We start from the raw sequence: 144,179 nt of genomic DNA, 5'->3' as shown, positions 1-144,179 counted from the left end.
ACCTTATCTGTGAGTACCTGTGTAGAAGAGACACTGCCACGGTCTTCCTGGGTCCTGACTGCCCAACAGTAAGAATACCTGGTCTTGCTTTGAATTACCTAGCTTCCTCACCATCAGCAACAAATCTGCAGCATTTCAAAAGACAGTGCGGTTCAGGGCAGATTCTGTTAGCATTAACTGAGCTCCCCCACCTGAATTTTGCTGCTCTCCTTACAATCTTGCAGCCACACCTGTCTTATTAAAGGCATTAGGATGGCTTCAGTGTTAACACTTAAAAAGGCATCAAGAAACTTCTTTGAACAAAGCAGCTATCTTTTAACACTACAGAATGGACAATCTTTAGTCATGTCCAGACTTACGTCAAAACACAGAGTAAAATTAACTTTGTGGGTTGACACAACCCATGCTGTGTCCTGGGCTTCCCACTGTTTTTGTTCAGTCAGTGATACCACTGAATATTCAGCTTTCTACTAAAGCAAGTCCGTGATGATTTTCTCATCCTACCCACTGTAAGAAGCTCATAGAGTTCAACAGAATTATCTAAAGTTGGAGGACATATTCCTACAGTTGCTAGATAAAAAAGGTTTATTGCCTGCCTTCATTTCCACCTTGAATTATAGTTACCAATGTCTCACTTTCCTCAGATACCTAAGCTGAGTCACAGTTAGTGAGTTGGTTGGAAATGCCTCACTTGCTCTTGCTTTTTTGCTCCCGACTCTTCTTTATTTCTTGCAAATATATAAAAAGAATTTGCCTGTCTGCATACTTGCTCTCCTACTATTGTGGTGTATTTAAAACTTATGACAAAAATATGACTCAAGTATCTTTCTGACATATGGATGGAGTTCTGGAGGGCGCATAGTTGTGGTAAGAAGGGTTTGTTTTCCTTAGCTGGAAACACATGAGTTATACATTACCATGAGGCATGTCATATTTACAATTGAATTTGCCCTATTAAGACTTTCATACCCTCGGATGCATAGCAGAACTGGGCTGCATCTGCCAATGAAGTTAGGAGACATTAATGAAGCACACAGAACTCTGCTGCTGTCCACAGGAAAGCTGATGGTAAACCAACAGACACAGTCACAAGGTTTTGTTATATAATTTTGGTCTTAACTAAAATAGCCAAAATGCCTGACTGTACTGAGAGAATCTCTGTGAAGGAGCTTCTGTTTACAGTGGAGCTCCCAGTGTAGGAACTACTGACTGTGGCAAGACACCCCTTAAAACCCTTTGGCTTTGGAGCTGAGAAAACACAGTGAAGAGGCCATAGACCCTGTCTGGTGATTAAGAAAGGAATGGGGCAGACTCTAATTTCACTTAGAGAAAGAAAGATAAAGCTTTTCTCCCAAAAACTTCAATCTGCATCTCTTCCAAGCTCCACCCGTTACCCAGTCACACTCCTGTTTGCATTACAGTTGCAGTAGCACAGGAGAACTGGTGCTACGCTGAAGGACAACTCTGCCCTTGCGCTGGTGCAGCCCCTGCAGACACCAGTGGTGAGGAGGGCATGGAGGTGAATTGTGAAGGTTGTTACAGGCAAGACAATATAAAAATAAATAAGCTAAGGGTATCCCTACTTTCTAACAGCTCCCTTCTACCTCAGGCCTGAGGTAATCAGAGACTGGGCAAGGGGCCAGGCAAGACTGAATCTCTGCAGCCGAAGACTGCTGAAGTTGTTGAAAGACAATATAAAGGTGTTTTTGTCTCCGCTATCTCAGACAGCCCCACAACACCATTCAGATTGTAGAAAGAGCCTCAAGAGTGATGGACTTGTCTTATTATTTAAAGGATATATTGGAAGTCACATCATTTGAGGCTCTTACACTCAGCTGGATGCTGTACTAACAGCTTGAGCAAATGCCTCAGTGCGCTGCTAGAGACTTTGGGCATTTATTTACTTTTCATATTAAGACACAGTGAAAACATTCTTCAGAGGCCATACTATAACGTAAATTATTAAGAATTTGTTCTAATACTGACAGCTTAAAAATTGCATGGGTTCAGTCATGGAACTTTAGGGCTGGAAGGCATCCAGCTCCTTCAAACACGGGAGCTGGAATGAACTCAGGTAACGTCAACAGACATAAAATAATTTAGTATACTGAACCAGTTTTTATTTTTTCTTTCCCTTATTTCTTATTCCATTTAAAACTCCTGAAATTATTACTATACTATGTAAAAGAGAAACTATTTAAGAGAGACAATGGATGTGAAAGTGTATAAATCTATTTAAAAATATAATAGTATACTAATAAATTATAAAATTGTCTACACAAATAGAGAAATCACAGTGCTAATGGCAGTTTCCCATACTGACATTATCACTACAAAAAGGCTTAAAGTTGTGGTCCTTGTATTTAGATGAAATAACATTGTATTTAAAGGGGGGGTTCAAGAGAAGAGATGCTTTAATTGAAGCAAAGGATTAAAGTTAAGAAATGGAAAATTCTGATTACCAAAGAAACAGTTTCACTATGAGGAAGAAATAAACATACACAACAACCTTTAGGCTATGGGAAATTCTCCCAAAGAGTATGCTGAAAATTGCATTATTTGAGGCACTTGACATTCATCTGAATTTAATACTTGTAAGTGTACCATGAATAAAACACTTGCACTTGTAGTGGGGGGAATCATATAAATAACTTTTCCACATCTAGTTTCTACTGACAATAGGATCTACAGTGGCATGAAACGAACAGAGCCTAGCCTAAACTTCCCATAAAACAAAAGAAAAGGAGTCACATTATTTTGTATAGATCAGTGTGTGTATATATATATATATGAGTTATCTGACAGCAAGCTGCTTTTTATGACATTTTGCGGTAAGGTACTGATCACTTTAACAGAGGCTGGATAAAGATGACTAGGGATTTATCGCCCTCTTGTGAATAGGAAAAAAGTTGCAATCTTTCAGAAGAACGTGCAGTTGTTGCTGCTACTGAAGAATCCTGTAGTAAAAGCACATCTGTACAATTACTAAATAAATTTGAATTACCAAAGGTAGAACCACTGGTTACTGTAATCATCTATAAGAATTTTATCAGAAAAGGATAAATTGGAAAATTAAAAATAATTCAAATTAAAATCAGACCAAACAAGATTATTTTCCCATTTAAGCAGGAAGACAGCAATCTAACTTCCACAAAATCACGGCCTACAGCACTGATGTCAGATGGCACAGACTAGCTCAAAGGTGTGTGGACCCTCCCTCCCTGTTTGCAGCCCCAAAATCTCCTTCAATTGCAAAGGGAACAGGAGGGTGAACCATCTATTTTTGCCATGCAGGAGAAGAGGTGGCATTTCAGCTGCAATGAATAATCATGGGTCTAAGTCTAACTATGTTTGCAGACCCCAGTGAAGTTCCCAGAGTCAGGACTAGGTGTGTCTTGGTCCAGCACTCCACAGCAGCTCCAGAATTAAACAGGCTAACTCCACACTGGGAAGCCTTCAGACCTCTACTGAGTTATTTTTAAGGATCTTCCTCTTTGTGGCACTTCTTTCTTCCCTGCTGCTCTGCACCCACTCAGGGTATTGCTGCCCCTTTCCTTTTCCCTCTCTCTCTCTACTGTCCCTCTCCTTTCACAAGAGACCACTGAAATCATGGTAAAAGCCATAAAATATTCAGGCAAAGCCACCATCCCTCATTTCAGAAAAATCCGAAGATGAGAGAAAGCAAGGGTCAGCACCAGCTCTTGGACACCAGAGTTTCCATTTCACACCTTGCCCTAAGTCTCTGGCCAGCTACATCATCCCTTCCCTCTGCTTTGCCCTTCATACACCCTTTACTAACATCTCGGGGGCTGGACTAAATGATCTTAAGAGAATCTTTCCAACATAAACAATTCTGTGATTTCTTACTCCCACACGCTTCTTGATGTCCCCTCATAAGATAAAGTGGCCACTATCCACTACTAGCTTCTTCTTAGGCTCAGTCTATCACATAAGTGTAGTCTTCCCCAGGCAGGCACAGGCCCTTCCTGGGTGCATGCACAGCACATCCACTGTGTTAATACAAATTAATTCTGTTCTTCTATCACCACATCTAATAACAAGATGGCTTTCTCCTGTGTCTCTTCAACAAAGAAACTTTACCCAAACTCTCTCCTGAGATTATTATCAAGCTGTAATATCAAGAAGCCAAGTACCATTTGATCATGAATAACAGAGGACTCTCATTATGAGAAGCAAGAATAACACTGTCTTACAGTAATATGAGAGCTTCTGTCTTGGTTATGCTGCCTTCCCTAATTTATAATAAACAAAGCATAAATCCTATCCAAATGAAGGCAGCACCAAGTCCTACTAGCAAAACATAATAACCATTTCCACAAAAAGCTATGTGTTAATACCACTTAGCATAATAAATATTTAAAACAGTACTGCAGTAAAGAATACAAATGCACCTATGTCTTTCCTGTTCTTAATAAACACAGCTTTATAGCTACTATATTTAAATGCAATTAGTTCCATATATTTCCAGCTTAATAAGAAATAATACATATTCATTTCTGCTCATTAACAGTCCGTATATAACTCTTAGCTAATGAACATTCAATTATGTTCCCTGAATACATTGTGGGATAAATTCTCTTTTTGTTGCTCATATCAGTTCACTTCAATTCAGTTGCTTCTAATTAAAATTCTTTTGCCTCATGTAGACAAAACTGGGTTTTTTGGAGTCCCTGGAGACTTCTTTAAGAGTTCTGTTTTATCTTTATGTACAGTCAGCTCCCTAATTAATGCTTTAAATAGGGTAAACTTTACTGAGACTCCTGGGTTCAGTTCAAAGGAAAAAAAAACCAGTTAATTTTATATCTCATTCTCACACAATTCACTGGAGCCTCTCTTTTTCTTGTAAATCTACTTTTTTCTTTTGTTTTCAAGTGAATTCAATAATCAAGGAAGGTGCCAGTTTGAGACCACTGGGAGTTGGAGATCTCCCATCATCAGTCTAGAGCTTTCCTTACCCAAAGAAACAGAAGATAAATTCTTGTCAAGTTGTCCAGTTCTGCAGCCAGCTCAGGTGAGGAACTTTAACAGGAGGATTCTCCAAGGGGACATACCCAGTGGATTCCTTGAGATAATACTACCTTTATTTTCACTCAGCATCAGCAAGACCCAATGCTATTTTTTCCTAATTTGTTAACAAAGCTAGCTCAGCAATCTATCTACCTGCCTAGGACCAAAAATCTAACACAAGTCCTACTTACTCCACTGGTACTAACAACATACAAGCTAAGCATTTATTTAAGTGACTCCCTTTGTGGAGGTCATTATCAGGCATGACATGCCAACTGAAGTGACCAGGTTCTTGCCTCTGACTTTACTTGCCTTCTGTCTGTTAAGCAGTGTCAAGAGAAAGGAATTCAGCAGAAGCAGCTTCAGGAAACTCTTAGCATGAGGTTGTCCTCTCTGGTGCAGCACCCTAGGACATATTCTTGGACTATTTTACCTATACCAATGGGCTGGATTCTCATACTTAACAGACTGGGGACAGCAACTTTCCTCTAATAAAAACAGCTAGAAACAACTCTCAGGTGGAGCAAAGCACTTGGAAACTTACCAGGCAAACACTGTGTGAACCCTATGTGCACCATTACAAGGGATATAACACTAGCACAGAAAGTCTAACACTTAGGGAAGAAGGGAAAGAGGCAGAGAAAGGAATTTCTGTAAGAGGAAACATCTAGGAATACCCAGGAGAAAGCTTAGCTTTAGGGGTGTTTCTGTTCTATTTAACACTAAATGAAAACTCCAAGACACATGTATCTCTGCAGCTGTCTTAGAAGAAAAGAGGAAGTTTGGGTTTGTGTATACACATGTGTGCCTGCTTGGATGGATACATCTATGCTAGTCAGCACATCCTCCAGTCCACAAGTACCTGAGCACTGACCAGTTCAAAACTGCTTTTCTTGTTTGAAGCCACACTAAAACTCTAAATTCTACTGAGGGATGTGCAGAGCTAGATTCCCAGCAGACTGAAATGGATCGATGGAGCCCTAACAAATTACACCATGTGTTATCCAGCTCATTGAACATTCCCATGGATGGCACTTTTTATTCAATGCTAAAAAGATATTAGTTCTAAAGACTGTTAAGTAATGCTTGTTTCAGTTACCATCTATAATCAGATCTCTTTTTTTCCCCAAGGTCTGCCATTTAATTTGTCCTTTATCAGTACAGATCTTGAAACACTACAGGGCAATTTTAATTCCTCTTTCACAGTACGTATTTTGGCTACGATGGCAGCTGATATTGTCTGCACAACAGAGCATGCTTATCCCTGTAGACTTCAAGGAGACAACTATGTCCACGCTGCTTAGCGCTAAGCCTGTATCCCCTCAGAGCCTCACACAATGCCTTTCTGATTCTGAGACACAGCTATGTTAGTGGCTTTTTAGTTCAAAATACCTGTGGCGGCCTACCACAGCACCATTTACATAGCATGATACTAAGGCTGTATGTTGCATAGCCAAGGCACAAAGACTTTGAGGGTATATGGCTTACCAGGATAACACTGGAAGACTGTCCCAGGTGAAGAAAAACAAACTTGATGTGACTTGCATTACACTTCTTGGCTGCACTGGTCCCTGGAGAAAACATGCTGTCAGCTGTGCCCAGATTTCCTCTTGGAAGACATTAGTCGGCATCATTCCAGGAGGGAAGTGGAGACTGAACCAGCATCAGGGCACCATGGCCTGGAAAGAAACAAAGAAATAAGTTAAACTGACAATGGAAACATATTGGAAATCTATTTCTGTTCTCATACCCATTTTGTACCTGTAGTTCACATATAATATCACAGAAGGAAAGAGGAAAATCAGCATGGTACTTCAAATGAAGAAGTTTTGTAGCTAGTCCCTGAGGAAAGGTTGTTTTTCCTACAAGTGGTTAACAGATGCTGCCCTAACTTTTCTGTGCAGCAGTATTACACGTCTGTGGCCACGAGATGGCGGATTTTTGTCAAATGAAATCAGGGAGCAATTCAAACACAAAGCAGGTTTTCAGTTTCTGTATCAAAAAATGACTTTGTGAGCATGTTTTATAAAGGCAAGACAAGCAGCCCTAATAAGAATAATTAAATAGGGAAAGGGCAACTTCTTTTACCTTCTGGTTCAGCTAGGAAGATTTTAAAAGAACAGATTTTAAAAAAATGTTTGCAAGGATTTCATATTCTGCAGTATATAATTTTGTCTACACAACATTTTATAGAATTGATATATACTGGAATTACTTTGAAATTACTATAGCTTTATTAAAATCATTATCATATGTTGGAGTATATTTTTACAATTGTTGGGAAGAGTAAACTATCCTAAAGGCAGCTATGATGGGCAAAGGTCTTAATCCAATTTAAACTGTATATGTAATTAATATTAAAAACTATAAACCTGTGTCTGTTTATATGAGAGAAGAATCCCCATCTTGCACTATGGAAATGTTTACTGGGTTTTCATATATCTCTAATATGATTCACCTGGACCGTGGCAGCTACACCTGCTCCAGAGCCACTATTTTTACAGTCTCTAGGAAGAATCAAGACAATGTAGGGTAAAGCTCTTCAGGGAAAGCATACATCTTTCCAGTGACCTGCAGAACTAAAGCCTTAGCTTCAACCTAGAAAAATAATTTGCAGCAAGCTAATGCTACTGTTCCCTCAATACCTGTCTCTAGCACCATATGCACCTTCTGGTGAAGGAAAGATACTGAGGTGATTCCAGACATGTTTCACAAAAGCTCGGTGGCATTATCTGTTAGTGGACCATTGATCGAGGTTCATTTACAATAGAGTCACAGACTAAAAAGCAATTGTTATTCAAAAGAGATGCTGGCATCAATTTAGACAAAAGAATTACATGTGATCACACCTTCTCATGTGTTCTGAACATTAAAACTATTTTTGCACTGTGTCTGTATCTTGCTGCCTGCAATGTTAAGCCTTTTTGATGGTGCTATGGCTAATCAGCCTTAGAAGACTAAAATATTTATAATCAGTATCATTGTTTTTAACAAAGGTACAAGTCACCAGAAACATTCTCCTACATAATAAAAGCATCATGTCTGTAAAGCCAGATGTTTTAGTATTTCCCAGTTCTAGAGATAAGATCACTATCACCACTTGATAAGGACAAATGCAGTGGTTTTTAGAGCCCTGTATTGTAAATGACAAGTAATTGTTCAGAAATGGGTCTGTTATCATGAATCACAGTGTGAGTCACAGTGTCAGGCTAGCGACAAAAAGGAGAGACTACTTGGATTTACAAATATTATGTGTTAGACACAAATTAATTCTTCCTGCCCACTCAAGTAGCACTGGTCAGTCCTCCTAGGGAGTAGTATATCCGGCTTGGGTACTTCAAGAAAGGTGTGGACTCACTGGAGAAAGGCCAGAGGAAAGCATTAAGAATGCTCAGATATCTGGAAACTACAACCTGGGAGCGAAAACCTGAAAACACTAGATTGTTTAGTGAAGGCTTGAGAGAATCACAGCACTATACAAGCTTGCAAAAAGTAGCTGCAAAGAGGAAAGCCAGCATGGATATAAATTGCAATGAGAAAGACTCTGCTCAGATACAGAAAAAATTGTTTCATGATAGTACCAGAGAAGTGCTGGAATGGGTCAGCTAGAGAAGTCATGGGGTTTTAAGAAGAGCTTGTACAATCATCCGTCAAGAACGACGGAGGTAGAATTGATCTTTCTCCTCTGGAGTTCCCCCCAGCCTTACTTGCTGTGACAACTGTGCTGATCTGGTTTGTACCCAGCTCTCGGGTTTTCCAGAGCACAGTGCTGGTTGCAAGGACTGGCAATCACAGGGCAACCCTGGAAACCAGCCAAGGGAAATCCTACACTCCTCAAGCTTCCATTATACACTGGCTTCAGTTAGCCCAAATATATCATTACGGTTACTCCTTAAGCACCTGCAGTTGCAAAACACAAATAATAATTTGCTCATAATTAAGTTTTATTAATTCCGATGCTATCTCTGTGGAAGCAGTCACGTCAAACTGGGAACTGAACTATGAGACCTTTGTAATTATTTTTGTTACAGCAATACAAACAGTCCAGCAACATACAGACTAATGTTGTGTTAGAGAGTACCAATATTTTTGTGTGAAGGACAGATATGCGAATGGGAAAAGCACCATAACAAAACAGTGTCTGACCCAGTATCGCATATGAGGCCAGGAGCCAGCGCTCTCTGGGCTCACCCCCACCGTTGCAGGGGAGGGCCGTGAGAACCTAAAAGCCTGTTTCCTCAATATGGTCAGGCTGAAACTTCCTTTTGGGTTGAAACCAGAAGCAGCGGCGTCGCGTCCGAAGGCGCTGGCGGACGGCGCGTTTCACAGCACTGCCGGGCCGCGGCTGGCCCTGCCCGGGAGCGCCCCCGGGAACCCCGCGCGGAGGGAAAGGCTGCGGGGGGGTCTCTGGACCTCACCTACGCAAGGCCAGAATGCCCGTATCAGCCTCCTGCAGCGGGGGGAACACATCCTTCTCCTAGGAACGGCTTCAGCCGCAAGCCGTGACCGCGTTTGCCACCCTCCTCCCTCAGATAACAGACCGCGCTGCTCCTGAGCGGCCGGGGCGTGTAATAACCCACGCAGCTGCGATTCCGCCCGGCGCTGGGGTGTTTATAGCAGCCATACGTGGCTACGGGCAGCGCGGAGCTACCGCGGCGGGGGAGGAGAGGGTGGGCAGGGCTCCCGGGGCTGCCTGGCCACCGCGGTGGGCAGGAGCCCCCAGCACCACCCTCGGGCCTCCGCCTGGCAGCTGCCGCCTCAGCCCCGGCGCCTCAGGAGACCCGCGGCGCCGCCGCCAGACCAGGGCAGCCCGGCCCGCCCTCACCTGCCCTGAGGGGGCCCGCCCGAGGCGGGGCTCCCCGCGGTGGGCAGGACCGGCCGAGGCGGGCCGGGCAGGGCAAGGCAGGGGTGCTGCGGCCCCCCGGCTCCGCCGGCGGCTCATGCGCAATCGCCCGGAGCGGCGGCGGCGGGAGCATGGCGCCGCGGGTGCTGCCGCTGCCCAGGCAGCAGTCCTTCCGCCCACCCACCGTCCCCAACCCTTTCGTCCACCCGGGGCGCCTGGGCGCCGGGGACAAGCTGCGGGTAAGGCTGTGGCGGCGCGGGGGTGAGCGGGCGCCGGGGCCGGGCTGGGGCTGCCCGGTGTCGGGCTGCGCATCGGTGCGGACGGGAGCCCAGCCGGCAGAGCGGCGGGGCAGGCGGCCACCCCCCGCCGTGCCGCCCCGGGCGCGGCTTTCTGCCAGCTTGTCTGAACCAGCGCTGCTTCCTCAGCCAAGGGATTACCACCCGCGCGGCGTGAAGGTCGACGGCCGTTTACAAAGACCCCCTTCCGATGGGAGAGGGCGCCGGTGTGGCGACAGACTGTTTAAAACTGCCGCTTGCTCTGCCGGGGCCGGGACCGCACCCCTGCCCGGCGGGCGCGGCCGTCCGGGGGCCTACCCTGCCGCCCCACCGCCCAGCCGCCAGCGGGCAGAGCGACCCTGGCACCCGGTTAAACACCGGCAGCTCCTGCCTTTGCCAGGAAGAGGCGTCTAGTAAGAATACGGCATAGTCTGCTTCCTGATCTAGTCTAGTGATAGAGCAGAAAGCGAATAGGTTATGTAAATGGGCACAGCAAACGTGCAGAAGGTGCTCAGCATAAAAAGGTCACTGTTTTTTGAAACCAAGTTCTTCAGGCCATCGCTGTTGAGTCCACAAACTGCGTGCTTGCTCTACACGCACGGAGGCTTATCGCCTTCAAACCTAATCTACTAACACAAGATTTCCAACAAGTCTCTGAAAAAATTTGTAAGATCGTTACAGATAGCACATTACTCCTAGAGGAAACGGGAGTCCAGTTTGACTCTGGTTTGCATCCTGTTTGAATCGCAAGAATGAAATATCATCCATCTATCCGTCGTGTCAGATGCCTCAGCTCTAGAGTGAAGATGATGACAACTTGTCTCTGATACGATAAGCTAAACCAGAAACTTTTTACAGTAGTCCTGTTTCAGATGCTTATCTCACTTTAATCTAATTTTAAACCTAGGCTGGGGGGCGGGGGGGGGCAGCGGAGAGTTAATCTCTTGGTTCCATACTGCAGTGTGGACAACAAACAAGGTATCCCCAGTTCCACTGGGTTACTGACTGGTGTCACTGGGTGAATTGAATTAGGCTGAATGCTGTCCCAGTACAGCTTGCATACAAGCACACACAAGACTTAGAGGATACTTTTACAATTAAGAAAGCAAACAGTATTTCTGGGCTTCGATTTTTAAAACATTCTCTTTAAAAATTGAGCTGATGAACCAAATATGAACTGTCATCTCAATGAGGACTGTCAGGACATCAGTGTGTAGGTGAACTTACAGCATTTTCTGATTGTTATAAATATCTGAGGCTGATGGGCAACTAAATATTTTGTTTCATATTACTCTTCCTCAAGTTATAAACAATGTTTACCCTGAAGGTAACTGGGTGGAGGAAATCTGAGAAACCTGGAAAACAATTTCAAATCCTTTTATCCTCTATGTTTTACTAGCAGCCTGAAACACATTTCATGTGCATCTGAATCAGTAGCTGTAGGCATGAACCCCGAGGTAAGGAAACCAGTTTCTTAATGAGGTTCCAGAAATGGACAGCTTTCTCAGCTGGCTGCTCTTTCTAGAGGATGCACAGACTCCTTGCAAAAGCTTGCAATTTTAAGCTACGGTTACCATTTTAGCTATAACAAATAATCCTGCTTTTTTCCTCCAGGAGGAAGGGATGAAAAACGTGGTATGTCTTAAAGCAAGATATACTCCATACATAACTCCACAATGCACCTGGAAGGAAAAGCACCCGGCTGGCTCAGGGCCCAGTGCTAGGGAGCTTTGAAGCAAAATTGCAGTAGTCACAGCATTTTAAAACAGAAAGACACGGGAGAGACAACCTTTCTGTATTGTGTGTTGTTTCTTTTCTTTTTCCCCTTAGAGTCATAGAGACTAGAATACTTCCTACTGACTGCTTTACCCTGTAAATGTCTGCTCTTCTCTTGCCCAGCACTGCATGACAGACCAGCTGGGAATCAGAGCCTTACCTTCCTCCTGCTCTATACTATTCCTTTAACATACACTGATAAAAACAGATACAGTTTCAAAACCCTCTCTGGGACCCCAAAGATGGATTTTCATATGTTGTTCAGCTCCTTGAATGTAAAGGCTGTTGGAGCTTGAAAGTGAGACAGGCTAGCTATTTGCATGTCATTCAGCTTCAAATACAAAAAGAGGCTGTAGCCAGACTGAAAAGTGGAGTGAGAAGATTTTACAATTTTTTGGTGGTCCTTGTGTTGCTGATAGTTTACCAGCCAATAAGATTTTTGTCTTTCTTTAGAATGTGCAAAACAAGGATCAGTTGTGCTGTGCTAAACAACCGCATATGCCAAACAAGATTTTAAGATAGTTGTTCAAACACTTCTGTTTTCCATCCTCTGACTGAAGCTGGCTGCAATTCATTGTTGGGATTTTTTCTTTTTTTTTTAGTTTTAGTTCTGTTCATCCTGATTGCTCACTTGCCCTCCTAACTGCTGAACTGCAAAGCACAAATACTAGTTAAGTCATTACTAGATTCCACTTTATTCAGAAGAGATGCTCAGCGGATTTATGTAATGGTGAGCTATGTGATGGCACAACCAGCATGCTAAAAGTGGTATTTTTAACCCTGTGCTTGGAAGCAAGCAGCTAGGCTGCCTGGCAGAGCTGTGACATACTCTGGACCCTCGTGGAAGACCCTGTCTTGCTTATGCATGTACTACTCTGGGAGACAGTCCATCTGATCACAATTTTCAGATTCAGTTTCAGTTCAGTTGGAGTTGGGCTTCATTCTGGTCCCCAGCCTGCTCTTCTGCTGCTTCCTAGATAACTCGTCAGCAGCTGAAGTTGAACACAATTTCAAACTGAATTCTGTGGTTTCCTGACAGACCTGCTTTTCCCCTTCCCCAGTTGCTGCCATTAGTGAGTGTACAGTCCCGTGTACTGCTCCGGGGTCAGCCAGCAGTGGGAGCGTGACCAGGACTGCAAGGACTGCTGCAGTGATGCACTATGCAGTTACTGCAGACACCTTAAATAGAAGGGACACTGGTGATTCCAAATGTGGGAAAAGGCTCTTTGAATGACAGAATAATTCTGTCTTTGTGATTACTGTATACAGAAGCTGGAGTGACCCTTAGTAGTTACTAAACTTTGAACCTGTATTTCCTTCTGTATGTTTTTCTATATGTTTTCTTTTCTAACCTACCTTGACCCTTCTCCTCTCTGTCCTTTTCTTACCCTACTCTGCAGCTGATGGAGCAGAAATCAACTGCCTCATTACACAGTGACCTAGAAAGCCAATAGCTTGCATCAGCAAATCAGTGCCACCTGTGCATCTGCCTAAAATAGATTAATGAATTTATTAAAGTTTTGAGGAAGGGATTGTTTTGCTTTTGCTATTGCATCCTTTATTTTTCATTGTAGGTCAGTGCATATATATTTTTATTTTTCATAAAGAAAAGAGTTATTTTAAGCCAAAACACACTGATTTATGCTTATGCTGCCCATTCTGGATAAGTGAATGCAGCTGAAATGTTGAGCTGGGACTATAGATCATAGTACAAGAGGATGCATATATAGAAAAAAAGACACACCTGAATTTGGGAGACAAGCAAGGAGTCTTGGTTTAACTTACTACCTAACTTTTTCAGATTCGCCACAACTGGCGCCAAAGAGAGCAGGAGCAGTAGATCTCCAAGGCTAAATCTGTCATACCCAGCTACTGAACCCGTTGCTGTGATCCAGAGCAGTCCTTTTCCTGTTGTCCATGAAGTTATGGCTAAAATTCCATAGCTAGTTATATACAACTGTTATATAAAAGAAGGAAATAATCATACCTGAATGTTCAGATCTCTCCTGGAAACATGTTATATGGCAGTGCTTCCAGAACAGAAACATCAACACAGTGTTGCTAAGTTGATAAGCTTCTCATGCTTATCCCAGTATATAATGTGTATCCATTATCATGTGTGGTCTGTTGCCACTGTGCCTTTTGTAACACAGAACTGAGTCCCGAAGGCCCAAAATTCCTGTTAATCCTTGTCAGTATCACAGTTCAGAGCCAGAGGCCAGAGCCTCTCCTGAACATTGGTAAGAGGACATTATGTGAAGATATAAAGGATCTGATGGGGAGGGAAAGGACCGTGTTGATGAAAGGTAGATTAGAACCAGCCTACTATATCAAAAAAATGGATAAATAATACTCAAAGATGCTTATATTCCAAATGTACTACAAACACTTGTTCCTTTTTAAAGAGGTAGATTAAAATCCACTATGTTGCTTAATAGTCATAGCTCAAGTTTGCAACTATTTTGTAAATCTTACTTCTAATTTAAAGCCTTGCTTTTTCTGTTACAGTAAGTAGCCATTGCTAAAGAGCTGACTAGAAAAGCTGATTTTGAGAGAGGAACGCTGTTGTTCAGTAAAATAGTAAAGCATAACAAATAGTAAGCTCATGAGCATAAGTTAAACTAGCCTAACTCCCCTTCAGTAACTTCTACCATACTTTGGAATGGTGGAGCTGTCAGTCTGTGACCAGTGACGCACTCTATATAAGTTCTAAGGGACTTTTAGAAACATAGCCCAAATAAAATAAAATAAAAAATCACTATTACAATTCTGCTTGGGTGTGTATTGTTTTGTGCATATGTATGCACACAGAGCTGATCCTCATCAGTGAGTGGTAGCTGAGCTGGATTAGATGCCATAAGGAGTTGAAGCCTACCAGGAACCTTAGGCTGCGACTTCCGCAGGCTAACACTGCTTGCCTGCCTCCCAGGCCTGTGCTTGCTCAAGCTGCGTAGTGCTGTGTGGCGCCACAAAGGCCAGCCTTCGGGATATAGTTTATAACCTAATTTACTGGGATAAAACAATTAAAGAGTTTCTTCCTGCTCTGCCCTGCATCCCAGCTGCCTGTTAACAGCCATGTGCCAATACACCTGTTTCCTGGAGCTGTGCACAAAAAAATACAAGCTAAAAATTCCTTAGTGGGGGCAGGGGATGACATTTGAGGATTATTTGCAACCAGGGCATGGTAGTGTTTCTCCTTCCCTTCACTCCCCTTACAAATGTACATGAAGAACTGAAGTGAACAGGCTTGGATCTGTTTTATACTGGTTTTGCTACCTGGCTTGGCTGTCTATGAATGTGGCAGAACTCTCTCAATAGTTTCTTTTGCTTCAAGTTAAAGCAAGTTAAAGTTTCCTGATTGTGGGGAGGAAAGGGGACTAAGCTTTCTCAATTTATTCTTAAAAATTCAAGGAAGCCCTAGCACAGAGGTTAATACCCAAGATGTTTCAAACAGGAAGCAACAAGTTAATCTTCATAATCAGAAAGGTTTTGGTCTGAGTTTGCAGGGGGCGGTGAGCAAACCACTTCCAAAGGCAATGAGCCAAGAGCTGCTACAGCAGCTTCAGCAGTGCTGGAAAGTCTGAGCCTTTGCCTTAAGCCACAGGTTCAGTTTTACGGAAAACTCCATTTTGCTTCAGTCTCATCTAGGGGAAATGAAGTTGTGTTGCATTCACACTACTCCAAGCAGTAGTAGTGAGGATGACTTGCAGCAGTAGTGTGAGTCAACACAAGATTTGTCATTTTGAAAGGGCAGGAGTACATTTTAGTCATCATAACAATTCCTATGGCTTCTAGACAGGTAGCTGGTGACAGAAGGCTCCATAGTGGAGATCTGTACCAGCTGGGCAGACTCGTCTGAGCTGGTTGTATGCTGCAGACCAAGTCTAACATAAACTAAAGCAGCAAACCGTGTTTACCCTCTGTCTGACAACATTCAAGCCAAAAACTCGAATACACCGATGTTCCAGTTATACCTGAAATGGGAACCCAAAAGTGAAAATGAAATGCTGTGAATGACTGACTTCCCATATGAACACTGGAATAATTAATGCTTTCCTTACTGAATCACATAGCAGTAATGTTAGTATTTTAAAGTCCATCTAATGTAAGTACACAGATAGCAGTGTCATTCCTGTTTATACCATTTCTTAAGATTCTTTCCCCTCTCTTTTTCCAGACTGTTCTTCAGGGGATTATTTTGCTACCCCTCCGTGCCATATGCATTGCATTCATTATACTGCTAGCATGGCTGTTTGCATCAATCGCAACTTTCCGTCACCCTGGAAAAGGATCTGTGCCACTTAAAGGATGGAGAAGGTAAAAAGTGACCAATATTTGTGAAAACTGTGCTTTTTTTTTTTTTTTTTTTAATAACACAAAGCGAGGGGCTAAAGATTTTTTTTTTCCCCCCTACTCTTCTTTCTGCCTTTTGATTAAAGAGGAGTCCTCAGTCAAATCTTAGTTTTACCCATTTAGGTGAAGTAACTTTTTGAAGAGTACAGCAATAGTGGAGAGAGTTACAAAGAGTTACAGCAATAGTGGAGCTTTTTAAATAGGTAGATTTTCAATTGTCTTGAGGCTAAAACGAATCTGTATAAAAATCTTTATAAACTATTTATAAGCCAGGACTTATTTTAGTAATAATACTGATAGGAATATTTGAGAAAAGAAACTCATTAGGAAAAGTGTTTGGTAATGTTACATACGCTGAGTTTCTGTGTAGCCTTTGTCATTGCTGCTATGCTATAATTTGTGACAAAATTAGCTTTGACAGCTCCTCAGCTGTCAACTCTCTCAGCTATGTTGCCCTTGAAGAAGTATTTTACAGCTGCCTCTGCGGGTTCTGGGTTTCAGTCACTCAGCTTCTGACCTCAGAGTAATGAAGTCCCCTCCTAGCTGCAGTGCATTGCAGCTGCACGCAGGAGGAGGGGACACAGGAAGGGAATTCTAACAAGGCCAAGAGATTACGGAAAGTCCTATGAAGGCAATATGTACCCTGCTCAGGGAACATGTTCCAGTAAGGGAATATTGTCATTTAATCTTACTTGTTTAAAACTGATAGTAAAAGAATAGTATCAGAGTTACCTAAGTTCTTATAGAGAGGACACTGAATCTGCTAATTACCCACCCACCCCTCAAAATAGTGTTATGCTACAATGTTATAAAATATGGCAAGAGAAATAGCGTACCTGGGTTTAGCAAGGTGCTGTACATTGCCTTATCTTTAAAATTATAATGTGGTTTCAACATGAAAAGGTGATGTTCCCTTCCCTACTTCTACTGCTTCCCCTTCAGCCCTATGCTCTCCCGGTGAGTAGTATTGCTACCCTGTGCCTGGCCCCAGTGCTGGTGAGAACTAGGAAATCTTTTATGGGCATTTCTTTTAAAGTACAAAAGAAATACTAACTGTAAGATGGATGTTATTTTTGTGTTTGTTTACAAGGAGGATGATCCAGACAACCCTCGCATGCCTAACTCGTACCTTGTTCTTCGTAATGGGTTTCCAAGTTAAAGTAAAGGGGAAAATAGCAAGTCTACTGGAAGCCCCAATCTTTGTTGCAGCTCCTCATTCAAGCTTTTTTGATGCCATTATTTCTGCCCTAACTGGAATGCCATCAATAGTGTCTAGAGCAGAGAACCTGTCAACTCCGGTATTTGGCAGTAAGTATTTGTGAAAAAAAAAATGTTTTGAGTCAGCAATTTGACATGAGGCCAAAAATCTTATATCTGTAAGGGATTTAGGGGCAGACTTTTTTAAATCCTTAGATTCCACAGATACTGACAGATCATTTCCAGTGAAATATCTGTGACAAGTTATCTTTCTGAATTGCTCAATATATCTAGAAGTATGCTGTTTCTTTTCAGATATGGAATATAATATCACTTTACATTTTCTTTGTACCCAAAGCATGTTTCATAACTGCTCAGGCTAGAAGCTTTCACTTAAAATTCTCCCAGTAGGTAGCTTGAGAAATCTGTTCGACTGCTGTCTTTTAACAGTGTGGCCCACAAATGTAGAACATGGATTAGTGAAGGTTATTTCAAAACAGACCCAAAGTACAGCAGTCTGGAAAATACCGTATTTATAAGTTTAAACTTGCAGGCACTGTTACAGTTGGTTTTTTTAATGGAAGTCAAACCAAGAAAGAATAAAAGAGAAGTTACTCAAAAAGAAAGTGCAGAGAATGAGAAAGATTAGATGACTCATGCTTCTATTATTTTCTCCTCCTTTTGGCACAAAAAGAACCCCTGTTTGCATTATTACTAGAATCAGCTGTAGACTTTCTGCTGGCTGTACAGTAACCCAAAACTAAACACAGCAGGCAACATAGAAAAGTGTCATTGTAGGAAACAAACGAACTGATAATATATTGATCTTCTCTTAAAAGTTCAGGAGTGGGACATAGAAAATAATTCTTCCCCAAGTTTCTCATCGCATCTTAATAGGTCCACACATTCTGATGTAGACTTCTGATTAAATGAGGGTTTTTTATTTTCTGTAATTACACAGAAGCTGCCCGTGCTTTGTAATTGAAAAGGGACATCTTCAGCATAGGCTCAAACTACTTGTTGGTTGCAGTCTGCATGAGTTAGGCCTGAGTGTGGCCCATGAGCAGAGACCCGATCAGGTCTTTTCCTTAGAATTGTGTGGAAGTGCCCAGTGAAAAATAACAGCAATATTGGTAGAATGTGTTTGGCTGAATTTGACATGTTTATACCCACTGCAAATCTCAGCTGGCAGTGTAGGTATGTCTTCTATGTCTTCCCCTTTTGCAGAATGAGGACAATAATAACATTCTTCTTATCTATTTAGTCTGAAAGCTGTTTGTGCAGAGTCTGTCTCTTAACAAAAATTTGTTATTCTCATACTACAAGGGAGCCTTGAACTCATGTGTTTTCTAAGGACTAGTACAAGACAAATAAAAATGTTTATCTCTTTCACAGCAATTTTAAGTTCCCTTCAGCCCGTTTCAGTTTCTCGTCAGGACCCTGATTCACGGAAGAATACAGTCATCGAGATAACTAAGCGAGCATTATCAAGAGGCCAGTGGCCACAGGTAATAAATATACTACTATTCTTTTGTCATGTGTTCATATTCCATATTCACTGTGCATCATAATATCACAAGTGCCCAGCTGAATAGGATTCTGTTGATGTATGAAGATGAAGTCAGCTCTCAGGTATATGACTGGTTTAGGAAAGGAAGACAAGAGGCTGGTGCCCAGTAAGAGTTTTGTCGTGACAAATGCATCAGTTAAAATCCAGCCAGTACCAATTGCTGTTCCAGATGCAGATGCTGTTGACTTTCTCTTTTCCCTATTCAGGTCTTAACATGCTGTCGTCAGCATAGCAGATGACTTGCATTGGTATATGTGAATCAGTACTCTCAAGTTAGCTCATGTGTGAGAAGCTGTGTTACAAAGGTGTACTCACAACAGCTAGGGGATGAGCAGTGGATGAGATGGGTGACCCAGGCTGTCCAAGCTCCGGCATGAACAGTACTTAAGCTTAAAACATCACTTTCACATGTGGAGAATAGCTGAGGTGAAGCTCAGTTCACTCTTTAGGTTAATAATGCACTAAACCCAAGACTTTTAGATTGGTCTGAACTGTGGAAAGATTTTAACATGGAAGCAATAGTTACTGATTCTGCACAGTGTTTCCCATGGTCATTCCTCAGCAGCAGGCTGCTATTGCACTTCTAGGCCTTGGATGGCTTTCCATCCCAAAGAGCTAATGAGGCAGGGGTTGCTCAGGAGGGAGAAAAGTGTTGAGGCAGCAGTTCTGCTGCTTTTACAACAGGGAGACGGCTGGGATGGAAATCTACATCCTTTGCAAGAAGAAAGACCTGGAGCACTTGTGAACCTACTGGCATCTCATTTGGCAGTGCCTCTCTGCTTTCTTCTGTTGCATTGACTCTGCCCTCATGTTGCCTTCACATACTACGAATACAGTATCATTGCCACGCTGCTGGACAAATACAGTCAGTGACACAAGACCTTTCTCCAAAGATATCCTGTGCAGATTTGTGTACAAACTCATGCTTTGTGTTTTGAATTAGTTCTTGACTTTTTTTCTTAGGGGTTAATTTACTTTAAAACTCAAAGAAGTGACTGGTTCAGTAGCTAAAGTCACAAGATCTCTTTAGTCATAGTTGGATACCTTCTAAATGACTAAGAAAAGTTAACTTTTCCTTCACTTTTGTTCCAGTGAATGGCTCTTGAGGAAAGTTAAAAGAGGCATGTGAAAATACAGACTTCAGTAGCAGGATCTCTATGACAGCTAGACCTGAATGCACTGCTCTACTCTCTGAATAGTCTCTAGAAACAGAATTTTGAAGTAGAGAAGACCAACACTTGCTACTTTTTTTGAAATGGCATTATTTAGACATTTCATGCATCATTTTTACCAAGCAAGCACTTTACAGAAAGCTTTTTAGTTAGTGTTTAGGCTACTTTAATTTGACTCATAAATGCATTTTTCTTAGCTGCCATAAATATTTTTAGAGCCTCCAATATTTTTTTCAATTTGTCAGTTTTATGCTGGATTTTATATATGCACGTGAAAGCTAGGAAGGGTTTCTTTTTTGTAATACTGTTCTTACAAACGATACTGATGCTTGTGATTTGCTAAACTGTTGTGGATGAAGTGATTCCAGCAAAGCCCTGGTAGACCCAGTCACTGCTGAAAACAGCATGGGGAGCAAAGGGGAATTGTCTCTACACCAATACTGCACTTGGGATAAAAACTAGATATGTATGATGGCATAAATAGTCTGTGAGTCAAGTAATCTGGGAATCTGCAAGACTGAGTCAGCTGTATAAGTGGGGGTGTCACTGGGTGATTCCTAGTCCTGTGCTCTGGTCACACCTTCCTCCTACTCTTTTTTTTTTTTTTTTTTTTTTTTGTGAGAAACTTGACCACAAGATCGTGTCTGTCATATCCTCTTCAGAGTGCCTGGGCTGCATTCTCTTAGCCCAATAGAAAAGAAAGAGTAGCTGAATTCCCCCTTCCCTCCCCTTAAAACCAAAACACAACAGGCTGGGCAGCACTTGTGCTTATTAATAGCGTGACTTTCAGATTAGTGCTCTCCCAACCCTGTACCAAAACAAAGGGGAAGGAGGGAATGATTACTTGCTCTTTGGTCAGTCACTAATATGTTTTCTGGGGCTTATAACATATGCTAAGCAGAAACATCCATTTTTGTGTCCGTAGCACCAGCGAAAAATTTCTGATTACAGAATGCATGGTTGAGAACTAACTGTGAATCTGTATGTGCAGCTGTCCCTCTCACACCTTGGAACAGGCTGTGTCTCCTGCGTGTGACCCAGTGATGCCCTCTTTCATCTCGCCTTGACCTGTTCATTCAGACTGAAGTGGGAGCACACCCTGAACACTCTTTTGATCCAGACCAGTTCTTGTGCTGAGTGTTTTTTGGAATACTGCTTATGATCCCATAGGGATATGAGAAACACAAAGCTTCCTTGTTCCACAGGGGGCCGGATTCAGCGTGTCACACTGCAGCTCACAGGGCACCTACTCTAGTGTCTTTCAGACACGGATTCAGAAACCTCCTGGGTATTTGGTGTCTGAATCACTCAGGTTCAGAGGCTATGTAGTGGTGTGCAATGCCTTCAGAGCTCTGCATCACAGATGCACATTTGCTGCTACCCCTCAAGCTGTGATCTGCTCATCACAGCTGGCATCTCGCTCACGTTGATAGCATCTGTGCCTGGAAACACCCGAGTACCTTATGCACTTCATGTCAGCCCAGACTCCTGATGCTTATACACTTGCAGTTCATTGAGGAGCTGCCGGCAGAGGAACAATTCTCATATCGTTACCAACACTAAACATTTCAAGTGAAACACTTAAAGCCTTTTGTACCAAATTTCTGAACTGATAAAGGCCTTTCCCTAGAACTCCTCACTTAGAAAGCATTTGTTTCCAAATCAAGATGGACCAGGTTAATATTACTGTGAGAATCCTTCACTTATTTGTTAATTTACTTTTGAAACAGTGATGATATTCTTGTGATACAGTGTAACATGTCACAGAACTTGCATAAAAAGTCAGCCTTTACGTAACTGATGCTGAAGTATAAACTTTTCTATGAAATGTGAGTGTATATATGTATTTCTCTCTCTTTAAATCCAAGATACTGATTTTTCCAGAAGGCACCTGCACAAACCGATCTTGCCTGATCACATTTAAACAAGGTGAGAGATTTTGTCGCATCGTTGTTGGAAATAATGTATATTAATTTGGTAGTTCTAGTAAGGCCAATACTTCTGCAGGTACATAATCCACAACAGCACTGTAGTAATGTTTTACATCATTAAAGTTTCAGTGGCACTAAACTCACTATTTTACAGTAGTCAGTTTACTTTTCTGATTTTTGGTATTTTGTTGGATGCAGAATATCTATGATGTATACGTTGGTTGGTTGGGGTTTTTTCTGGGTCAGTTTTCATCTAATTTATTTACCCAGAAACTTAACTGTGATTATTATGAGATGAACTACCAAAATACATGCCACTTACTATGTTCTTTCAGCTCAACTTACACTCATGCCATCTTAGATTCCTGTAAATTTTGCCATGCAAGACTTAGCAACCAAGTTATGAAATCTCTTTGCATAGTGCTTAGCAAGTCAGGCCAATACATGATTTTTAACACAGAAAGGTACTTGAACGCATCACTGATCATTAGACTGTTGTGCTGCACTTCAATTAACGCCATGTTGCTCTCCTTTCTTACTTTCTTACAATGTCTTGGGTAGCAAAGTTACAAAACCAGTATTACATGCTCAGATCCATATCACTTAAGAAGACGATCAAAACAGAGAAGGGTTGGGAAATGCTCAACAGCCTTGTGAGCATCTAATCCTTTGAAACGAATGCTAATCAATGGGGAGATAATACACAGAAAATGAATTTGAACAGTTCAAGAATCTTAGACAGCTTTCTCCTTGGAGACTAACCCTTTTCTGCCCTGACATCTTGCTAGTTGTGCTGCTGATTCAAAAAACAAAACAAACCAAAACAACAACAAAAACCCCAAAACAACAACAGAAAAACACAACAAAAAGAACACTTCCTATTCTTCTTACCCTTTTAAAAAATTCTCCTTCCAGATACCATGTCTTACATTATTTACTTAAAACTCCCAACTGCTGTATTAATCTTAGTCTTAACAATCAATTCTAATTTGTGGTTGCAGGTGCCTTTGTTCCACAAGTCCCTGTACAACCTGTGTTGCTCCGATACCCCAACAAGCTGGTAAGCAGAACATTCTTCTGTCACTAGTAAAATATGGAAGTTGAAGTCCTGACTTAAATGGTACCTATAATAATTATTTTGCATTGTCACTGAAGAATCTGTTGTCTTGAGCTTTAGCATTGGAGAGCTCCTGGAAGCAACCAGGCTTCCCAAGCGTCACCACTGTGTAGTTGCTATTCTGATCGTGAAAAACTTACTGCTGGGCTTCTTAGTTAAAGAGGGAACACAGGAAAGTATTGCAGCGGAAGTTAGAAACTTCCTGCAAAGCCACAGAGCCTGTACTTTGAAGTCTAAAATGCACACAACTTCCCTACTGGTCATCATTTTTTGTTTAAGCACGAAATGCAAAGGGGCTTGCAAAGCTTCTGAACAAAAGCAAAGCTGAGCCATGCAGAAGCTCCACCACCCCCTCCTTCAGGCACCTCAGGAAGGCAGCTTTGCAGATGGTTCTTTTCATGCAACTTTCCCTTGTTTTGTCCAGTAAATGTTTACACTTTCTGCCAAGTTGAGGGGTACAGATGTATGTCTCTGCTTCACTGACAGGTGTAATGCTGGGACATGAGTCTAGCAACTTGTTAACTTTTTTTAAACTATCTGGTCATCCAACAAATCCAGAAAAGACCAAACTTTTAATTCCTAATGGTTTTTAAGATGAAAAACAAGTGATTGTTATTGTTGTTGTTGTTATTTACAAAGATTCCTTTGTAAAATCCTTTTACAAATCAATTTCAAAACTGAAGTGAACCACTAAAGGGAACTGATGTCTTATTTCTCTGATAGGATTTAAGGATCTGCAGTATACATTGTAAAAATTATATATAAAAAGTAATAAACATAGAATAAGGAAAAAAAAAGCAAAGCAAAAAAGCAAAGAAAAAGCATGATAGATTACCTATGCAGAAATGTCCTTAAAAACTAAATCAAACATATCTATGAGGGTGCCTTTCTAAAATCACTAGTGAGGTCATCTGAAAAAGTTTTACTAGATTATTTTTTTCCTACTTCTGTTGTTTGCATCAGAATCAATGATTTAAAATATTTAAGTAACTGTATAAATTTTATTCCCAATTGATATTTTCAAAAGTCTGCCATGTTTATTTCCAAACTTTTAAGGCAAGAAATCCTAGTCGCCTCAACACCTTTATTTATTTTCACTACAGGATGATAAAACCATCATCTGCTTTTACTAAACTTGTGCCTGTTTTATTTTGTAACTTACCTGCTCCCTAACTTTCATCTGATTTTGTCATACATTTCTGTGTTTTATTTCTTTTCTCAGGATACTGTGACCTGGACATGGCAGGGCTATTCATTGTAAGTTTCTTAATCCTACTGAAAATTACATACAGAATTTTCTTCCCCCATTGCTAAACAGTCTGCCAAACAGATTCAGCTAAGCCAAGACACATGTTCTTCTAGATCTGTTTTTATGAGGGGGAAATACTTGGGAATAATGTTGTCATGCAGCAGATTTCATATCTGAATGGCTAGAGGAAGGGTTTGCAAATGGGGAAGCATTATTTCCCTCTATCACTGTTTTGTTTAATTTTCTCCTGTTTTGCATGTTACACTAGAGCAAAAGAAAGATTTTAAATTCTTTTGCTTTGGGAAACAATTATAGTCATCAAAACCCATAGAAGTTTACAGTTTCCTACATAGTATACAAACAAGAAGAAATAAATGTTGTTTTATCCCCTCTGTTTATTCATTCCTCCATCTCATTGGAAGTTATATGAGAGTAAATGAAGAAGGTGGGCAAAACAAGTATTAATTTTCCCCATTCAACTATCTAGGATTCTTCTTTATGTTTTTATTTTTGCCTGACTCAACAAAAGCAATTCTTTTGAGATTCCAGTGAAGAGGCTATATATAGTATCTGACATTGAAGTAATGAAATACTGAAAAATATTTCAATGAACCAATTAGGCAATGGATCTGTGTTTATTTCTCAACACAGGTGGCCTTCTAGTATGCTAAAATATTTTATTAAGTATTAAAAAAACCTTTACAGCTGCACTCAAAATATGTGTGAAAAATACTTTTCACCTTATAAACATCCATTAAAATGTGGATTTGCAGAATCCATAGACCACATTTTCATGTGAAATACGTAGTGTAAGTACAGTAGTACTGATTTACTAAGTGACTAAAATTTTTAATTTTGAAACATGACTGAACTAGTGGAGCAGCTCATAAGGACCTTTTAAGCCGTCATTAGTTAATCCTAGCCACTGCACACTTACAGAGTGGACATTATGAAAGCTGACCTAGATGAAAATGCCTATCTGTTTCCCGAGAATTTTTTGCTATTATTATTACTGGTGTTACAGTTATCAGCATATTGAGAGTAATGAACATGGCAAATTCAGTAGCATACTACAGAATTCCCCTACGAAAGATTAATGCTGGAAGACTGAAAAGGAGTTATGTCTTCAGTTACAAGAGATTGTATAAGAATAGGTGAAGAAAGAAATTAAATCGGAGGTATTCCTGTGGAAGGGAGGAGGCTGCCCTTTCACTAAAAATTGAGAAATGCTCTAAGCTTGGTGTCTGGATGATGAAGGCTCAAATCGAAACCTGTGAGAAGATGAAAGGAACAGCTTGGTAAAATCACAGGAAGAGAAAAGATGGACGGAGTAGAATCTAGAGATTCTTAACAAAAATAACTGGAACCAGGAGAAGAACATCCCCCACACAAACCTGCAGGTCACAAAATGCAGAACTGTCACAATCTTTCTCAAACTTCCTGGATATTGCAGCCAGGATGGGACAGTACCAGTCTCCTTCTCAGAAACCTCCTGACCCAATTTCTTCTTTCACTTACTACTTTTTACTTCTGTGCCTTACTGGGAGGAATACATAATGTTATGTGTTAGAAAATCAAGTGTTAAGAGTGGATTCCTAAAGAAAGTAGAAGGAATCCCTTAGCTGTTCTCCTGCCTTTTCCTTTTCTCTTTTTTATTTTGTCCAAAACAAGAACAGAAGAAAGATTGATTGAAGGTTTTCTGTTGTAACTTGCCTGATTTAAAGTAAAGAGCAAATGTGCATTTCTGCTTAAAAATCACAGTGAAAAGAACAAGTCAGAAGTGGAAGTGATTATGCTTATCCTCTTTTGCAGTTTCTTCCTCCCCCTACCTGTTGATACTAAAATTTGTGACTTTTTTTAAAAGCACTCACGGTCCCGAACATACTGACACTTCATTAACACATTTGTGTAAACACTACTCTAATTTGCAAATACCAACAAATCCTTGTTTTAGTTCTGCAGAAGGAAGTTACTGGTCCCATTTTGCAGATGAGAGAATAAAAAATAAAGTAAAGCTACTTCTCAGAATCAGAGCTCTTAAAGCTTTGAAATACAGTAGGTATTCACCTCTTTAAAGATCAAGTAACATACAGACATGGTGCTGGCCAAAGAACTGTAGAGTGTTGTTAGTAAGGGTGACAACAGACAATAAGTTGCCTGCCCAATGAGTAAGCAGCAGGTATATACAGAAGCCCCATAGGAAAAATGTTGAAAGCAACATTTCAGGAAACGTCACTGCAGGTACATAAAAACCTCGCCCAATATTGGCTGTGTTTTTGTCAATGCTTTAAAAAGTTTAATCTACCTATGTGCAAATACTTTGTTTTTAAATAAGTAAAATGTGGTTTTCTTCCTCTTTCTCTTTGCCTGCAGAAAAGAGCTGTGCGTTATGACACTGTGTCAGCTGTTCACAAGAGTAGAAGTTGAGGTAAGAATGAGAAATATTTTTGTACCAAGATTCAGCAACCACTGAATATAAATGCATTATTCACATTATTAGTCACTGTCAGTGAATAATAAACAAATGTCTTAGAAACAAGAACAGAATCATGGTGAGTAATATATTTAGATTTGTTGCCCATATTTATGTAGCACTTAATCTGATGAGTTCCTAAAAGAAAGGTGTCAGAAATGCCTTTATTTTTAAAGCATTGTAAAATCATTGCATATTATCACCACATGCATTTTACAGATGTTAAAACTAAGAATTATAATATGTTCTGTTAAAGGTAACAACTTCTTTTTCCCACCTTCTTATTTCCCTGCTGACTTCAAAGTTTCGTTTTCTTCCTCACCGTCTTCCCAGACTGAACTCTAAAAGGTTTCTACAACTAAGAGCTTACTTAAGGACTCTAGTACTTGTACTGAGCCTTGTATAATGAACCGGTTCCCTTGATCATCAAAATCAGCTACGCACCACAAAGACAGATGAATGACAACTGAAAGAACATGCACACTTCATAATACTAGTACACATACTCTAACTGCTCCCTGTCAAGGAGTCAACATTCAGAACACAGTAGTGAAGAGCCAGATAACTGAGGTGCCATCAGTTTGTTTAAGTGTTGTACTTCACATTCCTTACCACACCACAAAGGATTGTCAGCGTGGACTAAGATGGTTTAGGGACCTGAGGAATGGGAGAAATTCAGACAGGTTTTGCTGTTTATTTGCAAAACACAGAATTTAGCAAAGCTTTGGCTTTGTGAATGCAAGCAGTGTTGCTAGTACTAACAATTAGCAATATGGCCTTTGTTGTGAAACAATGAAATTCATTTTAAAGGAGCACCTTGTAACTGTACAGTACATGCAGTAGACACGTATTTTTAGGTGTAGTAAAGGGCTAATTCTCCTAATGATTTTGTACAGAAGGACATATTTATGTGATTTATATGTGTGGGAGCAAGAAATAGTTAATGTAGCCCTCCCAGTAAAAGATTTGTTTTCCCCTACTTCAGAACAGAATTCAAACTTGCCTTTAGAAGGCAGGTTTCTTTATTAGAAAATAAATTTCATGTTCCAAAAGATGAAACTGAAACATGAAAATACATGCAGCTTTCAGAGCAGCATGTGTCCCCAAAGTGGAACTAATTTCTTAGCATCAATGCAGAAGTCCTTCCATTTCTAAAAAGAGAAGAGGCAAATTTTCCTGGGAAGGAGGGAATCAGACTACTCCTTTTAGGAATGGGCATTTCTGTCGCTGTCCCATACTGTGAGCAAGTAGCCTCTCCACTCCCATCAGTCTTGTGCTGCCTCTGCCTGCTGTGCACCAGCAGCAATGTACTCCTGTAGTCCAAGGGAGTGTGTGTGCGTGTCCAGTCATATTTTAACAAACTCTGGATATTGAAGATTAAACAGTGAACCTGGCAGTGCGGCTTAGGGCTGCAAAAGAATACAGCATTTGGCAAATTCTGTAAGAAGAGACACTAGGTCAGAAGCAGATCAGAGAAGAATTTTCACTACTGAAAGAGCTGTGAAGAATTTTTCTTACAGGACTGCAATTTGACAGGGAAGGTGTACTGACTAGCCTTCACCAGATAAGCAGGTGGGTGTGTGTGAGATCATGCATGCCACCTCAGGAGGCCAAGAAACCAAATTCTTCATCCCCAGCTGTGGTTTCTGGCAAACTGGTTTTATGAATAATTGTAGGTAGGTTTTTTGAAGGGGACAGAGGTGTTGTTTAACCTGCCAGGAATTTAGGTTGCTGTTTGAGCAAAACCTTAGCCTCAAATGATGTAATAACCATGACCATGACCCATGTTTGCATAGATAAACTTCTCAGAGTTATAACTTCATCTCACCCAGTGATGACACAGTTTCCTGTGTCTGTACAGTGTGCCTGTGCTTCCTCGATTTAAGAGTTATGTGGCTCTGAAGGGAAGTTGTAATAGGCAGGGACATATGTCAGACCTTGAACAGAGCTGGCAACTGCTTACGGAAGGAATGAAATCTCAAACCTTCATGTGAACATCTGGACCCCTGCTGTCCTTAAAGGGTAGAAAACTTTTAGGTATAAACAGAAAATTGTTGTGGCTATCTGACATACAACTGATTCCATAAACTTACTGGTTTTAATCATAAAGAGGCAGTGTTCCTTAAAAACAAACATAAAAAGGCTGTTGAGGATGGACTGCATATATATGAGACAGTAACCACTAAATTAGTGCATCACCAGCAACTGCAGTATAACTGAAGAAACATATTAACACATAATTAGCAACTGTGTCTTTCAATGAACCATGAGCAACACCTTACACTTAATCTAGAATTGGTGTATTCTTAGATTTAAGGGCAAGATTGCAGGGCGGGGAGTAGCAGAACTCAGATGAATGATAACCAAAACTGAGAAAAGGCATGATAAACAGAGCTGCAAGCAGACGCTGTACACTGAAGTGTAAAGAACAAAATACTCTTCCACACACATTACTTTGCAAACAAACAGATGCTGATTCATGCTATGTTAGATAATAATTCATCTATAGTACATTTTTAGTGTAATGCTACTTCAACTTCTTACATATTAACACTGAATAAATCCTCAACTGTAAATGTATTGCCATTTAGATATCTGGAGTGTTTTCTACGTTTGGGAGGATAGGGGTTTTTGGGGGGGGCGAGGTTGTTACTCTCTGCTTGGAGTTCCAAAATTTTACAGTATTTGTATCTGGTTAGTGCTCTAATTACAATTCAGAACTAAGATTACTTAACATTTTTATCATGGAGGAAAAACTCACAGGAAACCTATTAGTCACATGCTGACAGATAATAGGTACAAGGTGGAACTGCAGTGTGTATTTAAAAATGTTAAAAATCTTACATACACTGTTCCAGTACATAACATCACCTATAAAGGATCTTTGAAAAAGACTGTACAATATTTCAGACTCCCATTCTTACCAATGTAGCATTTATTTTCTAACTAAGTATGCATTTATCATACTTTCCTTCTTCGGGGAGCTGATTTTTCATATTAAAGCAGCTTCTACCAATCTTTAAGATGTAGTTTTGGACTAAATCTCGTTTGTGTGGCTAGGGCAGAAGAGCCAGGTTTCTAAGGCGGTTGAGACCTCTAGTGTCCAGTTCCTTTATTGCATGGCTAATTTTTTTCTTCTGTTTTTCCCCCATTCCAAATAACAAGAAATTGTTCATGTTGCTAATAAAGTAGTGACTATTGAATTGATTGGATAACTCATCTCTTTCAGTTTCTGCCTGTTCATGTTCCTACTGAGGAAGAAAAGAATGATCCCTTTCTTTTTGCCAACAGAGTCCGACAAACCATGGCAACGTATGTAATCGGTCATGGATAAAATCTTTGAGAACTTTTCTTTTATATCCAGCAATTCCATATATATCCTAGCCATAAAGTACAATTTAGTCAAGTCCCAGGTACTCATATAGGAATTGCTCTAGAATTTCACTAAGAGGTGTCAAATTCCTATACTAAAACACCCTGATTGTTTTTACATGGAGCATAAAGAAGGTTGTCTTACACTGGAACATAGTATGTTCAATTCATGAAAAGCTGGAATAAATTTCTCCCTTACTTGCCTGGCAAGAATAAGTAGGTGGTTTGTTCTCCAGGGTTACTGGGCTGCATTTACAAGACTGTAAATCTTAAAACATCATGACACTGCCATAATGTAGTTTCACAGCGTGGTTTCACAAACTGACATGTATTGCTTTATCCTACTTGCAGCAGTGCAAGAATGAATTACCATTTGTTTTGTATATTAGCACTAAAGTCAAACTGAGACAGAGAAGGGAAACAGTCAACTAAAAGTAATTTTAATACAAGAAACTGATTTTTCTTTTTCCTTAATTTTTTTTCAGTGCTTTGAACGTGCCAGTCACTGATCACACTTTTGAAGACTGCCGACTGATGATTTCAGCAGGACAGCTGACTTTACCCATGGAAGCTGGGCTGGTGGAGTTCACTAAAATCAGCAAGAAACTCAAGTAAGGGCAGCTTAGCTGTTGGTAGCATAATTACTGCAGTGCTGCAGGTGTTGATGGTCATCTACAAAAGGATAAATTACCTGACAATTGACTTGGGCCATGTGTAATTGTCCTGGTTAAACCATGACAGTAATATAGTGTATTTATGTATACAACCTATATACATAAACTATATGGAAATCAGAGATTAGGAAAACCCCAGTAAGAACTAATCCCAAGTAATTTATGTGGGCAGTGTTACAAGAGGAAAAATGCATTTTTCTAATCTTTTATAGATTTATCTCACCAAAAGGTGAGGAAGGTACAGCAATACCTACTTTAGGCACTCGATGGTAATCTTGGCGCCCAATTTAAATTGCTTTTGTGGAAGTGCACAGGCAGTTTGTGGTAGGAAGTAAAAAAACCTTCTTTCCAGACCAAGACTTCAGCCGCTGGTTTACTGTTCTTAGTTATATTGTGTAGGCATGTTTCGCTAGTGGTGTTGACTGTTTCTGTCTGGATACAGTGGAATTTGAGGACTGAACCACTTAATCATGCAATAACTCCATCAAATAACCTGGCATGGCTGTGGTCAAATCTGAAGTATGTGCGCAGTGAATCTCGGCTTATTACATGTGTGCTATATATCCATTTATAGCACTCTGTCTGGAACAATCGTCAATAGTTACATGGCAATCCTAATTATTCCTACTGAGGGGCAGTGGTGTATTTCTGCAAAGAGATCAGCTACTTCTCAGGCTGTAGCAATACTAGCGTTTGGGTAGAGAGTTAGCTAATAGAGCTGAGATCTATTAAGGAAATACTCACCCTAGAGCATGATGCAGCAAAATAATGCTGCATCTGAAGTTATGGTACTGAAAAGCTCTCTGCTAGACTCGCCTAGTACCTAGCACAGATGATTCTAGTTTGGGAAGTTACTCTAAGGAAGTCTGATAGACCCAAGCATAGAACTGCCTGCTTTTAATATTAATAACGGGGGGGAGCAGTCCTTAATTGCTAATTTTGTATAAAATATCAGGTTGGAAGTACAGCATTTCTAATGCTGTACACACATGCTCTGTTTGGCTATTTTTTGTCTTTGAACACTGTAATAACTCCTACTGAAATTCCATCTGTCCAAGATCTGCTGTATAGAAATATCTCCTCTCCCTCATGTTTGCATAGCCTAAAATGGAATCATGTCAGAGAGCAGTTGGATACCTTTGCTGCTATTGCAAGTGCTTCCAAAGGGGGAAGAATTGGAATTGAGGAGTTTGCAGAGTACTTGAAGCTGCCTATTTCAGATGTCCTCAAAGAGCTGTTTCTACTCTTTGACAGGGTGAGTAGTTGGTTAACTGACTTATTGACAATATTTTGTTAAAACTCACATCCCAAAAGGATATTTAATTCATTATGTCCAGCTTAGTAAATGGTTCTTGGTTAACAATTCTTGTAGGAAAGAGAGGTGACTGTTACAGTTTCCTCCTTAAGTTTTGATGGAAAAAGGTTGGTCACTTTGTAGCTTGTGAGATAACAGCCATCTCTTGGAGCAAGTTGCTGCACCACCATCAGATGATAATCTTCGTGCTGGTAATGGCTGAATATTTCCTTTTGCCTACCCCAGATTTTGAGTTTATGTACAATCTGACAGCTTAATTTAGTGATGAAGTTGTAAGTAGATCATTTAAGACACATTGAAGGTGACTAGAGTGTATGTTCCTGCTGTGTTTGTGAAGGGTGATATTAGACATTATAAGGACTCCTCTTGCCTATCTCCAGCCCTAAAGGAGGCTATGTATTAATTTGATCATTTAGGCTTTCCCCCATAGTCAGTGGTGATCTCTCCCATTTTCTACTTCTCTCTGAAGATGAGAAAAATTGCTCTGTGGATGTGTCCCTCTGACTATAGCAGAAGCATTAGTGACTAGAGCATAACATAGAATTCATCTTACTTCTAGACAACCTATGTGTGCTACAATGCAAGCAGCACATTGTACTTCAAGTGCTTTTGAACTGGAGTACGTTTCTTATTGCAGGAGCTCTCCCAACTCAGCATCACTCTTCCTGATCAAGTTAGCTTTAGCAGTACGCCAGTCCTTGGGAAGTCATTGCGTTGTACATGCTTTTAACAGATTAAAACTGTTTCAGGATTTTTCCAGATAAAAAGGTTTCACAAGCTCTAAAATAGAGAAGAGTCAAATTTATTTCCTTAATTGCAGAATGCATTGAAGCTCTAGTAAAGCTAGGTAATCATCCTTTCTTCATTCTTGCCTGGGGATCTTGGACCATTGGCTCCTGTGAACATGTAAGCTGAGTCCTGAAGCACAGTACATACAAAAAAAATATGGTATGGCAACCAAAATAATTAAGGGCAATCAAGGCTCCTTTCACTTTCCCTATCTGGCACAACAGCATCAGTGACTAGAATTAGCAATGTAATGCTGAATTCAGTAGAAGGTTGAAGGCATAAAAGATTGGAAGAACAAACAAGACCCTAGTAAGCTTGCACTGCATTCATCTTTAAAGGAGACCAGTTTAACTGAGGAACAGTCACATTAATGTGGCAGGGCTCTTTTCAAATTGCTTCAGTTATGAGCACGAGTATTTTGAGACTTCTGCTCTGTGGCTTTAAGCCTCATCATTGGCATTTTTTTCTAAAAAGATTCCTCAAATCACATAAAGCTATCTATGCAATAAAGAAAAAAAAGAAATAGAGGCATAGCAACAATTGACAGAAACTACTGAGACCTGAGATAACTGGCAGCTGGAGACATGCACAGACGTGATCAAGTCTAAGCATGCAGATAAGCTGTGTTTTGCCCACGCCCAGCTCAGACACAATACGGCTTCGGAGAGTTACAGAAGTGCTGGATCTCTGAGTAACTGCCTTCAAAAAATCTTCGTAATGTTCCTTGTTAAAGCTTTGCTGAGTGGAGGAAGTGGTAGTGGTCGTGGAGGGAGCCTTGTACGTGGCCTTGGAGGTCTCCTAACAGGAGGAGGACATGGAGGGAATCTTGGAGGACTTGTTGGAGGTCTTGTCAATCTTATAAGTGAAGCAGCAGCTCAATATAACCCGGAGCCACCTCCACCTCCTCACAATCATTTCACGAATGTGGAAGCTTATGAGAGTGAGGAGATCAGACAGTTCCGTCGCCTTTTTGTCCAGCTGGCTGGAGATGATATGGAAGTGTGTGCCACAGAGCTACGGGACATCCTGAACAAAGTCATTTCCAGACATCAAGACCTGAAGACAGATGGCTTCAGCTTAGACACATGCCGTAGCATGGTGGCCGTCATGGACAGTGATACAAATGGCAAACTGGGCTTTGAAGAGTTCAAGTATCTGTGGAACAACATCAAGAAATGGCAATGTGTGTACAAGCAGTATGATACTGATCAGTCAGGCACTGTTGGGAGAGCTCAGCTGCCAGGCGCCTTGAAGGCTGCAGGGTTCCACCTGCACGAACAACTCTTCCAGGTAATTGTGCGCAGATACGCTGACGAGGACGGTAGCATGGATTTCAACAACTTCATTAGCTGCTTGGTACGAATGGACAGCATGTTCCGGACCTTCAAGTCCCTGGACCGAGATGGAAATGGACAGATCAAAATGACTATTGAAGACTGGCTGCAGCTGACCATGTATTCGTGAAGGCACAGCAGAGAAGAATAAGCTTTGTCTGGAAGATATACATGGAAGACTACAATCCTGTACTGTAGAACTGTAGTCTCTTCCTTATTCTAAGGCAGAGGTAGCGAGTGGTAGATAGTTCAGCTTTAAGTGTTATGATTCCTCTTGTGCATGCATTAGCCTGCTTTTCTGAAGGGTTTGTGTAATTTGTCAGTTGAACAGCTGCATAAGTCTGTCTCAGAAAACTCTCTACACTCTGAAGTGAGGGAATGTGTTGAAGGATCAAAGCTTAGTTACTTCTTCACATAAAGTGGCTTGTATATGATTATAACAATTATATAAAAAGCTCGTAAGTTTGGTGTTGATGGTACTGTTTTGATTTGTCGGCATTCGCTAAGCTGGAATAAAGCTCTGTTTGCCTGAAGGCAATCACTAGTAAAGAGAGTTGTGCAGTTATTTCTAAGAAGGGGAAAAACATGAGAGTTGCAATAACTATAATGATCAATGAATTTACGTAATCATATTTCATTTCCTTCCTACTTCTGCTTTTTCATGCTTGTCTGCTGAAGCAAAACCTGAGTGGTATTGTCAGCTCTACCTGCTGGCTAGGACAAAATTGAAGACTTATATAAGGCTACTTTTACAACCTTCTTCGCCTTCCCACAATTCTATTAACTAGTCTTTTCTCTCTTTACTTCAAGCCTTATTATAGTTATAATGAAAACATCTTAAAATACTGCATTTATATTTAGAGAAGCTTGCTGTAATAATGCAGTCACATAGCAGCCAGCCAGCCAAAATCAACTTCTGACTGAGTTAAATTTTATCAGGGTGCAGTGTCTCACTCAAGCTAGTTATGCAGTTCTGTCTAGATGTCAACTTCTGAGTAAAAGAAGAAGGAATAACATGAACTGTCAAAGGTACATTTCTTTGAATTAAGGATTACACAGTTGATGAAAACAGCTCTTGCACTGCAATATAACAAGGCTGATTTCTCAGCAGGGCTCTGCTGCTTTAAAAGAAAATTGTCCAGGGTGTGTGCTAGCTGACTGGAATGTGAAAGGATGAGTTGAGCAGCACAGCCTTGTACTACAGGCAGTCTCCAGATGTAAGAGTCCACCCCTCCCCAGGGAGACATCAGTGACTAATTGAAAAATACCACACAATACCTGCAGGGCATCTGAATGCTAATGGAGTACTGTGGTTTGGCTTTGTTTCTAAATTTCCATAGCTTTGATTTCTAAGTCTTGCAGTTACACTTGGCAAATAGTATTTTCCAAACTGATGAAATCTCCTCCCTGGTATACTTGCAGAAGCCTTTTACTTGCAACTTAGGAAGGAGTAACTTACAACCTTTGCCAAGACTTTTTTCCTCCTGCACTTTGTTTAATACCAAACTGGGTGACAGAAACAGTAAAAATATTTGTATTGGCCCAAATGGTAATGAAAGAGGTCAGTTCCTTCCTAATGGCATTCACCCCCCTCCCAGTTATTCAGTGGGAAAGCACAGAGTTATCCACAGTGGCATCTGGTCTCTGAGCAATAGAAAAGTGAACGTGAGGGAGAGTGTGATACCTCCAGGTAAGCATCATCCTAGCAGGTTTGTTTCAGAATTTCCCTTTCTGACTAGTTAGAACTTGCATGTAGCAACAGACGGTGGGAATTCTGCGGTTATAGCAATAGCCTCTTACATGATGAGCCTGGATATGAACATGAGAGGTGCATCTGCAGTCCCTCTCCAAATGGTCCAGTTGTAGCTTCTCTGTGGTAGCCCTCCCTGTAAGTGACTCAGGGTTTACTTAGCTAAACACAACCGACTACCGCACACACATACACACTTGATTTTTCCCACTGCCTCACATAGTGAGAAAAACGTTTTGAGGCAGTAGTACTTTAGACTTTATTGATTGCATCTGTCTTGCAGTCCTTGTGCAACTCTACGTGGAGATTGCTTATAACAATGCAAACTTTCTTGTTTCCCAAAGTGTAAGATTTACTGTATTGTATAAAAAACCAATAAAACCCTAGTTACCATAGCATGTATAGTGAAAACAGCAGCAGAAAACTAGTTTCTTTAAAGAAAACAAGGGTTGTTGAGGTTACACTATGTTTTGATTATTTTATGTAATGTAAATACAAATACCTAAATATTTATGTTCTACTTTGCTATTTAGAGAATTGGAGCTCAGCTCTCATGTTGCTTCCTTGAAGTATTCTTGGTTGCACAGGCTGCAAACACAGCTAGGTATGTGTAGAAAGACTATTGCAAGTGCTTGTTTGCAGTGGTACTACACAAGCACTGAAGGTTTTCCTGCATTTTCAGTTTAACTCCCATCTCTTTTTCCAGGCAACAACCCTATCATTTCTCCTTTACCAAAATGCCAGAGCATTTGGAAGTTAGCCAGCATCCTAGGGTTTAGTAGAGCTAGTCACAACATGATCTTGCAAGTATAGTAACTTTATTTCCTACTCAAAGGGCTGTTCTGTGTATCAGATTGCACTCAGTTTTGGTTACTGGGTTTTAGCACTTTAGTGAAAGTAATATGACCCTTATTAGCTCTTGTCATTTTTCCATGTGCAGCCACAGCTGTGTTAACTTATGTCAGAAGTTGTTTTGTAATGAGACTATTTTATTTAAAGTTTACTTCCCAATTCTTTTCCTGTGATACATATTCTTAACTTTAAAAATAAATTTTAAAAAATATTCTAGTCACATCAAACAATCCTTTGCTAAGAACACTGTCTATAAAACTGTCCAAAAATAATACTCCATGGAACTTTGAACAATTATTATCTACACTCTTGCCTCAGTTGTTTTAAAAATTTAGGTTTATAATGGTACATTTTAAAGTTAGATGTTATCTCTATTATGAGAACTACGATGTAGCCAAAATATTTAGTCAAACTCTGCAGTATAATGAGAGCACAGATTTATAAATAAAACAGCATTTATGAGAGAACATTGTCCTTTTCTAATGATTAAAACCTGTCAAAAGTTATATCTGTGAGACATACTTGAAAGTAACTGAAGGACTATTCATATCTCTGCTAAAAAGTTTCACTGAAATTCACAGGTTTTTAAAGTACGAGATCTTCAAAGGTTGCATGTCTTCAAAAAAGATTGGTTAGACCATTGATATAAAGAAAATAACAGTTGTCTGCTCAAAACAGTCTTGGATTGGTTTTGAAGGCTAAATAAAATTCTATCTTAACAGTTTTAAACACTGTCAAATGTATAGCTTGATAAAGAAGAGTTAGTACTGAACACATTATTACACATATTTTAATCAAGAACTCTCTTAAAACCTAAAATTCAGTAGCAAAAATCCCTATTTCATAGAACTCAAGATTTTCAAGCACTCTGTAGAGCAGCCTTAGCATTTCTCTACTGGCAAGCTCCATATTCCACGATTCAGCAGCAGAAAACCAAGAACAGAAAGGTTAAGGTTGGTATGCTCAAGTGGGCATTAGAAGTTGGTAGGGGAGCCAGAAATAGAATCTAGATCTGGCTGTTCACTCCAGATTTAGCCAGGAGACCACCCCTCTCCTGCTTGGCTGAAAAAGTTTTGTGCTGTTCTCAGACTTAGGGAGTCCACTTCTAAAAAAATCTTTTTCTTCTTGAAATGTGCAACACATTATATCCACAAAGGGAACTCTGCTTTACGCTTTTGTTTCCTTGTAAAATGTTTTTGATGAATGCCCTTATTGTGAATGTTCCAAACTATGAGCTACTAGTCATCTCTGCTGTGCTTTCATTAACTACTCTATGTCCCACCACCTAACGCTTATATGTGGCTTTTCTCCAGACAGGATGTTTTCCAAAACCTTCAAGAAACTTTCAGTATGGTCACAGGAACAGTACTGACTTAAGCATAAATGTCAACAGGCATCTGCCATTTTCCCTATCTGCAAATATAATGCAGTTTACATAGAATTAATCACAAATCCCATCAAAGCAAGCTTCAAGTGTTTTGTTGATGTAGCTTTGTAGCTAACACATTGAAATGTTGGTTCAGATCAGAACTGGAACTATCAGAGAGGCTGTTACAATTTAATTCATTGCATTCCTGGCTTAAAAGGTAGGACAGTGTATTGGCTTCAGAACAGCATGTAGGGCAATGCTTTTGCTTCAAAGAGAGGCTTAAGTTAGACCATGTAGATTTACTGCATCATCAGGCTGTACTTTTGCTGGCATATATTTTATTGCTGAAGGTTCTTTGGAAGAATTAACGCAGGGCAACAGCCTCACTGTTGGCCTATTTATTCTAGGATGTTGCTGGTCCTACATGAACTGTTACAATTACCTTAAACACATGTATTCCAATTCTTGTTAGAGGCTTCTTGGAGGTCATACACTAAAGAAAAACTTGTAATTTGTTTTAAATATTTTTTGTTTGGGTGTTGATAAGATAGAAATTCATACCCAATTTCTAGCTATTGAAAGTATGTGTATTGCTACTTCAGCCCTAGTAGTACATATATTTAATGAGCTCTTAGTATTTTTTCCAGGAAGAACAAATACCTCTAGTGTTGTAAACTGTCTTAGTGCATGTTGTATAGTTGATCTATACAACAGCTTTTGAAGTGATTTGCAATATTAACTGTAACTACTGCCATGCATATTTTGATTACAGAATGGAGATGGCACCATCGACTTCAGAGAATACGTAATTGGTTTGTCTATTCTTTGTAACCCAGCCAACACAGAAGAGACTATTCGCATGGCATTTAAGGTAAGTTCAATTTAGTGTAAATCTACAAACCTGACAAATCAAGACTGACTGTAAATCTGTTAGCTTTCAAATCATAAGTTTATAGCTTCAATCTGTTATGCAAATGTGAGTAATACTCTTAAACCAATTGACATTTAGGGTGTGAAGGGGAGGGGGAGAATTGCAGGCATCATAGAAAAGGGTTTCAAAAGCCATGTGAAGGCACTAATGAATATGTAACTTGGCAGGCCAACTCTAAAAATGATTCAGCAGCACATGCATTTTTTTCGCCTGAGGTTTTTTCAGCTGTGATTCTTCAATGTCACAAGCAGACAATAGATGGAGCAATATCCTCTTGTGGGTCAAGCGCTCAGTAGAGTCACTGTGCTAACAAAGAGGAGGAGGGGGGTAAATCAAGAAGGGCTATTCAAGACTGGCACATCCAAAATTGGGCCGCATCTAAGATCTATTGGCTTGTACTATGGTGTCCTGATAGTACAAGCAGGCTGTATATGACCAGCAAGGCCCAGGTGAGTCCTTCAATAGAAAAATGCTTCAGTGACTTTTTTAGTAGATCTTTGAAACAGATTCAGTTATTTTACCCACTAATCTGTTCTAATGAACCATATCAAACAGTATATTGAGAGATGGATCATGTTCATCTTAAACTGGGTAATTTTTAGTACTGATGCATACTCAGGAAGTACCAGAATTTTTATGGCAATCCATTATACCCACTGGCTGCCTTACAGATAAGAGCTGCAGCTGTTCAAAGTGATTTGTGCTTTTTCAGGGATGTTTTATCATTACAGATTCCTGTGAAGAAGCAAACCTAGCAGCTATTGTTGCTGTTTCACTATTTTGTTTTCTAGACTATAGTCTTCAGTATCTTAACAGTTGTGCTGATTATAAAATTAGTAATTTGTTTTTATGCCCAGTTTCAGCTGGTAAAAACCTGTTTCAGTCTGAAATGGAACTATGGGTTTTTCCTGTTGCTACTTGGTTTATTTGCCACTAAATGTTCTTTCCCTTTGCAATGGGAAAGTTTGCCTGTAGCAAGTACTTAAGAATTACAGCCATCCATCCTTGTATTTCTCAAGGGGTTGATTCATAGCAGATGCTTACTGTCACTGCACCGGGAAGGATGGAATGATCAGTGTACATCTATTGCCTGCATTCCAGTCACCAAAATTCCTTGTTAATTACAATAATTCCTTAGTAGGTGACCAATCACGTATACCAGTATTTAGGTATTTTACATCAGAGCATAAACTATGGCAAATTAAATCTGATGGCAGATGTGCCATAACTTAATGAAAATGAAGACTAAAACCTAAAACGTTCCAGTATAGAGTGGCTGAATCCAGTAGACCCTCATCATAGCTCATGGTGACAATAAACATAAACCTTTGTTTATGTTTTGTTTTTATCAGTCTTGTATGAGTTTTATTACTGAACTAATGCTGTGAGGTTTGTTTGTTGTTGCAGAGTGTTCTAATCCCAACTACAGCATGTACATTGCTCTGCTAAGTGTCTGCTTAGTCTTATTCCAGGGAAAACACATAAAATCTTTTGCAAGAGAGAGTAGCTGAAATGCAGCCAGTCTCTTCAAATCTCAGGCATTGTTTGCAGATCACCTCTTGAATACTAGAAATCTGATATGGGTGGCTGATGTGCACAGAAGGTTCCAAGGCAAACTGATACTGAAGTATTTCTATACGTTATGTCTTTTCCAGCTCTTTGACGTGGATGAGGATGGCACTATAACAGAAGATGAGTTTGCTTGTATCATTCAGTCAGCCCTGGGGGTGCCTGAGCTTGATGTTTCTATGCTCTTTAAAGAAATAGATGCAGACGAAACCGGGAAGCTGTCCTATGGTAAGTTACATCCTTTTGTAACGAAGAGCACTCTAATAGTCATATTGACAGTGAGAGTTTCCTATCTTTTTTTCTCCCTGAAAATATCTGGTGGTTTCTGGGTAAAACTGTTGAAGCACAGACCTAGATACTTTGTGGGATATGCCTGAGATGCTTCAGAGGAAAGTAACTGGAGATCAGCTTCAGTAAAAGGAGCAGGCACTGAAATGTTCTCTGATCTGTTGTTGCACTATAGTATCTGTATCACTTGTATTTTTCAGATGAGTTCAAGGACTTTGCACTGAAGCATCCAGAATATGCCAAGTTGTTTACTACGTACCTAGAGCTACAGAGATACCAGTTAGATATGTTGGAGGAGGATGACAGCGAGTCACCTGAAGTCAAACACAGTCCGGTTAGAAAGACAACAATCCCAGTCTCAGAAACACCAATTGCAAGAAATAAAGTCTGTCCTGAAGGCAATGAAGAGGATAACTTGAGTACCTCTGACAAAAAGGATGACTGAGAAGAGTTAAAGAATCCAGCTCTTGAATTCTACAGGATTTTTTTCCCTAACTATTCATAAGCACAATTGCTATAGAATAGAGATGGAAGTTACAATTAAAAAAAAGATTTCTTCTTGTACTTTCATAGCAGGAGGAATAGAGATGGACGTTACAATTAAAAAAAAAAAAAAGGTTTCTTTTTGTACTTTCATAGCAGGAGGAGTTATTCCTGTTTGAGTGTAAGGGAAAAACCACTGTAACTATTCTGTCCTTGATGTCAGTATCACAATACTGGGAATGTTTTTCACTGTCTTCCAAGTTCAAGCTTCCACAAAAGTAACAGATGTGCTAAGAGGGGTAAGAGGCTCCAGCACTGCAGTGTTCTCTCAATGGAGACTGAGAAATCCTCTTGTGTAAGAACAAGTGGAATTTTTGGTGCTGCTCAATTCCTCTACATCCCCAACATGTCTTAAGGGAAAAAATGATGCCAGAGTGTTTTAATTTGCAATATCCCTTAGCCTTTCTCAAGTTTCTGAGAGACACAAATGAGTTACAAGAAGCTGGTTGTTCTCTTTTAGCTGTCCTTAGATTTTGCTTCGCTGCTTGTGAACTGTAAAGCCTAAGCTTCTGAACAAGACATGCTGATTCACTGATGTTAACAGAAACAGCTTCAGGCTTAAAGGCTAGTTAAGGATGGAAATGACTGTACTTCTAACAACAAAAACTAATTGGAATTCCCAGATAGCAGCTCACAGTCTACAGGAAAATGCGGACAATAAGACCCAAGAATTGATAGACTTATTTCAAAATAAACAGAATGTTGTTTACAGTAACAACTGTTCAGGATCACATTAGAAGGAACATTTTGAATTTCAGCATTTTTTTATTCTAGTAATTATCAACAGAGGAATGTGACCTTGCTCTGCAAAACTTAAGAGGCAAATAGGCTGTCAAGCCATAGTTCTAGTAATTAGTATCTACTCTAAAGTTGTCTCCTAGAAATTATATTTGCATTACTGTGCCATTACTCAATGTGTTCTTAGGGTCTGATTCAAAACCAATCTCTTTCCAGTCTATGATTTGAGTATGTTTTGCCTCAGTCCCCTCTAGTGCACTGGAAACTGGGCCTTTACCTTTTTCCATCCCTCATCTGAATACACTTTATAGAATATTTAAAATATTATTTACACAAAAAGTATTTACACAAATTCTTCTAAATAAAAACTTGGAAGGGGTGGAGTGAGAGGGCATACTGAGATGAGCAAAGTCTAGAATTTCTAGAACCAAAAATAACCAATTTTCAGCAGGTTTTCATATGTGAAATGGTAACCTCTGCCTCTAAGTTATTGCTTGTATTGTCTGGCTGCAAGTTCATTGCCATGTTTAATCTTTCTGTGTTTATAATGGTGCCTATCCTGATGTTTCATGTGCTTAAAATAAACCTATATTTTTGAAAGACTTCACCTGAACAGCTAAGTCTTTTTAGTAGAGTGGGAAGGGTACTCTCTCTACATTAAGGGGCTGGGGGGATTTCCAGGAAATCATCCTTATGATGTTTTACCTCGATAAACACAATACAACCTGAAGTTGGCATTTTTAGTTCTGAGTGTGATGGCACTTTTCTTTATGGTAAGGCTAGGAAAGTAGGACAGGACTGATGCTCTTCCAAAGAGCTACTTCTGTTGACTTCCTCAGCAAGAGGAGATATAATACAAAGAAGATTTGCGGGTATGGGGAGGGACACCTCCCTGTTCTAACAGAAAATAAGGCTTCACCATTTACAGGTATAATTAGTGACCTCAAGCACAGTTGAGAAGTAACAATCATGGCTTTGTGTAATATAAACATTAGGAGAGGATTTTCTTTCGCTTTAGAGAAGAAGCAGGAGTTACCCTGACCTAGCTGCATAATTAGCTGGAATATATGTTAATTCCTTGGCAAGGATGCTTTTACCTAGCACGTTAACTGAAGTCCTCAGCTTTTCAACCAGTAATCTTTTCAAAGATTACTTCTATTCCAACCAGTAAGCAAAAGATGGGTGGGCAAAGATGCCAAAGATAACCACTTCAAGGTCTTGGAATGCCAAGGGTGTCTTACACATGCTCCTGTTGAATCCAGCCACATTCAACAACTGGAGCACTATGTTGCCCAATAGCATAGCATATTTAGGACTAATGATTTTATAAAAACCTGCAAGTCATACAAGCACTTTGCAATTAAAGCTAAAAATATTGTGTATATAAATGTACATATCCCAGTAGTTTAAGGAGGAAAGGCCACAAATGGGTTTGGTATGTAGCAGTGATTCAACTATGCCCTGAAAAGAAATCAGCTAAATGTTAGAGACACTAACTTAATATACACACATCTGCTTGATGTGCGGGAAGGGAATACATTAATTTCTAGGCATCATTGTGCCTCAGGGAGCTTTTAAAAGGACCAAACTAAAAGCAGTCTGCAATAAACGGGCATTACATTAAGTGACAGAGCAGGAACTAAACAGAAGAAGAAGGTTAAAAATACTAAACAGAAAATGGTCCTCATTGAGGGATAACACCCTTCTGAGACTTCCTGAGGTTCTCAAGTCTACAGGCTGCTTAAGGATTATTTTGAGTCCTGCACAGTAGAGCTAGTAGGAAGGTATCTTTGGTCCCATGTCACTGTAGGAAACATCATTTATTTAATCAGTACTTCTCTGTCATGCTATAACATGGATTTGATGATAAATCCTTCACAGATACCAAAATAAGACACTGTAAAGTATATAGAAACTCCAGCAATCTTAACTGAACAAGGGTGAAAATCAGAAGAGGACAAGTCTGTTACAAGAGGAAAACACAACTAATTCTCAAGAACAGAGGCTCATGGGCTGCTGTTTTTCATGTTTTCTGAAAACTGTGTACATACACTACAAATAAATCTCATTTACATTTTTTAAAAGCTAGCTCCTGTTTCTGAATACATGAAAGGCAATGGCAAGCCACCTAGAAAAGGGGACCTTCCCTGTTCACCCTGGAAAAAGGAAGATACTAATACTGTTAATCCTGATCAATTTGTTTAAGGAAGATGAACCAACAGGGTCTCCACTGGCCACACCAGAGTTTGGTTTTGGAGAGAAAGATCTTCTGATCCAAGAAAATTAAAACTGTATTTGTACTTCCTTTGCTGTATCAGTGGCACTGCCTAAAAAATTGCAGAAACAGAGATAACACATCCAGATTTCATGTCAGATCACACTGCTACAAGATCTGGTCCTAAACTGCCAAAACCACATAATTCCTGGCTGGTTGCTGTCCATCAGTTGAACTATGAGGACCAGTAACACTTCAATGGAAAGCATCCAGGAAATGGATCTGTCTTCACAGTCAGTAGCTGTGCAGCATCAGTCAGAGGTACCAAGCCAGGTACCAGTGGCTGCTGCTTCTGAGCATTGCAATGTTCCTGTGGGTGTTACCTCCTCTTCCTCATCAGCTTGCTCCATAACACAGAGGGGAAAAAAAGTTCAGTGATTCCCGAATGGTTTGCAAGGGAAATTTTGCAAGATAGCTGTGTGTTCTACCTCTTCAACCCCTCTCAAGAACTCAGCAGGACTAAGAGCCCTGGGAGTCCAAAGAAGGGGGGTGGTGTGTGACAGGTCTAATGACCGTTCATAGGACTGCTGCCCAGGGTAAGGGCTGCTTGGCCACATCTGTCGTCTGCCTAGCAATTCCCATCTAAAACAAAGTGTTCCCTGGGTATCAGAAACCTGAGAAACATTTGAGGTCTTTTTTCCTATGGTGGTCAGCACACCAGGGCCCTATTCCTGGGTAATTCCTCAGGCACTATGCCAGTGCAAATAAATACGCCTTTCTGCCTGAGCAGGCTTCTGGTGGTGTTTGCATACATGCCAAGGGCTACTCAGAATGCACGGATGTGGAAAATCAGAGTCTGAAGCTTAGAAACTAAATGTAAAAAATGTCACTACATAGAAAAACACACTCACACTCCTCTGTGGACAGCCTGCCTGTGAACTGTTTGACCACAGCCTTCAACAAGGAAAGCAGCTTGAGATTTCACGCTGAGAATTACATAGCTCTCACTCTCAGAATGCCACAGGAAAAAATTTAAAATTAATTTTAAAGAAAGGCTTGGGAGGTTTGTAGTTACACTCTGAATGATTTGCTAGGAAGGTTGGACTCTGGTCGGTGGCCTTTGGCTTACATTTTTCCTATTGCTTTTGCACCCCTTGGAACAGCCTACCTTTCTTTCTACTTTCTCCCTCCACATTTCCAGCTAAAACATAGCTACCACCATTAAAAGATGTATTCCACAATGATTAAAATTAAGAAATTGTAAGATTAAAACATACAGATTACCGAGTTAGGTGCGATTCAGGTGGCACATGCAGTCTTGAGGTAACTACTTTTACTGGTCTGCAGTAAGAGCAAACTTGTCAAAGGTTGCAAGGGATTTTAATGACATTTAATTAATTAATTTTCAATCTTTACTCAATGAAATAACATTTGTTAGACTGACTAGCAGTAGGGAGACGTTTGTCAGCAGTGCTTAAGTTGGCAGACTCTCTGTTACTATACATAGCCAGAGAGGCAGAAAGTAAACATCTTATAGGATTAGCCGCTATGTTCATAGCTGAGATGAAATTTGAACATTTCATTAGTATAAGATTGATTCTGACATTTCATAAAGCCAAAATGCAAACAAAAAAATGTGTCTGATATAAATACAGTATGCAGCACTTACTCAGATAAAGTTCAAGAAGCGCAGCAGGTTTAGTGCCATGACAAAGGAAATACAGAAGGGTCATTTAAGGACCCAACTTCTGCTAAGCACTTAAGTGTATGCTTAATCCTGTGGGCATCAACCAGATACTTTGTACTTATTAAAAGCACACAATAATACTAATAATTAGAAAACAGGAAAAATTTCCATGGCTAGTCATTAATGGTGGTAAGCATTACACCACCCTCACCAAGAAAAACAATATCACAATTGATTAAATTTAATTAAAGTTTTCATTTATTGTGCCATCCTCTTAGTTTAAGATATTCTGCAACAACCACAGCTTGACTGTGAGACTTCAGAGACACATGGCAATTTTATGATAGGAAATACTTCATTACCTTAGCTAGGCACTACCTACCATTGTTGTTTTTTAAACCCCCCATGCTGCAACAGGTATAAAGTAAATATATGCCCCTCCTCTATTCTCACATCATAATTGTTCTATGTTTTCATGTTATTACATGCTTTAATGTGCTGAAGGTAAATCAATGATATTAACGTTTTTCATCAGTTAATTTTTATTAGACTATCTACAGTCTATTGAAAATGTTCTTTAGCATGTTACAATGAGGTTTAAGCGAGGCTCATCTCTAAAGCTACGCCTGCATGCACATTGCTTTGTTCCAAACAGGGCATAGGTAAGAGCATGTTTCCCTAGTTACTAGAAGTCTCCTTGAGCATGTTATCTCTTGAGGTTGCACAATGGTTGCATGAGACTTAATTTAGTAGTGTAATAGTACTACAACAGGAACCATTCAAACAAGTCATGGGTTTTATAAAGGAGACTGGGGAATTTGTATTTTCTAGGAATTGCGAGCAAAAGTGAGGCATTTTAAGAATGCTACTTAGTTGATTTTTCCTTGTGAATTTGGTATTAGCAAGAATACCCAATGAACATATGCAAAAAATTATTCCCTTCTTATAAACCCAGCAAATAGAATTTGCTTGCAGAGGAAGACTGCATAGCCTTGCCAGACAATCTACTTCATTGCTTAACAATTTCTACTGTTTGTTAGAAAAGTTTTTCTCATGGTCTAACCTGAATACTTCTGCAGCTGAAGTCACTAGGTCTTGTGTTCCCCTCACTAATTTCTGTTTCTCTGCAGGGTAACTACTTATACCTGTACATACCTATATCCAGAGCTTATCATCACGCTTGTTTCACTCTTGCATCTCTCAGCCTGCCTTTCTTAAGCCAAAAACCAAAACCTCCTTTCCTTTCTCACAGGTTGCACTTTCTAGACTACTAATTATTTTCATTTAGGTTCTCCAGAGATAGCACTTCAGCTCCAGCCCTACCATTCCTCAGTAGATTAGAAAGCTTTCTTTCTGTAGTTTGCAGTCAATATTCCTGCTCATATACATCCAGTATAAGACTTGGCTTTTCTACAACACCACGGCATTGCCCACTCATATACAGCTATTGCTGATCTGTAAGCCCTAGATCCTCTTCTAAAGAACTGCACCTTAACCAGCTTCCTCCTTTCTCCCTTCCAACAACTGCTCATTCCTGCCTACTGCAGTATCTTAGCTTTATCCTCACTGAATTTAAAAGACCATATTATCAAGAACATTTTGATCAGCTCAGATTATTGTTAAAAAGAGTTTTCTTCTAAAAAAAATAAAAATTACTTCCCTTTTGTTAAGGACATTAGCTTCCTATAACTTCACTATGCATCTGACAGTGCACTACAAGCAAAGCACTACAAATTAGAGAGACATGATGAAAGCTTAGAGGCTATAATTGTTCAAAAAGAATAATTTCCTTTTCAAAGGTAAACAGCCTTGCAGACAAAGATAAGGCCAAGTGCACAATTAGATACGCCAGTCTGTATCTGCTCCTATCTCCTGATATCAAAGATTGCAGGAAAATTCAAAATGTTTTCTTAAAACGTAAAAAAGAAATGAACAGGAAAAAGTGTAGTAGACTAGAAGGAGTCATACCAGAACTGCCAGCAGCTTTTAGGAAAGTTGTTTTCCTCAATGCCGGAAGTCTTTGAAAAGGGAGATAACCAGCCATGAACTACAGCAGCCATTCAAAGCAGAAATAATTTAAAATGTTTAGATTTTGTACGCTGGTCTTTCGAATGAAAGCATGCCAACCTCCATAATGTTATTTAATTACATGTCTTTGACAGCCTGTCTCTTGTAAGCAGAAAAGTATATTGTCAACATACACTGGGGAGAGAGAAACAGTAGCATTTTCACCTATACGGTTTGAATGTAGGTTTGAACTATTATTAACTCAAAGCTACACTAAACCTAAAACAACCTTTGAAATAAATACGAGCAGGAGCGATTCTTTCTACCTTTGCTATTGTCAATTTTAAAGGCAAAAGTCTATGCTTTATGTAGTGGAAACTTCTCTTTTAGTAGAAAATATACTCTGTGAACCAAAGAGAACCAGTCCTCCAGATAATGACAAGTAATAGGAGACGCCTTTGACAAAATTCTCCATTATTATTCAATTTATTACAATGGACTTTGCAGCTCTGACAGAAGAAACAGCCATTGAACTAAGTATTGTACAAACACATAATAAGGGTTTCTACCTTTCCTGGATATTTAACTGTTTATAAATAGCCAAGGCAAATGGAAAGCAACTACCTTGCCAAAAGTTAGACAGGAGGGTACCGGCACAGGAGAGAGAGAAATGCAAGAATTCTGACTAAATGAATTACCCTTGGGTGCTCATGGTGTCCCAAACCTCATAATCAAGTCTTTGCTTTAACACTCTCATTGATTTATTCTTTTTTTCAGGTGCAAGGTGAACTGAGAATCAGAAAATTATAGATTAAACAGATCATTTATGGCAAAATGGTGCATTTGGACTCTTTTAGCATCTTTTTCCCTATCAAAGTACTTGTACTTCTTACCTGCAGCTATCTCTGACTTGCTTGCTGTCACTAGGCGTTTTCAGTGATATCAAGCCTGATTCTTTACACCATGATTCGGTGCATGCTAAGGTGCAAGAGACAGAGATATCAGGTCTCCATACAGTTACACAGGGGTACGGAGGCAAGCTCTGCCCTAGCTGACAACCGGCCTGCCAGCACCGGTCAGCATCTGACCTTCTGGTGGAGTCAGTCAGTCTCAATTTACTCTTCTTCCAGCCTAATGTGAACAATTTCACAGTAGATGAAAAACCCCTCCCCTCCACCTAATCTCTTATTATTTTCCCAAGTGGAGTCCATCTAGCTTACATCAAAGAACTGGTCTCGTTAAGCCATTGTTTTATAAATCTGCTAATATTTTTCCTGTCCATAATACAGAAGACACTGCTGATAGAAATATGTCAACAGGAAAACAAACAGGCAGCATTTGACATGCTATTAGTCCAAGTCTGGGTGGATAAATAAATCATAGATCAAATATTCATAAGGGGGAAAACACTGTTTATTTCCACTGGATCCATTACGCACACATCTCCCATACAGCACGGTGGCAAACACATCCCACAAAAAGGATGTCACAATGTACCCAAGAAAGGGCTGTTGATGTGATGAGGACGATGTATTCCCTCCTTAGAAAGTGCTTCACTCTCTTGGGAACATATCACACCAGTCATACAAAATGAAGCCAGCTAGAAGTGTCCTTTAGCTATATCACAGTATAAGGCAGGGTAATTCATCCAGACAATCATTTCTAATCACTGGATATTTCTCTGAAAGTAGTTTATGCTATAAGTGCAGTAAATATTAAGCATTTTGCCCCTTTCTTTATATATTGAAACTTCCTAAATTCTTAGATGAAAAATATATTCTAATCTTATTCTGATCCTACATCAGGCCTACCCACCAGGGTATCCCACCATTTTCTAGATGAGAAAATATAAAATACCTTAATGACATTAAGTTGTGAGCCATCTACATACATTTCAGCTCACAATGCTCTCTATAATAAATGATACTGATACAGCAAAACTGAACCCAATTTATTTTGGTGATGGTTCCTAATTAAAAACATCAGTAAAGAGGCCACCTTGGCAACTGTTTCAGATGCAACCTTAACTGTAATAAAGCCAGGATGATAAGGTTAGCATCTCTTCTCTCCTAAAAACAGTGCAATTGCAATCAGGTCACCCAAATGCTAAGGAATAGAACTCTATAGCTCATGACTTTAGTGGTGAAATCAACCATCAAACAAGAATATTCATTTTGGGACAGAAGTCTGCCACTAGACAGATGCCTGTGACCCACTGGTGGCACTCACTTTCAGATAGTGAGGAATGATTAAAAAGAATTCAAGAGCACTTTTCTATTTCTTCAGAAGCAGTTACTTCAGAAGAAGCATCTCAGGTAAAAATTTAACTTGATCACTAGACAAATGCTGTGTGGAAGCACCCAGAGACAGAAGGTCATGTTGTTTAAAGCTCAGAGGTGCCTCTGTGCCTAATTTTCCAACAGCCACCTACAATTCAGAGGACCAAGTATCATTAAAATACATTTTCAGTCTGTTTTTTCAGAAAACACAGCCCAAACAAGTGCAGGGCACAAAGAGGGTGTGATAGAAGAGAAGAAAATCCCTATTAACTCCATTTTGATTGTGAAAATAAGCTCTCTGGAGGACCTAAGCACAGGACTGGTAAAACACCCCAAGCCGGTCTTTCCCCATTGCTTCCTTGGAGCAAGCAAAGACTGACGAGAAGCCAGGCAGCATTCACAGTACTGGTGGAAGAACCACTCCGGTCCTGGTAATTAGGCAACTGCAACTAGAGGCACAGCAGCAGCATGACACAGCCTTTTTGCCTAAGAGCAGTAAGCCAAGTAATTTCCAGTCAGCATTGCTATGGAGATAATGGAAGGCGTTTGCCACCCAGTGCAACAAACTCCATGTATTTTCTTTGCTGAAAGCCTCATTTATGCACGAGGAAGCTCATCTCATAACTGACTTAGTTACTGCTGCCGAAAGTCAGTGCTGGCTCACAAGACGGGTCTGTGTGTAGGCTTTTTTCCAACAGTGGCAACTTCTATTTAATTCTTTCATTATTCAGTGCCAGATTTTGCTCTGGCCTCTTCTTGCTTATGAGCTTCTACTATAACTAGTCAGAGTTCTTCACCATACTCATTACAAGTTTTGTTTCTCATTAACTGATAAATAGTTCAAAAGCCAGTGCTGATTTTCTCTGAATCCCTCATCATGAGAGAGCATCTAATGAATAGTTTTAATTGAACACATTCAGCCCTGGGTTACACTGCAGACCGTCTTAGACAGGTTTAGCCTTACTCATCACTCCTGCTATATGGTTACAATCACATAGTGTGTCCCCTACTCCTTGATTGGATAAAAAGTATTTCTAAAAATTCCAAACCATCCCAAAAAGAAGGGAACACAAACCACTAACCTAAACCACAGCCTTCCAGGAAATATTCATGCTCTTCCAGGCAATATTAATGCTAAGATCAAGATAACTTTAGTGGCATAACTGTTTCAATGAACGTCTTGCAACTAGCAATCTGAATTTCATTTGTTCCTACAGAATATAATAAACTGAACTTAGTTCAACAGCTGAAACACTTCCCAAGTGGGTGCTTATTCCTCCCCAATTTAGTCAGCGTTCAGTCTTAGGCCACAAAATCATTTAGATCATATCTCTTTTCCTTTACCTTCACTCTCTCAATTTCTGTCTCTTCTCTGTACAGAATATTAAACACTGGAAGTAACACAGGTACATCTGCATTTCAAATAACTACACTTATTAACTGGATTCAAAGAGACTATATAGTCTCAATAAAAAAAACTATTGAAATCACATCTGTACATCACAGTAGTATGTGAAAAACAAGAAATCAATGAATTGAGAAATGCAGCAAAAGCTATGCCTAATGTTAAACAAATGGAAATGCCCTATTACCCCTTCCTTGGGCCTTACTAAATAAGTTTCTGGAGATGGATTAAATGAGATCTCCTCATTCCAGGAACAGGTCTCCCTCATTTGTTTGTTTTAAAAATCATTAAGCCATCCTGAGACTCTACAGAAACATTAAGGGTGATTTTTTTACATATTACAGGCAAATGCTCACTATTAAAAACAAATGTGTGGGTTTCTCCTAAGAAACTCCAAATAAAGTCTTACAACAAGTATGTTATCAAGGTCATTCCCATGCTGGAATTCAATAAAGGATGCATTCCCAACAGGAGATAACACAGCAGATTTTAACAAATTCAGCAAACTTCAAGGGACATTCAAAGAATAGCTGCTTCATTCCTGCAAAAGGAACCAATTAAAGACCCAGTGCTAAAAGGAATTTTGAATGTATTGCTCTTGAATGAAACAATGTTTGGAGAAGGAAATGAATTTGTTTATGAGACACATTGTTGGCTTTGCTGAGTTTTACCACCACAGTTTTCCTCCAAGAGGAAATATATTATTAAACAAAAAGGAAGAAAGCTTCTATCAATCCCAGTAAGGCAGCCTAACGTTAATGTCAGCAATGACATGGTAAGGCTCCTACCAGAGTTTTATTTGGCATTTTTAATTATAAACCCACCAGAGCTGCCAAGTTCCAATTTACATCCAAATTCCTTCCAAAAGTCTGGGATTTTGACTTGAGCCTATTACATAATCTTAACTGGGTTTTTTTTAAAACTTGGATTCTTTAGGGCTTGGACTGGCCTTACATTAGACATTTTACAGAGCCTATCACAGCAGGCCCCCAAACCCCACCAAAATATTTTATAATTTATTCAGCACAGCAATCTGACCCTTTAACGTACATTTTTGGAAACTGTGTTATCAGGTAGATCTGCCAAGAAACAGGCCCCAGAAAATAGGTCCTACAAAGTGTACACCAGAATCAGATAATTACATTGTATGATAATGAACTAGCACAGTTAAGGAAGCATCAGTACTGCCTTAGTAGTTCCTAAAAGTAAAAAAACCGAATTAGTGTGCCATCAGAGCTGTGTTATTATACCACAGAAACACTGCACGAAGCTTCCAGCATTTCTCTGTTCCTGGCCTCATACTCATTCCAGTAAGAAGACCATGGCCTGCTGCTGCCCCTGTAGCTCTGACCCATTTTCTCCTTCTCCCCATAGGGGCTGCACAGACCTACCCAACAGTGGGGACTGGAACTGTGTTGCTGAGATCAACTCAGAAGAGGGAAAAAAGAACGAGGGTAAGAGAAAATAGGGAAAAGTATAAGATAAATAGTATGGGAGTCAGTGGTCAATGCTAATGATTAATTTCTTGAGAAAGAGAACACTGAAGTGCTGTTGCTGCATTAAGCCCTGCTCATGCCTCCTTACAGACACATAGATCAAGAGTTATCGGCGCTGAAGCCCCTAGGAAAGGGAGATGTTGAAGGCAATTGCAGCAATTCTAGAACCAAAAGAAGTAGACAAACTAGTAACTGACCTAGATGTAGCAAAATATAGGTAGTTTTGACTTCAGCAGCCCTCTTCCTGATGAAGCTATTGACCGTACCAATTTAATTTGGTTCTATCTTCTTATTTTCTCTCTTCTAGTCTTGCTAAGTCAGCATACACTGATGTAACTAAATACACAATATTCCTTCAAAGTGGAGTTTGCTTTCCAAACTTGGCATAGGGTCTCCTAGACCACAGCCCTAATGAAAAAAAGATGCAGGAAGACTCAGAGAAGTCCCACTCTCAAACAACTTATTCTCCCATCCTCAAACTCCCCTATAATTTCCTCTGTACTTGTTAATTTATTGAAAGGCCTCCTGTGCTAACCAGAGATCAGAGTGCAGCAAATAGGCTACCCTATTCCTTCTTGCAACCTAAATAAACAAACCAGCTCTTAGCTGCCAGCACATCCAAGTCCTAACCAAGCAGTACCTACACCTATCTCTTTTTTTATAGTTTTTTTTCTCTCTCATAAAGAAACTTCTCAACTTCCTCTGAAAGTTTTGATTCTAACTCAACTTATTTTCATCAGACTGCCTTAGCTCAAGAGCCCTTGCTGGAAGGACTATGAACTCCTTTCTGGAGTTGAACTCAAGGCAAACCACACTGATGTGTGGCCCAGCAGGAGTCTGAACCCCTCATAAAGAGGTACTGAATATATTCAACACTTCCTCCCCTCCAAAATCTGCAAATTGCTAATGACATGCAGAAGCCGGGGATGAGACCGGCCCTTTGATTTACTTCTGCAGTATGTATGGAAGCTCAGCAGATCTTTGTCCAGACTTTGGAAATTAAAAAAACCTGAACAAAAAAAAAACAACAGAAAACACAAAGATCACAAGAATGTATTAAGAAATAGCACTGCCTACATTAATAATATGAAGGCTAATAATTAAAAGCAGTCTGCCATTAACGGAAAAAGTTTCTTTGAGAAATTAGGAGCGAGCACGTAGAACAACTCATTGTTCTATGCTGCTCAATAGCTCACACCGTGTATGTTAGTATATCTTGACTTTCTGTAATAACGTGCTAGTTTGCTTTTGGTTTGACATCTTTTCACACACCCTTTTTTTTTATTATTTTTTAAATTTCCATGTGCTACTTTGTGCAGGAAATTTCTGCACTGTACAGCTACAGGACAGCACAATTGAGTAGAACATTATGTAATTAGGCCTGATCCCATTTGCTTCCCCATCTCTACCTCCCTACCATGGCAGAGCTGCAGAACATGAAGTATCTTGGAAAGGTTCTAAGATGTCCCCCTGAATGCACAGAAAGAGGTTCAAGTGGTTTCTCTCTCCTGAAGATATTAAGAGACACACTAAAAAACCCTCCCAAATTAATATTTGTTTTACTTCCAATAATAGAAAGGCATTTATTTTTATTAGCCTTCTGGTTTTGAGCCCTTATGGTTCACATTTTCAAGCTTATGAGCTAGAAATGTTTCTTGAATGGAAGCTGGGTTTCTAATAGAACCACAATAATACAGAAGGTGGGACTTTATGAAAATACCCTAAACATGGTGAGGTTTGGGCGAGCTGGCAGCCCTGGGCCCACCCGCGGAGGCAGAGGATCCCTGGGGAGCTGCAGTGGAGCAGCCCATCTGCACCACGCCACACCACCCACCAGCCCTGCCCAGCTCTGTTCCACCTCAGCCTGGCTGCCAGACACTCCCTGGGGCTGGCACTCTTTAAAAAGAAATTCCCTTCTGCAGGAGATCCTTTGAGAGCATGCACTGCTGTTCCACCCTGTACTCATTTTTCTGAGTTCCTGTCTATGGCCAGAGCACAACTATATTTGTATGAGCCCAGTTCCTCCCCTTACACAATGAAGGCTGGCCCAGGTCCCATCCCATTCCTGCCGCACTGTCCTCAGTGTATGAATGGTGTCACTTAAAACAGCAGTGAATGTTGTCACTTGGGTTCCCATTGTGTGCCCAAATCCTAAAAGAACTGCAGTTCACCAGAGGCAAAAGTACAGATGAAGGGTAGACAGGCTCATAGCACAGTGTTCTGCCATGCCTGGAGATAAGCTGTGTAGCAACTTACTCTGCCTTTACAGTGCACAGTCATCTTCTTTATGCCTAAATTTGAAAAATCCGAACTGCAGACACGGGGAATTCAGGCAGAATACCCTTTTGCTGAGATTATCTGGACTAATCAACTAATAATGATGATCTGAGAAGGGGTATGAGAGACAACCAGTAGGATAGAGAATAGGGAGACTGCAAATGCAGGTGTTCTCTGAGAAAGAAAAGGAGCATATAAATTCTTCTTATACCTCATGGAGTGCAATGGGACTCCAGTCACCAACGTGGAATCCCATTATCACCATACTTGCCACCACAATCCCTCCTGGGAATGCTAAAAACTTTGTACTCTAATGTGTATCAGAAGAGCAATAATCCCAATATTAAGCTACCCAGGAGATGGATTTCAGGTAGAATAGAGACTGTATAGAATGCAGATATACCCTCAGCCTATAGAAAAGGTAAGAATTAACATTCAGAGGACCTGAACTAGCAGATGACCTCTTCCATAGCCTAATCTGAGCCACTGTTTATGTATCTCTTCTCCTCTCCCTCTAATCTGTTGCCACCATAATCTTCTGTCCCTGTCACTAACTGTGCATGAGCACAGGATGAAGTCCACTGTAGACTTGCTGTTACAACAGGGTTCTAGACTCTGCTATCAGAAAGTCACAATATGCTCTCAGAAATAGCATGGAAATTGTTAGTGACAGTATGGAGGTGAGTATATTCAACTTTCCCAACGAATGATAATTTTTGACCTTGACCACAAGGAATTATACACTCTCTCATCATAACTTGGACACCAAGAGAATGAAACACGCAAATCTTCAGAAAGCAAAAGAGGTTTTTAATGTTGAGGATACATCTGAACACCCCATCTTTCCTTCAGAGTATAATGTCTCACAAAGAATCTCTCATGATGATTAATCTTTTGCTATCACTACCCTCTCAGTACATAAAAATTGAAGCTTTGGCTGGGCAAAGTATTGTCATATTTTTTAATTACAGAATTTTATGTTTAGCCATCTCTGTGCTTATGTTTTACTGAGATGCAAGCTATGTACTTTGATTAAGAACAGTTTGAAAACTAAATAATCGCAGCAAGGAGGGATAACTGCATGTTTACCTGCTGGTTACATCTCAGCTCATTTATTTGAAATGAACAAAGAAACAACCAATTCTTCAAATCTACATCTAACTTCAAAATCAGCATTTTCATTACCCTTCCTTTTACGTCAGTGATTCTTGTCTGCTCAGGACAGGGAGCAATCAGGCAAAATTTGGTATTAGCTTTAGGAAATCTGTGTGGAATTAGTAGGTCACAAAAATTTCAATTCCTGGAAATGGCAGAGAGACAGAAGACGTCTGGTGTGGGAGAGGGCTGGCTGTCAGAGGAACGTCAGAGGCACAGCCATGTTTCTAAGATCTAACATCAGCTCTTCCATTCACTTGTGCCACAGCAAAATTTAAACCGAAACATTATCTTGACAACATTTCCTAAACTTTGCTTGACTTTGCAGCTGGGACTGGCTTTTAACATTGTCATTCATAGGTCTCAAATATGGGCAATATGCACCCAGCATATCTGCTGCATCATTAAGGAAGTTTGTGTCTTCTGTATTTTCAAAGAAGGTGTCTTTAGTTTCTGTAGAAAACCACTGAGCTCCAGTCTTTTTAGAGGTCTGTAGGAGTAAGAGAACAGGCACACAGGGCAAGACCCAGGTTCCGTTAAACGTCTTTTCCTCAGTTTCAGGCTGAGCAGTGCCAGCAGCCGCGGCTGCCTGCCCGCGCAGCCCGCCCGCGCAGCCTCCCCGCGCAGCAGCCGCGGCCGGCGGGAGCTCCCCCGGCAGGCGGAGCTCCAGGGCAGCCCAAGGAGGCTCGTCCTGCCCTGCCCGCCGCAGCTCCCGCGCCCAGGCTGCTCCCGGCTGCACCCCCGCGGGCAGCCGCGCAGCCCCCGCCAGGAAGGCGGAGCCGGTGAGCAGGCAGAAGCCGAAGCACCGGGGTGATTCCTTCCCCGGGCACTTGCTCCATGACCGCCATCGGGCAAACGCAACCCCACCCTGGCACCTGCTCTATCCGCTCTGCGGGACACAGGGCAACTCAACTCCTACAACATCCTCGTCGAGGCAATACTGTCTCCGCTGATTTGTGTGCCTTCTTTCCTCATTTTCAATAATCATGCAAGTATATGTTCACTTTAATATATGTACACCCAAAGCAATAATGCAAGTATCTTTTCCTGTGGCTTTTCATTCTTTGCGAAACAAGGTTGATGCCTATGAAACCATTTGTGCTTAGTCTGGAAATGTAGAAAAGGAATTAGAATTTAAGTGAGGAAAACCAGGGAAATTCTGTCTTCTACTACCCTTCAGTATTTCCATCTACGTTAAATACATACACAAGTTTATTTGAAGTTGCTCTCACTCCATAAAGTTTGTCTCTCACTTTTCAAAGAACAGATAGAGAAATTTTTTTTTTCCTTCTTTCTATAACCTCCCACTCCAGTACCACCCCATTGGCAGTGTTCAGGCACTGGGTGTCTCGAGAAGGAATTCACTGTATCCTACATTCCTGGCCAACACTTTGGTTTTACTTGCTTCTTTTAATACACACACGCACATGCACACACACTGCACTCCTAAAACATCAACTGCTCTGGGTAATGTGGTTGTCACAGGGCACGGTGCAGCCTTTCCTTTTAATCCTTGAGCTGAAATGCAGCGATACCACAGGTACGTATGTGTGCGAGAGAGTGAGGACTGTGGGTCGCTTATGTTTTTCAGTGACAAATGATTTTAGATGCACAAATTAACATAGAGATGGCTGATTATAATTTTTTTTCTCACTTAGAAAATATGTCCCTTCTGCAAGGATGTGCAATTTGGTATCCCCTCCTCCTCTCTCCCCCAACACGCCACAGAATTCCTGCTGATTTAGAAACTCGTAGCCACTGTCCTTACAGACCTCAAGTGTCCACAGTCCCTATCACATTTAGGACCTAAAAGTTAACTTGTTTTACCTAGACTTACTTTTTCCCACGTCCACCTTCTTCAATTCAGCTTCTTGCTTCTAACCTTTCAGCTTATCAGCACTGATTTATTTAATATAAAGTAGTGAGGTTACCTTAGATCAATTATACCTTTTTTTCTGTGCAATTTCCAAAGCCTAATACATCTGTTACTGCTCAGCCGCAGGGACAACTTGTCCAGCTGGATCCTAAATTATTTCAATCCTTAATTCAATTGTATTTTTGCCACAGTCCAGCCAATGAGCATAATTCTTTTATGGCTAAGAAGCCTCTTTAGAAATAATCAAATAGCCCATATTAAAATATAGGTCCTTGTGAAAACTGCCAAGTGCCTGACTTGTCATAACTTTGAAGACAGGCTCTGAGTCTCCTTCAGCATTGCTGATTCTTTCGGTGCTCGGAGGCTTAATTTTAAAACAATCAGCTCAACAAAAACAATTTACTTATAACTGTCCAAACTAGTCAATGTTAGCTGGGAAGTTAATTTGCTAGTTGGTGCTGCACTTGGGCATATGCTACAACTGAGGGCAACCTGAGGCTTCCAAGTACTAAATCAGTTCACAACTTGATGGACCTATTGCTGTAGAACTGCAAAGGCTTTGGACAGTAAGAATAAGTAAAACCCATTCAAACATATACATGAGGTGACCATGTGAAAACGTCTGTAAGATGAATGTGTAAAATTACATAAGGCAAAACATACATAAAAGTTCTTAAACTTTGAGAATAAATTAATTTTGGCTCTTCCATTAATACCCATGATGAGATTTGGATCCTTTTGAATGCTTATATTTTTACAGATTCACTTTTGTTTTTAAAAGAAGTTAAGAACTAGTCTTGTTCAGTGTTTTCGAGGAGACTATTTTCAATTAGCTACTGGTTTGTTTTTTTTTTTTCTCCTTCTGTCTCAAAGAGATGGAATCACAATATCAAAAGCTTAAGGAAATCAGTGGCCTTATGACCACTGACAGACATGGTGGTCCTTTCTCTCAAGCTACCAGCAATGGAAAGCTAATTGCTTCTAGGTAGATAAGGTGAATCTGACTTTTTTTTCTGTGCTTGTGCATGTTCAGCATCTAGCACAACAGAACTCTGATTTGGATAAAACTGCAGTGTAAATCTTGGGCAACAGTAGTGTGAGCTGCTGCTTGCACGCCTTCCCTTATTGAAAAGGCAACTTTATTGTGCACAGTTCACTTGTTTCTGAGTACTCTTAGAAAAGTCAAAAATGACAAACAGAATTTAGATAAGTGAGGCTTTCATTCCCACATCTCCTCTCCAGATCTGTGCATACCATTCTCACTGGCCACAAAGGGAGTTCTGTTTCTATACCAAAGGAAATAATTTGGTCCCCAATGCTAATATTAGGCCTAGGAGAAAGCACCAACAGTGAATACTGTAAGTGTTCTCACGGTTTGTTCGGGCTTTAGTGTAGTCAGTGAAATCAGCTGGTTTGCATTTGGAAAAAGAATCAGTCCTATTGTGTCTTCAGATATAGGTGCATGACGTCTCTTAAAATGAAGAAGGCTACATAAAGATTGACTTTGAATATGTTCAATAATCAGTGTAGTACACAACAAACTTAAGATCAGAAGCCTGTCTTAAGGTGCCTGTTTCTAATTAAGCAAGATGCCTATTTCTAATTAAGCATTCTCAGTCTTTTTTGCAGTCTGCACAATTGGACATATTTTACTTGCTGTGCAAGCAGAGATATCAGCAAGAGACTGGCACCAAGAGAAAGGCCAGGTCCTTCCAGCAAGCAAGGACAGATTGCTTCTAGTTTTTTGTTCAGTCTTTTCAACAGGAGGAAAATAATATCCAGCACCTTGCCATCAGCAGTGCAGTAAAAAATCTAATCTTAGGATCATCTGAAATTCAACGAGTTTTCATATCATGATATATTTTGTGTCATCTGTCAGTCTAGCTTTGGACATTGAGCAAGGTGTCTTGTTCAGGGTCTCCAGACGACAGAAATTATTGAAGTACCTTACAAAAGCCTTGATTTAGGGAGATGCATATAAACCTACAACCACATGGGGTTCCCAAGTTAAAACACTTTTCACGAAATCTATCCATAGACATATAAGCACAGAAGACCTCTAGATGCAAAACAAGCTTCCCAAAGGAAGCCAGATTAATCTGGTACCTTATACTGATAACTGCCTTTTATAAAAGCAAGGAAAATGTGGTAGATATTAGTCTATCACGACTTCACAAAAGCAGCTGCTACAATGACATTTGTAATTGTAATTGTAATCTGAGCAGAAGAGATGAAGATAAATAGCATTGTTAAGACAGGAAAGGAACTGACTAAAGAAGATATAATACTATGTTGTGCTATAGGGATAATTACAGGCTTGGAGTGAGATTACCCATCCTAAAAGATCTGTTATTGGAAATGAGCTTATTAAATATTTGCATTAATAATATGCACCCAAAAGTTTGTGTTTGCTAATGAAATTCAGAGATGATGAGGTTGGCAGGCAATATTAAATCAGTGAAGAATGGGACTCACACGGGGAAAAAAAAGGAATCATAGAGTAACAGAAATGGGATGGAAGTGAGCAGAATAAAATGTTAAACCTGGCCTTTAAGAACTAGAGAAATGACAGAGCAGAATGACTTGGGTGTTTATAACCTGTCTGTGGACAAGCTTTTAATACAGGTTTGAAAAACGCAAGCAAGATCCCCCTCCCATTAAAGTCTTGGCTGATAATCCTGGGAATTATTATTGTTTCACTAAATGTTGGTAAAACTTCATCCAAAATCTAGGCCATTTTTGCTCAGGAGAGGTTTATTCCAACTACAGAAGAGAAAGATTACATGGACGTATGACATGGTGAACCCAGAGGATGGACTACAGTGGACCCAAGCATTCTGGTTCTCTTACTGTTCAAAGCAGGGACTAGGTCAGTGTGGGCCCTTGCTCCCTTCTGGACCCTGCACCTGGGTTCTCTCCTGCACAAGCCAAGATGAAGGGAGGATGCAGCGCACCTCATGCACAGTCAGACTGAGGCTGGGAGTGCTCCCAGCTTCACCCCACATACACAGCTTTACAAATTGCTCTCATACAGCTATCTCTGAGACAGAATAAACCTGATGCTAAAGCAGCAGCAAGAGCTAGCAATTCAAAATAGGCAGCGAGAAAGAATATTGTTGAAGCTAGAACTTAAGTACTTCTGCTGTGAAGCATTTCAACGTAGATTTATAATCTTGAAAAGATAATAAGTGCTAGCAAGCTGAAAAGAGGCCAAAGTGAGGTGAAGAGGTGTGCCTATAGAGAGGGGGCAGCAGTGAAATGGTGAGTGATAAACCTCCTAGACTTCCACATCATCCTCTCCACACACAGACACATTCTATATGTGATAAAATGATAAAAATGCCATGGGATAGCTTGCTTGGGTGACACTGATGGCTCCCTTGAAGAAGTTCACCTGATGCCAGGGTTTGCAGATCCCAAGTAAAATGGGCTTGGGAGGCGTGTACTTGTGACAATCTCATGGAACTTGATAAGGAAGATACAAATGTTACGATATTAAGAAAGAGGGAGAGACCTTGTCTTCCCCTAGAACTTGGCATTCTTGCATAAATGAAGTACCAAACCATTGTGGAGTGCTTTTGTAATATTTATTTCCAGTCTGAAGACAGTTTGTAGCATGACAGACACTGTCAAAAGGCAGGGTTGGACCAACCCAAATGTGCCCTCTCAAGTGAAAGAGATGCATTTCTTTGGCTCTAGGGAAGAGATACTATGACAACAGCCTGCTAACAATACAACACAAAGCTTTTAAATACTAAGTAGCAAACACTGCATTTGGAATGGCAATATGATTTTAGAGATACTATGAAGCAAACATGACCAACCCACTCATAACAGTCCAAGAAGCTGGAGCTGATATATCTACTGTCATCAAAAGGTGTCTGATACAGCCTACAGCATGGTATCCTTTACCTGCTAACCTAGAAAGATGGGCACCCCTGCCATGGCCATGTTCCTATCACTGTGAAATTGTTTTAACATTGATTGAGTCAGAAGGCTATTGGCTACATTGTTCCCAGTTCCTGCAGCAACCAGCTATTCCCCGAGTTTCTGCTATCACAGAATAACCAAACCTAACTTCACTCAGCATATGCACTTTGTTTGAAAAACGTTTAGCCTTTCAGTGTCAGTGATCCCCAAGGCCAGAATGAGCTCAGGGCTTCTGTGAATGTACCAGGATGTGAAATTAAATAGTTTCTGTATATATCCCCTGTCCCTTTTTACTCTTTTTGTTGTGTCTTGGATTATAGTAAGAAAGTGAGCTCCAGGGTCTTCAAGCCCAAATCACAGCTCTCACTAGCAACTTCATCATATGACCCTGCTCATACAACAATATCCTAAAACCCAGGTCTTTAGTTCCCACTATATTCACTGCTTTGATAGTTAGAACTCTTCTCATTTTCCAGATAAATGTATCATGATTCTTTTGTCCTTTGGTTTAAATCTTATTGTTGGTGGGTTTTTTTCTCAGTGACATTTACCTCAATGTATTTATAAAGCAATCATATCCCCTCTCAGTCACTGTTTCATTTGGCTCAACTGCCAAGCTCTTTCATCAAGTGTATCAGACATAATATGAAGCAAGACTCTTTCAGATGTACCAACTGTAAAGAGAGAGTTCCAACATATTTGAACACTGGTTGATACAGTCCCTCTAAAAAGCTGGTTCATAGGAAGGACAGCAGCCAGCTCCCTCAGCTCTGTAACATCAGTGGCAGAGGGCTGTGCTGCCGAAGGTGGAGAATTCAGACCCTGCTGCCAACAAGTACAGTGAGCCTTCATGCCAGCAGCAAATGGAGATCTGGAAGTACACACTAAATTGTTGTTCATTGGGTGTTGGGGGTTTTTTTTTCTTCATAGATACTAACATCTGAGACTGACAATCCCAGTTTACTGTTACAGTATATTCTCCTATATGTTGCACAGAGAATGATAGGCAAGAATTTGAATAATTGATGACTAACCTAGCAATACCTGACTATTTTCTGAAGTAAATTATAGCCTGTTTCCCACTCAACAGTGGAATATCACTAACATCCTGCCATCTTGCCTGGCTCCATTGAGGTTTCTAAATACAATATTCCCTTCTCTGACTTCAACTCTACCCGCTGTCAGGCTCTATTAGGCATAACAAGATCCAGACAGATTCAAGATTAAGCAACTTTTTTATAAAATCCAATTGAGGACTTTCTTACCTTGAGGGTGCAGCAGATATTACATTAACCAGATTGTGCACACTTTTCATGCAAGAACTAAAGGCATATATATATATGCACAGTGACTTAATTCTCTTAGGAAATAAGCGGGGGCTTTCTGGATTCCTCCCACCATAGACATCATGATCAAGCTCAGCTAATTGAGACCTTGTGGGAAAAAGGTGTTCCTTAGCAAGGCCTTATTTTTCCAGAAGCAATATGGGAGAGCTGTTGTCTAGCGTAGGAAGTCTGTGCAGATTATTAAGGCAGTAATAGTCACGTGGAGAGAGGGGAACCAGGTTTAAAAAGCTCCTTACTGGCTAGGCTACAGCTTCAGCTTCAGCTCCCAGAGAGACTGCAGTCCCAGAGTGGTGGAACCAAGAAGGAGGAATCCCCTTTCGGTCATCTTCCCCCTCCCCATAGGTACCAGGGAATGGGACAGAAACATCCCCAGTGCTACCTGGTGAGTCTGTCAGCAAGACGGCTTCAGGGCTCTGCAGCTGGGAGCAGAGGCTCTCCTCATGCCCAGAACAGAGCTCATCCTTTATTTGCTATGGGAGAATGGGTGTGCAGGCTCACTGAAATGCAGGGGAGTGGGGGCATATCTGGGGGCACTGCATATAACACGGGTACGTATTTGATGCATGTGGTGGCAGTGACTGGTGGATGGTAGCAATGGCAGGCAGCAGTGTAGCTGCACATACGTGTAAAAGTGTGGGTCAGGAGTAGGCAGCAGTGTAGCTGCACATCGGTGTAAAAACGTGGGTTGTACTGCATGGGCAAACAATAAGTGTTTACAGGTACTGTGTCATGACTGTGCACAGGGGAAGTACCTGCAGCACATATAGCATGAAGTGTCAGAAAGAATAGAGAAAATGGTTTTATGCAGCGTATTTGGAGAAGATGAGGGTAGGAAGTCACAGAGAAACCAAAAGAGAACAGAGGAGCTGCATGATAGTCGGCTGCTCAAATACTTCACCCAGATGAGGGCTTTAGGATCTGAGTCACAGCTTGGATCTTGGAGTTTGAACCAAGAGCTTTTTGTGAAGGCAGAAAAATCTGGAAATTGTCAATGGCTGTCCTGTTAGCATCTTTGTAGTCTGTGGCCTAAAGAGAGGAAGGGAAGAGGCCAATATGCGAGCTTTAACTCTGCGTTGGGATGCTTTTTCACATTCCAAGTTTGCAGAGAAACCTGGTATTCACTGTGAACTCTAGCACCTCCTTCACATATTACAATTATAATACTGTATTATCAGTCCTCACTGACTGCATAAGAACGGTAGGCTGTAACACCACCAAGAATCCTCTGTGATCTGACCTATTCTCATTGATGCCAGGCAGAAGGGAAGGAAGCTATTTAACACTGGGGAGGGAGACCCAGTTTCTGCCTTTTGTGCTCAAATTTTATTCCCTTAACCGACACCGAATGTAGAGTTATGGCTCACAGCTGTAACAGGAGGAGCCCCTGAAAACCCCTTTCTGCAGCTGTATTTAGCCAACTTTTGGCATCAATCACTGTTGTTCTGCCAGCTAATTCTTTGCTCGTTTTAACCGTAAAAAACTCAGGTCCCATTTGGAATAGCAGCAGATAGTTCATGTCCTGCAAATACCTCAGCCTGACAACTGAATCCTACCAGCCCCACACCTGCCAGAAGAGAAAAAGCCGGGCATCCATCAGTCCCGGCGTAGGAGTATTAGCAGTGTCCAGCTCTGCCATCCAACCTGCATCCCACCAGGTTTTGATGTCAAAAGCCCAATTCTACTGTTTAACTAAAGCCACGCTACCAGACAGGGGAGAGCTGCCTCGGTAGCGCAGCTCAGCCGGGGGAGGAGGGAAGCGGGGCAATCCACACTAGCTCGACCTGTTGCCTGCTACAGCACTTTCAGATTGCTCGACCGGGGACGCGTGTTGTGCCTGGCGGGAAGGAGCAGCTCCGAGCGCCCCGCAGCCGGCGACAGGACGAGCCCTGTGCAGCCTTACCCCACGGTGGAACTGCCGCCGGCGGGCAAGGGGCAGCGCTGGGGCAAGGGGCAGCGCGGTGCGGGGCTCCGGCCGGCTCCGCGCTCCCCGGCTCAGCCGCCGGCTCTCGGCGCGGCCCGGGAGGCTCCAGCTCGGTGTCCGCCGGCGGCCCCAGGTGCGGCGGCGGCTGGGGAGGCTGCGGGCAGCGCCCGGCCGCTCCCTCGCGGAGGAAGGGCGCGGGAAGCCCCGCTCCCCGGGGGCACCCCGGCGGGCGCGGGCGCCGCGGTCCCCCCTCTCCCGCCTCATTTGCATGGCTCTTATTACGGCCGTGCCTCGCTCCTGCCGCGCTGACACCGGCGGGCTGGAGCGCGGAGTCGCCTCCAGCGGGAAGTGCACTTCCGTTATCTGCGCTCCCCCCCCCCCCCCCCCCCCGCCCCCCGCCTCGCCCGCTCCCCCGCCTCAGCTCGCTCTCTCTGGATGTTTAAGGCGAGGATGAACAAACAGATCCAGCCCGACCGCAAAGTGTCGGTGGTGGCCCCCTTGCCGGAGCGCGCGGGGCCGCCGCCCCCGAGGAAGGACGTGGAGCTGATCCTGGTGAAGGAGCACAACGGGGTGCAGTACACCAGCAGCAGCCTCCTGCCCGCCGCCCCCGCGCCGCGCTACGGCGCCCCGGACAGGGAGACCTGGGGCAAGAAGATCGACTTCCTCCTCTCCGTCATCGGCTTCGCCGTGGACCTGGCCAACGTCTGGCGATTCCCCTACCTCTGCTACAAAAATGGAGGGGGTAAGAGCACAGCTTGCGAGGTCTTTTTTCCCAGCCCCGCGCCCCAGCGCCGTGTGTCCGTCCCCCTCCCCGCTCCCTGTTCCCGGAGTTGAGCCGGGGGCCGCGGCTCAGCCCGCGGTGCCCGGGAGCGGTACCGGCCCGGGGAGGCGGCGGCGGTGCCGCTCTGCTCTGCCCCGCCGCTCCCCCGCTCCTCACTGCGCCCCCGGCCCGGCCGCTGCCAGCCCGCACGGTGAGCGCTGCTCGCACACCCCTCCGAGTTTAACTTAGTTTTGAGCACAGCCGTATGTGCCTTCTGCTGCCGCTTCAGCCTGCTTAACACTTTTTTCGTTCGCAAAAAATAGCATCAAGGGGCGGGGGGGGGGTGGTGGTGGTGGGGGGTGTGGAATCCAAACCACAAACTTGAGCAAAAAAACGGCACCTGGAAAAAGTTAGTACCGGACCATTGAAAGGTTCCTTGGGGACAGTTTTAACGTGGGATCAGGATCTCTGCCCTCCATTCTGCAGTTTGGGGCTTCTCCCCCCCTCCAAAGTAGGTAGGAAACTTGTTACAAACACAACATCACCTCCTGCACAGTTTGGCAATGACAGCAACAAAAAAAAAAAAAAAAAACTACGCACAATAACTACAGTTAGCTCAGATGGTCTGGCACATCTTCAGTAAGACCTTAACTCCATCATCCCCTTTCATCTCCCTGAAATACGCTGTGTTGTCAGTGGAGACTCCACACTGTGATGGAGTAACACCATCTGCAAGCCGGGCAGGTGCCTGGGGTGCTCTCAGATCACACGTCGGAAGAACAGACCCTGCCTAGCAGATGGAGGACTGGGTGTGTGAACGGTGAACGATACCGATAGAACTGCTAGATAGAAAGCATGTTCTGTATGATAGTTATGTACGTCTTGATAATGTGGTTGCCTGGTGATAAAGGCTAATGGTTCACACTTGTAGCATGAAATACTTGCTTCCTGTGAAAAGAGGAATGCAGGGTGGGAAAATCCCTGTCAATTAGCATGGAGTTACACCTGTCCTCAGAACTTAATAGGATGCTAGAAAGGGCTGCTACTGAAATACTTGGTCTACTTTGGTACCTCCAAAACTTCTGAGGGGAGTCAGAAAATCTCTCTGCTCACCACCCAGACAGGCTGAAGAAAGTAGTTAGTACTGAAAAATAACCTCCATCCTTATTTCATTACATCCAGAAACAATTCTGGCCGGTCACAGTACAGCAGCACAACACATCACAAACCCAGCAGGTTTCTGCGGTGTCAGGTGCAGGTGTGGCAGCAGCATCATTCATGCCACTCAGTACATATGCACCACTGCCAGATCTCCAGGTCAGCTGGCAATTTTTAGGGAAAGAGATACATTCCCCTATCTCACATTGAACAAGGTGACACCCAGAGTGCTTGAACTCTTTTCTGTCATATTTTGAGTCACTTAATATCCTAACCTTCTTCCTTTATAATTCGCTGCTGGCTCAGGCACAGGAGGCAACAGTCTGCAACTCGGTTGCATTTTGTTTAGTCTCCATGTATTATCTTAGGTTCGCTTAGAGTTCAGCTAGAGAAACCTGGGTCTTTATTAGCATCTTTTGATTCAAATACTTCCAAATTGCAGTGGAGGGAAAGCTAACTACTTCACAGCTACAAGAGGCACCTTTCAGTGAAAAGTTTGCACCAATTCCTCCATACCATCAAAGTGAAATCAGACCTTTACAAGCAACGGTAGAGAGGCCCTATGCTATCATGGTCTACAGAATGACTGAGAACTGCTTACTGATACAGAGATTATAAACACTCGTTTACTCTGCTCTTCAACAGAGAACAAACTGCAGTATGAAGCATCTCAATCAACACCTAGGATGTCATTCTTGAACACATATATAATATCAAACATCCTTTACTGGTGCTGAAAAGACTTATTTTACCATAAAATGAATAACAGGATAATTCCGATGGTCAAAACCCATCAACAGTGGGCTTTTCCTAAGGAAGTGTTCTCATGGAGGACACCAGCTAGCTAACCTGGATGAAGACACATCAACTGTGGCTAACAGGGGGACAGACTAATTTTTACAGTTTGATTGTGTTTGGCTTAATGAAGTTTAATTGCATCTAGATAATATTTTTCTTTTTCTATGCTGTTTGATAGAGTACGGCCATCAGCATATCGGCTAATACCACTCAGTCATGACAGAATTTCCAGGAGAGACCCTGACTGAAAAGTGGGGAATGGAAATATAGCCAGGGACTGGTTAGCAGCTCTCTTGCTTCTCTTTACAACAATTGTCTCAATGGTATCTCAAAAATTTTCCATCCATTGCCTCCCATGTTGGACACATATATCAATTTCATTTAGTAGAAACTCGTGTAAGAGATTCAGGCTCTAAAAGTACTTTACTGAGTTTCAAGCCAGCTCAGTCCCTTTTCTCTTTCAAACTGGGTTTGGCAGCTTGTTTGCTCTACGGGTAAATTTTCCTACAAGACCAAAGAACATGAGGCAATGGGCAGAGCTATGGGATATCCTTGGATTTCATTGATACCTTTACAGTCCTAAATCACAGATTTTCCTAAACATCTGGGGTTTTTTTCCACACTGCTACAGCAGGAGGGAACCTTTCTAATACTAGAGCAAGTTTTGCTACCTCAAAATAATAATCCAGTGGGTTTCATATAACTGCTGGCTTACATATCTCCATACAGAAGAGGTAATAAAAATACAGGTACTAATAGACATGGAGAACATTAATTTCATTATCTCAGTAGTTTTGCTGGACTCTTTAGAGACAAAATCAGGTGGCGTTTCTATACTTGTATAGCATGTTCAGACTTGCACTTTAAAAAAAACATTTACAAGATGCTCATAGTAGGGTTACAGTTTGCCTTTTGATATTTATAAGGAGCTACTAGATAAAGGAAAAAAACAAAAATAGATTAAACTTGAATTGGATGGCATGTATAAAGTAAATCAGGGGAAGGAAAAAGGTTTCCTCTCCTTCCCTCAGTTTCTCTTTATTCTGAAAGCCTCAGCAGTTACTCAGCCTCAGCAATTTAACTAGAGCTGACTTGAGACAAAGATAGTCAAATGTGGGCTACAAACTTGCATATCTTCAACAGATTGATAGAAAACAGGCAGTGAAAAGGAAGCATGTTGCAATGCCATAAGTCCTAAGCCACTAAAGTATTTTAACACTTGTTTTCAGCATAGCCTGTGCTATCTAGCAGAAAGAAATTTTGTTATCCTTCCAATATCTACACCCACAAAGGTTCTACAAATGCTCTTAGATGTTGAACAACAGCATCAAGGACATGGAAGTGGTAGAAAATGGCATCCCTCTTTACATCTGAAAAAAGTGACGTGGGTGACATGATGACTGTTACGTTCCTAAGGCTGGCTATGATTAATTTAAGATGCCAGCAGACACACTAAGGGCCTTTCCATGCTTGTAAAAATAGGTGGTTCTCAATAAAGCATGAGAACTTACAGGAACTCAGAAGTATAAATACACACTGTATTCCCTCATTCAAAGTTGAATTTTACAAGGTCATGGATGCATATACACCCCCACTTTCTTACTAGCCAAATCCTTGAGTTTCTTTCTTTGATAAACTCCAGGGAAATTTCCTGATTAAAAACTGAACATACAGGCTTTTGGGTTAGATCTTGAAGTTCCACACATAGAAAACTCTGATGGTTTGGTGTGTTTTACTTACACGAGGCATACACCACCCAGTGGTAGTTACATAGACTTTTTTATGTTAGGTAACTGGAGACAGCACTGGTAGTGTTAACAAAAAAACCTATTTGTATTTTAACAAGCTCCCAGTAACAAAAAACTAGAGAGTAAGAAGTATCCAGCGGCACTAAAATGCTGAATGAATAGCCAGAAACATCTGTGTTTTGGGAGTAGCCTGCTGAGAGACCCCAATGGGACTTCTGCACAAAGATAGATGGCAGAATGTAACCCTTCTGTGAACAACTGTGATTTTTGGAAACATTCTTGTGCTGTTAAAAAAAAAAAAATAAAATCCCCAATCTTTAGTAAGATCAAAAAAGCTAGAGTGTTTTTGGTATCAGATACTTTCTGGTATCAGTTACCTACTTCCATAGGACCTTGCCTGCCTCACAAGGGCAGGTCCAGTGGCTGTATTATAACATGAAACGGGCCACAGAAAACTTTCAGGACAGTTTAGTATGAACAGCCTGGATGAGATCTTGCCCTCACTGACTTCTTGTAAGCAGGATATGCCCAGTATGTGCTCTAGACTACTTTATAAGATGATAGGGAGGCTCTGTACAGATGGTAAAATTCTGCAAGCTCTCATTAAGCAGATGAGGCAACACTCCAGAAGGGGGAATTCTCAAGCATCACCTTGTCAGTGATCAATAAACACCACAACTTACATGTATTTGACTGCTGCTCACAGCAGAAAGGAAAAGCAGTCTTTGCAGCAAATCAAATACTCCTTGTGCAGTCCTTTTGTGAGAGTTTCAAGGAGCAGTGTATGTCACTGAAGAAATCATCAACTACAGTCATTTCTACTGGCTATTCTCACAAGTGCTATATCCTCATTATAAGTCATTTCTGGCAAGAGCCCATTTTTCTTTTTTTAAAAAGAGACTCCCTAGCTGTATGACTCTCTCTGTAAGTGGTCAGCATCAGTGTACTCAAAACAAGTCTTTATAACTCATCCAGACTTTTAAGTGCTCCCCAGTTCTGTAAGAGGCTATGCCAAATTAAAGAATAAGAAGAGTATTAAAATCAGATTCTCATCAATTTAGGGAGAGACTTACTCTGATGTTTGGATTCCATCTAAAATTTTACTGATGCCAAATGAAGTTGAGTAATGCCTAGTATGATTAACTGATGTGCTCACAGTGGGGGAGGATGATGCTCAGCCTTAGTTAACCAAGCTATTGCAGTTTTTGTACATGATACTTTTAGTATTAATGTTCATTTTTGTTTCATTTTCCTGCATAGTCATAGGGAAAATTAGTATTTCCCATTGAAATTTGTGGAAAAATCGTTTACCATCATAAAGTACTTTTTTTGTGAGCCAAAGTATTTGCAAGGTCAGTCATGTTCAGACTACTCATTAGGAAGCATGTAATTGTTGGATTAGTCACTGGAGACTTATTGTATCATAAGAATCAGATTAAGCTTTTCATGAATTTATTAATAGATGCAGATAAATATTTTAACAATTGTCTAGCTACCATAATATTGACTTTTAATTGCCTCTGAAGCATTATTTTTTAAAGTGTTTTTAGACCACAGTATTTCTGGAAGAAACGTTTGCTTCAAAGCACAGTTCACCAGCAATCAATACACTTTAAAGCAGAAGTATCTTACAATGTATCCTAATGCTCCCTTTCCTAGTCATAGTTCCATAAGCTGTAACGCAGGACTGAGCAATCCACAGCGCAGGTACCAAAGACAGACAGCATACAACCAAATCTGAATATCCCCAAACCAGGCCAGCACAAAGCCAGAAGCCAAGAGCTGTCACACGCTGAGAATGACACCTGTGAAAGTACCACCTCCCACAGAGCTGTGAGCCTGGCTAGCGCACCGCTTCACCAAAAGCAAGCTACAATGCTGACCAGCACTACCTTGCCTTTCTACTAGGTTCTGCCCCCTGTGTTTTGCCAAGTGTCTGCCATCAAATTTAATCACTATTTTGAGAAAGAATATGATCTGGTGCTTCACGCTTCAAAGGCAGATGACCTTTGCCTTGTAATATCAGGGTTTACATTCCAAAATAGCATTGATGATGATAATAATAAATCAACCTTGAAGTAATCTTACTGCAAAGCCTATGCCAAGAGTTTGACTCATCAGTCAGTCAAAGCTTAGATGCAAATCTAGTGATTTTGGTTTCCTAACAGGGGGCTTTCAATTCCCATTAGTGCATCAAACCAGTGACCTCAGATAGGTTAAACTATTATGCTGATCTCCACACCGCGGCCATGAGCTTTGGGCTTCCATGCATCGTGTGACATTGGGGATGATTGTGTGGTATGACAGTACGTCCTTCCCCAGAGCTGGATTCGGTGGCCAGCTCACAAGTTGTTCTCTTCCCTTTCCCACATGACTTGACCATCTCTCTTTCCTTTCCTTGGTCAGCCACTGATCATCTGGTGTATACAGAGCATAGATTCACCTGGGCTCAGCAGCCATGTAGCTCACATGCCAGCTGCTTCTCTGAAATTCCCTCTTCTCCTCTACGTGTCATCTTGGCTCCGAAGAATAAATCTTCAGAACTGTAATGTCTGCAGAGTTATAAGCTACTATGTCATACACCTACTACATATGAAGCATTATGAATGGACAGTAAGGAAGAACTGAATCTTTTTCACCCAAATCTTTCATCAATTCTAAAATTCTAGTTTCTGACTCTGGGGTAAGATACCATGAAATAGTGTATAAGCTGTACACTGTATGGACTCTTGGCTAAATACCTGGTTGAGTGGAGAAGTTATTTGTGCCTGCACAATTCTAGCACCCCTCAGACTGACAATTTTACAAAGGTTCTAGAGATATACAAGCATAGAAAGGTTCTAGACAAGATTCACAGTATTTGGCTTGACGTTACACCTTAAGAGAACCACCATTTGATTAATGTGGGGCAAGCATTCAGAACTGATCTAAGGGGTGCTCCAATCAATTACCAAAACTGGTTTTCCACCTTTGCTCCTCCACATTACAGAGACAATAAAAAAGCTGGTGCAAACCAAATGAGCTGTTCTGACAACAGCAGATACCTCTTTCTAAGCACACTGAATGAACACATTCTGATTACCACTCAGAAGCACTTTATTTTGAACTAAGAGACAGAAAAAACATCAAGTAGTAAACTTAGTTCCATTGTCTGGAAATTTAAAATCTCTACTCGTGGTCTTCTCCCCATCCTCCTCACCGCTCCATCAATCCTGTATGCCCTTCTCAATTCTGCCAAGAAACTGAAGTAGGGAAATATCCCTAGAAATCCATTCCAATAGGATATATATTCCTCCTGGAGAAGTGAATTCTGAAAGTTACATTAGGGAGCCTTCTACATTCACATTAACACTTATTAAAACAGATACAGGAGTTTCTTATAGTTTGGCTAGGGATCTCAGGTTTTGGATACTCATTCAAGCTGAAATAGCAGGCACTTAAGCTTCATCTGTTTCTAGTCTGTTTTCTCACTAACATCTTTTTAAGCTCTTTATTCAATTCGCTGGGAGCAATGGAAAATAAAAAGGCCGTATTAGGAGTGTAGCAGCCAACAGCCCTTCTTTACTGAAGAAACCAAAATATCTCTAAGGAGACTGAGACATGGTCTACATGGTTTTGAGGCAGAATTTCCCTTTCATCTTCTGGCAAAATATCACAAACCTGTCTGTCAGTTCAGTGAATATGTGAATACAGCTCTAGCAGTTTAAAGATGTTATTTCAAAACAGATACTTTCCTCCCCATACTTAAACTAATACAAACCAGAATGTTAATAGAAGTACTTACACATAAGATCAGAACATACTGCTTTAGTGGGTGTTTAGATAGCTGTGAGGGAAACGATGATTAAAATCAGTCCACAAATTACTGAACCTCTTGCTGTGAATTAAAATGGAAACAAATGGTTTAAAGAATTTTGAGGAGTTCTAAGGAGCACCATCAAATAGCTCATGCCTTCATTTTTGCTGTGTCTAATGGGAAGACATCAGCAGCTCCCAGTTCTAAAGCCTTTGTCGCAGGTTAACCAATTGATTAAATAACTAAGAACTGTAGTACGGCTCTCTAATATCAGTTTGGACTGGAAACTCCATAGCATTTACATACATTGTAACTATTAGATGATGATGTACCTAACTGCTCTCAGCACTATTACAAAATAATAAACCATACCCAAATAAATTCTATATTTGGACATATATTTATATTAAAATGTTTTAATTCAGGAGGCAGGAGACAAATTTTAATGGAGTGTCTTTGCAATACAGTTCTAGATCTTTCAGTACTACCTTACTCTCAGTACTTCCCATTCTCTCTGTATATATCCTTCATACAGAATATACAAAACCATGATCATGTATTTGGGGGAATCTTGCAACTGACTCTTGACTTCTTGACTTGAAATGTGACAACAAGAAATCGTTACTATTATTAAAGCTGAAATAAGTTGTATTCAGGACAACTCCACTGCCCCAATCCAGTTTCAATGAAGAGTATGTAAAGATTCCAGGAATATCACACTGATTATAAACCTTCAGTATCCCTTCCTCAGGGCATTTGGAGACAAAGGATTCATGTTAGTAGCCTATTACAGCGTGTCTTGACAACCTGTAATTCCCTCCTCCAACTACAATTCCTTAATATTCGCCTTTCCTTCTCCCTGCTTCTGAGTTAAGTCTTGAACCTTTTGTGGCAAGATTTCATCCTAATTGTGTAGATCTTACACACTAGTGCCAAGTCAGAATAGTTTCAAATGAATTGCCTTACGGACACTCAGGATTTGACATCCTAAAGAAGGATATCTGAGTCCTTCAGGAAATCAGCACCAAAAGTGACTAGACCCCCAGTAATGCTGAATAATCCCTGTTCTCATGAAAATTCTGGAGAGATAACTGTAGTATAATTCAGCATCTTAACTTCTGTATAGATTCAACATACTTAATTTTAGCCATACAGCTTTTGAAACCTTTAATCCATAAAGAAGGGGGAAGGAGGTGGGGGGAATGAAAGGGAAACAGTTAAGTTCCTTGCCTTTTGACATATTATTCTTCATGAAGACCATAGGAAAGAACCTCTAAACTACTTACCAAAGCTATCCTTTGTTTTATTTTCACTCTTCCTTCTCCTTTCCCCTATTCACCATTTACACAAGTTTTGCAATCACTCTCCTGAAGCATGACAAAGGTGACAGCACAGCACACCACTTTGAGAACTAGGGTCTACCATTCAGAGACTGAAACTGTCAGCAGGGAGGTCTGGCTATGTAAGCCACATACTTCTTGACACTCATATTCATCCAAAGCACACTACCAACTTTCCAGTGCATGGAATTCCATGATAACATATTACTAAACAAAACTCGGACAGGATTGAGCAGACAGTTGTCTTTTGCTAGTCCATAACTTTTTTATGACTAGCGTTCTGATTGTTGGTATGCAGTAAGACAAGCTGCCCGTATTATACAATAAGCCTTTTAATAGAAGATGGTAATTTTTCCAGTGCTTCTACTCTTTAAGGCTTTATGAGCACAACCACTCACTTCCAAAAGCACAAGTGATTGCAGAAGCTGTGCTTTTAATGTAGGTATTAACTGCTTGCTATTTTTTGGCTATTACTATTGTTTAAGAATATATGCTAATTTAAGTGTCCAAAATAGGATCCAACACTCCCAGACCGGTGGTGGTAGGCTACACAAATACAAAGCCTTTCCTGGGCTGCTTTGTTATAAACTGCTTCCCTAGAATAAACCTAGCATCAGAAGAGCAGTACTGGTTTGATACTGCCCCACTGAAGTACACAGGAGTGGTGATTTCAACAGTGGAAGAATATTACTTTACAGTCTTTATTTCAGAGCTGGATAAAAATATTGCATGATTTCCAAGAACTGCAATTAGTGACAGAATGAGTAAAAAAGCCATGTCTTGCTATAGCATTCTTGTTAGTTTGAGAAACAGCTTTTGTGGCATTGATGTACAGGAAGGATTGCGGCCGGGTGATTGCATAGCATTCATCTTTACTGAAGTCTGCAGAACGGTGGGAAACTGCTGATTTTCTGGCCCATCAGCAGCATGGAAGAATACACCCTATCTGATTGCCTCACTGACCATACAAACAAGCTGTTACCATGGGCCTAGCATACATACTGAAAAAAAGCAGCCGAGTATTGCGTATCTTATTTTTTGCTAGCTATTTATAAGTTATTCTGCACCTTCTGAACTATGTGTGCTGAATAGCACTCTTCACTGCTTTAACTTTTACTTCTCTTTCTCTCTTTTTCTCTCCTGTAATCAAACACCTCTTGCAATGTGTATCCTGAAGCATGACAAAGTGACAACACATCTGTATCTCGAGGAAAAGTATGATACTAATTCCAGTCAAATTCCAGTTTAATAAAAAAAAGGGGGAGAGGCTAGACTTTTTCTGATACACCACTCGAGTAGAATAATGGAACACTTTTTTCAGACCACAAGGTGGAGCAGTAGATCCTTATAGATCTTAGTAGATCCTAACCTGATAATGAACGTAACAGCCACCTACTGCATTTATAGAAAAAAAAGAAACTGGAGGACCTAACAGGGTGGCTCATGACTTTCAAATACAGGCTGCCCAGTAATAGCAAGGATTGTTCCCAAGCAGACTCTTCTTGGATTTCCCGATTCATTTCATTTATTAGGACATTACAGAAGTGGCCGCTTTTAGTGATGCCTAATTCACATCAAGGAGCTCACTTGTCAGCATGGCCGCAATGAGAGCAAGGAGACAATCCATTGATAGCAAGATGTTACCCCCTGAACACACCATTTTTTAAACGGGTGAAACATTAAAATGGAGATACCGTCTCTTCCCCCAAGGAATGATACAGGAGGAAATAATTTCTCAAATACTAAGTTTAGGAGGTTGTTCTCTGCAGTCCCCTCGAAAGATTTACCTTTGGAAAACAAACAAGCTCCACACAGACTTTCACTATCATTCTACAGTAAAGAGCCATGCTTTCTTTTTTTCTTCTTCAGTGTTAATGTAATCCGCCTTCCAGCAGGTCTCAACGCCTTGCCTTCTTGGCAGAAGCATCATTATTTCACAACACCAGTAACAGAAAGCAAAGAGTTTCAGTGAGCAGGAACAATGAAGTATGTTGGGCTAACCGTGATATTAGAAAGTTCAAGTGTTATCAAAACATCAAGTTCACAGCTTAGAAGCTACTCCAAAGTATCTCTGCTACATGACTCTTCGTCAGCATGCAGGGCTGTATCTACCTACTGATGTCCAATAAGACTGATGCTAGAAGAAAGCTTGAAAGCTCATGCCCCCAACTGAGAGGTGATTATAGCTGTACATAGGCATCTTATTTAAAAGAGTTATCACAAAACTAAGGAATAGCTTGTGCTGTGCAGTGCTTTTGTCTCCTCTCTAAAGAGAAATGCAGATGTGTCAATGAGATCATGAGGCAGGTGTTGGTGAGACTGGAGATGCTCCAGCATTTTGTTTTGGGGAAGAGTTTGATCATTTGCTCCTTTTCTGCAGTTTGTTTCTCATTTATGTATGGCTCTACAGCCTTAGTTAAAATCAATAGATTCATAAACCACAAGGGAGAAATCCTGACCCAGCTGAAGTCAATGGGTGTTTTTTTTCCATTGACGTCACCAGAGCCAAGATTTCAACCCAAATAACAGACGTCTCTCTCTTAAGGACTCCTAAGTAGACAGAATTTTCAGACTAAGAATTATGTGAGAAGAAAAACAGAGTAAAGTAATAAAAAATTATTCAGACTAAACTGATATAGAAGACTTCCATTGACTAATAACTGATGTTCACTCAGTGCAATACCTCAGTACTTTAGCTAATAAGTAATATGTTGGGACTTACATAGATCATGGTCATTATTACACAAAATGAATTTACTCTGTGAGAGTTAGACTATGATCTCGGCATTCTCCTATGTAGGGCTCAAGCAATAAAAAAAAAAGTACTATTTTAAGAAGTTCTTTTTACTCTCACAGTTTCATAGAGACAAATGATTAGGCAAGAATCTCTTTCTAGCTTTCAAGGCTAAAGAGAAAAGCTGGGAAAATACAAAGCCAGTACAAGACTAAAAGCCAGCAGGCAAATAAAAGGATTGGACTAGAAGATCTTACATTTTAAGACATGTTAAATTATTTAGGGGGCCTAATCCATGGTTTTTCAAGTTTTGAAACTGGGAGTTGTAGGAATATAGATGGCATGGGTTACTCTCTCTCCCTTGACTCTTCCCTAAAAGAAAGTGACAGAAAACAGTTACCAGGCTATTCCTAAATTGCAGGTTAATCCTTTATTGATGCATACAGAGACTGATGACAAAAATCACTGTCTCTAACCCTAAATTAAGAGATTTGGAGATCTTCAAGATACCTACATATTTCCTTCTAAATACTGTTTTACAGTCATGTAAAATATAAAGTTTATGTGTTTAAAAGCTGATTAGAAATATGAAAAAAAATATAGCTATGCAATAAATTGAAAACACCAAGCTCAGTCATGCTGATTTATCATACGGTCTGAGTAATCAGTGAACAAAATTGCCCCACAATCTGCCCTACAGAAAGCTTGCACTATGATGAAACAAGAAGGATTTTGCTTCAAACTGTTAATAGGCCTGTGCTTCATCTTGGCAGTGAGCTATGATGGGCCCTGAGGTCATTTTCACATTCTTCTATGGCATGTCAAGCTAGAAGGCCCTGTGCAGAATGGCAGTGATAAAGTATGTACTGGACAGCTCGGACTGAGGGGAAAATTTACTTCATTGCTTGAAGCCTATTAGGAAAATAGTCCCCTAAATAAGAACAAAGATAAAGCTCAGGTTTCAAACTCAAATAAAAACTTTTGTCAGATTAATTCCCACAGAAGAGGGACAGTAGTTGGACAGAACATGAAGGAAGCCTGTTGCCAGCCAATACAGCTAGATTGATGCAGCACTGTTGTGGTTTCATACCGGTCTAGGTGAGATTCAGTTTACCCCTTGGAGCAAGGGAACATCAAGAGAAGTAGTTCTTATAGTCCTCCTGTTGCAGGGATGCTATTGGAAAATTTTGCTTTATGCCCACAATGCCCAGATTCTCAGAGAGACCCCACCCGATGGCTCTGCACTGCATACAGAATATTACCAACACTACCCTAGGCCAAATACAGGTATTTTTCCAAATGGAAAGTTTTTTTGTGAAGAATGCTGTGACAGTTTTTGTGAAATTCTTGTGTTCAGTGCTAATAGAAAGGTACAAAGTAAGGAAGCCACAGCCATTTGGAAGTTACCTTTGCCCAGAACTTCCAATATTTTAGCACAATCCAACAGCAGCTATAACCTCTGATAAGAGCACAGGGGTTTGCATTGTTCTAGGCAATTATGCAGTAGTAGCCATCACCGTAATGGTAGATTTGCCAAAATCATTGCGAACGGCATTACACACAGCCATTAAAGTTTACAGATAAATTAAGTTGTTATAACATTGTCTTATATAAGAAAATATTATTTGTGGCTAGATAGCATACTATCCGTTTCAAAATATGTGTGAAATCTGTATCTGTAGTTTATATAGCATGTCTAAGAAATATAGATGTATGAGAAAACTGTATATAAAGACTACTTCCCAGTAGTGTTGACAGAAAACATAGGTCGGTTTTAATAAAACATGGAGAATGGCTTTATAGTGTATGTAACTGCTTTCTACTTTAAAGCCCTGTATAAACATGCATTATATGTAGTTTACAGTATAGTTATTCTGGTTCCTTTAGTGGCATCAGAAAGAACATTCATCCTGAATGCTTCATTTATAATGACTGAGAGTAAAGGTTAGATTTACTTGAATTCTTATAGGTAGGACAGTATAACTGTCTCGTACTTTTGTGATAGCACATAATCCTTTATTGATAGGAAGAATTTAGAAGATTCTGTGGTGCAAGAGTTTGTAAAGATTAAGATAATACAGAAAGTATTACACTATTAGAAATAAATCTCTAATAAAGCCTGGAAGGAAAAGGAATGTTTTGCTTTGGTCATAGTCTCCAAAAATTGGCATTACAACTTAAAATTGGATTAATCATTAAATGGTAAGGCAAGTTTTAAGTGTACCTCGGAGTGTTTATGCTTGATTCTTCTCTAGCAGAATTTCAAGGCATTTACCTCCCATTGGTTTGTACATTAATCCTCTTGAAAGCTGCCTGGCACTTGTCTAGAGCTGATTTAAGATGTCTTAAGCACTTTGTTTTACCCTGGCACAGTTATGAATCTCATGATGCCTAAAATGGGTACTGTGTCCTCTCCAGAGGGTGCTTAACTTTGGGGCTGTTTTTTATTTTGACAATCTGCAAAAGAAAAACAGTCTTTAAGAGAAACACCCTCCATCTGAGGTTGCGTTGTGAACCAGAAATTGCACTGTTACATGCAGAGAACAAAGCACATTTAACAGTCCTTGTCTCACAGTGTACATTAGTTACTACTCTGGCTCTAATTAGCTCTGCCAGCGCAGTTGTGTCACCTTGTATTAAGCACCCAGTGCAGGTGGCATAACTAGGAGGGGAGTTTCCCCGTGTATACCCTGTACAACGTACACAGGACAGCGAGCAGCTCCCACAAGGGTAATCCTAAGAATGTTAGAAAGAATAGAAAGACCAAAGCAAACACTAACACTGCCTAAATGAGGGGCTGAAATACAGAGGATTCATCCCAGGCTCTTTTCTAGTAAGGTGGAGGAATATATCTGGGATATAAACCTGGCATTCCTGGAGCATCAAATGCACAGCTCAGAAAGTGGGTACCGTAACTTAATGTGGGTACAAAAAGTGCCCATGTAACTCTTCAACCTGCCAATATATGAACCTGCTACACCAAGAAATACCTGTAAGGTGGGAATTTTAGAAAAGCAGGAATCACTGCTGTAATTCATTAGTTCACTCAGTCTCTTCAGATTATAAAAAGACAGATGAAACACTTGATTGCAGTGCTTAAGCATCTTCACAGGAGGGAAACAGAGTGTTGCAGGGAATTTTCATTTATCAGGGAAAGCACTGCCATAATCAAATGTCAGATATATTCAAATTAGAAATAATTATTTTTTTTAAAAAATATTTTTTACACAAAAGTTACTAACCTATGAAATAAACTAACCTATATGAAATAAACTACCAAAAAAGCAAAGGATCCACCTGATATCTTCAAATCAGGATTGTATGTTTTTCTGTCTGAAACTCTGGTTTATGTTAGACGGAAGGTTAGATCAAAGTATCTAACAATCCATTCTGGCATCAAAATCAGATGGATCTATGAATTCTGAAAATATTCATTTAAATTTACAGCTGACTGAGGCAAAACAAACACAAATGAACATACAGGTTCCCTGAGAAGGTAGAGAAAACTATGCCTAACAGTTTGTATCTGAACCAAAGTAAAGCTGTAGTTGCCAAAATCTCCCTGGCACCAAGCAAGGACTTCCCTACACTTAAGAGACAGCTAAAGCTGATGACGTAGTATTTCATTTCATGAACATGATTATATTCTGTATATCACAGAAAACAGTTTTTCAGTACACACGTTTCAAGGAAAACTTATCACATGAGGTTATGTTATTATGGATTTTCTAGTGCTGGAATCCAGCAAAACCTGCTTGTCTTGATCCACAAATTCACAGCAAATAGCTTCTGATGTCTTCATTCAAAAATATTTTAAGCCATGGATGTTCTGCCCCAATAAATCAGGGTACATTTTGATGGACACTTGACTTTGTACATCTCAAGTACAGCCTACACTGTACATGGGTGGGTTTGTTGATAGGCAGTTGCAGGTGAATATATCTTTGTGTCACCCCTAATAATTGCAAAGTTGGGGAAAAAACACAAATAGAATGCTCCTATTAATAAAATGATAGAATAGTATTTTTTCATCTTAATTTAGTATCTCTTAAGCTTCCAGTCATGTCTATGGTGAAGCAGCAGCATTCTCCAGCTAGGCATCTGCACGCTGACCCAGCAGTCCAGTACTACGCACTTCCCCTGACCAGCACATTCTGAAAAGCTTGTGAACTAGCAAGTTTGCTGTTTTGCTCCCAGCAGTGTTAGCTGTGCCAGGGAAGGATACTCCCACTCCTACAACCCCTGTCCTATTGAACATTAGTAATAGGGATTTCATAAATCCCGTAACAAAACAGTCTACAAGCTGGCTCCACATTCTAGCTCACTTACTTTCTCATTTCTTGTTTAAACCAGCCAGATAGTTAAAGAAAAAGGCACAAAACCAGCAAGATGGATTTGGGCAGGAATGTTAGACCTTCACATTGTTACAAACTCAAGGATATTTACTTACCAAACTACTGCCAAAATTCACCTTGATGCTAATTCATTTATTTAGAAACAAAGGGGCCAGCTCCAGTACCTTCTGCTATAAGGAGGCACAATGTGAAAACAAAAGCTATCAGTGCAACCTTGTAAAGCAAAGTTTTAGACTTCCTACGGTCACACTCGTGGCAGAAGATGGGAATGGCTTCATTTCCTGAAGTAGCAACAGTTAGAGTGTTGTGAAGGTCAGCAGCAGGAACTGCCCCCACCTCCCCCCACTGCAGAGCTCCAGAGCTCCCACTGCCTCACTGGCCATCTTGGACCAACCTGATTTATATTCTCTCAAACCCACCATGTCTCTTTATTCTTTAATTTCCTATCAAACAACATAGGCCGGGGTTCTGTTCTTGTATGTTTCTGCAATTATCTTTAAACTACACACTGTTGTAAATGTGATCATTTCATTAATTTATGTAAATAGGACCTTAGCCAATGACTTGGGTGTTATTTATGAATGAATCATGCTGCTCTGAGTGGTTGGGTATATTTAACTCTCATTAATTTGTTCAAAATAGCTACTAATGGGTTTCTTTAGCTCATTACTCTTGTAACAAAAAGCTAAAGAGATGACTGGGTTTGCATGGAAGGGCTTGGGTAACCCTTTCTGTTACAAGCCAGTGACCAGCTTATAAGTACACTGCGCTTCAAGTCACTTCAAGTGATTTCAAGGCAGTAGCAGGTTAACAGCTCAAGACAAAAAATGCAGGCTTCGGTTGGCATCAGCCCATGAACAGCATTGAACCATTTCTGGAAACCATTTGTTTTCACTTCCTTTTGAGTGAAAGGAACGCTATTAAAATTGGAATTCTGGAAAAACTGAAGGCTCGGAGCCCAAATCGAGAGTAGAAATATAAATAGGTTCAAATCTAGCAATGTTTTTAGAGGGAGTAGCTAAATATAAGGGCTTCAAAAGAAACATGTCACTCACCATGGTATAGCTCCACTGGTTTTATGATTCAAAAATACTTTCCATGAAAAAGGTTGCATACTTGGAAGATTTTATTGCATACTTGGAGGATTTTATATGTGCAAAGTGCTGCTGAAGTTTTTATAGTATGTCACACGATCTGTTTTGCAGAAAACTGTTATTTTTGACTACTATAATCTATTGCTGGCTGGGCTCAACATCATTATACAGCTGCTGTTAAAAATCATCCTCTTGGCTTTGGCACTGATGTTACATCATGCTCCTTTGTATCTCCAACTTCTTTTTGCTGTACATGCAAACCCTTATTGCTTTTAATCTCAGGTCAGTAAAGGTCTACCCTTCCAGCCCTTCTTCCTAGGAGTCAGCGACAGGCTCAAGCTTGTGTCCCCCAGAGGTGCCCTCGGTGGCTGTACAAGCCAGTTGGTAGCCAGTCTGCTGAAGAGCCAGAACTAATGTTAAAGTACTAAGAAATGCCTGCCTTTCCAATTACCTAGTTTTTCTACCTATTATGATCTTGTACAATCCAGAGTTCAAGATCTCTGCATCAGGGACTTCCTTTTTCATTCACAAGAGTCTGCACAGATTAGAGTTTCCACCCATTTTCCTCATTGTCCAAGCAAACATACTGCATCGCAAACAAACTGTTCGCTGATATTGTTTGAAGTACTATTTATTTTGTATGAAAAAAACAAGCAGTGTTGATCAGATACAGAGATTAGCTTGTATTTCAGTTCACCAAGCGGGAGATCTTTGGTTTTAGACTCTTCCAGCACAAGTACTGGAAACACTTCTATCTGAAAATATACTGCAACATTTGCTCAAAGTTTGTTGTTTTAGCAGACATCACCGCCAGTTAACATTTTGACTAGAATAACCATGGTAACAAATGCAGAAGGCTAAGGAGCACAAATAGTTCAAAGTTGTTTCAACTACCCCTGGCCTGGCCTGCTTCTTGTATGTGCATCAACAAATCCTTTTAGGACAACAGCAGCTGTTTAAATGATCTTTTCTCGGTCATTAGTAAATTAATGCTTCTTTCTTTCTGGTATTTAAAAGCAAGATGAGACCTCCTTGTAGGATTGAGAGGAGTATTTAGAGCTGTATTCATCTTTGCTTCCCACCCCCTAGGATGCTGTGAATGCTGAAGAACAGAGGGAGGAGACACCCTTTTTGTGGATTCTGTTATACCATAATTAAGAAGCTGTTCTGGCACTGAATACAGGAACGCAAAGCCTGCCTTGTATTTTGTCCTTCATTAATTAAATGTAATAGTTTTCTTAAAAATCTTCTGTGTAAGTTTCCACTTGAAGTTTCACACAGATGGTTCTTGTAGAAGCTGAGGATTTGACCTAATCTAGTTTTGCATAAGAACAAGGCTGTTTTAACTCCATGTATACACTGGTACCTTAAGGGATGTATATGGATCTCATGAAATCTGTTAACAGAGAAATGTAGCAATTCACAACAGTCCAAGGCCAACCTGTGGCCTTTGAGCTGCATGTAACAAAGTATGGCTCTTATGCCAGGGCTGTATTACAGATGTTAATTACTTCAGATTTTTAGTTGTAAAGGAAAATTGGGAACCATTAGGGATTGCTGAAACCAGGATTGCCTTGTGGGATGCAGCTGTGTGCTCAGGCCCATCCCATCACACAGCGGGGGAGTGGAATCCCCTTGAGTGCTATCAGTCTGCTGTGGCCAATGCAGCAATCCCACAGATTGCATTCCCTCAGCTCTCTGAGGTAGGTAGATCTTGGCAAGCCAGCCTTAAGTGCTGGCCAAACTGTGTGCTCCTTAAGAATGAGTTCTGCTGTCTGGGCTATACAAATCTGACTGGCCCCTTGGATTCATGCAATTAAAGCACAGCAGTTTCTGTGGCCAGTGGCACAGGCAGAAGTGGCACAGATGTCGTCATGTCACTCTTCCTAACACATTTTGGCCCCATAGACCAGGTGGGCATTAACAGTGAGGCTGCTCCTTCAGAGAAGTCTGGTAGGATGCTCAATTTCACACCAGTGGACCTAAAGCAAGAGGCCCACCAGGATGCCAGTTTGTGTCCTCCATGGCCCACAGGATGCTCACACATGCAGGATGGTATGCAGTCTCCTTCCAAACAAGATCACTTGTTCAGAAGATACTGTACACAAACCAGTCCTATGATGGAGCCCGTGTGCAATCACAGAGTGAGGTTGATCACATATCACACATATGCTGTTTATAAGCATTTGCATACCATTCTAGTTTGCAGAAAATTGAACAATACTTTGACCATCATTTATTTTCCCTTGAAGTGCCCATGATCTCAGAAAGAGTTCAGTGAACACCGTGAAGTTTGATTCTGGATATTGGTTAGGAAGAGAAGAGCAAATATCAAGACATTTATAAAGTACCTTACTTTTTGGCATTTTTTACCTAATCAAAAGCTATTAAAAAAGAAGTTTCCAGAAGTCTCCAAAACATGAAATCAACTTAATGTGACTAAGCACCCTTACTTTGATATTTATCTCAATTTCAAAATACTTCAATCATTTAGTTACCTGAAAAGTAACCCAGCTATGAAACCCTGCCACACTGTGTAACTGCTCTTTGCTGAAAATTACACCACACCTTATTAATCCCTTGCGGGGGCAGGGTGGGGGGAAAAAAAAAAAAAGAAACCTCCTTTAACTAAAGCCTGGAATGACTCGCAGCCAAATAGATGACGCTTACACAAGTATGCGTAAGTACAGTACACTTCACAGTTCATCATGGTATTAGTCATACTTAAAAAACACGTATTTTAAACTGGCATTTAATATGTATGTCCACTACACATCTCCAGGATTAATTTTCTCACAGATTTCCCTATTCAATTTGTGGCATCACGTTTTTCGCAGTCTCTTGACATAAATGTTAATCAAACAGCACTCTGTGCAAACTCCATACCTCCCAAATACAAGCTAGGCTTGTGAGTCAGCTCCACACACTGTAATACTATCGAAGCAAGACAAGTATGGCACTTCAAAGGCTGTCATTTACAAGAAATCTGATGGCAAAACCACCTGAAATATTTTTTCTAGATTCTAGGTATGGCGAAAGCAATATGTAGTATCCCAGATTGATTTAGCTAAGTGTGTTTCAACATTGAACAGAGCTCAGAACTGCAGGGCATCAAGTATTTGTTGAATACAAATTATTTTTTTCTCTACAATATTCAAACATACGACAGTTCAACAATCATAGAAAGCAGCTTATGAACAGCACTGAAATACTATTAAAACATGTATCATTCGTACTGTAGTAGCTTACGTGAATGCAACCTGCATTCCATATGCACTCCATATAAACATAATGAATTAGAAGATTCTTGCCCCCAAAGTGATACAACCTATATATTTCAGCTTTTAGGGTACATTCTCAAAGCTTTAAGCTGTTCTTTATTTCTGTTGATAAACCTTGTCTCTGTTTCATTGCAAGATTTCAACTTTTAAATGTCTAAGCTTACAACTGAATGCTGAATACATTGTCCTTACCATTATGTTACAGCACGTTACTTTTAGATTTGTGGTATGACTAAGAGAACAATTTGTTTTTCCATTCTTATTCTCCAGTATATACTCAAAATTCCCTCTCTGAACATGCTAGGCACTAGTAATATCTGTGAAAAGCAAACATGAGAGGTAAAGGAGCAACAACTATTCAGACTTCTAAAAGCACGACAGTAGTGTCAGAGGTACTTTTAAAATATGTAATTCATTCTGCCTACTGGCATGTTTTAGATAGCTAGTCATGCTTTTAGCTTTTATACTTTTATAGACTACACATACCTTTTGTAAGTTTATATATTTAGAAGCAATGCAAACTGACTTCCTTTTGCAAGAGAAGTTTTCAAATTACTAAACCAGTACAGCAGATTTAAAGGTTTGCACAAGTTCCTAGTCCTTGCTATTGGGAGAAAGAGATACCTGCTGCTGTTTTTTCTTTTGCTAGAACAATTTAACCCTGATTTTCACAATCTAGTTTCTCTTTCATATGTAACTCTTAAAAGACAGCAGTCCATTATTCAGGATATGTAATTACTCTGTCAGCTTCTTATTTATTCAAAACAATCTAATAATTTTTTATACAGACAAATTTTACATGAACTGAACTGTACTGGACCAAGTAAGCTATGCAATAAACTAAAAGCTACACTTTACAGGTACCACAAAGCAGAGGACTGACAGACCATCCAGTTATTAAACACAACACCAACTATAACCGTTTTATAGTACCATATGTAGCCATGTGCTGGGGGAGTCTTCTTTCTGTAAGCTGGATCATATAAAATAGTTAAGAAATTTTCAGATAGTTTCTACATTAGATGATCCTCTTCTGTTTCAGTTGGCAATACTTTTTATGATAGTAGCACTAACACATCAGGATTTTTCCACAGGTGACAGTTTCTGTGGTATGAACTCACAGGAGGATCCTCAGTCAAGTAAAGTTATGTACTCCAGGAAGGAGCACGCAGCCCCAGCACCGTCCTGCTGCAATATAAAGATGCTGTACTTGGGCCTAGCAGTGAAACCTAGTACATACTCCACATTAATGGCAATAAGTATTACTACATTGGAAAGGGGTATGTTGTCTAACACATTTCATAAGAATAAGGGAATTTATTATAGCAAAAACCAAAATATGCCATAGAAGCCCAAATTCCATACAACTGACCAGTATTGATTAATTTTCAAGCCAGAGGTTCCTACGGAAACCTCACACAGTGGGATTTAAACTGCACTTACAGGAACTCACACGACTTTTTTTTTTTTTCCTCTGTTGCTGGCCTCCATGCTCCCTTTTGAACATACTACACTAAAAAAACTTAACAAAATTTTTCATAGTCCCTTTCCCTTTTTAGCTCTGCAACTGTGTTTGGCATCATTTCTTCTTCAGTTAGGGACTGATTTTAGGGGTCACATGTTTTTTCCCTTTGAAGCCAAAAACCAGAGGAGAAACATTAGGGGGAAATAGGAGCATGGTCTACAGCTTTTTTCAGGCGTTCTCTCTCTGGGACCCTAAAAAGAATACAGGAAAGGGACAAGAGAATATGGGTTCTTCCTTCCTGATATCTCCTTCCTACTTTCCAGAGGCAGTGGCTTATCCAGTAAAAGTAAGCAACAGAGAAAGCAAAACATAACCAAAACGTAGACGACAATGTCTAATTATTCTCTTTCCAGGTGCTTTTCTTATTCCCTATATCCTCTTCTTAATCATTGCTGGAATGCCCCTGTTCTATATGGAATTAGCACTGGGACAGTATAACCGAGAAGGGGCTGCCACTGTGTGGAAAATCTGTCCAGTTTTCAAAGGTAAGTGTCCCTCTGCTCACTTGAATAGCACCATGAGGGTGCCACACACTTGTGATCACAAAGTAAAGGTCTCTCATCTTTCCACAGACAGCATGATATTTGCTGACCTTTCCCCAACCCTTGAAGTCAGAAGTCTTTTCTTTATCACAGGTGGAACACAAAATGGGAAAAGCCACAGAAATCATCTTCAGGGTGATTGCTAAGAGTACAACAGAGAGCAATGAGCAGGAGCAGTTCAGCCCTGTCCTCCCTTTCCCCTGCCTATTGGGGAGTGGGAGGAACTGGGTATCGCTAGGCGGAGGGAGGGGTTGGCAATGCAAACATTTGGAAATACCACATCCCATCCAGGTCAGTTCAGCCCTGTCTCCCCCAGTGACTAAGATAACCACTGCCTCCATTCAGTTCCCTGTGCGGAGCGCTCTCTGCAGAAGTCAGCGTACCACAGTGGCTAGAACACTAAATGAAGTTGTGAAGACACTAGTTCAGTCACTAGACTTGTAACGTCACACAAGTTATCTGTGGCTCTGTACTTCAGTTTTCCTGCCTAGGAAATAGGAGCAATGATTCTGATAGACTTTGTAAAGTGGTTTTTAAATCTAGCAATGAAAAGCACTTACTAAAACCTGAACATTATTATTACTATGGAGTGGTCTGCACTAGGGTTAACTCTCCAGTGTCACTGAATTTGTGGAGTGTTGTTTTGTGCACTGAGTTGCAATCAATCTGCAAGGAAGAAATACCCGAGGTTAGGTGTTTGGATACTGATTGGGGTGTTTGGCATTGGTCAGGGATAAAGGGATCTCCCTGGGTGAAAGAAGCCATATGCTTTCTGTACATGAAACAAGTATTTGTCAAGGAGCTTCAAGAATTTTCTTAAGCATTGCTTACCAGCAAAAATCATAAGTTCCCTTATATCTATACCAGATTGTATCTAAAATCTTATGTAAAAGCCTTTTCAACACAGAGCTATCTGAAATGAAACCAGTCAAGCTCAGCTGATCTTAGAAGCTTAAAATTCAGATCATGTTCATCCCATGACTGACAAAAGCTGAGGAGCTTAACAATAGCAATCCAAACCTGGCGGATCCTGTGCTTGGATATAGGTTACACTGAGTAAATGTTAGTCTCCTTTCTCAAAATACAGCTTTCCTCTTCAAGGAGTCTAGTGCCGCAGAATAGGAAAACTGCAGGGTTTTTATCAGTCAAACCCAAAACTCAAAGCAAAATTAGAGATATAATAAAAAGTAAATAAGCAAACTAATAAGTGCTCCAAAATTTTTAAATTAATTCATATAGATTTACCTATCCCTTCTATAACCCCTTCATGGGAGACAGAATTCATCCCAGCACCCGGGAACCTGAAGACCCTTGCTCAATCAAAATTCCTGCTGGTATCAGTTAATACCTTTGGATGGCCGCAAGGATTTTGAAAACCTAACTGCAAAAATTAGACCTTAAGGATCTCAAAGTGGTTGAGCCAAATACCACTGAGCTCAGAGGTACTCTATCTGTTGACTTCAGGATTGAAAAGATGATGAGAAAGGAAAATAGAACTTATTTCATGTATAGTCTTGTTGACATTCCAGCTGTGTTTTTAAACTGACATTTTCAAGGTGGACTAAACATACATTCCTGTTGATTTTTAAGTCTTCTTATTACTAGGATATAGAAGAGCATAAGTTATTTGATTCTCAAAAAGTAATAAGCATTGAGTTGTATTTGCACCTCAGCACTAGTATAAAATCAGGTACTTCTGAAGTTTTGACCAAATCTTCTGGTAACATACAAACACATTTTACTGCTAATGCTTTTGCTTCTGGAATAACTCAAATCTCTCATTCAAATGAAAAGTACACAGTCTACAGAAATTTATTACAGCTTCTCGAAATGAACAGCACTATAGTACTAATTTTAGCTATTAATATTATTGCTTATGAACTCTGAGGACTCTACTTCTAATGAGATGCTTTCATAATGGATACATTTAAAAATATACCCTGTAACCTTTGCAACACAGTCTGTTTTCATCTCTACATTTTCCAGGGTCTATTTTAGAGGGTGGGTGGTGCAGCATTACTTTTAAGAAATGCTAGATCTAGAAACAGAAGAGCAAATTCATTCCTGAAGAGTCTTATTATTTCAGAGGCTTGACATTTAAGATACGTTCAATGCAGTATTTTTTATTCTTGATACTAAATATCTATCATTGTCCTCCTGAATTGGAGAAATTGCAGAAACACTTTTTTTAAACAGAAATCATCCAATTTCTGTGCAACATATATTATTTGTACTTAGTATTTTAACATTCAGATGAATATTTAAGGATTATCCCCTTGGGTGATTCCCCCCTCTTCTCCATTCTATTGATCACAATGTATCACTAGAATTTGAGTGTTAATATACTGGATTCATTTAAGCACCAAGAATTTGAAGATACAGTTTCATCTTTACTCTCACAATCTTTTCCCCAGTGTTAGGGAATGAGCAAACTGGTCTATGTATTAAAAGCCTCCTGAAGAGCAAAGTGTAATTTTGGTATATGCAGCAGTCTTTGAACTGCCAACTCCTTCAGGGTCAGCATCTGTTCCTCATGCAAATTTTAAACCAAGGATTAATTCTCAAAGTGTGTGCTATTTCCTTGCTTTGTCAAGAAATATGAAAGCCTTGCTTTATCCAGAAATACAAAACTCAAAAAAAACTAAACTGAAGGAAATTAGAAGTAAAGGTCTACACTTTGGTGCTGTGACAGTACAGTGATGATAGTCATAAAACAGCTGTCATCTGTACCTGTTATATGTAGCTCTGGGATAGGATTCAGAGAACAATGCTGCACACAGAGTAAAGGAAGAATGGTATAAGCCAAGGTGAAGCAAATTTCTTGCACAGTTCTGGCAACAAACTTTTGTTCTGCTCTGACATTAGTACCAAAGCTTCCTCCCAAACCATTGGAAAATGTCCATTTTCATGTGAACATGCACTCTCTCAGGCTTGCTTGCTAAAGGGACCCTCCAAGAACACTTCACAGAGTACACAAAAATACAAACCAAATGTTCAAAGTCAAAAGAGAATGCTTACAGTGGGGATTCTGTAATCCTGGGGACATAATAAAATGGTTTGAAGGTCCACACACAGTTTAGCCCCAAGCTTGATATTCACCAAGATTTACTGGCCTGCCCAAGAACCCCTCAGTGGAACAGCACAGACTGTTTCATGCATGTTTTGGACCTCGTTACATGCTGACAGAAGCCAATCTGGAAAGTAACAATGGGAAAGAAACAGGAGAGGGTTGGGTGTTTGTTCCAAACTAGCTCAGGGTGGGAACGTGAGGCATAGGAGAACTTCACTTAAGTCTCGAGCTTTCTTTTTCCAAGAAAAGTTGGCAAGGAATCTGGCATTATGAAGATGAAGTGAGTTTCACTCCTAACATGGGCTTGCAATATTCTACATTGGAAGGCTGTACAAGAGCAAACTTTGACATTGCACTGCTTAATTTCTTTCTTTGGCAATCAACTGGATTTGCTAAAAGCCAGTCATTTTCCAAAATCATTAATGTAATTTTTTTGTTTTAAGGTCAGTGACACTGTGTCTGCATGTGTATATGTAAATGTCAAAAATTCCCTTTATTGGTCTGAAGATCTAAATGAATTTGCAACCGTGTATGGCTGAGTTTAACTCTAGTGTTTGCAAATACTGTTGCATGTAAAACGCAATGTATAATCTAGTTTTCCTTTGTCTTTAGGTGTAGGCTATGCAGTGATACTCATAGCTCTTTACGTGGGTTTCTACTACAACGTTATCATAGCTTGGTCTCTGTATTATCTATTTTCATCATTCACATTTGAGCTCCCCTGGACAAACTGCGACAACAGTTGGAACAGTCCAAACTGTACAGATCCCAAACTCTTCAATGCATCAGTGCTTGGCAATGGTACCAAATACTCGAAGTACAAACTCACTCCTGCAGCTGAATTTTATGAGTAAGTGTTGACTTGACTTTGCTATTTATTCAGAATTCTATGTCTAAGAGTGTTTCCTCTGGAAGGTAAAATGGCTTTAGCATCCAGCCTCTAGAATAAGCATCAGAAGACTAAAGTTAAAATGCAGTTGTAACGTTGATCTGTATTCCTGTGTGATTAAGACTCTTGCCTCTGTGAGCTCTGGTTTCTCCTGTACAAATGCAATACTTGCCACTAAGCAAAATAGAATTGGACAAAAGACACAAATCTTCCCCGATGGACCACTTTTGCTTGCACCAACTTTGCCAGGGAATGGAAACACAGCAATATTCTGACAAAGATGACTGCATGCCAAACTGAGCTGACTTTAAGGCTTTAAAATAATCATTTGTTCACCAGGCTTGGCTTGTTTCTCTACTTGCAAAATATCTCAGAGCAGACCTCTGTTTGCTCTGCTGCTGCGATAGTTCAATGAAGTGAGATGAAGGACTGAGCAGGAGGAGAGCACCACAGTTGTAGAAAGACGGGCTTTTTCTAATTCCTAAGCAAAAGAGCATTCTGCAATATGGGCCAAGACAGGCAAAGGCACACTCAAATCAAACACTTGGAATCAAAACCAAAAAGGTATATAAATTCACAACTGAACTATAAAACAAAGATATCGATCTGTGTATAAATAATTGCATTATGGACCTCCAGGGGAAAATGGGATTTGATTAGGATAAAGAAAGGAGGATAGGCATCAAGGCTAATTGTATCAGCTGTTGAATTAATCTGAATAATCAATTAATGTTTCTGTGTTGAGAATAGAAGGCTATCAGGACACACACCTGCTGAGCAGTGAGTCCAACCCTGTAGAAACAAAGGGACACCACTGTTACCATAAATAACCTAGTGTGTGTTAGACCATGCCTGGCTACAGTAGGGATCTTGAGGTCTGTGTTTATAGCTCTGAAACATTTGTGGCTGCTATTTCTCCTCTGAAGACAGCACAGTGAAGGATCAGTAGTGATACACAAACTGTTGGCAGGGGTTTGGGTAAACTAAACTCAGTGCTTTGAAAACAGTAAGGGGGGGTTGAGTTCAAAGGAAGTCACTACAATGACAAATAATGACAGGTAGGAAATCTACTGCCCTTACAAAGACAATATATGATGTATTCATAACTCAAATGTAAAGACAGGTCTTTTATACCAAAAGGCTACATAGGCATGTAGTCAGTTAAAGAACCTGACTTTGAAGAGAACTATAAAAAATTATACATTCAGCATCTTCAAACAAAGAACCACATTATTACAGAACTTTTATTTGAACAGCATTTAAAAAAAGGTTTTCTTTATAATTTTCTTGTGCTTAGGCCTTTGTAAAGCAAAATGCAATCCCTATATTCTTGCTTTTTTCCTTTATGATATAAAGTGGTTCTGTGCATTTTCTGTTACCACATTATGCTTGGGGTATGATTTTGACTTTGTAGTAGGTGAGGTTGTGGTAGAATCTGTTCACAATGTTTTGATTTATTTCCACTGATCTGGGGAACAGCTCAATTTGTGATTCTGTCTGTACACTGAAACTTGAAATCTTACGGTTCTTTCCTCACCATGAAATAGATTCAAAGTGCAGTTTTCAGAAGGTAAGAACAAAAAGGGAATTTGACATTTCATTACACTTTGATCCCTGAATTTTGGGGCCATAATTAAGTCCCTAGGCCCTGTACTTATTAGCAACTAGATTATATTGCAAAAATGAGAAGAATAACCACTAAAGTAACACAATCTGTAACATCTGCTTTCTCAGCTGTAAAAACAGGGAATCACAAGGGGCATTATGTTCACTTATCCAGTATTTGGATTAGCTCATCAAGTCCAGCTGTACAGCTCAGGTGTGGACCCAAACTTGTGCAAAGTTTTAGTGTATTCAGATCCAACCTAATAAAAGACAGTCCAATTCAGAAAACAGTGATTCTTCTCTTATACCAAATAACTTAACTCGTTCCCGTGGTATTTTTACAACAGGGACAGATGAATTTTCTCATTATAAAGTTTCATGTTATGCACAACAGGGTCAGGAAATAGAAGTGATGATGTAATATTAAATTTGCATTAGTATAGTGGGTTTACAAAATGATGCACCATTTTTGGATGCAGTATGTTAAGTAATAGTTCAAGTAAGGGTCTTGACCGGCTGCATTCCCTCTGAAAAACCCTTCAAGTAAAGGCTGAATATTCCTTTAAGAATATTGGGTGTCCTTATACCATACTGGTATAAGCACTATAATAAAGTGCTTTATTACAGAACTTTCATGCACTGCTTGATAGACCGCTGAACTTCACCCAAGCGTTTGTGTAGGAATCACACCTGATTCTTCCCGGTAGATAGCCATTAGTCACTCTTTAATCACCAAATATTTGCCAGAGGAAAACTACAGTGCCTGATGGAATAGTTTGTGTCAGGTCAGTCTGTTCCTTAAAGCCAGAAATCCTAAATTATTGGCTGGATAGCTAATTGATCCTTCCTCAGTAATACTGTGGACGAGTAAGTGTTTTTAAGTAACAGCACCATGAAGACACTGGTTTCCAAATTCTATGATCATGTTTACTTTCTTAAGGTTTGTACTGCTATCCGGTGGCGCAAGATATTAGTAATAACAGAAACAATTACTTTTTGGGAAATAGATGGCAGATTTCAGATTTTGAGTTTTGATCAGTTATATAGAGAAACAAGGAAATAGAGCAGCTACTTTTATACCAGAAGAAAATCAAACTATGCCACTCAGACTTCAGTGGGATACCTATGGAAGCCCAGCCTCTGCACTAACATGACAATTATAATGATAATTAACATTATTAAAACAGGGATTGAAAACAGCACTAGCACTGGTGCCCACTGTAAAAATATCATAGAAACGATAGAAGCGATTTTGCCAGTGGAGGTGAAAATAAGTTCCATTATTCTCCTCAGTACTACCAAGAGATATGGGCGACCATCCAGTTTGGAGTATTTGGGGCCATGTTTTCAACCACAGTAACTAGCGCAACAAGAACTTGTTGGTCTGTGTTACTGGGATGCACTGCAGCTTATGGAAAACTTGTTAAGGATGCTAAATGTGCCCAAGCACTTAAGTCTTCAGCCTCAAGACTACATGGGAAGTGGGTACAGCTTGAACTTGGTTCTCCAGGTTGTACATTTACATCAAGAACATATGCAAACTTTTGCCTTCTGGTTGGCAGGCTGAACTGGAAGCAGGGAGGCCAAAAACACCAAACATCTATTTTGTAGCTGGAGAATGACTGAAAAGAGGAACTTCCAAAACAGGCCACAAGCAAAAAGCTGATGTGTTTACCCTTAAGAGAAACAGACATTTATCTTTGGGATGTGATTCCTTCACACAAAGCTGGCCTGACCCTGAATTTAGAGTAGATTATTTCCTAAAATCATGCAGCTGCCAGAGCTGACTCTATTTCCACCAGCACAGGTATAAACTGTAGGAAGAGGTGGGAGTACTGTGATGTGATAATTCATCTAATACTTCAAGAAAGGCACTTATATGTTCAACAGAAAGATGCTGATTCTCACCACTTACATTGAGTGAGAGAAAGGAAAACTTGCTAAGTATCTAGGCCAAATCTTTCAGCTGTCTGGTATTTGGTGGGGAGGGAAAGTAGGGAGAAACCTCTAAGCCTCAAGACTTGGAAGAAATCACTGCAGATTGCAATTTCCATGCCAAGGCAGTGACAGGCAGACTTTGACAAACATATTTGGCTTTTGTTTTCAAGCCTTAAGAGTTGGGCAATAATTCAGATTGAAGTGGTTCTACACTTAGGCTTTCTGGAGTGCTTCATTTTATTAAGTCTGGTTTCAGTTGTTGAGGCTTAATTCAGGCCTAGGTGCCACTGATGTCAATGGGAGAGTTGCTTACAACAGGAAGGAATGAGACCTCTACAATACTTCATTAGACATGGTTAAAATCAATTATAAAGTATTTATACACTGCAAACTTAGAAAAGCAAGTGCTCCAAGACCTGGTAACAACTGATACCCTTAGTCATTACTAAGATACCCTTAGTAATAGTCATAAGAGAAATCCAGTTAAAAATAAAATGTCAAGTCCGCATTTCTTTGGAGATGCACGTTATTTTAATTACTCCCCTCTTCAGTGATTTGGAATTAAACACAAAATGCAAAGGACCTTCTATCCTTTCAACATATGTTAAAATAATTCATTACAAACATTTTTGGAAGAACACAAGTGCATCACTGCAAAAATTTCCCCTATCTACTCCATATCACTCCTATTCAGATACTTTATCTGAATACAGGAATACTTTGTATTTGCTCTCTCCATTCTTGTGTCTGGGAAAAGGTTGTTACCATCTTGCTTTCATTTACGCTGACAATTAAAAAAATACCAGTTTGGAGAAACAAAAGCACTATTCTTCTCACGAGATACTCTGCCTGTAAAAAATCATGATCTGTTGGAGGAACAAATCCTGGCAATTTTTTAAACAAAACAGTGAAATTGTCAACAAATGTATTGAGCTATGGCTATTTTCCTCTGATAGTACTTTTTCTGAGGGCTTTAATCCATTCTTTCTACGTAAGAAATAAAACATGTTTTTACAGGGACATTTTCATGCCAGATTCAGTAAAGGAAATTCACAGAATTCGCAAGTCTGCCCAGCTGTGAGTAATTGCAAAAAGCCACCTAAGAACACGGAATAAAGACAGTATACAGTCATGGTAGTCTACATCTATCATATTTATGAACATAAATTTATGAGGAGTGTGTGAAGCAAGAATATCCTGAAAAAACCCTCGTTCTATATAGCAAAGGTTACTTTTATAGACCAATGGGTTTGTTCTTTGGGGTACAAGTCCTCACCGGAAATACCACCACAGACCAAAGGGTTCACATAGTCCAGTATCACGTCAAATGGAGTGACCAACACTATGTGCTCCAAAGCAAGATGCAGGAACCTGTCCCCATAAGACAATTGTGAAGCAACCTCTCCCAAAAAAGAGAAAACACCACTTCAAAAGTAAGCATAAGCAATTCTGCCTCTAAATGCTTATAAAAACTGAATCAGACAACAAGAACTAATGAGAGTGGATAGCCCTATATTCTGCTAATCACATCTGGTAAGAAAAGACTCTAAGCTCATGCTAAACATGATCAGCAGTTCTCAATGAAATACCACTTCCCTGAAAAATAAACCTCCACTGAATACATCTGAAGCTTTTTTAAGAGGTTTCTTCACGCGATATCCATACCCTATAAACTAATTAGAAAGTTTGTAAGCAATGAGAAATTAAGAATCTCTCTAGACATCTAGAGTTATCTTTTGCATCGTAATTGAAAGGAAAGTTGTCAGAATGTTTCTGACAGGTTCGAAGTTGGGTAGCAGTCATCTGTTTACTGCCACAATGACCACGCAGTCAAAGACTAACAATAATTCTGGCCACATTCTGTACCTTCACCCCTAGAAAATTCCCTAAACCTAACAGAAGAACTCCTCTGATTTCAGTGGGCTTAGAATCAGGTACATTATTAAACACTTTATGTGAGAAATTTATGGCCACATTGCTGAAATAGCAATAAGCAAGCTGCTTTAGATACCAATTCTATATTAACTGCACAGGCATATTTAGGAAGTGTTGGGGTGTATTGTTTACACATCCATAGTCTGAGACTAAGGTCTTTGCATCCCTATACATTGTATATTTACTTTTGACTGTGTTGACTTTTTTGGACTCAACTAAGTAACTCAATCTTTCTCTCTGATGCAGTGCACAGAAATTTCTGGTGCAAGTATGTATGTGCATAAAATAAAAACAGCTATTCCAAATATTTACATGTACAGCTCTGAAATTTACTTTTCATGTATGTTCACATACATTTGTTGACCATTTACTTACATAAAAAGAAAAAGATTTCATGCAAGTACAGTGGAGGTCAATCCATATAAGTGTGTACACATGTTCCTAGGCTTGGACAGCTTTATGGAAATGATTCCTAAACCTCAACATGCCCTCATGTAGCAAGTCCAGAAGACTGGAAGAATGATGACTTCGCCAACTTAAATTTGCAGGAGGGTTTTATGAGACACTACAAATGTCAGGAGCTGCACATTATGCTGCACGCAATTGGCTTGCTTTGTGCTAACTTGTAGGAAGAATTCTAACTGCTTGTCTTTACATACAGAATCCTATGTAGTTTGGTAGTACCAGGCTCTGAGCAATAATTACAGCAGCTGAGGTCAGTGCTGCAGCACCTTCCCTGTATTGCCTTGCATTTGAAATCCTGACAAGCAGAAGCAGAGCATCTCTTGGTGGAACATCTCCACCTGCACACATTGCTCAAGGCAAAGCCAATAAAGGTGTCACACAGAATTAAACACCCATTTATTTGTACTTGCCTCTCATCATGTTTCTCATCAAATGTTCTCCACAACACAGTACTGACACAGTGTCAACAGTAGCGTTTTATGTGTTGCTTTCTATAGGGGAAGTGTTTGCTCATCCAAAACTATCACATCGAAGCATTAATCTATGAAAAGGTTACAAACTTAACCTCACTGTGTAAAGGACCCAGCATTACAACAGATGTCAAACCATAAAGTGAGCATTCATTTGTTTAAACATGTCAGTGGTCCTCCGTTTGTGGCACATGGGCCTATTCCTATGGTTGACTTTCTGCTGGCAACTTTGCATCTTGCCATGCCGCTCTTTTGAAAACAGTAAAACTTCATGAAAGCTCAACAGCTTCTCTGGAGAGGCTGGGGATCTTCCTTCATGACCCTCCTGTCTCAGGCAGTGCCTGGCCCAGTGAGAATGCGGACTGAAACACCATTTAGCTTGCTGACTAAGGGCTGGGGCAGTTGGGAGCACATGTGCTCTAACTGCTTTGCCATGTATTCTCAAACAATAAACTTTTCTCAGGAGTTCAGTGTTCATTAGACCTATGGAGGGGTGAAATTCAAGCGTTTCCATTCCATCTGCAAATCTCAGTATAATGGGTTTAAAAGCAGATTTTTAAAATCTCTTTTCAGAGTGCTGTGCAGACTTGAATGTACTGAAGTGTGGCACAAATAGCAGGTGAGGTCAGAATTATTAAATTAATGGGAGAATTAAACTGGGTAAAGACTTCAGTGAGTTGATATAAACATTCTCAGTGAATGAAGAGTTTAGTCCTAGTGGCCACATATAGTTTCAGGATTATCATGAGTCAAAAAGAAATATCATTTCCTTCAGTATAAATAATAATTTATTATATGCCAGCCAGGATGCCACTGGTAAATTACCATTCTGTAAGCAATTCCCAAAATCTAGCTTGGAGGTCCATTACACAGCTTCATTCGCCAACACAAGGGGGAGCTGAAATATCTTGAGAAACAGAAAAGCCTGACAACAAAGGTGTTGGCAAAAGTCAACAGGGTACCTACCCTCTCCACCAACAGAGGTGGAGAGAGCCTGTCCAGCTGCAGCCAGCTGGCTGGGCCCGAGCCTCTCGCATGCCCCGCAGCGTGCTCAGCACGCGCAGAGGTGCGCAGCACACATCTGGCACCGCACACCAGGGCTCGGCACTGCTCTCCTCCCATGGTCCCGGCTGTAGGAGAGCCCTCTCCCGGAGGCAGGCCATCCTTCCGCGTTACAGGGATGCGTACCCAGAGTTCTTGACAAAGCACCCAAGCAGCTCGGACAGCAGTGGTTTGTATGGCAGAGCTGGGTCCCAGCCGGGCTAACCCTGTTGCACTTTGCTGACTTCAAGTGGAGCCACTCTGCCGTCTCTGTGCTGCACCCTGAGTCCCAGAACTAGTGAGGAGACACTGGTGTTCGACCTGCATGGAGCCACCTCAGCTCTGCAGGGTTCATACCACAAGGTCTGCCCCGCACAGCTGATACACACCTTGTGAACACAACCTGCCATTCAGACAGTACACTTGAATTTAAGCAGTGCTGTACCTGAAGTAAAAATACCTGCAGCCTGGCAAACTCTATGCAAAAAGAACTCTATCCACGCCTGCTTAACGCAGATAGCCTCGCCTTCCACAGATAAAAGAACTAACTGTGTTTTATACTTGGAAGAAAACTGGCAGCAATGACGATTGAACTATGGTTGCCCGAATATAAAACACAAGAGATGCATGTAGGAGAGCCTTCTAATTGAACACAATTATCATGCTTCAAATTGCCTTCTAAACTGAGAATGTAATTTGATTTCTGTAGAGTGCACACTGTATACACTGGCAGTTCTTTTAGCATCTTCAACCTACAATTTGCATTAAGTTTTAAATCATAAAAAACTAGTCTAACTACCAGAACAGGGAATAGAGCTCGGGAGACCAGGACTGTATCTATTTATATCTTAGCCAATTTGCTGATACTTACTGTCTGCAAGCCATTTGTGTTTGATCCCATAGAAGGGACTACTAACTTTTAGAAGTACTTGGAAGTTCTTAGAAATACTTAAGTTTTTAGAAGTAACTAGCAAGTACATTTGTTAGTTAACATACTAATTTGCTGACAAGTTGATGACATTTTTGCAGTCTGAATAAATCTGATACAACACATCAAACAACTATTTAGATGAATGACACCCTTCTGTTGATCACATCAAGTTTAGGCAAATAACTTTTGCCTTTAATAAAAAGAGAAAGAATAAGCATCATTTGGATTGAAACCTAAAGCTATAATTGATTTGAGAATGGAAAAATGAGGCCTACTCCAACACCTTTAACTTGATCTGTTTGTACAAAACCTAAATTTCCAAAATACAATCATGTGAATCTGCCTAGGGATGAATACAAAAGGCTCCTTAAAAAGTCCTTAGAAAGAACCAGTCTGACAAAAAAGTCTAGGAGAATTCTACACCCAAAACTGTTACCTCCTGTTTTTTGGTTATGCATTAAATGTTTTGGAGTGAACAAGAGTAATTTTCAGATCATGACCCTTGGCATTTATTTTGCCTTTGGTTTGGTTCCCTGTTTATACTCAAATACTCACCACTTCCATAAACAGTACGTTCTGAATTGCTCAAAGTGTAGACAAAGCAAAGGTTTATAATAATCCTTATTTTATAGATGGGAAGACTAAAACAGAGAAGAATGTAATGGTTCCAACATTACCTATTATTAGAACTATGACTGGATCCTTCATCTACTGAGTCCCACTGAGCAGCTGCCCCCCTGCCTCCTCAATAATTTGTCTTTAGTAGGGTTTGTGTGTGCATACCGATCAGCTGGGCTTCCTCTTGGCTCTTTGCAATCTGACACAAATGCTGCACAAAGACAATACAGAGACAGTGGTACCAACAAACAAATCGCCATTTGCTGATTTCAACGGAGGTGAACTACTTCCCTTTAGCTGAATGCAGTGTAGAAGTAAGGCAAGAATTAGTGCCAGAGTTATTGGGTGACTAGGAGAACCTACCCAGCAGAGAGCACAGGGAAGGAGAGAACAAGGAGAATCTCCCAAAGAGAGAAACCAGAATCTCTGAATGCAGCTTCAATCTGAAATCCCTTCACATTCCTTCTCCTCTTGCAGAAAGGCAGAAAGACTCTTGGGACCTGTATTTACAGTGATGTACAGTCTCAAAGTCACTGCAAATGTAATTTACATTCCCTTACATGGAAAACAGTCTTAGCATAAATCAGGCTCCTTTGCACAAAGCCCTGATTTAAAAAAGGGAATTTCTTATCTCTAGTGCATGTTCTTTGATTCTGGTGCTGTACTAACTCAATATTGCTAGAGCTCTGACTAGAAGATCAGAAAGCTTAAACAATTTATTAGCTCCTCTTGTATTTTGCTCAGCATAATAGGTCCCTGTTCTAGTTTCTGTCAGTCCCATCTGTTACTGTTTACTGTTAATCTTTCCCCCATAACATTTTCTTCTCCTCTTTGCACGTATTTCTCATCTAGTTTCATTCTTTTCTCAATAACAACAATCTGCAGGCAAAATACTATTTCTAGTTGTCTTACTGCCTCCAATTTTTCCTTACTCTTTGAAGAGCTCTCAGAGTTTGGAATTATGAGAGTTTATTTTGTTAACAGAATTGGACAATATCTTTATACTTATGAAACAAGAATCACTTTCAGAAGCTTTTACTTAAGACATTCTCAGTAGCTTTGGACATAATTTAAAGAAGTTGACAAACAACAGAGGCTGGTACTGGTTGGTGCTCTATCTCCTCTGGTTCCCTTGGCCATTATTCTGCTGTAATATCAAAGGCTGAAAATTCAGGTGTTTTGACCTCAGAGCTTCCTGATTGAGGATTCCTGCAGTATCTCTTACTTCACATTTTCCTCTTTGCAGCCAGTATAAGGGAAACAACTGAGTATAATCTAAAGGAGCCAGTCAGGGGTTTATCACTCAACCTGCCTTAGCATAGACAGGCTAAAACCATCACATCTGCTCCTGAAATAAGTATTCCTTGATGTGAAATAAGAATAACTGTGGCATAATTCAGCTAACTGGATTTTCTATAGCATCACTGATGTATGCTAACTTGGATGAACATGATGAATGCAAAGTTCTTTTCAAATTTGCCGTTCTCCAAAAATGACTGTTTTTCAAAGAACATTACAGATCTATATCCTTCAAACCAAGAAGGTTTAGTCTGTCTGTTACTTGGGCCACTACTTCTCTTTTCCATCTCTTCAGATGTCAGCACATCTTAACGTAAATTGCAGTCTAGCACTAGATCTTTTATGCTTTATGGTGCTGCTGAAACAGAAATACAGCTTCTAGTAGGTAACCTTTCATGAACTACTTCCCAGCCACGCTCAGAAAGGGCATCTTTTGGAAAGCTTCTATGACTTATCTTCAGAGGTCACAAAGAAAAACAAACAAAACAAAACAAAACAAAAAAAAAGAAGCAAAACCTGCCAGAATTACAGCTCAGAAACAGCAGCTGTCTATGAAGATTTCCTTGCTTAGCTGCCCAGTTACACAGCTGTTTTGACTGGTTACAGAAGTATTTTTCTCTTCCTATTTTACGATCCCTTGCCGTGATTAAGGGAGCAGAACTCTTGGAATGGAGATTCTCCTGAAAATCCTGGGAATCCCGCATTTGAAATGGCAGTTCTGGCAAGTGTTCCAAACAACAAGACACATTGCTAGCTGCTTCTTGGAAAGCAAACACACAAGGAAGCAGGCTTCTTTACATAGGAAAATATTTGGGCAAGAAGAATAAAAAGTTAAATGGGCACAAAGAATGCAAGTTCAGATTCAGTTCTTCCAAGTAGATATCTACATATAATAATCCAAAGGACTTTCTTTACAACATCCAGCTCTGATAGCAATAGCAGTGTAACTGTGCTAGCACAGATTGCCAAAACTCTCCTGGACAAATGTTCTGACCAGAAACCTGTGAAGCTTTTCCTGGTTATACTTATCATTGCCCAAGCTGGTAAGTTTAGAATGAAATCAGGCATCCCTGCCCAGGATTCCCTTACACCTGTGGATCCTCTAGCAAATTATACTTTATTAGCAGAAATACAAATAGCTTTCATTCACACTCTAAGCAAAAGTTGAATGAGACCTACCTATTGATTTACATTTAATTAAAGATAATAGATTTTTAGATGAGATATCAGTAAGCCTGCCTCTATGTTTTACTGTTTTCACAGGTAACAGCTATATTGTTATATAGCTATATTGTTGTATAATAAGAGTTAAACACCTCATACTTTCTAAATAGGAACATTCTTGAATATATGCCACAAACACATGGTCACTACCCTTTTAAAACCTCACTTGTTATTAGCCTTACAATGCAACAGAAACGGATCAGCTGCTTAATTTAGGAGGATGCTTTCTACAAGTATCTTTTATCCAACCTGGGATCAATCACAGAAACAAAAATACAACATTTCTTATTATACATGAGAAACTACAGAGCAGAACTATTACAATTCTTAGCTGATCCTATCTTGATGCTTTAGGGATCAAAAGGGTATTGTATGCAGCTCTCATATTACTAGATGGATTGTTCTAAGGGGCCTTTATTTTCCCAGCACGTTTCTACAGTTGTACAGAGACATTTTTCAGTTTTTCCCATTTAAGTTGACACAGGTTTGCGCTATCTTGGAACTTATTCAACTATCTCACCCATGTCTGACTTGATAAGTGCTTAAGTTAATTCTGAAGCACCATCTATCTAGTAAGAGATTGTATGGGGACAGCCAATGGGGCTGGAATTAGTGTCCTCAGGCTTTAGTCTCTACATGTCTGCAGTCATGCAAGGTAAATCACTCAGTGCTTCAGTCTCTCTAAAATGTAATTAACTTCATAAAATATGTCAAGGTCCTCCAGTGAACAGGGCTTCTTTGATTTGATTTGTTTGTACTATCGTGGTGCTAAGAGAAGCCAAGACAAAATCAACTTTCTATTTTACCTAGGCAGTGCATACCAAATAAAAGGTGATAGAGAAAGGGGAGGAAACAAGGGAAGGTCGTGACCATTTTATCTGGATGGACAGTGAAACACTTAAGAAATTGAATCCCTAAGCCATCATCCTGTAGATCCGATTCAGAACCAGGAGTTAGCTCTGCAATTCACCTCCAGTGCAAGACTCCAGCCGCAATGCCATTCCTCTTTGCAAACACAGCTTTCAGTAAAGCAAAATATTTCTGCCTTTTCTAGGTTGGTAAAAGCAGAGACACTTCAATAGCAGAGAACTGCGTTAAAGGGAGATCCACTATAACATCTCTCCCATATCCCTGTGCCCGTTGCACAGAATGTGTTTTGTCAACTCTAATTGTAGGTATCACTAGCCATGTAGACACTCTTTTCTACACTTCAATCCATTTCACTGTTTAGATCTCAAAAGAACTAACCTGCCCTGGTAAGCAACAGAATTTCCTCTGCTATTGCTCTACTGTCTCAATGAACAACACAAAGCACTATATCCAATTTAAATTTACCGACTGTTGCTTTTCCTATCCAACCACTTTTTTGCAGCCTCACAATAGCCTATTCAAAAAGAAATTGAAAGTAACTTTGGAACTGCTCAAGTTATAGGAAGCCAGCTGTTTGCTTTAGCTAGAATCACAAAATAATTTTGGTTGAAAGAGGTCTCTGAAGGTCATCTAATACAACTCCTTACACAAAAGCAAGGCTAACTTCAAAAGTAAATCAGTTTGCTCAAGGTTGCCCCTGGCCAAGTTTTGAAATCTCCAAGGATGGAGATTCTGCAGCCTCTCTGGGGATCTGTCCAGTGTTCAAGCAAGAATCAATGAATGACAAAATCCCAAAACGCTTCCAGTGAAGGAGAAAGTGCTATTGTTATGGCACTATGGTGCTAAACAGAGTCTGGTGGTCCACTGAAACCATAAAGGCATTGTGAGAAGCAGCACAGGACATGGTTTTACACAACAGATTTCAGTAACTGCTAGTAATGTCAGTAGGGCAACTACTACTGCAGTGCAGCATCCATTTCTGCTGCCCACAGGATGAGATGTGTAAAAGCCTTTTTCCCCCAGTGACTTCGCTTTGTTTCTGTGTATCTGGTATGTAGGCGAGGAGTTCTGCACCTGCACGAAAGCCGTGGAATCCATGACCTTGGCTTGCCTCGCTGGCAACTTTCCCTCTGCCTCTTGGTGGTGGTAATCATTCTTTTCTTTAGTCTGTGGAAAGGCGTGAAGACTTCAGGAAAGGTAGAGCTAATATTGTCCTTTTATCTCAACTACATTCTTTGTCTCCTTTAAGAAGTCTCCTAATTTTAGAAAGCAAGACACTAAATCACTGCTTCTGAGGATCCTCGGGGACCAAACCATGTGAGAGGCCTTCATATATGTGCAGTGGAAATACACAATTCCAGTTCAGCCTTTATTTTATGTTTTGCTTGTGTGGTGTTCCAACTGGAAATTTTATTAGCATATTATTTTCAATTCAACATTAGCAGTCGCATCCACAAAATATTTTGAAGGACTTTAAATTGTCTGAAATGTGCCTCCTATTCTTAGCCAAATGTACTAATGTTTCAATGGTTTAAGATGCTTTGGGTTTATTATATAAAATGCCATGACAAGGGAAATATTTGATGAAAGTAACTTGAAATTACTCTTTGACATCCCTCAGAAAACACCTCCACAGAAATTCTAGGGTTGGATACATCTGAAAGCTTTTTGTACATTTTCATGAAAGCATCTCCTAACATCAGGCAGTGACTGCACTTGTTTAGCAAATGAATATATAGCTGAACAACTAATCAGCAGTCTAACGCACACCGGTAATGTATAAGCACTCCAAGTCTTCTGTTTGTTAAAACTGTCTCCTACTGGTGTCTCTAAACATACATACATAAAGACTCATGATATATAACAGCATTTTCCCCCAAGACATCCTATAAAGAGCTTCTCCATCAAACTGAATGGACAAAACCAAGAAAGTGCCAGCTATATTTTTCCACACATTCTTAAACTTTCTGTAACAACTGATTAACCTTTGGGACCTCTGTTGTCTGCAGGTTGTTTGGATAACAGCCACGTTGCCCTATGTTGTATTATTTGTCTTATTAATACATGGAATAACCCTGCCTGGTGCATACAATGGAATAAATGCATACCTGCACATAGATTTCAGAAGATTAAAAGAAGCCACAGTAAGTGTACTCTTCTGCTCTCATTCCCTTGTTATTATTAAACCTCTTGTCCCTGTTATTAAAACTGAAAATGTTAGAGCTAATTTCTGAGATTATATAGCCACACTTCTGCTTTTGCTTAAGAACTGTCCCTGACAGTCTAACTTTCCAACCCTCTCCATGACAGCCTGAACCCAAACCGTTCTGATAACAAAATACCTGTACGAGGGCAGTTTCAGGTGTGGCAGTGCCTTTAAAAAGTCCATGCTTTGACTGTGCACCCTGTAAATTGCAGTATCCTTTATACATGAAAACTGAGTCATGCAAAAATTTAGTTCTCAAAAGGCTAAGAATCAAATCATGGTACTCCATATGAAGGAGATTCTCAACAGTGTGGTGTTATTATCTTACTATTGAAAGTAATGTACATTTCACTGTATCATTTAACAACACTGCAAGAGAATCACTAACTACGTCCAAACAAATTCAATTTGTGGAGTACCTTGGAACTAAGAATTATTTCATCCATTGTAAAGCAAGATCTACAAGTATACTCACTAACTTATGAAGTTACCAGCATTTCACACCTACGAAGAACAATGATCTGGTGACTACAGAGACATCTTACCACTATGCTATTCTAAGAATATAATAAATAATTTATAAAATGGATAAATAAAATAGTTTATAAAATGGATATTTATAAATATCTGTGGATGGGTCATGAGGCCATTCAAACGGTTATAAAACTGAAAAGTGAGGACATAATTCTACTAGAAGGAAATGAACTGTCTTGAAAATTTGCAGCTTTCAGAGATGTCTGTAGTCTGTACATAGTTGCACTGTACATTTCCTGTGCATCCTATCTTGATTTTTTTGGAATAATTAAAAACACTTTGGAGTGTTAGAATACAGACGTATTTTATATACTCTTAGCAAAACAATCCTTCCTTGGTTTTGTAATACTAAGTTTGGAAACTGGCATTTCTTCAACGGAAGTTATCACCAGAACCCAGACCCCATCTCTATTTTGGAACAGTCAAATCAAATTTCAGACATGGGACTTTCATCCACCTTTGTCACCAAGGCAGTAGCCACCTCAGTAATTCACATTTATGCATACACATAAATACAAAGATGCAAGGAGGAACAAAGGAGGTGCTTAAATTTTTTCTTATATATTTTAAGTGCTGTTTGGAAAAAAACATCACAAGTTCAACTAGATGTCTATGGAGCTGTGCCAGCTTGCATCAGCTCAGAATCTAGGCCTCCATAATCATAGCTGCCTTCTGCTTTTGGAAGGATATTCTGTGCACTGCTCTTCCTTGGCTTAGTATTTCTGCAGCTGCTATTTGGATGACCCTAAAGTTATTTGTTTCTAAGATTAAATTTTTCAGACAACAGAAAAAAGGAGTTGCTCTAGAATAATAAGAGACTAAAGATCAGTCATAAGGAGAAGTTTCACGAACTGCTTTGTCACATCAGCCTTTCTCCTGCTCGGAGACTGGGATACCTGCTGCTGCAATAGGCTTGTGTGTTTAATCTCTCTTCTCAGGCTCCAGAGAATAGACTCCTGCTTCAGTTCTATGTCAACACACCCTGAATCTTTCTGATTGATGAATTTTTTTTCTCTCAGATGAAGAATCTAAGAAAGAAACATCATAAGTCACAAACAGTAATGACCTACAGAGGGCTCTGCTGAAAGATGTTAGAACATCCTGATCAGTGTCAAGGTCTGCCTCATTTTATAGGGCCACAGCACTGAGCAAGCCCTGAGACACCTCAATTTTCAGGTATATTAAATCCACAAAGGGTGTCTCTATAAAAAGGAGAGAAGGATAGTCACCTGAGGACCTCTTAACTAGACCAATGCCTAGCCATGTTCCTTGCTGAAAGTCCAGGAGCTACAAAGTCCTAATACTCTTCTCCACTGCATAAATGGATACATTAAACATCTGTGTAAAACAGCAGCTACACTTCTGTTCTGCTAAAGGAATCAGAGTTAAATACAGAGTTAAATCAGACATGAGGAAGTCACTTGCTCTTTCATACGCTTTAACAAGCTTCCTGAAGATTATATAACATCTGGGGGTGCACACAACGTTTCCTCTCCACACAGCACAATAATTCTTTAAATCCACATACACAAGAAAGAGTATGCACAAAAGTTATAATGGCATAAACAACTATGAAGAAAGCTGGAAAGATTGATGACTGTCTCCCATAAAATGTTTTTTTATTTAATTTTTTCATTTTTAATGCATATAAAAACAATACCCTACCATAAAATATATTAGACTATGCATCAATCAGAAGCCATTCAGCTGAAGTGAACAGAGAACATGAGCATAAACTGCAGAAGAACCAGTCCCACTTTCTGTTTCACAGCCTGCTTTGTTATAGCAAAGGGAACGTTTTGCATTTAATCTTAGTTCTGCTCTTTTTTCCCTTCACCTTGATCTTCTCAATTTGTTTCCTAATCAGCTACTATGAGCCAAGACTCTTACGAAACAGATATTTAAGCATATGCATAACTCCTTTGGTAAGCAGCAGGTGCTAACCTCTTATTTGAATCAATAAGACTTAAGCACATGCTTAAAGGTGCTTGAATAGTAAGAAAGGGAAAGTGTAATGAGTGCAACTCCACACAAGACACAAAAGAGCTAGAGAACCAATGAAAACAAGTGCCTTATGGTGGCAGCATGCAGATCTAGTTATAGTTTAAGCAAAATTTATTTTAAAAAATTTCAGGAACTTCATTAACAACATAAGTTATGGGAAGTTTTAGAAAACAAGAAAAATTATAGGAAGCTTTGCATCCCTCCTTCTGCACTCTTACTCTTCAGAGAGTACAACCCTATTGGATCTCAATAGATCCATATTGGATCTCAACCTTTGTGGGGAGACAGAACATTCAGATGTAACTGGGCATATAAAATGAATGAGCAAGAGATTACTTTTACAGGACTGGTTTGCTATTTAGTAAAAGAAATCCATGATACCTAAAAGCTGTGTATGAACTGCAATTTGAGAAAAATCATATTCACCTATCCACTGTTTTGCAATAAACACGTGATTGTTCTTCATATTATCTTTCAAGTAATTAACTCTCAACAGTTCATAAAGTTAAATTTATCTACAAATCCAGAGTTCAATAAATGGTTCACAGTCTTCAACAGGCAGTAGTTGAAAGCATCTATCATCTGTGTTGAGAAAAAAGTAGATAACGAACGTAAGTGCTTTCATATATCTTGTTAGGATGCGATAAGGCACTCTTTCTTTCCACTGGGCCAAATATGAAAGCTTAGCATTAACATCCCAATGCAGATGGAGCTCATGAGCTGCTTAGATCTGGTAGAAGGCTGCTGCTCAATAGATACATTGGATATCATTTTGTAGAGATGGATGGAGATGAAATCCAGTGCTTTCTGCAGTCTTGAGCACTTGGCAGATTTAATCAAACACTGAAGATCTCATTTTGAGAAATGCTGAGTATTATTCACTCCATTGACTTCATTACCCTTTTTGAAGATGCTTGTTTAAATATCTCTGTTAACAACTGAGTAAGTGAAACCCTCATTAATCAGGGTAGACTATTTTCAGGCTTCTGATTCAGGAGACCAGCACTGTGGCATTGCTCCTGACTGCTGTCTGCACATCTTGAGTGGATGTTGGGCTGGAGGGCCACTTTAGAAAATGTTATCGCATTAAAAACATGTTTTCCCTAGTGGACAATTCTTAAAATGACCAAACTGCATTTAAACTGAAATTTAGAGACTAGCACTGGAATAGCTCCTTCTCCAACTAAGTGGGAAAGGTGACAGATAACCTGCATGGTTCTGTTCACTGCATGTCAGTCATGCTTCAGCTTCTGAAACAAGAAAGTATCATATAAAGTGTACTAATAGTCACATGAAGAAAGCTCTCTTATGGGAAAGAAAATGTCCTGTAACTCTTGACCCATTAACTATTTTTAGTTTTCTGGTTGTACATTCCAAACTAACTTGGAACAAGAACTATTGGAAGTATTTTTCTGTCACCCGGGAAAAAACCCATGTAATCATTTCAGTACTCAGTAAAAGCTCAGAAGTGCAGATCCAACCGGTACACCCCACTGGGGTAGCATTGCATGCACTGAGAACTTGCCCACTGCTTCAGCCCTCACCACTTCGGGTTAAGCCATTCCAGACCATGACTGTGCTCCATGTGACATCTCACAGGGGTTGAGAAGCACTAACACCCCCATAAGCATGAATGCTGATCATTTTTCAAAAGCCAGCTGTCTTGTACACTTCTTGCATTTCCCTGATTTATCTTTTGGACTGAATTGACACTGACAATGTTGGTGTCATTATGCAGGTATGGATTGATGCCGCTACTCAGATATTTTACTCCTTAGGAGCTGGATTTGGTGTTTTAATTGCATTTGCCAGTTACAATAAGTTTGACAACAACTGTTACAGGTAAGACAGCCTATTCTTTCATTACTGCTTCAGAATGATACTATTTTACTCTAACTGCAGCTGGAATAAGTACTAAGCTATCTTTTTATCTTCAGTCATTTATTAATGATGGCGGTCAGTCTTGTGTAGACATAGCAACCAACCCAAATCTCGAAATACTGTCTTCCTTACTGAAATTTTAGTAACAGGAACCTGCCAAGATAGCTGCTGTACAGCAAAACAGAATGGGATTGGGTTAGGACTTTAGACAGCTGTGTAAACTGTGCTTGTGTTTGCCTTTCAACAGTACCATTAAGTGCAACAGTGAACACAGGATGAAATCTTATTGGGCCAGGAACTAAAAGCAGAAGGATTCCAGTTTCCAGAAGTGTTTCTGTGCTTTGGGATTATATTGCTGATATTTTATGTTAACCTCCAGTTTAGGAACGCACTTTAAATCAAGTCAGTTTGTCAGTGTTTTGCTGAATCACCGCCATGGAAAATCAACCAGAATTGCTCTGCACCTTCTGAGAACTTCCAACTTTTAGAAGTGTTGTTAACATTCCATTGTGGAATGAAAACAAGCATCGCTTTAAATTTTCCCATGAAATATAAATTCAGAAAGTACATGTATTATAAATACATTGTGAACTGAAAGATGGCAAAAAAAAATTTAAAGTGAAAAGGTACAAGAAAATATATAGATTTGAGCTGCCTTAAACATATTGAAAGCCAAAATCATGGAATACTTCCACTGACTTCAGAGAGCTTTGTATTGAACCCAGAGCAACTTTAGTTTGCCAGCTGATTATTTGCAGTAGGTAATATAACCAGATTTGAGAACCCCTCAGTTAGAAGGCTAGCCATAGCAGTCTTCCAAAATAACATTTATAGCCTTCTGCAAATAATTGTGCATTAACCTCATAACAGCTCCCTACATAATTGGGGTTTTTCTGTATTAGAATTTTGCTCTGAAATGGAAAAAAATCCACTTGAAACTAAGAAAACACCACAGACTATATGTGAAATCATATTATTTAGTTCTTAGCTTACTATATTTGTTCAATGTTGCTTCATAAGCCTTGCCTTCCCTGTAAGAGTAATCTGTAGTTTCATTAAATACTGTGTTTTAGTTCTAACCAGAAAAGCAAGCTTCAGTTCACTAGCATTTACAACACTCACAAATATCCTTTGGTCAAATAACTCTATAATGTGCTGACATATTTTGTACAAAAGCCTTTCTTGAAAACAACAAACTGAAAATAGTACTGTTTCCAAATGAAGGCCATGACTCAGCACTGTACTGTCCCATCTATGCTTCAACACACCTTCCCTGAGAGGAATAGTGTCAGTAATGTAGGGTAACAATAATGAAAATCAGGGCCAGAAAATATGAAAATCTGTACTTAAATTATGACCTAGTTCTACATGCAACGTATTGAGAGCTATCTCAGCTCAGTTTATGAGTTAAGTATCATATAATCCAGTCACTAAGTGAAGAGAAGCACTATTCACTGGCATAAGAATGTTTTTGAATTGTGGGGAGCAAGAATTACTGTTGCCATCTTATCAGTGACAAATACCTAGCAATTTCTTCTTTAATAACTGAAAAGAATTTGAGTTTATGGGTCCAATCTGGTGTCTCTTGATCCTGGAGCCTCTACCCAGGAAAACACTTTAAGAATTGCAGGACATAAATTCTTCAATGTTATCAAAATAATGTGAGGAAGGTAATAAAATTTGGGGTATGGCACCTATGTTTTTGGATAGTGTAACTGATGAAAGGTAATCATATTTTCTTTCTGCTTATTAAAGCACTGTTTGGCATTACTGATGTTCACAGAGTCACATCCTCTGTTCTAAAGGTCACATGCAGCAAAAGATTACATACAAGACACTGTGCAGATTAGGTAGACATCTAAAGATGTATGGCCTACTTATCTTCAAGCTAGGTTTGGTAATAGGGATTATTAGTACCCAGGAAAACTTGTATATCTATCATAATATCATGGCACATTGATTAAAACCTTAACTTTGTACAATCATTACTATATTATGCACATGGGATAATATTTAACCTTTAAACTAAATTCACTATTGTAACAATCTGATAAAGAAGAGTTGTATTTTTTTCAGAAAAGCCTAGCCGACTTCACAGATGAAGGGACCTCATTGCAGATTTAAGGATGGTTATCCAGTGCCATCTGAGTGGCAGCACAGTTTGCTAAAAATGCACTCCTGGAGTTGTCTGAAAATACTCCTGAGAATATCTGCTCACATGAATTGATGAATAGTAAGGCTCTTTCACTTCAGGCCACTTTCTTGCTATGTTACATCTACCGGCTAGGAAGAGGACATTACTCTTTAATATCTTAATATTTAATATACCTTTGTTGAATTTTTTTGAACAGAACTCAGTTTTAAATCAAAATAGTAACCAGCAGTAGGTAATTTCCTAACATAGTATGCTGATACAAGCTTTTGATCATCAGGATAATTGCACAACTAGCAATTTCACAAGAATCTTCCTATTGCTATAAGACAATCCCCATCTAGTTCTTAGAAATGTTTTTTTTTCACTGGGCTGTTCTTCTCTCCATCATTAGGGATGCTTTGCTGACTAGTACCATTAACTGTGTCACAAGCTTCATCTCAGGATTCGCAATTTTCTCCATATTGGGCTACATGGCTCATGAGCACAATGTTAAAATTGAGGATGTAGCCACTGAAGGTAGGAAGTTAGTTTTCTACTAGTTTTACCCCTTTTTGTCCACCATTTCTTTGCAAATATGTTTATATTCATTTCAAACAAGTGTGTGAAAATCTCATGGAAGTGACCTGAATTAACTAAAACTCTGTGTGTAGATGCCTTGCTGAAATGTGAACTCTAATGGTATTGATTCATCTTGCCTCTACTGAACTGAGGTTCCGCAACATCTTGCCCCTCACAAGTTTAGCCTGTGCACCAAACAGGCATTTACCACTGCACAGTATCTTACAAAAGTATTGCTGTTCAGTGCCATTGGTTACTGTTTTGGATGGTTCTGGTAAGCTTACTGTAGAGTCCTTTTACTAGTAACAGGTCACCCATGAGTTCAGTTCCTGTATCTCTCATCACATCCAAGAGTTCTCCTGCCACACAGTGGAGTTCACATCCACATGGTTCCTTCTCTACTACATAGCTGAAAAATAGCTAGTAAGGTTGCGAATCCCATAAAAGGTTATTAGAAGTGGAAAAGAATGGGATATATTAATTTTTTTAAATACAAAACTGTCATGAGTATATTATTAAAGTATTTTGGATATATTTTTGGTATAATGCAAATTTTGTTCAAACAGCTTCTCAGACTGTGATGTGGACTGATGTAAAAGTCAACTTAGTCATAATTTATCTTATTAAAATGAACACTTTTGTGAAGCTAAGAAACATCATTTAATAATACTTTTTTATTCATTTTCTTTTCTATTTCAGGAGCTGGGTTAGTTTTCATCCTGTATCCAGAGGCAATTTCAACTCTTTCGGGATCTACATTTTGGGCTGTGGTATTCTTCATCATGCTCCTTACTCTTGGCATCGACAGTTCTGTGAGTAGTTTTCCTTCTAGCCTTGACATTTTCCCTTTACTGTTACAGCCAACATACCAATAGTGTTACTCCTGGCAGTATATTTAAAGACTCAATATTGAAGAGGTTTAGGAAAAGATCAAATCTTTTACAAGACAGCAAATAATTACCCGCTGCTTTTTTATGATCTTACAGAGGGGCTGTTCATCAACAAGTCATTACTATTTAAAGGTATGACCCAATATCACTGCTATTACTACTACAAACCTGAAATAAGGTTTTGGAACCCTACTTGCAAAACACAAATCACAGTAAGAGTAGAGTGGTTTCTAGAAGAGATTTTTACATGTGCTGAAATTCATTAATCTGCTCAAGATAGGCAATGTCTGAAGGTAGCCTGATTTTCTTTCTACAAGCAATGATACAGAATTTCCTGTAAATTTAGTCATAATTTTAAAATCACGCTAGAATATTTCCATAGTGGTTTCATTTTACTACTATCTTACTGTAAAATGTCTAGTCTAACAAGTGTATTTGCTCTTTCTATAATGTGATGACTTCTACTGTCACAGAAACTTCAGCCCAGAAAATATCCCAAGTCCCCTAACAAGTTTTGTACTGCTTTGCTCTTGCCAAAGAGGCACCAAGACATCCTGTTATATTTAGCTTAAAGGTTAATTAATTTCTAGAAAAACAAAGAGAGTCTTTAAGGAATAGTGAACCACGAACAAACATTCAGCATTGTTAGTAGAGTAGGGGTTTCTTACTGTTCTAAAGCATAGAAGTCTCTTATGTAGTTCTGAATGCACAGAGCCAATCTAGGAATTTCTTGCTAGAAATGGCAAAACCCAGTGTTTCCATTGCTTAAAACTTCAGGAAACTTCATTCATTTTCAAAGACAAGAAAGGGAGAGAATGACTTCTGAGAACATCAAATGTTATCCCACCTTAACTGCAGGGCACTCACTGATGCCCCCCCAGACACTAGGAAATACAAGCCTACACTAGGTTTTGGGACATTTTACTCGTGAACATTAGTGACCTTTAAAAAATAATAGGTCCACTGCCCCCAGCAATTTGGCTCTAGACAGAAATCATTCAAATTCTAGAGAGATAATTCTCTGCTACTGATTTCAGCCAGAGACGTTGGTTTCATCAAATTCTTATAGGAAATGGACAGGCTATGTCAGCACCTGCTAACCAACTGTTGTACTGCACCAAGCACTCCACGTCTTGCCATGATCTTTCAGCACCAGAAAAAGCATGGAATCCGGCCTCCTCAAATATTAAATAAATTTATTTATTACAACAGGAGACTGGAATTCATTTTCACAACTTCTTGGTGGAGGGGGGGGGGCCAAACGCTTTCATTGGTGGAAAGAAATTCATAACCACCTACATAACCCAGCAATTTCAATGAAAACTTGGAAAGTATCTTTCTATATTGCAAAACAATGACTAATGTTCAGCATTAACTTCTAGAAAACAAAGTAAAATTCTTTCCTGTTCTCAACAAAAAACATTACGTCAAGCTTCCTATGTAGTAATTCTTCCAGGTCTGTAAAGATTTTTGTCAAACTGGATATGGTTAATCAATGGCTAAACTGAATCTTTGTTCAGTACATTTCCCCTAGGTGCTTGTTGTGTCTGTCTTTATATTAGAAATCTCTCAAGGAGTGTGGTTACTTAATCTACCACCTTTTTCCCCAAAGTATATTAACATGTATATTATTTTTCCCAGAGTATTGTCTACTCACTATCCTGGTGAGTCAGCAAAGGGTCCACAGAGGATATGTGCCAACCATGGCACTCGATGTCCAGTTCTCTACCATGAGAAAATAAATTATACCTCAGAACACCAGTGACTTACAGCTGAAACGTCAGAAATCATACAATGATTGGGAATTAATTATACAAGCTGCTTGACATTCTTCAATCTGTATTTACAACAGTCAGTAGCATTTAACCAGAGTTCTTGCCTTCTCTTTCTCAGATGGGCGGAATGGAGGCTGTCATCACTGGCTTGGCAGATGATTTCCAAATTCTGAAGCAGCACAGAAAGCTCTTCACCTTTGGTGTGTCTTTTGGCACTTTCCTACTTGCCCTTTTTTGCATCACCAATGTAAGTAGAACAAAAGTTTCCATCAACAAGCTACCTTAAAACTGCAGTTAACCTCCTGAAATAGAAATATGAATAGGCTCAGGTGACTATTTTTGTTATAAATTTTAATTCTTAAACAACTTTATGGTCATAACATTACTTTTACTCTTATCTACATGAAGCTTCTCTGCTTTTTTGCACAAGATCATTAGCTATCAACTGAACCTACAAGTCTTTGTTCCAAAGAACTGTCTGTGCTACTGTTGTTCGTGTTTGGTTTTGTGTGTTTTGGTGGGTTTTTTAAACCACATTAAATGGAACTGTGTTCAGTGCTTATTCCTGTGTGAGGAACTAAGAATTTCAAGTGACCAGACCCTTAGTCAACTGTCTATTCTCTTCTTGAAGCAAGAAAGCAGCATTCACTTCTTGTGAAAAGAGTTTAGAATAATGATCTCCTCACCCACATGTGTTTCTTAATGTTCCTTCATGTACCTACATCTTATCTCTTACTCTTAACACCACAAAAAACACACAGATAACTTATCCTGAACATAGAGTAACCTGTATTTATCACTACCGGCATCCTGAATTATTTGCCTCACCAGCCTGTTGACAACTCATTAAAGGATGAGAATCAAAGTGTTGTAGGTTGGAAAGAACTTCCATTTTTATTGACTAAAAAGCAAAAAGCCCTGTAAGCAAAGATGCCAAAAGTGTCAGAAAACAACTGAAACTTGCGGTAGCCACCATAAAAAGTAGATGTGCTGAACCTCTCTCCTTCGCTAGAAACAGTTTCCTGGTCTATTATTAAGATTACTGAAATGGCATATGTTTATAAGTAATAAAGCTCTTTTTAGGCTAAAAGAATACCCCAATATTTTTACTCTAGTTTCCTCAAACTGGAAAACATTTGAGACAGTAAAAATAGATTTATCATTTATAATACCTATCCTTTTAATACCACACTATCTCTATTGTTACCCAAAGAATTGAACATGCTCCTTCCTTATTCAAAGTTTCAACTGGAATAAAATTTCCTGAAGTACAAGTTCAGAAGAAACTCAGTGGTTAAGAATCTGAACAGGTGCCAGTGGGTACAATTCCACTGCCTTCAAAAGAGCTAAAGCAGTTCAAGATAACAACCTAGCTCTAGCTTTTAAATAATGGTACCCGTTTAGACTTAAGTTCACCCCACCAGCTGGAATGCACCAAACTGCCCAGACTTGTCCAAATGTATTGGTTCACACAGCTGAAGAACAACATTTCTAATGTGTACAAAATACAAAGAAAAACCCTTCTGATACCATCACATTAAATTAATCTGTTTGATTTTGTCCTCTGAAATTTTAAGGCTCTATTTTCAAAACATGTTTCTTACAAAACCATATTTGTCATTCACTTCACTAAGTTTGATAGCAAAGGCATTCATTTAGAGCAGGTGTAGAGCAAAAACAAGAGGTCAAACTCAAATGTCATTCAATAAGCAACATTTTCCTTCTAATATAACAACCGAAGTTCATTCAGTTTCCACACAAGTCCCCACTGAATTAAAAACCTAGACAAGGCCTAAGTACCGTTTTCTCTATTTTTCTAAATATGCACAGCTGTTTCAGAAAACCATATTTTTATAAGAAAAAAGAAAACTGAATGACTGCAGAGATTAAAATCACCTAGACATCTAAATAGTACAAGCGCTATTTATACCATTGGTAAAAGCATGAAAAATAATTGCTTTGTTCCTCCCCTTCTGAACAGGCAGAGTCAGATTAAGTTTGGTTGTAAAAAAAGAATTTAATGAAAAGCTACTGCAACTGCAAACATTTCAGTTGTTTGCAACACAGAATGTCCTGAAACACTTTATTCACGTTCATTTTGAAACAAGTAAACATACTGTGGTCTTCCATTCCTTGTTAGCCCAAACGAAATAAAATGAGCAGTAATTTACACAAACGCATCACATTGTAAAATGAGGCATAAAGTAGTCAAACTGCAGCTAAAAAAAATATCAGTGAAACAAGACTTTAGTAAATGCATTTACAGTTCTCAGTCATGAACCACTGAAGAACAGAAATGTGCTGTTGCAAAGGAAGATGATCTGGTTTGCTCTCTCCACTGAGCAAAGGCTTGCTAATACCACTGCCATGAAACTAAACTGGGCAAAGCTGCTTCCATGCTGGGTGGGTAACACAGACTTAACACGCAACTGCTCCCTTTGCAGGAACGTTGGAAAAGAGAGATGCAGGCAGTCTGGGAAAAGGAGACATCAGTCTAAGACTGCAGATTCACTGGACTGCAGAATAATTGACCTCAGGAACAAACCGAGTGATAATGGCTTATGGAAACTCCTGTAGCGCTCCATCCCTGCCAATAATTTAGAAAGATCTTCATTAACTGCTGTAGTTAGAGGCCCTGTAGGGGCCCTGTAGGACAGGCCTTGTCCTACAAGCTGCAGAGCATTTCCCCCAACAGCCAGTGCCTTCAGCTTCCACTGAACGCTGAGCGCCAAGAGCACTCATTAATCATGCTAAACTGAGGCTTCTGTTTCCCAACTAAGTGAGGTTCTTTAGAAGAGTTGAAAACCTGATTCCACTATTTTGTATGTAAATATGAACCCGTCTGTAGCATCAGCTCTATATCAAAATATTTGGCTTAAGATAATATTTTAAGTAAAGCAGATTTCTGTTAACTAGATACTAAACTACTGAGATGATTCAATTTGTAACCTCCTTTTGTTGCCTCTTAACTCCCCAACGCTAGGGTGGAATTTATGTGCTCACACTTCTGGACACATTTGCAGCTGGGACTTCGATACTGTTTGCTGTTCTAATGGAGGCAATTGGAGTTTCCTGGTTTTATGGTAAGCACTTCATTTTGCACCTGCAAAATCTTTTCTAAAATATCAAGTGGTCACGACAGACTTACACATTGTTTTAAGGGCAAACAGCATAGCCTTGTATACATGGAACCATGACAAGCCAGGTTTCATACAGTGATTTTCATCTGATACATGAACAATGACAGGAATGCAGACATTCAGTGGGCCAAGCTTTGAAACCCTGCACAAAGCCAAAGAAAACTGCCTTGTGAAGGAGACTGCAATGGGATGGAAGTGTTACTACTTTTGCCAGTATTTTGCAGCTCTTAGCACAGCTGATGACTTGCAGTAGCAGGTTTATACCTCGTACTTTCAAAGTCCTAAATACAGACTCACCTCTTCCTCCTTTCTGTGGTTTCCCCAGGGCCAACCTCCCCATGCAATACAAATAAAGGTAGTTTGTCTTTAGAGAGTTATAATAATTCCTACATTAGTCCCTTTTGTTTGAGACAATGTTTTGCTTAATTGTAAAACACTAGTGGTTTAAAATTTATCTTATTTCATAGCATGCTATGGAATACCCACCATCCTAGATACCAGAAATAATACTATGTCTAGTATTTCATACTAATTTATGCCACAAAAAGGGTGCAATAATTTGCTTTATCCTCAACATGGCAGGCTTTAGGATATTCAGTTGATCTCTGGCACTAGGCTGGAATCACTGTGTGCCAGCCAGTGTGCTGTGATGTGCTACAGTACCCTGAAAAAAATATGGCTCACAGTTTAAGTCAGGTCTCAGATGATGTGCCCAGCTTATTAAACAACTTCCCTGACCTTATTTGGTCTTTAATATTTTTCTCCTCCCTGAAGTAACATAAATAAAAAGCAAGACACTTGATACACAAGTTTCATAAGAAAGAAGAAAAACATTTTTTTCTTTCCGCCTGTATAAATAACCACAATGATGGCAAACAGCCACATTCACTACTCTAAACCCATATGAGTGCACTGGGATAACCTTAACTGGGAAAAGCCCAACAAATTAAAGTTGTGCTTTCCTTCACAACACTGACTTTGGCAACATAGCAGGACACTGAGTCTGCCTGAGCTCAGTCCTTAGCCTACAAGAACTTCACAGTCTTGTGAAGTGTCCTGTGTTGTCTAATTTCACCAAGGAAAAAAACCCAATACTCTGCTGTAAGTGACAAAGTTGACTACTACTACTCTCAAAGTGAAACAAAAAGGTTAAACAGAATGTTGCTTACAGCAGAAACATTTGAGTATTTGATTTTATATATATAGCCTGCTAAACCTCTGATTCTAAGGTTATGAGAGTGTATCTGGCCTGTGGGTGTTCTCCCCATCCCTAATTCAGTATTTAATTGATGTGGTGTTTTGAAATATCTGAAGTCAGTGTTTCAAACATTTCCCTTTTCCCCTATGCCCCCAACCTAGGGGAGTTCTTTCTAAATTCTAGAACTGAAGGAGAGTTCAAAATTTCCCCTATCATACAGGAACGTAAGACAATTCATAGCCTCAAGCTTATTCACTGGTAAAGATGCCACCTGCAGAAGAGCAGAAATTACAAAGTGCTGCTAAATCACCAAATCAAGCAGAAAAAAGTCATAATTTAATCTGAATTAGGCATATCTTGCTAAAGAAACAGTTAAAATTATTTTTCCCTTCTTTTGGGGAGAATGCTATCAGTTCTTGTCACAGATAGGGTTAGTAAAATTGTAAGGGCCCCAGAAAGAATATGTCATTTTCCCCAAATAAAGCAATAGGATTCTGCATCTTAGGTCTTATACAGGTCATCTCACTCCAACAGTCCAAACTATTGGTTATATCAGAAATTGCTTGTTGCTATATTAACCAAGTTTCTTGAGCTCTTGTTTTTCTTTCTGATTTCTTAATTCTCATGTTATACTTTCTGGTTGGTCACAACTCTCTTCATTATTACCAGCTTTCAATGTCATAGCAGCCTGAAAATCTTCTTCCCATTGAACTCTGTATTGAACTAGCTGCCCTGATTCCCAGTAAGATTGTTGTTCTCCTGAAAGTCAGCTTCATTTCTATTTGGAGGTAGTGTTTATAGTTAACATATGATTCAGAAGGTTCTTAGACATTACCATTCGTACCTGCCATTTACCTCCCTCAGACATTTATCCATCCGTTCCATATTCTTCTAGTCAAACAAACTCTTTCTTGCAGTTAAAAACTGTTGATGAGTGAAGGAGGTGAAAGAAAGGCATTCATGCATAAAGCTGTTCAATCTACTAAAGAAATAATTTTTAACTTTAATTTATTAATTCTGTCACCCAACATCAGCATGGAGTGAGCAGCTCATATGCTGTTCTCTCTCAAAATAGCGGAGGCACTAGATTTCAGACAACCGCCTTTAATCCCTGTAAAAGAGCTGAATGCAGAAGAGTGATCATAGCTTAGCTTGGAAGCGAAGGCTTAAGAATATTCTTCAGTTAGCAAGGGCAAGTTATTCTCTGCTACTATTAAAGCAGGACTGACTGCACTTTACAATAGCTAGGCTTTGTATGTGGTTCACAGACTAAACCAAGGTTAGTCAAATTTTGTTTATTTGTTGCACCTTCTATCCTTCATCATCTTTTCCTTTCTCCCTCCTGCCTCCCCATAACAGTGAAAATATCTATTCATTTGTCTTAAGCAGCTGACAGATGTTTTTACTGACATAGCATGACCTGTTGCTTTATAAAAACTTATTACAGCCCCAGGTGCTATTTAAACTGATTAAATCTGGCATGGTCTTGTCTACCTTTTTTTTCTGATAGACCCCAGCTGCCTTAATGACCCAGCCGAATATTAAGCCAGCCTGAAGGCAAGCATTGACATTTTGGCACAGACCAAAACCATGGAAATTTAATTCAAATTATACCTATGACCACTTACTGTGAAGTTTCTCCTTGCAAAGGCCAACTATATGTATAAGATAAGGGAGAGCTAGTTTGTTTAGTATTCAGATGTATTTTAGTTATGACTAATAGCTTGTTACCATTTTTCCTCTTGTGCAACCCTGATATCATCAGTCTGATGAATATTCTAAGCCAGACACCTCTCCCATTGACACAAAACTGCTCTCTGGTTTCACTTGCAGGAAAATCTCTACTCAGTCAGATTTTACTATGAACACCTCCCTTAATGACTAGAATAAGCTCAGTATGAGCTAGCAATGATCTTCATCCTCACCTGTAATCTCACTGCTTTCATTTACTTAAATAATTTCCAAAAAGATCCCTTAGACTGCAATTTCAGGCCAAAAGGCGCATTTATTTGAAAAAAATCTAAGATCAACTCTTTGATTTTGCAAAAAGGAGAGAAATTAACCAAGTCCTGACTGCTGGTACTCATCTATGCTTTTGTATGGATGTGTGCCTGGCATGAGAGACAAAGTATGAAGGCAGACATTTCTACAGAATGGGAATACAAACAGGGCAAACCAACTTGGAGAGCTTACTGCACTGCCATGGGGTTGGGAAATGTTTTCTACTGTTCTTCTCATCTTTATGCCAGCACAGCTGCCCTCTTTGGGAATGGTATTGGTATGTCTTACTCCCTTACTGCCACCAGGTCAGGGTCACCTCCAGTGAACATCAATATTGCTCCAGAGTTAGGGAGGAGACTCAGGAACAAAAAGGGACAGTTGTTGTTACTTCACTACACAGCTAATCAACAGATACCTTGTTCTGTGCTCTGTAGGATTTGCAAATGAATGCTACACAATGACTTTTATATTCTTTTTATCCCTTCTTTCTCATGTTCCCAATGTCAATGATTACTGAACCGTGTGGAAAAAAAATGCCTTTCCTCATCTTTTCCTGGATGCAGGCTTATATGACGGGGGTTCTGCATTTGATGGATACATGCTTGTTAGCAGAGGTGGTGGTGGCAGGTGTCATCTTTATGTGCAGAAGAGCAACTCAAATGTAGTGAACGGATGACAGGATGGCTGAGTGCTTGTGGGTCCTGGCAGATGTCAGCAAGGGTGGCATCGTGGGGAATATTGTTACAAAGCACCTGATCAGGGTCAGGAAGTGGAAGAAGCCTTCTGCAGGCAACTTAAAGAAGTGTCTAGATCAGACCCCGGTTCTTACAGATGAAGGTATCAGGAGCAACTTCTTAGCATAGATGCTAGGTGGCCAAACCAGAAGTGACACTCTTCTGGATTTGCTACTTGCACTCAAAGATGAGCTGCTTGGGGATGTGGGCAGCAGGATAAATGAGTCAGAAGAGTGACCTGCCAGCATATGAGGGCCAACAGCATACTGAGCTGTAACAGAAGCATAACCAGGAGATTACAGGAAATGATTACTCTCTTTTACTCAGCACCTGCTAGACTGCATCCGGACTATTGTGTCCTGGTTTTGACCCTCAGTAAAAAAGGCGGTCTTAAACTGGTGAGAGTCCAGTGCTGGGCCACCAAGACATTCAGGAGCTGGAGCACAGGCCCTGTGAAGAAAGTCTGAGAGTATTGAGCTTATTTAGCCTTCATGAAGCTTAGGGAGGACCTGATAGTGGCCTTCCAATACCTACAAGGTAGTTACCAAGAGAGTCAGGCTTTTCACTGAAGTGCACAATGGGAGGACAGAATGATGATCAGTCAAATTGAAAGGAGGAAAATAATTTTTCTTTATAAGGATAATTACACACAGAGAGTTCTTGCTGATTCTGTTCTTGGAGGTTTTCAAGACCCAGCTGGACAAAGCCATGAGAAAGCTGTTCTGAACTGTGCTGACCTTGATTTGAGCAAGAGACTGAGCTAGAGACCTCCCAAGAACTCCTCCAAAAGGAGGTTCTGTAATGGTTCTATGATCTACTGTAATTCTCAAAGGTCAAAATATAAGATGGATTGATGAAGCAGTTTCACTACAACTCTTGATTTGCATACAAACTGTGTGAGCTCATACACTGCTACACATGTCCACACAAGTAAAACTCAATATGGGAGAAAAAACAGTGAAGTAACACTCACAGGGAATAGGAATTAAGTGCAAAATAACTTCAGGATTGATTCAATATATCTTTTTTCTTACTACTATATTATTTCAGTATAGTCATTTCATTTCTTGGATTCATTTAAATCATATGTATGGCATTACAGGCATTATTACTAATTTTTACTTTCCAAATTAAAAAAAAAATAAAAGTTCCAAGCATATAAAAGAATACTACACATCACATAGTTAAACAAGACAGGAGAGGAAATCAACACATACAAAGATTGCTTGTAGGGATCCAAATGACTGTTGGAGCTATGACACTACTTTTTGGAAACATGCCCACAAATTATTTCAGCTATGACCACTAAGCAGTTTCACCTCGTGGCCAGGACCTGCTCAGGGGCTTCTGTGCAAGTGAGTGGATGTGAAGCCACTGGCTGAGCCTTTACAGCAGAATGACTTACAAAGTCCTAGCAGGCAGCGGGTGCCGGAGGTACTCGTAACATGTAGACTTTCATTCTATCTGAACTGTGATCATCACTGAGATGAAAGAAGGTTGTCCCAATGTGAGGAGGGTAAATTGCATCTATAGCCAAATCTACTTTTCACTTTCTTCCTAATCTGTTCTTTTTTCCATATTTGTTTAATTCCCTTGACAACACAATGTTATGTACTTAGAGAACGGGCCAAATTTTCTGTGCCATCTAATAGACCATTACAGTGGTGAATTTTCAGGCAACTGTGTTTATTAGTTCAGAAATTACACTGAAATTCTCTTTGGGTTCAGTGTATTTAACCAGGACCTGATCATAAATGGTAAGTATCTCTTGTTTTTCACTGCAAAAACAAGGAGATTACTTCCATATTCATCACTAGCTCTCTAGCAAGTCATCTGGTGTTTTTGTGTGTGGTACACCAGTTACTCCCTGTAACTGAGTCACCCACAGAATCACAAAAAAAATATGAGTAAATGCTTTCAAGAACTAGAAAAAATCAAGCCCTACAGGTACTGTCATCTGTAGCTATAGCTATGGTCTACAGGTTGATTCTTAGAATGGTTATTTGAAGATATAATGTATTAAAAAAGCATGCTGTTGAAAAAGCAGACTGAGAGCATGGCCTACTTATCCCTCATTTGCAGTAGAAATTGAACACCAAGCACTATTTGAGCTTTGGGTACATCTGCCTGGAAATAAAATTTTTGGAGATATCTAGTCCTTGTCTTTGACCTTCTGCACAATGATAAATTTCACTCAGTATTCATAGCAGTTGAAATTCAGTCACTTTAAAGTTCACAGAAGGCACTGCAAATAGAATTAGATTAAATTTAAAGAGCATTTGGAGATCCTTTTGGCTACTTTTCTTCACCTGTACATAATATTGGGAGGGTGTGGAAATCAAAGAGAAGTTTGCACTCAAATGTCCAGACCTTGTAAATACATTACATCCTGGCTGCATGTAAAGGACTAACTCAAGCTGTCCTAATTATTTACATTAAATAAATCCTACTGAACAGGTCCCCATGAAGAGAAACAATTTTTTTGGTAAACTATACATCCTGTCTAACAAATGAGAAAAAGCTGCATTTCTGCTGTTTACCTAACAGGGTTCAGCATTAAAAGTAAACTGCCTGAACACATCAAGTATAATAAATCACAAACTAGTAGTCTGACATAACAGATTGCACTAGAGAGAACTGCTTCTCTGTGAGCCAGTGTCTCTAAGGTGTAAAGTCAGAGATTATTTTCTTTTTAAAGAAAATGAAGGACATTTAGCAATAATCATCCCATTCTAAAATACAGTATGGAAAATAGCATGGCCTTAGATTAAACTTTTGCAAGATACCTCATACTGGTAAGTCTAACCATAATAGAATCAATAAAAAAAAACCTGTGAAGAAGCTACCGTTCAAATGGACATTTTACAGTCACTATAAAATGCATGTTTGCATTGCATAGTAAGTTATAGTAAGTTACTTAATGTAAAAAAGTGTCCCAATAAATACTGAAGACGGCAAATGTCCCACTGAAGGCTATTTCCAGAAATTTCAAAGCATGCAAGTTGACATGAATTAATATTACTAGAGTAAAAAAAATACATTTCTCACATACAGACAGCTTGATACCCTTGTAGATGATTCAAAATATTTAGCTAGATCAGGTAGTGCCACTTACAGAAAGCACATTATACTTGTGTATTGAGACACTAAAGTCGTTAACAGTTACTTAAATGTGTAAAATGCATAAGGAATTAAAAGGCACTGTCTGAAATGCCATTTCTTCCTTATTCACTGCTACAGAATTTGGTATGTCCTGAGGAACCCAAGACAGCAGATTTTTTTGTTTTCACCTTGGCCTGAACAGCATGACCTGTTCTGATTTTGAAGTCATGGTCTAGATAGCGTTTCTGAAGGAGAGTCAACTAGGTGAGAGGATCTTCCTTTCTGCACTGGCTGTGGGAAGATTTCTACCGCAACTATTTACACTTTTTATAGCTACTAATACTTCAGCTGACATAAGTACTAAATATCCACACATGTTATCACACACAGAATCTCAGACTAGATGGATTCAAGGGATATTAAAGACTGAGAACTGGATTTTTGCAGCTCTTCTCCCCTCTGGCCATTATGTTACTCGCTAAACCCTTTGTTCCGGTGCCTCATTTTGCTCTGCTCTGCTCTGCAGTGCAGCGAAAACGTTAGCTACCTGCAGCAGGATGAGTGATTTTGAATGTGATACTGTTCTGTAGTTTTCCTGACAATAGAAATCTTGTACATTACTTCCTGCATGCTAATACAAAGTCTTATACTGAAATATTGTATGTTACTGTCAAGGTTTTGATAATAATGAATCAAGCCATCCATGTTTCCAACGCCATATTCTATATTCCTGGTACAATTAGCAGAACTTATCTTTGATCTATGTCTTAATTTAACAATTTTCACGTTATCCTCTGCAGTCTTAATTACTACAGCAGGTAAAATTTCTGGCTACTCTTGGTTTTTACTCACATGAACAGCTCATGTATCTTTTAAGGTATCCACAACAGCTACATTACTAGATACTTAGATGCATACAGAGGTTAACAACTTTAGAAAATTCTAGTTGGTATTATAATTATCAAAACCACACAGGATACTCTAAAAAAGGCCACCTGTTTCTAGCAGATTTAGTTTTGTACGTATTTATACTGAACAGAAGCAGCATCTCTCTAGTTCCTTGGAAAGGTGATAAAAGATGAAATTACATTTGTCATAGATATAATGAACATTTTGTGGTATTCAGTGAAACACTGAAAGATAAATATGCCATTAACTGGAACAGGTAAGCTTCCTTTGATAAATTAAGTATCATATGAATCTAACCCATTATCAGTAAGCAGTTTGTGTAAGGGTTTTCCTTCAGGACACTCATAACTGTATTATTTAGGTTACAGTAGTCCACAACTACTAAAAAAAAGTGTGCCCCATACACAGCTTAAATTCTGCATATTTATTAAATGCCGCTATCAAAGGTAACGCTATTTGCAACAGGCCTTAAGTGCTCACAGGCATTTAAGTCTTGCACACAGTGATGTCAAAGACACTGAAGGAGATCAGTGTTGTTACCTTCTGATTTGGAAGTCATTCATGTCTGCTTTCTGAAAAAGCAGATGGTGTGGGGTATGCCAGCATCTCATCAGTTTAGATTTACGCCAGTCTGATGTTCACATCCCTTCTAGGTGTGGACAGATTCAGTGAGGATATCCAACAAATGATGGGCTTCAAGCCAGGCCTCTACTGGAGATTGTGCTGGAAATTTGTTAGCCCTGCTTTTTTATTGGTAAGTGTTGATAATTATATCATCATGGAAAGAATGCTAGTATGTTGCTTCCTAGAACATACAATAGGTACCAAGAGCAAGATGCCCATTGCTATGCCTGATGTTGTCAGAATGAATAAAAGACACTCCGATTTCATTCTTTGTCTCCCTCAATCACATTGGTTACACTTTGTATAATACATTTCAGTTGTGAAAGAGAAGCTAATTACAGCTCTGATCATCTGTTCCTTCACTTTAGCAGGACTGAAAGAAAGTAGCTTTTCGTAGGGAACACTGAATGCTTAGGCAGTGTCCTCCCTGTCCCCCCAGCATCTACACGTATTAAACACAAATCATTCTGTTGGGAAAATAAACTGGCCAGGGATAAGAGATTGTGTTAGCAAGAATTTATTTTTCACTGAAGGATACCAAGATCCCCAAATTGTGGAATGACACCTTAAAAAAAACTAATATGCAACTATGCCCCGTAATTAGCTATGTGAAACGCTAAAGAGATGTATTATATATACCTTGTAAGCTGCCTGATATGAAAAACAAGTGCTTCATTACATTTGGGGAAAAAAAATCCCAGTGTTTGCTTGCTTTGTGTAAAGGTTAGATTCAGAAGTAAACTACAGTTTTATACTGGGATCTTTTCCTCTGCATATTTGTAAATCAAAAGGTCAGGATGTATAATATGGAAGTTTGACCTCGCTATGATTTTAGGCAACTATTAATTGCATTAAAGCTGTGCATTCTTAAAGGACTGGTATTCCAAAGATACACTAGGTAGGCTTTTATGTCAGCCTTCAGGTCCACTTCGTTGTTTGAGGTTTTTTTAACATAAAAGCTTCTGGCCCCGATTCATCAGTAAGCACCTACCAAGCATGTATTTATTATCCTTTTAAACACTGTTTTGTAAAGAAGCTTGTATGGAACTATATCCTGCAGCACTTCAAACAGGCTGACTCAAGTAGAACAAAAAAATGCTGCACCAAGCATCCTCAGGTTTTGCATACTAGGAGACTGTTGAAAATTTAAATTTTACAAAAAGAGTTTTAGCAAGCTAGCTAGAGAAAGCTGAAGTGACTGTCAGTTTAACCTTTGGGTAGCTTAAGATTTCTTGGTGAAATGGCCCCAATACCTTCCTACTGAGGCCTATAAACATAAGGGTCAGAATGAATCTGTAGGTAATGCATCTTTCAGCCATCACAATGCACAATTTCTTTTCCAGCTGGAGGCATTAACTTGGAACATACCAAATTAATTACTGGGTATCAATATATTTTAAAACCCATGGGAATGATATCACACCGGTTAGGGGACATTGGGCAGGTTTTTTATGGCTGTACATTTTCTCAGTCTTCTAAAAGGCAACATGGACATTACAAGTAATTTACCTTCTCACAGCCTATCTTTTGGGTTCATCATTCAATACATTAAGGAAATAAAGCAAATCATGATAAAAGACCAAAATGTTTTAACTTATTAATTTATAAGTGAAAACTATAAAGATGGTCACTAGCATAAAAAAAAAGTAGTCCACCATTAGCCCATATAATAAAAACCTACAAATTCTAGAAATTTGATCATTTGATCTAAGAAACAGCATTTTTATACCACCTGTATGAAGCATACAAACTGTCTCACCAGAAGACACTAAGCCCATAAGCATAGTAAGTACAAATGAAAAAAATCACATAGAGTTTCTTTGATAGATGTAGTTTAGGATAATTTGGGAAAGGCTATAAAATTGTCAAACTTCAGTATAATTCTTGCTCTAACAATCCCATGCATGCTTAGTGCAAGGTGACTCCTGTTTGGGACTGGTAGAGCAGTTAGAGCAGTTCCTAACGATAAATACAACAAAAGGTAAGTTGGAGTTGTTCAGGTATCTGATATGAGGAAATATCTCCTTGAAGCTTTTTCTCCATACTGTCTGCAGCTATATACATCATCCACAAAAAAATCTCAAAATGGAAATAATATTTTTCTAACCAGATTTCACACTATCGGCTTCCTTTAATCCACACCGTTACTCTCCTTGTGAGGCCTTTGAAACCCTAGGCTCGAAATACTCTAATTTGAAATTGCTAAATGGAGCAGAACATGTAGGCCCGGAGAACCAAATCAAGGAACTCTGCATATTACACAACGCATATGAATTTAACAGGAGGGAAACAGGGTGGCACTCCACTCTTTCCTTCTTGCACCTAATACTGGGTGGGGTAACACCAGGAGAAAAAAAAAACTAACTAACTTTGTTTTCCAGGACTTAAGGCTGCTTGACCTTTCCTCAATAAATGTATCATGCTGGAGTTTGCATTATGCAAATGAATACAAAACTTCTAAATGAAGCCTAGTATCTCTGGGAAACAAAGAAGGGAAGAACAATAGATCCTGCAAGAGATTTTTCTTGACTATACAAACCTTTTTTTATATCTGTAACACTAGTTTAAATGAGGCAGCAGCAGACAACCACCTGATTTTCCCACCAAAATTTCCAATAATCTGTGTCCAGAGTAGCTAAAATGAACTGTTAATACTAGTAAATGCATCAAAAACTTGAACAGTTTAAGCAGTAAGAGGCACAAAATAGGATGAAGGTAAATGGTAAAGTTAGGTTGAAATATACCTTAGGGTGGCTGCCTAATAAAACACATGAAATTGGTTTTTCACTAAGCTTCATCATGTGTGGTTCATTTTATGCTTTCTTCCCTAGTTTGTTGTGATAGTCAGCATAATAAATTTCAAACCGCTGACCTACGATGACTACACCTTCCCTCTCTGGGCAAATCGCATTGGCTGGGGAATAGCATTATCTTCAATGATACTTGTGCCTGCCTATATTATCTATAAATTTATGAATGTGCGTGGGACCTTTAAAGAAGTAAGTGGAATGCTCATAAAATGTCATGAAATGTTGTTATGAAATGAAATGTCTGGATCTAAGTTGGCAGTTCATTTCTCTTACTCCCAAAACTTATTACTTATGAGTGACCTTTTGGATCCAACCATCAGATGGACAGGAGTTTTGAGGTTGGATTACTGCGTACTGTTTTGAGTTTCTAGATAGAAATTAGTTTTACAGACAGCACCATAATAATTCTGAAAAATTATTTTTGATGCATGTAATTAATCCAACTGATGAGATTATTTTTTCCTTATTAACAAAAAAATATACTAATTATGTAGCTTCATATTCAGCTCTGAGGTATGGTCTTCACACAGTTCTACCTAAACAGAGTTCAGTCTAAGGTATGCTTTGTCACTCTATACCAGTGTTGTAAACTGTTATACGTACAAAGTTAATTCAGACCTCTCCTATCTTAGCATTGAAGAGCCTCTAAACATATATCCACATACTGGAAGGGTGGGATGTGCCCCCAAAGTAGCCCTGTGTTCAGGATGTCCTTTGTTCATTTAATGAGAATCCAGCAAGAACAAAAGAAATGCCTTACTGGGTCACAGCAAGAGATCCATTTAGCCCAGTATTCTGTCTTTAACAGCAGCCACTTCGTATTTGATTTTCTCTGTTATATATGTATCCTTATCCTCCATTTACTGGAATTATTTCAACATTCTGCCAAGGCTAGAATTAATGTAGATCTTTCTGTTGTGTCCGTCACTAATATCAGAATGACTGAAGAAACTTAATATTCAAGATAGACCAAGGTACTGAAATAGATCTGGACATCAAGAAAATTCTGATATAGGCACCACTTAGGGTCTCATCGAGCCTGTTGATTTTTAACTACTTAAGTAAAAGAACCAGGATATTAGCAGCATCTTGGACTACATAAACCCACTTCATGCATAATATGCCTGGTCTGTGCACTGAATAAAGCAGAAACTGAGGGAGAAACAATTTGTGACCATCTTGTTCTAATGATGTGCCTCACAGCCATGTTTAACATTGCAACTTAGTAGTGTTCTTTTAACTTCATTTATGTGTTTATATGTAATATTAATGTATGTATTCTATTTAAAAGTACCTCCTTCTATGGGAAAAATGCATCTGTATTTCCTTATAGTTCACCCCACTGTACTTTATTTATCAGTTCAAAATGGCACAGGATTAAAGTTCACTGATCATATTAATTTTACCATCATATTAATTTTACTATCACTGTTACAGTATATTATCTTAAAACCTGTAATGGTGCTTAGAAGACTCTTCACCATTATACAGCATCAATTTTTGTCCTGTCACATCATAACTTTATAACCTAATCTAGACACTCTGATTTATACCTAGTTCTATTGCTCGCCTTTCCTACAGCTAGAGTTACACAATGGTGTAGCAAGATATTGACACCCTTGGGCAAATCACTGAACCACCACGCAGAGAATTAAGTAGAAAATAGGATCTCACCCTTTACCTAGATAGGGCACATCCCCCTCACATAGACCTGGCAGACCCAAAGGGATAAATGCCTTGTTTCTGAAACATTAGTCACCCCATTTCATGTTCACCTCAGAAAGGCCCTGAAGTGGGAACTCCTCCTCACCTGCCCTGCTTTCGTCAGCTCCAACATTTCAATGTTGTGCACAATTTCTAGATCTCACGTCCAGCAGTTCTATAATCCCTTTGTTTCATTCCATTCCTGGGGGTTTACAAACCCATTTTCTAGTAGCATCAAAGTGTTGAAGAATAATTTGTACTGGCCCAAGAGGTTCTTGCCAGCTTGCACAAGTTTACTGATATTGGGATGCAGCCTTTAGCCAAAACCACATTTTCTCATCCATTTTGTAGCGTTAGCAAGTTCTGGTTTGTCTTTTACAGCTCCTGTAGACAGCAACTCTCCAGTTTCCCCCTGAGAAATATAGCAAAAGGCTACTATATTACATCCAAATAACTATCATAAGGTACGATGCCCTAAACTGTGGCTGTTAAAAGTATGGGGAGAGGTATGCTCTTAGTCTAATGGGAAAGTTTATGATAAATCAAAATCTATGTTTGACCCCAAATGGCACAGCATAGGGTAGACAAAGGAGATGAGCTGGGAAATAACCAGTATCTCCTTTCTCTCTCACTGGGACTGGTCAATCCCATTACAGCACTAACAAAAAAGTGTGAATTTAGGGGATGTAAGGCCTGTGATACCAACTTGTTCCTGATGTTCTTTTCCATATGCACTTGCTAAATATTTGGACTTAGTATTTGCATAAACCTTCTACTGTTGCTTCTTATATTAAAGGCTAATACCAAGGGGCTTATAATAAGCTTGTTCTCTCAGTGACTAAGTTAAAGACACATGATGCAGTGATATTAAAGATTTAAGTTACCGTTTTAAATAAAGTTCATGCTACTTCCCCATTATAGATTGGGGATTACAGACATAATCCCACTTCATATGGCTGACTTTTTCCTCTTCTTCCCATTTGGTTTAGAGACTAGCTTACTGCATCACACCTGAAAATGAGCACCAACTCGTGGCCCAAGGAAATGTCAGGCAGTTTAAGGTTTGTACTCCTTTCACCACACTTCCTCTCCTGACACTAACCCTTTCCTGTCTTTAGCAACTACAGGTTTTCGTCAGTCTCCTCATAGTGGATACCTTTGCAGGTCTGTGGTTCTTTATTTCTGCCAGCATGACAAGATGCAGGAGGCTCAGTATCATACACATCAACTGTTGGAAGGCTTTTTAAACCTTCCTTCTTTGACTGAGCAGAACCCCCAATTTTACATATCACCCGAATCCAGTATTTTAGGTTGTACCTGAACACAGTGAGATCTCACCAAGAGACGAAGGTATTTCCAAACTGTCATGTGCACTTGAACAGGTCATAGCCTCTCCCTCAGTTATTGCACAGCAATCTGAAGTCACATTTCCTAAACTCCAATTATGTACCACAACACACGGTAAACAGCAAAACAAATATCCAGTATCAGAGCTTAGACATAATGGGCATGATGAAATAATGTGCAAGGTTATGTGGAATAGTCGTTCCCCACAGGCCTACAGTTGATTGAAAACACTGCTAGAGACTTCTTAAGCAGCCATGAAAAATATGCTCTAGGTTTCCAAATACTGCTTTCCTTTTAGCAAATAAAATGAGCTTATTGAAATAAAGTCCTTTTTGTAGAAGATAAAAAGGATGCAAATATGAAGCTTGTTACACTTATCAGCATTCGTGCTGGACCACTTTCTGTCTTCAAAGTTGAAAGCAACTAGAATTATGCACACCACCTCAAAACATTTTATAGTGGTGGTTTGTATGTTGGTATCGAAAAGAAATACTTCCCTTTTGCTTACTCTGAAAAATACTGTTTGAAGTATAATTTTTAATTTTAAAGGAAATAATCCAAGTGTAGATTTATGGGATGCAGAATAGATGCAGGAAGAAAAGGCTTCCTGTTTCATGACCATAATTTATTTGATGTGGCCAAGAATATGTAGTAGCACAGCACCTCTTCCTGCTTTCTCTTTCCCCTATTGCTGCCCTCAGTTGTCTGAAGATTTAATGTTCCAGACATAAGTAATAACTTGGTTTTTCCAGAGGCAGATGTTCCTGTGTGAATGGGCTATAAACAGCCATTCCTACACAGTACTGATCTTTTGAACCCAAATCTGTAATGGCAAAAAGGAAGCAAATTAATTTCATGGAAATTAGAAAAAAATGTACTCAGAGGTAAATTCCTAATGATACCTCAAACCATGCTAAACACTAGGGCATATTAATTTGTTGCTGTCTTCAACAAACAGCTAGGAATAGCTTTGTTACTGCTGAAGCATAGCTAGTGCTTTGTTCACAATGTTTAAGTTTGTAAACAAAACATTAACTTCTGTAATCAAAGAAGTACAAAAATTTTCTTCTCATATATGTTCGTCAGTTCTGAATTTTAAAACTGAACTGAGAACTGACTAAATAGCTTTTATATTCAGCACATTTCACACTGCAAAATGGAATCCACAGAAATTTGATTATAATCTATCCATTATTTTGAAATTTCTTTGCAACTCTAGATTTGTCAACCAATGTATTTAAAAGATCTCTCACTATCGTCATTTGAACTAATAATGTTATTAAACTACTTCTGTTCCCTTACAGCTTCAACACTGGCTAACAATATGACAACCAACAGGTTGTGGAAAAAGCCAATATGTTAAGCTAAACTGAGAATACAGAAAAGTCAAGTTCAAAGCTCCCTCGATTATGCTTGGACCAGGCTGGCTCAGAGCTTATCTACTGACTCTTTGAGGGAAGACATCTGCTCTCTGTTCTCAATGCCTCCCTTCTATTACTTGGCTTCAAATGATCTTTAAAGACTCCGTTTCATTTTTCTTACATCCTTTGGTGCCATGAGATCCCTACATGACCAAAACTTGTGAGTTTTGCTATTGGCAGAAGTGGAGGAGGGGGGAGCAGAGGAAAAAAAGCAATCAACATAAGTTAAATGCTTTTTTATTGTGAAGTGAATTAAACTTTTCTGACAGTAATAATTACTTCAGATATTCATGCCACGACCTATTTTAAACCAACAACACCTGAATGTTCTTAGATCTAAAGAAAGAGTACATCTCAATTATGAGGAAAGAGCAATGTTAACTATGTACCAATGTCATTAGCTTTCTTGCCATACTATCCTTTGGGATATGAGTTTGCATCCTTCTGAAGTGAAGACTCAGTGCTTTGTGTTCAGTGGTTTGTTATTAGTTTCTTCTCTTGGTGAAGAAGGTTGTCTTTGCTATATATGTCCATGCCATTTTCTGTCAAGTTTAATTACACAAGCTGAAGAGCAGCAGGAACAGAATTCCTGTTACAGCCACTAAGTACAGGACACAGTTTAATACCACATTGTACTTAATGAAAACTATATTCGTTTATATCAACAATTGAAATGGCTTTATTATATGATCCATACTCCACAGACTCTTCCAGCCAAGTATGAAAGTTACATGCAAATAGACAGACTTTCATCTTTTTGTTATATTTTGTTCCGAATAAAGAATGTAAAATACATAGGAAGCGAGAATTACATAATCTACCCAGGGGCACCAAAATACCAAACTTCAGCTTTATTCTCCTGCTGTGAACATGCTATTATTATAATTCAACCTGAATTCACCTACCAAAACATAGTAAGATTGTGCTGAATAATTTAGAAGGATATTTTAGGCATACTTGGCTCTCTAAGCCTATTCCAGCTCTTCTCTCTAGTAGTATTATGCAAGATAGAAGATAGAGAACAAACTGCATTTGGGTGCTGTTCTTATTCTGTGATCACTTACCACTGTAGTATCTTCCCAGTGATCACTAGATTCGGTAGCTTTGAGTTATTTCTTGTACTTATTTATCACTAGATCTACAGTAATTTTCAGAGGCAGTAGCTTCTCAGCTGAATCCAGCCCAGAGCTTACCTCTGGACCTTACCTCTGAATTTTTTTTGCCTTTATATATTCAATTCATCTTGTCTTTTAAATGTATGTTGTGCTTCCTCTTTTTAAAAAGACCATTTAAAAGGATGGGGCACTTTTTTTTTTTTATAAAACAATTTTTGTTGAAGGATTTTTTTTTCCCCCTTTTTTAAAATAGTCCAGTTTAAAAGCCCCAAGTGATTTTGACATTTTCCATTTAACATCGATTTCTGTTCAAAATAATGGAAGGGAAATTTCTCTCCTTATTCATCCTTTTCCTCCAACATAATCAATACCTTGGAACATATCAAGTATAGTCCTTTTCTTAAAGATTCTCTGTGACAAATAGTAGTTTTATTTAAACAGGGTTTTAAACCCAAAGGCTACTTTCTTCTAATTATAAAGGAAGTCATATTTTCTGGCCCAGCTGATGGCTGATAGCTGTTTAAACCCTGTTATTAAATACATTTCAATAATAAAGAAATTTCAAATGTTGTGGTTCCAGTTCTGTAATTACACAAGAGGCCAAACAATTAAAATATGTTGAGGCCTTCAAAAAAGCTGTCCCACCAACTTCATAAGTAATCCCATTTTTATTGTTTGCTGAACTACATGAGAATCTTTTCATTGTTGTAAAGCTTACTTTTCAATAATACAGATGCTTCAGTCACTGGCTTGGCATGACTCAAAAGCTTCTTAGCATAGATATAATTACCAAGTTTTGAAACTCTTGGGGGCTCTTTAACATGGAGCTTTAATAGCTTGTGACATTACACATCATTTGGTTCGCTCATGTTTGGAAATGCTGACAAACTGCATTAATGTTCACTTGTGACACACCCCATCATCACCATCTGTATAGCAAAACCCTTGCAGGAAAAGTTACATCTCATCACCAGTCTGCTCTGAAATATCTTAACATGGGACTGAAATCAGCTTTACCCAGCATGTTAGGGTTTGATTGCATTTTTAATACGAAATCCCAAGGCAATTACCTGCTACACTATTTTTATTTGTATTACTGTATAGCATCTTGGGTTTAGTGTAGTATTTAAAGCTCAGGACTCTGTTGCACTATTGCCATCTTGTTCTGAGGTTTTATAGATAAAGAACTTGCAATCTATACATAAGACAATAGGCAAATCAGAGAAAGCAGGAATCTTATTACCAGGAATAGTCTGAATGAAAAAGATAATACACACTGCATGACCACACAGCTAGGCTTTAAGTTCAGGATGTTGCCCAAAGGAAGTCTCCCACAAAATAATATGACTTCTGTCCCAGAGATGAAGAATAATGTCTTCAATTCTCCACAGAATAAGATGCTCAACTACCTCATGCCTCTTGGACGATAAATGATGCCATTAGACACAAGCTAGCATCCATTCAAATGACAAATACCTTTGTGAAGACCAGGTTATATTTTTTTCCTCCACTCAGTGATATGGTACAGACAGTCCAATAAGAAGCCACAGCTCTGGCACCCAGCTCCTCCTGCTTTGAGCTCCCAAATACATTTTCAGTATGGAAAATATCAAATGCCACTAAGATACTCTTCTCCCTTCAGTTCAACCACTTGTAGTTTTAATAAATAAATAAATAAATGAATCACCCAGCAAGGTCCTTATCACCCATGTGGTTTAACTACAAGTCTTCCTCTAACTCAATCTTGAATTTTCAGGCAAGCAGTTCACTCTTTCCCTCAGCTATACCTATTGTGGGAACAGACCCGCTCCAGGGACCGGTGCTCTCCCAGATATCCCCATGGGATTGCAAGTATATGCTGGTGGAGTAGGCAGCCCACTTCTAAAAGAAGAAAATTTTTTGATACAAGCTTAATCAAGATGCAGTATCATCTGCTTGCTAATCATGTTGGCTGTTTTGGTAACAAGCCAATGGGAAGAATTCAGTGAAGCAATTAAATAGCTCATTTGACAGTTCTAGAAACTATTTTCTCAAAAGCCTTTTTTTTAATCTGATAAAGGAAACTGCCGTCATACATTAGAGATGCTATGACGGCATCCTGTTGACCTTCCTTCCTGTTAGTGAAAGAGACCTGCCTGTGATCCATATTTTTTCATCAAGCCACAGAAGGTTAGTTAGCACCAAGGACAAAGAGATCCTCCATTTTCTTTGTATCCCTCCTGCTGTCATTCATCAGGATAATTCTTCATTACTTGGTACTGTTCTAAAGCTACACCACTAAAACTCCAGAGATTTAGATTTCTGGTAGAAACAGTGGGCCTTTCATGGGCAACAGTCCAAAAAGCACTAGTGCTATTTAGTGTTTGGCCCCTCTTTGAACCATGTCTTTCTTGTCAGTCCTTCTGGTGTTCTGTCATGTCCTGAGGCATACACCCTGGCAACACTTGAAAGACGTCTTACCATAGTGAAGGATTTTGCAGGAAATCCAGGATCAAACATGATATTTTAAATATAGAACGTAGGAGAAATACTTGGCTGTTAACTATTGTACGTTCCCTAACTGCACGTGCAATGTATGTTGTATGTAATTTTCCCAGAGGAAATTTCCTATAATTGGTCATTTCTTCTCAGCAACATACCATTTAAATGCTATTATTTAAAAAGGTCAAGCCCAAACATTTGTATATACATCCACTTCTTATGCTATTGTTTTGACATGAATTAAGTTTATTTTGTACTGTTAGGTTGTAGGAGGCCACGTAGAAAGTTCTTTTGCTTTTAATGTCTCTTTTTCAGTTCTTCCGATTCATACAGTATTAATTAGCAGATACTCGCTTTTATGGGAGTAGATAGATTTCATTTGTATCCTGGACTGATTCACTAAGTTGCATGAGGCATAGGCAAACATTTAAGAATTTCTTTCCTAAGAACCAAATGAAAACCATAGATCAGCAATTTCAAAAGAGATGAGACTTGCAAATGTTAAAACATTTTAAAATGGGCCCGAAGGACTCAGACATAAGACAGTTAGCACAGCTCAACAAATGACAGTGTATAATCTACCTGAAGAAATTATGTGTGCACTGTTGAGCCCCTCGGAGCAGTAAAATAGGATATATTTGTTCCAATACACTTTATTTTCTCAGGGCTAAGAATATTTATGGTCCACAGATCAGCTCATGTGCAAGAACTCAATCTCCTTAATTTAAAGGTCAACATGATGTTTCAGATTAGACCCTTGAACAAGTTTGGAGTCTTTTGGCTGTAATACAGGGAGACAGATCTGGAAACACCTCCAGAAAGTCTCCTCCAAAGGGAAACACTTTTTCAGTCTACCTTCCTCTGACTCATAGCCATGTTCCTGATGGTGACTGTGGGCTGACCTAGTTAATAGTGGAAAGTTAAACTGTTAGAATATGAAGCTAAACTGTTTATAATATATCACAGAAGTCAGAAACAGGACCTTGAAGTGACCTTACTAGGTTCGTATCTATATACAAGCTGAAGGTAGCATATGGACTATTGTTAAGCAAAGCTGGCCAGAAATCACCATACAGAGCTGAATGTGAGAGCAGCTTGGACACCTGAATTATTGCAGATCTTCATTTACTGAACTAGTATCAGCTGGTACACAAGAAAGCCAGCCACTTTCTGCATTCCTTGAGGAAAAAGGTACCACTATTACAGGATACCACAAAACACTGAAAAAATGTTTAGAACTTAATTTATAGAAGTTAAGCCTTCAGTTAAGCCCTGTTAAATCTGTGACCTTGCATCACTGAGTTTCAGAGAGGATCATATACAGGGAATAGTTGTGTCTCAAACACCCATATTTGAGTGTTTCTGTGCCATGAAAAATAGTTTTTTGTTCACCCATTTCTGTCTGTAGTAACTCAGACTTCAATTCGAACACTTCACCAAGCACTTGCCCCTCTCTAACCCATATTCTCAAAGGACGGTTTTTGCTGACAATCAGCCAAGACCACTCAGACTGACCGAGCAGGCATGCATGTGTTTCTTAGCTGTGATGTACAATTACTTGGTTCTGCCTGCTTAAGCCTAGCTGGGGAATGACAAGACTTGTAAGCCATGCCATACACAGAAACTTTTCCTAGGCCAAAAAATTTTGGATTTTTGCATATTGTTGCTAATAAAAATGAAGTCAGCAAAGGACTAAGATCCTTAGCTGGTGATTAATCTGTACAGTGGTGTTGTTCACTGTCCGAGACTGAATTTAGATGCATCTACATGCATCAGACTACTATAGAGAACTAGATGGCCAGCAGAAACACATAACAGTGTAATATAGCTGCTTTTAAGTACAGAATTTGATCAGTTTTCATTCACCATTTAAAACCAGAATATGTTTAGACAAATTGCAATCAGCATATGACTGAGCTAGCAGAAGCACGCAGAAAAACAGAAGACAGCCAGAAGACTATAAGTAACACAGATATCATGATTGTATTCAGTGAAGCTGTCCTCCTTAGAAGAACATGTAGATGTCTAGATGCAAGTGGTTGGGGGTAGCCAAGAAGAGGAGAAACCGAGAGGCTTAAGTCTCAGTCCAGCAGCACAACCTTCCTGTAAGCTAACCATTACTGCCAGTAGTTTTCATGTTGAGAACAGTGGGCCTCTTTTGCCAAAGCACTGACAGAAAGATTGGGCCACCTGTGTGCTTTGCTTTCCTCCTTTCTAAAGGTGTTTCTTTAGCTGCCATACTAAACAAAAGTTGCTTAATTTCTTTAATAAGGGAACAGAATAAATTCAGTGAACTAAGACAATTACTAAGCCTTAAGCTGGCTCTCTTTTAAAGGTGTCATGTTGTTTCTTGGTCACTGCTAAGAGTCTCAAACTTGCAGATGACCTGCATTTGTAATTTATGTTGGACTCTCTGTGAACCTATGTGCAAGACTTAGCTTTTGTTTGCTGTGGGTAATATCAGTTACAAAGAGAGAATCTCCAGATAGTACATGTTGAAATAACTTCTAATAGGTCTGACGAAGATTTGCCTTACAAATAAAAGCTTTATAGTGAGCATTTACTTGTTTGACACCAGTGTTTTACTTAATTTTTAATGCCTTTTTATAGCAGTGACTAGACTTTATCTAAGGTAAGGGTACCTCTGTATAGGAAATATTTTAATATTTTTACCAGTTTTTTTAATTTTCATAGAATATAATTGTATATTGTAAGGCGAGAAATTCAACTTTGATGTGTAACAAGGTTATCACACAAGACCTATTTCTCCATTATAAGATTTTGTAGTCAGCCAGTCTAGTTCAATAATATGTTGGCCTTTGATTATAAATGTAAAAATGTGATAAAGGAGAATAGAACATTATCTACAGCTAATGCACATTGTAGCACAATATTCTCCATTGCTGCCTTAATCTCATACAAGGAAGTCGTGTGGTTTTAATTTATATTCTAAAAAAAAAAAAGTCCAGAGCATCCTTCGGCTGCAATTTTGTGTTGTTAGACAACTTAACATTAAACCAAATGTGTTAGTGTCTAGTAGGTCTACTTACAAAGCAAGAGATCATATTGCAGTTTTCAGGAATAACCTTCCATACGAGTTCAGAACTTGCCACTAGTAGAAATACTCTCCAAAGTGCCCCAGTGACCAAAAGTGTCCAAACACAGTCACCACATTTCCATGCCTGATTCCATTAATTGTGCAATCTGCAGGTCCATTTGCCTTTTTTTGGAAATCTTCGGTTATCTGGGGGAAATGGCATTTCAATTATTTTTTTTAATTTTTGAAAGGGAGACACCTACATGCCCATGTGTGTAATTAGAAACAATTACATTTCTTATAAATATGGATATGGATGTGTGTGATGTGTGCTGGTTAACTATACTTAAAATGCTGATAAAGATGGTGAATGTAAAGTATTTGTCCTCATTCCTCTGTCTTTCTGTGATCCGTGTAAATAAGAACTGTTTTAAGCTGTGCATTAATGTAACAGATTATTCCAATATTGTGTATAAAATTATTTAAATAAAATCTAACAAATATGCACATTAAAAAAGTATAAAGAAAAGTCTTATGTACCAAGAATTTACTTATAACAGTCAATTAAAAGCTGAAATGAAAGTTTTGCTTGTTGTCAATACTATTCCCTGCTAAAGCTTCACATGGACAGCCAGTCCTTGGTTCTGCAGCGAGCTCCCCAGCGGTGGGGACAGGCACTTCTGGAGCAGGACTGCCTGACAGCAGTACAGAAGGGGCCTCTAGAAACCAGTCTTGAGCTGACTCTACAAACTAGCAGACAACTAAAAACAAAAGCCCAAAAGCAGAAACCCTATATAGCTCTCAACCTTCATGAGATAGTTCACATCCTTTCGGTGTCCAGTGGATGCAGTGAACAGATTCATTTCTACATTTGAGCTCCTTTCAGGAATGTAATTACAGTAATGCAATGAAGCTTTCACAACCACACATTGAAAGGAACAGGAATCAAAGTGCATAGCACAGAA

General features: G+C 39.6%; 3 protein-coding genes across 4 annotated transcripts; all 3 read left to right on the top strand.

Annotated features, from left to right (window-relative positions):
* The first annotated feature begins 9,344 nt into the window (after window positions 1–9,344).
* LPCAT2 (lysophosphatidylcholine acyltransferase 2) lies at window positions 9,345–43,115 on the top strand. 2 transcript variants are annotated; one of them, XM_074881655.1, is made up of 14 exons: window positions 9,345–10,110; window positions 16,100–16,239; window positions 17,366–17,583; window positions 18,868–18,980; window positions 22,083–22,143; window positions 23,147–23,205; window positions 24,485–24,519; window positions 26,885–26,939; window positions 30,214–30,296; window positions 30,842–30,967; window positions 32,132–32,285; window positions 39,212–39,310; window positions 41,026–41,167; window positions 41,428–43,115. In XM_074881655.1, exons 1-14 carry the CDS (start codon window positions 10,003–10,005, stop codon window positions 41,670–41,672), a joined length of 1,638 nt encoding a protein of 545 aa, XP_074737756.1. In that variant the 5' UTR covers window positions 9,345–10,002; the 3' UTR covers window positions 41,673–43,115. The 2 variants fall into 2 exon arrangements, with proteins under 2 accessions (XP_074737756.1, XP_074737757.1); XM_074881656.1 differs by lacking the exon at window positions 9,345–10,110 and adding an exon at window positions 11,235–11,603.
* CAPNS2 (calpain small subunit 2) lies at window positions 33,768–35,017 on the top strand. The gene has a single exon (XM_074881626.1). The coding sequence runs from the start codon at window positions 33,852–33,854 to the stop codon at window positions 34,596–34,598; it is 747 nt and encodes a 248-aa protein (XP_074737727.1). The 5' UTR covers window positions 33,768–33,851; the 3' UTR covers window positions 34,599–35,017.
* A 21,418-nt stretch (window positions 43,116–64,533) lies between the features above and the next one.
* Window positions 64,534–143,796, top strand: SLC6A2 (solute carrier family 6 member 2). Its single transcript, XM_074881784.1, has 15 exons — window positions 64,534–64,563; window positions 66,547–66,844; window positions 89,045–89,176; window positions 92,916–93,153; window positions 106,647–106,785; window positions 107,598–107,732; window positions 112,071–112,174; window positions 114,760–114,884; window positions 115,626–115,738; window positions 117,710–117,838; window positions 120,575–120,674; window positions 129,329–129,429; window positions 132,131–132,298; window positions 134,803–134,874; window positions 136,465–143,796. Exons 1-15 carry the CDS (start codon window positions 64,534–64,536, stop codon window positions 136,486–136,488), a joined length of 1,908 nt encoding a protein of 635 aa, XP_074737885.1. The 3' UTR covers window positions 136,489–143,796.
* Window positions 143,797–144,179: the final 383 nt, after the last annotated feature.

Source organism: Strix uralensis, chromosome 12 (genome assembly GCF_047716275.1).
Source record: "Strix uralensis isolate ZFMK-TIS-50842 chromosome 12, bStrUra1, whole genome shotgun sequence".
Classification (NCBI taxonomy): Eukaryota; Metazoa; Chordata; class Aves; order Strigiformes; family Strigidae; genus Strix; species Strix uralensis.
This window is presented reverse-complemented; position numbering and strand designations above follow the sequence as displayed.

Coding starts and splice junctions, on each gene's coding strand:
- LPCAT2 (XM_074881655.1), top strand. CDS start 10,003: ATGGCGCCGCGGGTGCTGCCGCTGCCCAGGCAGCAGTCCTTCCGCCCA. Junction 22,144..23,146: donor CCTGATCACATTTAAACAAG/GTGAGAGATTTT, acceptor TTGTGGTTGCAG/GTGCCTTTGTTCCACAAGTC. Junction 41,168..41,427: donor AACCGGGAAGCTGTCCTATG/GTAAGTTACATC, acceptor TGTATTTTTCAG/ATGAGTTCAAGGACTTTGCA.
- CAPNS2 (XM_074881626.1), top strand. CDS start 33,852: ATGTTCCTTGTTAAAGCTTTGCTGAGTGGAGGAAGTGGTAGTGGTCGT.
- SLC6A2 (XM_074881784.1), top strand. CDS start 64,534: ATGGGACAGAAACATCCCCAGTGCTACCTG. Junction 106,786..107,597: donor GCGTGAAGACTTCAGGAAAG/GTAGAGCTAATA, acceptor TGTTGTCTGCAG/GTTGTTTGGATAACAGCCAC. Junction 132,299..134,802: donor TGCGTGGGACCTTTAAAGAA/GTAAGTGGAATG, acceptor CATTTGGTTTAG/AGACTAGCTTACTGCATCAC.